Here is a 141,981-nt window from a genome sequence, read left to right as displayed (position 1 = left end):
CCCCTAATATATTACTCTTTTCAACATAACCTGGACCTGGAAAGCTGCAATCCTGTCTGTCTGTCTATCTATCTATCTATCTATCTATCTATCTATCTATTAAATTTATTAATTGCCCATGTGGCTGGTCACCCAGCCACTCTGGGCGATGTTGTTGTTAAAACAGTTTAAAACAATAAAATTCTACAATAAAAACATATTTCTAAAAATACCCTAACCCACCCCAAATGCCTGCCTGAACAACCACATTTTTAATGCATGGCAGAAGGTCATTAAAGAGGGGGCATGACGGAGTTCCCTAGGGAGGGAGTTCCACAGAGTGGGGGCCACCACAGAAAAGGCCCTCTCCCTCGTCCCCACCAGTCTAGCTATCCTGGCTAATGGGACAAAGAGAAGGCCATCCGAGGCTGATCTTGTTAAGCAGCCTGTCTGGTGTTGCTGGAGGTGCTCCTTGAGATAGGCTGGGCTGGAACAGTATAGGGTTTGAAAGGTCAAAACCAACACCTTCAATTTGGCCTGGAAAACAACTTGTAACCAGTGCAACTCCTTCAGCACTGGAGTGATGTGATCTCGCTGGCGGCTGCCTTTAATCAGGCGAGCTGCTGCGTTTTGTACCAGCTGCAGCTTCCAAACCGTCTTCAAGGGTAACCCCACATAGAGCACATTACAGTAGTCTAAATGAGAGGAGACCAGGGCATGTACTACCGACAGGAGCAGATGGTCGGGAAGGAAGGGGTGCATCTGTCGTATCAGATGGAGTTTACAGCACTGTCCGGCTCACAGCTGACACCTGAGCCTCCATGGACAGCTGGGAGTCCAAAATGACCCCCAGGCCGCGGACCTGGTCTTTCAAGGGTAGCCGTACCCCATTCAACACCAGGTCAACATCCCCCAGCCTCCTCTTGTCTCCCACCAAAAGTACCTCGGTCTTGTCAGGGTTCAGCTTCAGCTTATTCCTCCCCATCCAGCCACTCACCATCTCCAGACATTTGGACAGGGATTCTATGGCCAACCTTGGTGAAGATTTGAATGAGAGATAGCGCTGGATGTCATCCGCATATTGATGACATGGCACCCCAAACCTCCTGATGATAGTCCCCAGCAGCTTCACATAGATGTTAAATAGCATCGGGGAGAGGATGGAACCCTGTGGCACCCCACAGGTGAATGGCCACAGGTCCAAAACCTCCCTCTCCCAGTACTACCCTCTGGTACCTGCCAGAGAGGAAGGACCGGAACTACCGCAATACAGTGTCTCCAATGCCCAACCCCTCCAGGCGGTCCAGGAGGATACCGTGGTCATTGGTATCAAAAGCTGCTGAGAGCTCGAGGAGAACAAGGAAGGAGCATTCACCCCTATCCAGAGCCCTCCTCATATCATCGACCAAGGCCGTTTCTGTCCCATGCCCAAGCCTGAAGCCCGACTGAAATGGGTCAAGATAATCAGTTTCTTCCAAGTGTGCCTTCAACTGCATCGCCACCAGCCGCTCAATCACCTTGCCCAAAAATGGCAGATTCGAGACTGGGCGAAAGTTGTTCAGAACTTGGGGATCCAAGGAGGGCTTCTTTAAGAGCGGTCTTATCACTGCCTCCTTGGGGTCTGATGGCATCAGTCCCTCCTCAAGGGATGCATTCACCACCGCCCTGATCCCCTCACCCAGTCTCTCTCTGCAGCCCATAATGAATGAGCCAAGATGGGCAAGGATCAAGTAAGCAGGTGGTCGGCCTTACAGATGAAAGCACCTTGTCCACTTCATCAGAAGGAAGAAGCTGGAACCGATCCCACAAAACCGGTTTGGCACAGGCCGCCTCTTGCTCACTAACTGTATCCACAGCGCACAGAGTAACACTCCTAATCCGGAGTGTTACTCTGCAATTTCATCTGCAAAGTGCCTTGCCAAGGCCTCACAGGAGGCCTTAGAATGCTCCAGTGGTTCTGGAGCCACTGGACTGACCAGGCTCCGGACCACTTGGAACAGCGTCCTGGGACAGCACTCTGCAGACGCGATAGAGGCAGCATAATATTCCTTTTTTGCTGCCTTCACCACCACGTGATAGGCTGAAGATACAGCTCTAGCCTGTGTCTGATTGTCTTTGGAGCGAGACTTCCGCCACCAGCGCTCCAGCCGACTCACCTCCTGTTTCAGAGCTCGTAACCGCAGATTGAACCATGGTGCAGTACAAGCCCTGTTCAGGGGGAGAGGGCGTTTCAGAGCCACCCGATCTAATGCCCCAGTGATTGTAGCATTCCAGCCACCCACCAGGATCTCGACCGAGTGGCTGTTGGCATGCTCCAGAGAATCCCCAAACACGTTCAGGAATCCATTCAGATCCATAAGATGCCAGAGGCAGACCATTTTAATGGGTCCTCCACCCCTGCGGAGGGGTGGTGGAACCAAGAAGTCCAACGTCACCAGATAGTGATCTGACCATGACAAGGGGGTGGTGGATATACCCCCGACTTCCAGATCACTCCCTGCTTCTCCAGAAACAAACACAAGGTCTAGTGCATGACCGGCTACATGGGTGGGCCCAGTTAGAATATGGTGCAGCTCTCAGGAAGCCATGGTCTCTATGAAGTCCCGAGGTGCGCCTGTGAGGATGGCCTCTGAATGTACGTTGAAGTCCCCCAACACCAATAAGTTAGGGGACTGCACACGCGCATCAGAGACCACCTCAAGAACCTCGGCCAGGGAGTCAGTCGTGCAGCGGGGTGGACGGTACACGAGCAGAATCCCCAGACTGCCCTTCAGGCCCAACCTCCAATACATGCACTCAGCAACCTTGGTCTCCCGGAGAGGGGGTCTGGTGAAGACCAAGGGCTCTCGGTAGATAACAGTCACTCCCCCTCCCCGATCCCCAGCCCTCGGCTGCTGTCCATACGAAAATCCAGCTGGACACATGGCTGCAAGAGTTGGAGCAGCAGCCTCGGCCAGCCAGGTCTCCGTAATACATGCCAAGTCTACACCCTCATCCAGGATCACCCTCATCCTATGCATACACCTGTGAATAAGCCCTATTAAACTTCCTTCTGAGTAGTCATGCATAGGATTGTGCTGCTAAGGCACAATCCTATGCATGTTTAAACAGTAAAAAAAGGTCCTACAACTCCCAGCATTCCCCAGCCAGCATGGCTGGCTGGGGAATGCTGGGCATTGTAGGACTTTTTTTCTGTCTAAATATGCGTAGAATTGTGCTGTTAATGGTCTTCCTGCAGGCAGAATGTCTGTGTGTGTGTGTGTGTGTGTGTGTGTGTGTGTTTGTCTGCGTGTGCTTTAGATGGCCATGTGCGTTACTTCATTTGTGAAGCACACAACGAACACTTCTCTTCTCCTCCCCACCCACCACATTCTGTGCTTTACAGCTGCTTCCACATGCCTGATATGTCAGCGCAAAAACAACAACAAACTGTTTGCCAAGCCTAAGGAAAAAGAAGTACTCTGAGCGTGGGCAGGTTTGCATTTTAAACTGACTTCAATCATAGCAGCATTATGACTACAGGAATAAAACAGAGTTTGCTTCTGCTGGCCTAACAATAAACACACACACACAAAAATACAATGAGCATCTGTAACCATGTACATGCCCAGATGGCCACCCCTTGAATATAAAATGTTTAAAATTGTAAGAATAATGAAATGATGCCAGCCCAGCTGCTGACACCAGGCCTGTTTGCCTCTATTCTCACCTCCTTCCTCTTTCTGGGTGGTCATTTGGGCCCACCCTGGGCTGCAGGGCCCTAGACTTTAGCCTTGAGGTCCAGGCCAAGCTGCACCACTGCCCATGGTCACCCAGCAAGCTTCGTGGCTGAATGGGGATTTGAACCCAGTGGAGGCTGGTGGCTCCGATGTCACTGGGACTGTGAATCCACTCTGGGTTTCAGTCAGAACTCTAAAGAAGCTATCCAATGTGCTGAACCCTGTCCCCAGAAGGGGTGAGCACCTTGGATAGCTCTTTTAAAGTTCTGACTGAAACCCAAAGTGGATTTAAAGCCCCACCGAAATCAGACCCACCAACCTCCGCTGTTTGAACCCCTGCCTCTGTCCATTAGCTTTCTCCAACCAGGTGTCCTCCAGAAGGTGCAGTCCAACAAATCTGGAGGACACCAGGCTGGGGACGGCTGATTTTCTCTATCCCTTCTGCAGGCGCAGGAAATGTTATTGCAGCAAAGGCAATTCAGTATGTGATTTAGGATCCAACATAAATACCTGGGAAGTTGGATGCTCCTGAGTACTGGTACAAAACACCATTTTACCTTTACAACAGCCCCACAAGGTAAACTAAGCTGTGAGACCATGACCGGCCCAAGGTCAGTGGCACAGCTAGATAATTTTAGAGCTTAGTCTTAACTTATTTATTATATTTATTTATTATAATTATTTATTAAGCTGCAGTCTTATGAACATATTTACCTGTGGCCCCTTACAGTGTACCAAACAGTGACAAATGCAACTCCTTAGTCAAATGTTCTCCCACATTTGTGAAAGAAAGCTTTGCCTATCTTTAAAGAAGATACACTCTCTCCCCATTTTCCATTCTCTCTTTTGCAGTGCACTCCTGGACATGTCGACTCAGAAGTAAGCCTCATTGAGTCCAGTGGGGCTTACTCCCAGATAAGCGGGTCTAGGATTACAGCCAAAGACCCTTACATCTCCATAGGGTTGTAACCAGACTTAATCATGCTTAAGAGTGGATCAATTGAGTGAGATTTCTGTCCCTGCCCCATGAACTGGAATCTACAAACATGTTTTGTTAACTGGCCATGTTTGGACAGTAAGATTTAGGCTAGGGCAGAGATAATTGCTCATATATAGATCCGTCTTTTTTTCCCCTCTTTTTAAAAAAATCCTTTCTCTTTAAAATGGATATGATATATTGTACTTAAATCTACTGTTTGAGGGTGTATAGAAATGTGCACACTCATTTATATATCTAGTACAAAATACATTAGTGATTACTGTAAGGTTGTTTTTATCATATATTATAAACTTTATTAGTGATTTGTTATTATTATTATTTATCCTTTTTAATTTCCTTTCTTTTTTATTACTATTCTTATCATTATTATGAAACTGGTTAGTAAGACTTTTGGCTGGTGAAATTGTTAAGCTTTATAATTAAATGTTAACTGTTGGGCAATATGTGGTTACTGGAAATGAATTGTAGGCCTGCTTCCTTGCTATAAGATTGATGATGGAATATTGAAATGTAAGGTTGATTATCTATGCTGTTCTGAATTGTAATATTGCCAATGTTATAGGTATAATTCTTAAGTAGAATGGGACTTGAAGTTGATGTGTAATGGAATTTTTTCTCTTTCTTTTCCTTCTTCTGCTTTCTTTATACCTTCTTTTTCTCCTTTTTGTTATTGCTGTGTCCTCCTAAGAATACTGTATTGTTGGGAAACTGTAGTCACTGATTAGGTCGTTGGTACTGTTTATTTCATTTAAAAAGATAAAAATAGAATAAAAAGCATTTTTTAAGAAAAGAGTGGATCAATTGAAAACCAATGACTAACCAAATTTACATTTATTTCAGTGTGTTTGCTTGAAGCATGACTAAGTCTTGGTGCAACCCATACACAGCAATTTGACTCTATCTCCATACCTTACTATTTTAGATTGTAGGCCCTCCTCTGATACTTCGTAAAGCAGCTTTCCCCAACCCAGGGCACCAGGTTGGCAAGAGGCACCGCACATCATCGTTATTACCATTATTATTACATTTATAGCCCACCTTTTTTCCTCCAAGGAACCCAAGGCAGCTTACATGCTTCCCCTCCTCTCCATCTTATCCTCACAACAACCCTTTGAGACAGGCTAGGCTAAGAGTCAGTGACTAGCCCAAAAGTCACCCAGTGAGCTTCATGTCCAAGTGGGGATTTGAACCCAGTTCTCCCGAGTCCCAGTCCAGCACTCTAATCACTACACCACACTGGCTCACTGACAGCGCTATATATATAAATAAATAGCAATGCAACAGCAACATCCATCCCAGTAACCAGAAAAAAAACTGCTCAGTTTAGGAGGCAAAGACAACCCATTAACCATGGTGGCGGGGAAGCACTGATGCTGGCAAAAGCGCATTTCTGGAGAAGCAACCGAGAGCATGCACGCTTAGCCAGAAATCCCTCTCACTAGTCACGCAGGCATAGGCAACCTGGCGCCCTCCAGACTGTTTTTGAACTACAACTCCCATCATCCCCAATGGCCAGGGATGATGGGAAGCGTAGTCCACAAAAATCTGGAGGGAGCCACGTTGCCTACGCCTGCGTGACTAGCGAATTCTACGGGGCGCGGACAGGCGCGTCCTTTTTGCAACGCCGGGCGGAAAATTCCACCTTAAAGAAGCAGCGGAGAGCCGGGGGAGGAGACGCCGCCGTGCGCATGCGCCGAGTGCGGGCGGAAGAGGCGCGCCAGAGGAGGGGCGATGGCGCTGCCCTGTTCGTCATGCAGAGCGACGAATTCCGGGGAAGAGACCGATTGGCGCAGGCGTGACGCGAGCGGGGGAGGGAATGTTTTGGTCGGCCGGGCGCGCGGGAGCCTCGAGTCCGCCGGTTCGAGCCCCGCGCGGAGTGCAGCGAGGCGCGGCCGGGTAAGTGGAGAAGCGAGGCAATTTCCCCATCCTCCTCATTTTCCTACCCTCGTCACCAGGTTCTTCCTTCATGTGATATATATTAACGGGGCAGATGGATGAGTAGGTCAGTTAATGAATTGGTTGATTAATGAGAATCTATTCAAGGCTGGGGTGGGGGGGGGCAGCAGAAGTTAGTCGGTGATCACGTCCCCCCCCACACACACACACACACACGCTCACTCACCACTTCTTTGCTGTGGCGTTTCCATCCTGCCACTGGTGATGTGACAAAGAAGAGGAGCAGCTGAGCATGTGTGAAGCGCACAGTTGCCTCGCGGGGTGGGGGAAAGGGTAACTGCGGGCTTTATACATGCTCAGAGTTACCCTTCCCCCAGCCTAGTGGGTAACTGATGGCTGGAAATCGCCACAGCTCACAATGTTTTCCTCTGTGTGCGTGTGCGTACATGCACGCACACACGCACGCAACATAGGTAGGAAGATATCAACTGAAGATGACACTTCCTGCATCTGATGAAGTGGACAGGTGTATTGCGGCGTAAGCCTTCCCCAGCCTGGCGCCCTCCAGGCGTGTTGGACTACAATCCCTATCATCCACATCCAGCATGGCCCATGCTGGGAGTTGCAGCCTAAGGACAGCAGGAGGGCACCAGGTTGAGGAAGGCTCTGGGCTACAGCCCACTTCATCAGAGGCATGAAAGCTCTAGTCCATGAAAGCCACAAGAATATTGCTATATTGCCACGATGGAATTACCCAGCTTCTCAGGTTGGAGAATGCGGTTTCTAGGAAGGGAAGTTGCAACAACTTTATTTCCTTGTATTTTCTTAAGTACAAGGAAAGAAAGTTGATGGAACTTAATCCCATGCATGTTTAGGAAACTTGGAAATAAGTTTAGTGGGTCTTACTCCTCCAAGTAAGCATGTGTATTTATTTTATGTATTTATTTAATTCTATTACTTAAATCCCACCCTTCATAAAAATTCCAGAGTGGGTACCAATATTAAAAGCAACCAACAAGAAAATAAGAGGAAATAAACCTCTAATAAAATCAATAGATTTTCAACAGAGACAACAAGTAATTAACAATAGATCCAATAGTACTCATGGGAACATTGACTAACTGCTCTTGAATGCCCGGGTAAACAAGCAGGCCCAAGGCTGGCTCCAAAATGTTAGTAAACTTGCTCGTAAAGTACAGCCTGATGGATTTATTGTGGCATATGTTTTTGTGAACTAGAGCCTTTTTCGTCACATGCAGGAAATGTCATCTTTAGTTAGCAAATTACACAATTTCCTGGAAGCAAGCCCATTGAACAGAGTGAGATTTACTTCTGAGTGGACACATAGGATTGCACTGCCTAAAACGTAAACCATGGGTCCGAAGGACTGTGAAATGCAATACAGTCTCTGTTACATAGTTTTTTTCCTGCCGTTTTGTGTGTGTGTGTGCGCGCGCGCATGTGTCTGTGTCTGTGGCTGGTGAAAAAGCCAGAAGTTTGACAGTGCCGTTTTGAGTTCTGATAAAGAAAGGAGGTAGGGTGGCCATGTGTCCGACTTTACAGAGGACAATCCTCTATTTAAAGGTGTTCTCTCTTTGAAGAGCTGTCCAGTCCAAAGGCTATTTAGGGTCCAATCCTATGCATGTTGACAGAAAGTAGTCCTAGAACTCCCAGCTTCCTCTAGCCAATGTGGCTGGCTGTGGGAGGCCAGGAGTTCTAGGACTTTTCTCTCTCTAAAGGATTGCACCCTTAATTATACAGAATCATAAAAAAGGGAGAGAGTGCAGGAGAGTTGAATTTGCACATCACCAGTTAGCAATCGGATGGCAGACAGAACAGGCAGGCACACAGCTCTCCTGGTCACCCTCTTCTCCACTATGGTCAGATGTCTTGCATTTCTTTTTAAATTATAGTAATTATTTTCTAGATTTGCATCTAGGCATGAGTGCCTAAGTGGCCACTCTCGAAGGAGGTGAGCAGTAAAGGTTCACACAGCCTGCTCTGTGATATTTTCAAGATTAAATGGGAGGGAGGGGAATACATATATCAATACTTTTTGGAAGAGTAGATAGAATGTTTGAAATACATAAATGGTCACTTGGCTGATAGAACTGAGCTGACTGGGTCCCTTAAGACAGTCCAGCTGGCTGGGAGTTATTGGCGGGGGGAGGTTGCAGTAACACACATCTGGTTGGCACCAGAGGTGGGGAAGGCAATCCCAAGGAATAACGGTATGAGTTCTGATCATGCAGCCCTCCCTAAATGTGGCATCCCTGGATTGCCCATCAAACATGACAGGGGGCTGTGATTTTGGTGTAGTTTGTCCCAGATTATAGTTTGTCCCAGATTATTCCTGGTAGGCCTACCAATGGCTGTTAGTCATAACTGCTATACTGAACCTCCATATTCAAGGGCAGTCTAGCTCTGAAGAGTAGTTACTGGTGTAGCCTTTAGGAACTTCCCAGAGGCGTCTGGCTGGCCATTGTGGGAAAAGGAGGCTGGATTAGATGGGCCGTCAGCCTGGACGCAAACGACAATTCTGTTCTTATGAAGGACTAGATAATGTCATGCTCTGGATGATGTTAAATAAGAATAGAGCTTCCATGTTCAGAGGCAACCGACCCCTGAATGCCACTAGCTAGTGGGGAAGGCCTGTTGCTTTCATAGCCTTGTGGGCTTGCTGGAGGTATTTTGGCTGCCCACTGCTGGAAAAAGGATACTGGCCTAAGTAGACCAGCCTTCTCCAACCTGCTGTACTCTGAATGTGTTGGACTGCAATGTCCATCATTCCCAGCTCACCAGGGGAGTGATGGGAGTTGTAGTCCAGGCTGGGGAAGGTTGAGATACACCTATGGTCTGATCCAACAGGGCTCTCCTTTCATTTGCATTGTCCTGGTCTACCTTAAGTTGAAATGAGTTCCTCCATGCCTGACATTTTGTTCTGATTTCTTCCTCCCCACTGCCTGACAGGAGAAATGGAGGAGTTGAGCCAAGCTCTTGCCTGCAGCTTCGCTGTCTCCCAGGACCTCAACAGCACTGCTGCTCCCCACCCCCGGCTGGCACAGTACAAGTCCAAGTACAGTTCCTTGGAGCAGTCCGAGAGAAGACGCCGACTCCTTGAACTCCAGAAGACGTAAGGGGTGCTTCTAAATGAATTGGTTTTTATATAAGAATTGGAGTGATCAAATCTCTCTGTTGCCTGACTGAGCTTTCTCAAAGATTCTCTCTGCTCCTTCATAGATTTTCTTTTTTTCCTTCTCAGTTTAGCATTGCAATTCGCCGTCTGTGCTCTGGGTGTTGCTGTGGGGCCGGGGGAGGGAAAGAGGCAAGAAGTAGCTTTTTATTTGGTCAGTTTCCTTCATGTATGCCTGTGTAAGACTTCAAGTAACACAGAGCTCTTCACCAGGGCAACCTGAAGAACTGTATTTATTGTTTAAAATATATATAAACTGCCCTTTGCCAAATCAGATTCCAGGGTGGTGTACAACAATATAAGTGATAAAATTATTTAGAACCTAGTACAATAAAACACTAACATCAAGCAGCCTTAATAAAAGGCAGTGAATAATTTATTGAGGCAGACTGGGGGATCATACAAATTAAAATGGCTGGGTAAATAAAACCGTCTCAACCTGACACCAGAAAGATTGTAAAGTAGGTGCTGCTAGGCATACCACTCGAAAACAGTTGAAAGCTTTGGTGAAAAGGAGAGCTTGGATGAAGCCTGTTGTCTGAATGATGCACAGGCACCTTCCTCACTAGTCTGGGGAGGTTGTTATAGAAACAGGGTGCTGCCACTGACAAGGTCCTCTGCCTTACCTCCAAAGGCAGGGGAACCCAGAGAAGAGTCTCTGTTGTAGATCTCATGGGTCAGGCTGGTTCATTTGGCGGGAGGGGTATCCTTCAGATATCTACATTCCATGTAAAACCAGCTCTTTGAATTGTATACAGAAACAAATTGTGAACCAATAGAGACATTTAAAAAAAACAAAAAAACTTTGCAGTAAGCAAGCCCCTGTTGACAATTAAGCTTCTGTATTGTGAACTGGCTGAAGGTCTGCCTAACACCTACTTTAATGCCTTCCTAGTACCAGGCAACAACGTTTTTATTTTCCCAGATCTTAAAAAAAAAATTAAATGCAATCTCTGCATTACATTATGGTTTTTAGAAAGTTTGTTTTAGCTCTGGGATATAGTCCTCCCTTTGGTTTTCTGTATTAAATGATAATTGCTAGCTGTGATGTTTTACTTTCTAGATATGTTTTGGAATGGTTGCTTTGTTTTTAGACTTGCGGTGTTTGCTGTTTTATTGACTTGTATAAAAAAGCAGTCACATTGCCCAGAGAATTATTGTTATTGGGCAAGTGTTGGGATTAAATGTATTCATTTAACTTTCCCATCTCAAATGCAAGACTTTTCAATAAAAGCGGTTCATACATTATGGACTACTCATCAAATGATGAACAAGTTTGCGTGAATTGACCATTAATCCAGCATCCAAGCCCTTTGGATTTTCCTCCCTGGTTAGGGAGGAAAAAAATGACTAATGTTCCTTCTTGGGGTTTTTTTTTTCTCATTTCAAGTAAGCGATTGGATTATATAAACCATGCTAGGAGGCTGGCAGAGGACGACTGGACAGGAACTGACGAGGAGGAGGAGGAGAGGATGAAGGACGCTGCCGATGGAGATGGTGAAGACATGGAGGTAGAGATTAGAAAAAAGCTGCCAAAGCGTTACGCCAACCAGGTGAGTGGTGGTTGGTAGCAAAGGTGAGCAGCCTTTATTTTGATGTATTCATGTTCTGGTGAAAAGGTTATGTACTTTTACACATTTATGGTTAGGGAAGTGATTAATAATAATTAATAATAATTGTTCCTCTCCATGGGTCGCCATTATAAAATAATAAATAAATCACCAAATTGCAAAATATCTACAGAACATCACTTTTTTCCCAGCTCAGGAAAGACTTCATAGAATGTAGGTTCCAACAGATATGAACTGCTTATTTAGAAGGCAGGTTTCGCATTCCTTTGTGGGACGGATTTGGCATTGGTGGAGGTGGCTGCAGAGAGGACACAGCCCGTTATTTATGGTTCTTTCCATTATATGACTCTCCCAGAGCATAGTTTCTATCTCTCAATGTACTGGGTGGGAAACAGATGATATAGTGGTGTACTTAACTTTTAGGTGTGTACACATGTATATCCTATCACACTGCATTGTTTGCAATGGCAGCTAAGAAAAATTCAAGTAAGTATTGTGAAGAAAGTAGCAGGAGACCGTAAGGGTGATTCTCTAATCTGAACAAGTTAAGTTAAGTTAAAGTAATTACTGGAGGTTTTTATGAAGGCTATATTTATCTATGGTTTTCATGTTAAATGAGAACGAGGATGTCCAATTATTCATGTTTTATGTTTTTGTTTTAGATATTTTTACTTTGGTATTGTTTGCAATGGCCTATGGCTATAAGTGAGAGCCGGTCAGTTTCACTGCATATAACCAAAGGTTCTTACAATTTTGCCAAAAAAGAGACACAGTCACAAAAACAAAGATGAGCAAACGTTATCTGATCTTGGCCTATGAACTAAGATCAAATGCTATAAGCAATAAACATTTTGTATTGTATTAATGTTACCACCCAGTTGAAGAAATGAGAATTTTTGTACGTGCAGTGTTGCAATAGATATTTGTTTGATTTTTCTCTTTGGGGCCTGATGGATTGTGAGTACAAGCAATGAAGCTGTATTAATTTGGAAACATTATGAAAATAGAACGTCTTTGCTTTTTTGTTTTTTTAGAAGAGCTCATTTTTGGTCCCTTTTGCTGGATTTTTTCATTACTTTAAAACTTACAGTGATGATCTGCAACTCAGAATTGCTGGAGAACTTAAAATATAAGATTTGATTATTATTTAGTTTATTTCTTTTTAGTTGCTTTGTTTTATTAATCACATTATCATCCATGAGAGTAAGAGCTCATTTATAGGCAGTATTTTATAATGCTTGCCTGTAATTAGTGCTACCCTGAGAGAGAAAACATCCCAGTGCATGATGCTTTATTTGCTTGCATAGGCTTTCAAGTTGGGAAATGTTAATCTAGGTTCAAAATTGCACCCCCAGTACATAAAGCTGAACCAGTAACAAGAACGGCAGGCTGAAAATTGTCACTGAAACAAATGAAAACAGTTTGCAGTGCAATCCTATACGTGTCTATTCAGAAGCCCCACTGAGTTCAGTTGAGCTTACTCTCAGGAAAGTGGTTATAAGATTGCAGCTGTATTGTGGGTGGGTATGTAATGAGACTATATAAAGGGATGATAATGTGACTAATAAAGCAAGGCAACTAATAAGAAATAAACTAAATAATAATCAAGTCTTATATTTTAAGTTCTCCAGCAATTCTGTTGCAGATCATCACTGTAAGTTTTAAAGTACTAATGAAATCCAGCAAAATAGGACCAAAAAATAAGGAATGAGATGAAACTCAAATTAGTCAAGCAATAAAGAAATAAAGCAATTATATTATATTAGAATATTATATTATATTGTAATATGTTATTATTGGTGTGATATATTAATATTACTATAATATTATATTATGATTTATTATTAGGAAATGCATTAGACTCATGAAAATAAAGCCAGGCTCTTTAACATCACATTAAACTCTCTCCAGACTAGCTACTTAAATCACCTTAAGATATTCTGAGTTTCATACTATCTTCTAAGTTACAAAGCATTTTAAATTTGGAAGTAATTCATAACTACCAGTTTCCAGTGGTTCCTTCCTCGTTGGTCCCCCCTAAAGAGAGGGGGAAATGGAACCCTTCATGGCTAGAATTCCCTGATTTTTTTATACTGCTCAGAGGTGGGATCAAACTTACCTTGTATCCTTTTTGTTGACCCCATTTTCTAGGGGAAAGCAGTGATCCTCTTTCCCCCTTTTCCACTTGGCTTGTAAGCATGTCCCATTTCAACATGGTCTCATCAACAGGTGCTGCAGCTGCGGGTGTATTATTATGGCTTCACCAGCTGCTTAGCAGGGCCTTTCTTATCAGTTAACAAGAACTTATCATCTAAGGAAGCCTTTCTCCTTCAACAGCAACCCAGTATCAAGGTCTCTCGCAAAGCACAAGCTGCAAGATTGCAGACAGCTGGATTGTTCTGCTGCTTATCCATTTTATTTCATCATAGCTGCTCTGAGGGTTTGCTGAATCCAGCCGTTCTTTGGGCCAGGCAGAGCTGGATTAACAGGAAGTTGGAACATAAGATGCTGCTTTATACCGAGTTGCATCATTGGTCCATCTACATCAGTACTGACAGGCAGAAGCTCTTGAGGGTCTTGGGCAGAACTCTTTTTCAGCTGTGTTCTGGAGACACCAGGGATTGAACCCGGGATCTTCTACAGCGCAGATCATGCGCTCTATCACTGAGCTACTGCAAGGGTGAGCAGACGTCAGGCTTGCGGGATCTACTTTGTGTGTTTTTTTATGAGAACCCCGAGATCCACCAACCAGAGCCTGGTGTGAAAGAATTAAAGAATTCTGAGCCCAAGAATGTGTTCTGCGTCCTGGAACTGAAAAGACCTTAACAGTCCTGCCACACCAAAATTCCACTCCTGGTTACCCCAAGCTTTCTTCATTTCAGCGATATAATTTAGGGCAGATTGCAGGGAACAGAGGCATTTTGTTGCCGCTATTGCTAACAAACTGGGAGTCAGAAGCTCTTGCTGACCTGCAGATTGCCCAGAGATCTACCGGTGGATCCAGATCCGCCTCATGCCCACCCCGGAGCTACAGCCCTTCCAAAATGTTTGTCATCTTTCAAGCCTGACTTTTGCAAAGTAACGCAGCCTTCCCCCAACCCTGGTGCGCTCCAGATGTATCAGTGTGCAACTCCCATCATTCCCAGCAAGCATGGCCAATGAGGACAGTTGCAAGCCACACATCTGAAGGGCCCCAGGTTGGGAGAAGGCTGAAGTCAGCGGTCCCTCTGTTAGCCCCTGCCAAAGGAAGTGAGGCGGGTGGCTACCAGGAAGAGGGCCTTTTGTGTTGTGGCACCCCAGTTGTGGAATGAGATCCCTAGAGAGGTTCGCCTGGTGCCTACGTTGCACTCCTTCCAGTGCCAAATGAAGACCTTTTTATTCTCCCAGTATTTTAGCATTTTAGCTTCCTAGTCTTTGGTGTTTTAAATCTGCATTTTAAATCTCTGCATTGCTGCTAGGTTTCATTCTGGTTGTATTGTTATATGTGGTTTTAAGCTTTCGTATTTTATATTGTTTTATGCTGCATGTTGTGGCTTTAATTTTTGTGAATCGCCCAGAAAGCTTTGGCTATTGGGTGGTATAGAAATGAAATAAAGGAATAGGGGGTCTGTCCGCAGTTCTCACGCTAGACTTTGCAGTTTTCTCAGGGCTACAAGTAACGCCATTTCCTTTCCCTTTCCCCACAGCTGATGCTGTCTGAATGGCTGATCGACGTCCCCCTGGATCTGGTGCTGGAATGGCTCTTGGTGGTGTGTCCGATGGGGAAGAGGGCGCTCATTGTGGCATCGAAGGTAAGAGGTTGCGGCCTGAGCCACCACCGCTGCCAACCAGCCCAGGAAAGAGCCTATCTTGTTAGTTTCTGAATCAGCTTCCTGCTGGGTTCTGAGAATTTGGTGAGATGAAGGGATGCTTCTGCTTCTCCAGAAACAGACAGCCTTCTCGCCCCTGGTGTCGGCGTCTGAAGGCTTCTGCATGCGAGGGACCAGCTGCGACGTAGGAACTCCCAACGCTGCAAAACCTTTCTGTTCCATTGACCGCATCTGAAGAAAGCTGCATGTTAACAGAGCAGTATTTTTATAGTCATTTTAGTAATTTTCGAAAGACAAACAAAAATGCATCAATGTAAGTCTAGTTATTGGCAGAGGGCACTACACTTAACAGTTTCCCCCCTTTACTCTTCAGCCAAAAATCTAGGTGGAATGCATTGGCTGCTTTAATAGAGAAGTGCTCGAGTGTCAGCCTTAAGCCTGTTCTTTATTCTCTCTGGCCTCTTAAGTTTTTTAATATTTTCTGAAAACTCGGTTTTCCTGCTGATTTTAATTTACTGTTTTTATTGTTGGTTTCTTTTCATTGCTGTTGCGTTTATGGGCTTTCACATTTCTCTAAACCACCCTGGAATCTGGGATGAAGGGTGGCATAAAAATCCTTTTAATAAATCAAGCGGTGGTGGTTGGTTTTTTGTGAAATGTAAGAACTTCCTAACTGGATATGAGCACAAGTCCATCAAGCCCAGTGTTCTGCCTCCAACCGAGACCACCAAGTTGCCTGCCCTAGCTTGCTTACAAGTAAGGCATCGTGGTGGAGATAGGAATTCCCTGGGGCTTGTCCCCAGCATCTCATGTTCAGAGGCGTATCTTGGAGCCTCTGAACATGAAGGCTTCGTTGTTAGTTGTCATGCCTAATAGCTATTGACAGATCTATACCCCCCACCCCAGGAATTTGCCTTATACCGATTCAGACCATTGGTTCATTTAGCTCAGCATTGCCTATCAGCCTTCCCCAGCCTGGTGCCCTCCAGATGTTTTGGTCTTACAACTCCCATCAACCTCAGCCAGCATAGTGGTCAGGAATGCTGGGAGTTGTAGTCCAAAGCATCTCCAGGTCAGGGAAGGACTGGCTGTGGCTCTCTAGGAGTTCACACAGGAGTCTTTTCCAGCCCTACCTGGAGATGCCTGGGATTGAACCTGGGACCTTCTGCCTGCAAAGCAGGGGCTCTACCACTGAACTATGGCCCTTTCCCAAAACGAAAGGGCAAGTGATGCCTTTCCTGTTGTCCTTGCTTAGGGAAGACCACCTGGCCAGCTCACCTCAGACTTGTGAAAGGCTGGTTGAAACCTTTTTCATCCAGGAAGGTATTTGGGTCTTTCAGGAGGCAATTGAGGGCCAGTTTTAACTAGTTACTCTCAGCCTGTTTCGCAAATGTCTGCATTTTAATTTTTATTTGTGGTTTGGAGGTTGAGATTTTTCATAATTTTATTTGATTATTAATGGTTTTTAGGATTCAGAAGCTTTTTACATAGGTTTCCACGGGGTTAAGAATGAACTGAGCACACACACAGAGTGTATATCATGTGTCTTGCATTCATAACAACTATTAGCCACTACAGTTGAATCCATAATTTTTACTAACCATATTTGTTTTTTAAGAAGCTATTTAAGGCCAAATTCATTGCCACATCTAGTGGCAATGAGTTCATGTTGCCAGAATGGAAAAGTTTGGGGGTTCGTTCATTTGTTGCCCCCACCCCCTTCCACCATCCAAGCCAAGAGGGCACAATCCATTTTCTACTTTTGCAGTGCAGAAATTGCTCCAGTTTGTTCCTTCTCCCCTTGCAGGGTTCCACTGCAGCTTATACCAAGAGTGGCTTCTGCGTCAATCGCTTCCCTTCTCTCTTGCCAGGAGGCAACCGCCGCAATTCAGCAACAGGGAAAGGTGATATTTTTTAAATTTTCTGTTTCTTTCTTATTTTGCAATGCCTCAAGGGGGAAAAGTGGTGTTTGGAACAGACACCTCAGATCTTTCCTCTTGTAGCACTATATGATCAGAGAGTTTCCAACCTGCCTATATTGTTTGGAATGTCTCCTCCTTGTACTAGGAGGACAGCACCCTGCTTTCGAAAAGTACTACTGCCCCACTTGGAATATATCCCTTATTATGATACTAGAACTCAAGTTAATGTAGTTCACCCTCCAGTGTACTCGTGTATGACCGAGACGTCTCTGTAGCATACAAATTGTTACAGGTGCCATGTACCTACTGTTTTTTTGGTCCCTTTTTGCATGTTTGATGAGTACGTTTTTGCCTACATATCACAATGCCACTGTAAGCCAGTTAAGAACATAGATAGACAAATAGTCTGCCCTAATAGTCTGCTGTAACTAGCCTCAGCTGTCCATGATCTCCAGAAGAAAGGTCTTTTACATCACCTGGTACCTTATGGTTTTAACTGGAGATGCCAGGAATTGAACCTAGGACATCCTGCATTGCAAGCATTTGATCTATCACACGGTGATGGTCCCTCTCCTAAGACATTGTTTCTCTTCTCAGAATAACCTGGCTTAAAATGAAATCTGAATTTAATGCAAAGTCAGGATTTTCATCTCCATATTAAAGATTTGGAGGAGAAGGGTTAGGTTGAGAGGTAGGGGCTTGCCTGAAGCCAGCTGGAGAATTTGTTGTTTATTTAATGAAATTTATATTGTGGCTTTCTGCCAAAAATAACGCTCAAGGTGGCTAACAATTTTAATACAGATTAAAATCAGAGTTGACCACTAAGACAAAATTTGAACTCAAGACTTTCCAGCTTATCATCTTAGCCACTCCACCACAGAAAGGAGAGGAGTGTTGAAGCCACCTTAGAAGTTTAAATTTTGGTTTGGTTGCGAATCTCTTTGGGGGTCATGGATGGCTCTTTAAAGATGCAATCCTATGCAAGTTTAGGCAGAAAAACAGCCTACAGCTCCCAGCATTTTCTGTCTAAACTTGCATAGGGTTGCACCCTAAGTATATTTGCCTAGAGCAGGAATGGGGAACTTGTTGGACTGCAACTCCCATCATCCCTCACCATTGCCTATGCTTGCTGGGGCTGATGGGAGTTGCAGTCGAGCAACATCTGGAGGTCTACTTGAGGCTTTGAGCAGTAGGGTAGGAGGGACTTCCTGGGCTGGAGTAATAATGGAATCCTGCTTGCTGAGAAGATCATATGTTTGCGACATGCCTGTGCATCTTGGAGCTCTTGAACATCATGCTTAGAACTAAGTGCCTGCATGGCTCTCTTCCCTGTTGGTGCACGCAGACTATACAATCCTGGACTGCATCTTCAATGAGGCTAAGCAGACGTACTACATCCTTGATGTGATGTGTTGGCGGGGGCACCCCGTGTACGACTGCCAGGTAACCGCATCTCTTCCCCACTCCTGCCACCTGTCTGCACTCCTTGTGGGTATTTGCGTTTTGCCATTGGAGCTGTGTTGCTGTGATTAGATCCCATGCTGCCGAGGGATGCTGGGGCCGGTTGCATGGCCCTTTCCCCCCTGGCTGCTCCCTGACTGGGAGGAAGGGCAGTCAATGGGTTTGAAAGGCCCTCCCACTTGGCCCTGCTCCCACAACTCTGGAATTTGCATCCATCCTGCAGGGGCAGTGGGGGGGAGCTTCAGGCCCAGGGAACAAATCCAGCTCTGTGGGAGTCCTAATCCTGCCCCCAGGTGGCCACACCCCTTCTCCTGGCCCCACCCCTTTCCCCCCAACCACTGATCCTTTGGTGGTTTCCTGGCTTTTCTGAATTTTTCCCCCCATTCTAAAAGGTTGAAATGCCTCTCCAAAGACTTAGTTATCAGCATGAAGAGGCTTAAGCTACAATATATTGGCACTTAGTCCCGCCCTTTTTGCCTCCAGCCCCGCCCACCGTGAGAATGCAACCCCCGAAGTGTCTCTGAAATTGAATTCAGCCCTTTGGGCTGAAAGAGTTTCCCCAGCCCTGCCCCACAGGGAAGTGGCTGCACGCTGCCAGAGGTGTGAGCAAATAGCACCACCCTGTCTGAGTGCAGTTTGTGCTTTTTCAGGCCCATTGGCACACCCTGGAGAAGCAGGATTTTGCCTGGTGGTGTTCATGCTGCAGCGGACTAGTGAGACTCAAAGATGGTGTGGTGTTTTCGGATCGCCGTTGTTGTTCGCTCTCCCCATGATGAGCAGCTTCTGCTCCTGCCCTGGTTCCGATCTTTCCACTCTACTCTTTTGCTGCACTTATTTCCAGGGGTCCTCATTTCCATTTGCCATGGCGAGCATTCCATCTCCCTCTGGCAAGGGTGAGAGGACCCTCGTCCTTCCTTTCCTGCTTGGGAGATGGCCGTTCAACTGTGGAGATGCTGAGAAGAAAGGCTGAGGGCTGCTGTTTTGGTGCCAGGCTTCGTAGATGTCTATAATTTGGGGCTTAGCTACCAAGACCAGCCAAAAATTGTGGGCCCTGTTTCTTTGTACTGTTTTCTCTCTCCACTGCCATTTACTGCCTTTTAATATATAAAGAACTACTGAGGACCCTGTGCTATCTAGAAAACAATTCTCTGCCATGGTTGAACAGAAACTGGTTGGTTGGCTTCAAAATCCAGAGCAGCAGCAGTAGCTCTGGTTCTTAAAGTGATCTGCGTTGTATAGATTGTACTGTGTGTCTACTCAGAAGTGAGCCCCATTGAGTTCAGTGGGACTTATTCCCAGGTCAGCGTGTATAAGGTTGCCAGCCCCAAGGTGGTTATATTTGGCATGCACAAAACTGCTGTTGGATTTCCCATGTTTAACAAAATTGGATGCATGGTGGAGCTCTAGGCTGTTGGTTATCGATAGTCCCTAACGTGACTCCCCCTCCTTCCTTCTACAGACAGATTTCAGGTTCTACTGGCTGCATTCCAAAATGCAAGAGGAGGATGCCCTGGGAGAGAAAAGCCGACTAAATCCAGTAAGTCATTTTTGATGACAAAAGAGCAAATGGTATAAATCAGCCTGCCCCAACTGGTGCCCTCTAGATGTTTTGGACTACAACTCCCAGCATTCCTGATCATTAGCTATGCTGGTTGGAGCTGATGGATCGGAAGTCCAAAACATCTGGAGGACACCAGGTTGAGCAAGGCTGGGGTAGATTAATTCAGTGAAGGATGACTTGATCCTTCCATTAGCTGCCATTTTGCATGTGGAAATGTTCTCCCACGTTGAAATATGGCCTCCAAGATGTAAACTGAACCTTCCGGAAGATTAAATGGAGTACCATTCTTTCCTTAGGCAGGCTGCGTGTGGGGTATTAGCTGACCTCATTGTTGCTTTTAACCTTCCTGTTACAAATGCAGATGTAAACAGAAACTAGCTAGCTACCTTCTTCCCCAGGGACACATTTCCTCCTGGTGGATGCACTATTTTGCTAAAGGAGAAAAAAGGCTGGCCGCAACAGAAAATACTTGCATTCCTTAAATGATAGGGAACTTTTCACAATGTGGCATGTTTTACTTAGGTGTTTTGTTTTGTTTTTTTGTTTCTGTAATGCTGTAGGGGAAAAAATGATCTGAACATTTCTTAATAGGTATTCAATTATCTCCGGAAAGCGATTATAATTCACCTGGTATACTTTTTTGCCAGAATCTGCTCATGCACAGCTGAAATCAAACCTGGAAGTTCCATCCACCCCAAAATAGGCAGCGGCTGCAGTGACTATGCTATGTCATCACAGGTCCCTCTCTTTCTTTGAGGCCTGGTTGGTGAGGATGGAGAGTGAAGTGTCTTGCAATATATGACTACAAACAACCATGATTTTGCAAAACCCAGAAAGTAGAAATGGTGTATATCACCATTGTGCAAGAGCACAATGAAAAGTGCACCAGACAAAATTTTTGTACGTGTTCCTATGGAAAGGAAGTGATGGAATGTGTGGGTAGGTGCTGTGAGAAAAGAAAAGTTGATTAGTGAGAAGTCTGTGTTTTTTGTGTATCAGGACCATTTCATTGTTAGTACAAATAACATATAAAACGTTCATTATCCTCCAATTTTGTTACTTGAATGCATATTTATATTGTATTTGTCTCCCCCTTTAAAAAAAGAAAAGACTGCATAGAGAAGGAAGGGAGAGTGAACGACTGGTTAGCGTCCTCCACCCTTTTTGTCTTTAGCCCTGGAAACAGCTGGAAAGGCCTCCTGTCAGGGCTGGTGGGATCTGGAAAAACAAAAACGGGAAAGGAGAAATGTCTGGACAGTAAAGGGCAGCCATGACACTTCAGTGGTTTAACTCAAGACTGGGCAACCTGTGGCCCTCCAGATGTCTTGGCCTACAACTCCCATCAGCCCTAGCTAGCATAGCCAATGGTGAGGGATCATAGGAGCTGTAGGGCAAAACGTTTGGAAGCCCACAAGTTGCCCACCCCTAATTTAACTTGTGTCTCTGAGGTAGATCGGGCCTGTTCCCAGATAGGCCTCGGCTCCTTAGCAGTAGTAGTGAGACCGCATCTACCTGAGGGTGGCCTCCTTTGTTTTGCTTCTTACTGCAAAACCGTGAGGCTTCATTGCTGCTCTTTGGCGTTTGCCACTCTCTAACCTTGTACCTCATAAAGGGAAGAGGCGGTGGAGTTCCTTGTAAGGGGCAGAGGGCCCTGGACTCTCACCAGGAGTGTGACAAGGAGAAAATCAATAGGTTCAGCTTCACCTAGCCTATGAGGATGGAAGTAGCACCTGTGGGTGTTGTGCCTGTACTTCAGCTGCATGACAGCCAGACCTTCAACAGGTGCAGTTCGCGCCTCTGTGTTGCTGTCACTCAGCTGCTAGACACAGGGCTCCAGGTTTCAACGCTAAAAATTACTGCTTAGAAGTGAACATTGGTTGTTTATTTCCTTCCACCATGCCTGGAGCTCTGTGTCTTAACAGCTCAGCAACAGGCAGAAACTCAGTAGGGGAAGTTTCCCCCAGCATTTGGAGGTGGGAGCTGCAGCTGTTGAGGTTCTGGCTGTCATGCAGCTGAAGGAATGGTTGCCCTTTATTTTCAAGACATGTCTCCTTCCGGGGACGGGGGTGGGAATAGGGATGTCAGATCTCACCAGCCCTGACAGAAGCCCTTCTCAGCTGTTTCTGGGGCCGACGATAAAATGGGGGGGGGGGGCACGACACTGAGCAGCCACTGCTTCTAGGGCCGGCATCAAGAGTAGGCATGTTTGGGCACCTGCTGAGGGCCCAAACCCCAGCAGGGGCCCACTGCCAAGAGCCCCCTGGACGTGCTCCTCCTTCTCACCATTGCAAGCTGCTTGTTCACCTGCCTCTCGCTCTGGCCCAGACAACGGTGGTGGTGAGAAAAAGGAGCAGGAGAGGCCTCTGCCTACGTGCTCCCTGGCTCTCTGCTTTTGAAACAAGCAGATGGTGGCCATGATGAGGAAGAGGATGAGGAACAAGAGCAGCTGGCGACGATGGTGGTGAGAAGGCAGACACGCTCAGGGAGCGGGCCCATGGAGGGGATCTTGCCCAAGGGCCTTCAGAAACCTGGAGCCAGCGATGTGACAACCTTCTCTGACCTCTTCCCCTTTTTCAGTTCAGATTTGTTGGCCTGGAGAGTTATTCCTGTACACCAGAAAGCCTGCGTGAGGTTCTGGCCACGGACTTCCCCTTTGAGGTAAGCAGCCACCTGCCATTCCCAGAAGTCTGACGCTGTGAGCTCCGCTGCTTGCTTGCTAGTGGAGAAGATCCCTGGGGACTCTCCCATGCCTGTCGAGTAGAAGCCCCGTGAGATTAGAGGAGGCTTCCAGCTGGCAATACTGCTTTTGTACTTATTTGGGAAATGCTTCCAAACTTTTTGATGGCTGGGGAACAAGTGTCTTTGTGTTTTCTTTTGAAGCACGTCATTCTTTACACTCCCAAAATACATTTTTCAATCAGTTCTTGGAACAGTGAGCAAGCATCCTTTTTGCCACTGTGGGGTCATTAGGTTAATAGAGTCATTCCACCCTTCCCTTTATCCAGCCAGCCAGGGCACAGGAATAGGGGGGTGCTTCTGGGGTCACCCCAGGCTGTAGTACAGGCTGCATTGGGGAATCGTGGTATATTGCTACCCCTTATCATGGGATGATGCCCCTGTCCATATAGTGACAGAGAGAGGGGAATCTGCTAGACTCAGAAACCTGGTTCATATGTAACAGTTGTAGACTGAGGACAAGCATTGTTCCCATGCACTCCCTCCTCTCTTTTCTCTTGTTCTGTAGTGGAACATTTCTGGGGTTTGTTAACCCCACAGTTTCCCAATGCACCCGGACTAGGAAACTGTGGTTTAAGCTAGGAAATCAAACCACAGATTAAACCTCAGTTTCCTGGTTCGGATGCAAAGGGAAACTGTGGTTTAACACCCCCCAGAGGTTTTTCATTATGCCACATAAGAGAAGGGACCATGGAGCACACAGCTGCAATGCTCATTTTATTTATTGATTAGTTTTTTTACCTGCCCATCTGGCCAGCTACCCGGCCACTCTAGGCAGCGTACAATACTAATAACATGAAATACAACTAATTTACATAATTAAGTGAACAAAAAAACGTAACAACACTGCTCTAAAAAACCCTAACCCACCTCAAATGCCCACCTGAACAGCCAGGTTTTCAAAGCCCAGCGGAAGCTCATCAAAGAGGGGGCATGGTGGAGGTCAGTAGGGAGGGAATTCCACAGAGTGGGGGCCACCACAGAAAGGGCCCTCTCTCTACTCCTACCAGCCTAGCTGTCCTGGCTGATGGGACAGACAGAAGACCTACCAAGGCTGATCTAGTTCACTGGCATCCCTGGTGTTGTTGGAGGCACTCCTGAAGATAGACCCCAATGAATGTGGCTTAATGGACTGAGATAGTTACATCTGAGCTAGGCTAGAATTTCAATTCAGACATCACACCAAGCCATAGTGTGTGCTAATCAGAGTTTAGGACCTGAGCCATAGTTTGAGCTTCCAAATGTGCAACAGGCAAATCGTGGCTTAGAACGGCTTGTCTGCTGTCATTTCCCGTTGGCTCAGTGCTTCTGTTTTTTATGACCTCGCAGCCTCGTGGTGGAGCCACCCCTGTAACTGGTTTGGGAGGATGTCTGAATGGACAGACCATAGTTATAGATGTGGCTTTGCTTTCGGAGGACAGTGCACCAGAGACATGGAAGTGGGGAAATAGAAGCAGATAAACAGCTCCAAACCATGGTTTTTCTTTATGTTTGGAAACTCAAACCATGGCTTGGGTTCTAAACCCAGTAAGCACAAAGCCATAGAGTTTGGTGTGGTGTCAGAATCGGTGAAAAACCATGGTTTGTAGTCATCTGGCAAACCAGAAATTGGAAACCTTAGTTGGAAATGAACTTGTAAATCATCGTTTGTGCTAACTATATGGTTTGGATGTCTGACTGTACAAACTACGTAGCTAGCATAAACCGTGGTTTGCAGGCTCATTTCAAACCAGGGCTTCTACTTTCTAGTCTTGGGGCTGATGGCAAACCATGGTTTTGTCGATTCAGACATCACACTGATGTAATTAAGTCTAAAGACATTATTTAGATTGATGTCTAAATTGAGCCATTGTGATGGATGCATGCAACATGATGGTTTAATTTTTCAAGAAACACCTCAGGGCCTTTCACAGCACACTTGTATGCCCTGATGCACAGCTTGGTGATCACTGCATATACGCTATACACAGTGCATAGTCAAACTATGGAATTCGCTACCACAAGATGATAGCCACCAGTTTGGAAGACTTTAAAAGGGGGCTAGACAAATTCCTGGAGGAGAGGGCTATGAATGGCTACGAGTCCTGATGGCTCTATGCTACCTCCAGTATCAGAGGCAGTAGGCCTATGTACATCAGTTGCTGGGGAACATGGGTGGGAGGGTGCTGATGCACTCATGTCCTGTTTACGGGTTTCCCTTGGCCACTGTGTGAACAGAATGCTGGACGAGATGGACCCTTGGTCTGATCCAGCAGGGCTCTTCTTAGGTTATTATGTTCTTACCTGGAAACCCACTGTAGACTGTAGGTCATCTGCATCGAAATGGGAAAGCCTTTTGGCCAGGATATTGGGTTGGGTCTCGAGGGCGTTTTCCACCTCTGCCATAGATAGGCTGTGTAGGCTGTCTAGTCCAACTCACTGTTTGAAGCATAAAATCCAGAGCTAGAGCATCCCAACAGATGACTGTCTAGCCTCTTTGTTTGAAGACCCTGTGTGAGGAAGAGCCCGCCACCCCTCTAGGTAATTGCTTCTATTGTCGAACTATGAGCTTTTCCTAATGTTCAACCAATCTCTACCCTCCTGTAACTTAAGACCATGAGATTTAGTCTGAATGGATGGGGCAGCTGAGAACTTTGGCTCAAGGGCGACTCATAAATTGGATGAATGAAACAAATCTCTGCAAACCTCCAGAAATTGCAGTAATGGCAGAGGCAGGGGAGGGTGCCAGTGGGATTGGAGAGGGTTTCCTTTCCCTTTGCATGGGGACCTGTTGCAGTGTGCATAGGAAATAGGTGATAATGTATCATTGGTACCACATATGGATAGATCACAAAGAAGAAAAATGGGTTCTCAAGGTGCAAAAATAAATAAATCTCCTGGTGACTCCAGGTGATTGACATAGGAGACAATGTTTTGCTGAAAACATTCTGCAGACTTTTTTCTCTACCCCCTGAATAATGCCTAAAAATAAGAAAAAGGCCGAAATGTGTTGGGATTCCTACAATAAATTTATTTTTGCATCCTGAGGACCCATTTCTCTTCTTTGTGATCTACTTTGGATGCTCACCTCCTACTGCATATGGATAGCCTTAGCCACCCCAAAAGTTGTTTTTGTGGTGGTTTTGGTTGGTGTCATTGTCCTCTGGAAGCACCCGTTCTTTCCACTGGACCAAATTTTTCCAGTACTTCAGGGAAAAACAGAGCCTTCAGTGCCCTTCCTGACTGGATGAAGCCCAGGTTCAAGAGACCAGAAAGCTCCTCCAAGTCTAAACCTGCAGGCAAATGACTCCTGTGTCCACACAACATTCACGTGAAGACTGTTGCCAGGCCTCCCAAGTCCAAGCACCCCCGCCCCCCAAGAGCTAACTTTGCTGCTTTTGATTAGGCCAGGGTAGCAGGGGCTGTAGTTGAGCATCTGCTGTTTGGCAGGTTGCAGCTCTCCAAGCTGTTTTGGGAACAAGGGAAGCACCAGGGTTGCTGGCCAGGATCGGAGGAAGGAGCAGCAGAGCTCCTTCCATTTTAACTGAAATAAAGTTCAGCAGAACTTGTTCACTACCTTGCCCACGTGCACATGTGTGTTTGTTTGTTTGTTTTTAAGAAAAATTGGGACTCCATTCCCCCTTGTTTAACATTAGCCACACTAGACTAAGTTTGGGAGCAAAGTCTCCTGTAGTAATGACTTGTTTTGGTAAAATGAGGCTCCAACAGATCTGTACTCAGCTATTTGAGTTACTTATTAATGTTGGTCCAGCCCAGGCCTCACACTGCCCCATCTGCTTTCCCTTCCTCCTTTCTCCTGGGGCTTATGCACATCTTCCCAGCTCACTGGAACATGGAAAGCTGTTTCTATACTGAGTCATAAGGACCTAAGAACTCCGCTGAATCAGACCAAAAGCCTGTCTACTCCATCATCCTGTTTCCCACAGTGGCCAACCAGATGCCGCAATGGGAATCCCACAAGTAGGACATGAGTGCAACGGCAGCCTCCACTCACATTCCCCAGCATACTGCCTCCGGTCAGACCATTGGTCCATCTAACCCAGTATTGTCGAAACTGACTGGCAGCAGCTCTCCAGGGTTTCACACAGAAGCTTTTCCCAGCCCTTTGTAGAGATGCCAAGGACTGACCCTGGACCCTTTTTACATACAGGGTATGTGCTTTACAGCCCTTCCCCCAAAGGGTTTACCTATGGTTCAGCGTTGCACCTGAACCAGGGTTTAGTTAGTTTCCCTTAACCATAGTTAGCTTCTAAACCTGGATTGGAAACAGATTACATTCTTTTAGGAGGTAACTGTGGTTGTGCTGGTTGGGATGGAATGCTGAACTGTGACACATGTCAGAATAGTCGGGGCACAGGACACAGAAGCGGGAATTCATTTGGGGAGAGGAGGGAGAAGGAAGTTTGCACAAAGCTGCAGGGCATTCCCCGTAACATAACTGTGATAATAGACCTAACAACGCGATCCTGTACATGTCTACTCAGAAGTAAGTCCCATTGTTTTCAAGGGAGCTCACTCCCAGGTAAATGGGTATAGGATTGCAGCCTTAAGGCACACGCCTATGCATGCTTAGACAGAAAAAAGTCCTGCAATTCCTAGAAATGCTGGGAGTTGTAGGACTTTTTTCTGTCTGAACATGCATAGGATTGTGCCTTAGATAACTAAGGGCCCAATCCTATTGATTGTGCTCTCAGTGATCAGAAGCCCCCAACCTCGGAGGTGTCCAATCATCCAGTGCAGGGCAGGAGGAGTGGCGGAGGCGATCTTTGATCTTTTGAGCCCATCTAGCAAGGCCACTTCGGAGAGGGAGGGAAGGAAGCTGGAGGAGGCGCAGGATAACTCGTATCCTCATCTCTCTGGTCTCCTCCCCTCTAACTGGAACACTCCCGTTTCCCCCTCTCTGAGTTCGAGTCTCCTACCTTGGAGAGGCAGCGGTGTGGTTCTCTCCATGCTGGCTCCAATGGGAAGGAGTCTGGGGTCTGATCTCCACCACCACCCCCAATTCTGATATTGGAGCACTGTCTCTGACCTCAAGGGGTTTTATGAGCTATTCTGTGGTTCCCTGGATGCTCTCCCAGGGAGCATAGGATTGCTCCATAAATGGCAGCATATTTAGGAAATCTCCCTGTTGCAGACTTTGAATGTTTTAACGGTTGTACTCTTTCTTCCCAGGGATCCGTGGAACTTGTAGTTCTGTGCGGGAATGGGGTGCGCTCGGAATCTCTTAAGAGCATTTTTGGCATCTGCCGCCACATATCATTCCCCAGAAAATTTGCAAGAAATAATCACTCAGAACAATTTAAGCTTCCATGGTAGATAATACGTCCTTAGTTTTTCAAACACAAAGTATGTTATATAGAAGACTAGCCGGCAGGCTTACAAAGCTGCTGTATCAAAACCATCCTGAGAATTGGCTCCCGTTTCTGCTTGATAAAGAGATGTGTGTAACTCAAGAGTTTTGGCCAGCATTGTCAGCGTCATGACTTCTTTCCAGAAATGGAACTTTTTGGACCATTGGGAAGGAAGTTACGAATGCTGGAGTAGATCTGGCAATAGCTTCTCCTGCCTTAAAAGAGTTGTGCAAGTGCTTGTCATCTCAAGCTCTGATTATCGTATGAATGATCATGTTGCAGTTCCCACTAGGGGGAGTCCAACCAGCCTCAGCCCCATCCACATTGCTGGCCTGGGGCAGGAGCTGTGTAGGGTCTTGCTAGTGGGCTCCAAGTGCAAGCAAACCCAGGACTGCTTGCTGTCTCGCTCCAGTGCCTCAAAGGAAAAGAGAGCCCCGGTCTCCTTGTTGGCTAGAAAAAAGTGCATTCCTGAGAAGATGGATTCAAAAAGAGAGGCAGGGCCGCATTGTAGAAACTTTCCAGAGTAAATTGTGCAAGCGTGCATGGGCCCACTGATATTGTGTAGTTCTGCTTCCAAAGGGTAGGGCGTCTTGAGGGTAGGCTCTCTATACAACTTTTACAGCCTAACCTCTGCCCCGTTCCTTTCTGTTCTCATGTCCCAGTAGACCCCATCCTGTAGCCTGATACTCATAAAGGATAAACAGCCTCCACGTTTAGAGGAAGTATGCCACTGAATACCTGTTGCTTGGAGACCAGCAGCAGGAGAGGGCTATCGTGCTCATGTCCCGCTTGGGGGCTTCCTGGAGTCATATAGTTGTCCGTTGTAGGAAACAGAAAGCTGGGCTATTCATTTATTTAAAATGTTTCTATGCAGCCCATGGCCAAAATTGGTTCCAGAGTGGTTTTATGCCAGAGGTGGACAGAAGGCTGATCTGGATCTGTTGGTAGATCTCTGGGTGACTTTCAGTAGGTCAGTAAATATTTCCAGCTCCCAGGTGGTTAATAATCATAGCAGCAGCAACATGACGTTTTTCCTACCCTAAATTGTGCTGCTGAAATGAAGGAAGCTTGAGGTAACCAGGAGTGGATTTTTGTGTGCAAGGACTGTGAGATCCATTCCGTTCTGGTACTCAGAAGAAATTCCTGGGCTTTGGATTCTTATAATTTTAAGTGTATGTTGTGGCAAAATGGAGGATTGTTGGGTTTCGTTATTGGGTTGGATTTAATACAGTTGAGATTCAACAGATTACACGCACTTGGGGAAATGCAAGTGTTATGCTGGTTATTATAAAAGAAGTAAGGTAAATATGCTGTTTTGATTGGCTTTGGTGTTGATGGAGTTTCTGTGAAGGGGGCTTCTTTCCTGAGATTAGATGGTGTGTGTTTTTTTCCTCAGGTGGAATTGGATAGTGAAGTTCTCTAGTCAGTGGACAGTTGAAGGGAGTGAGCTGGTAGGACAGTTGGAAGCTGGTGCTTGAGGAAAAAAGAAAGGAAGAGGTCCGTCACCCTCTTCACACATTCTGAAGCGTGTAGTCTGTATGCAATGAGGGGAAGGGCAGAATCTGTTTTAGATGGGGAATGGTATTCAAATCTTGCATGCCAGCTCCATCCCCCTCGTTCTCATCACATAGAGGGCAACTGCGTGGAGAGAACAGCCTCATGTATCCATGGAGGTTCTCCGCACAGCGTTTTGCATCACACAGAGCCAGTGCGGATATAGGACACTCTCATCCTTGCAGTGTTGCCCTCCGCATGTAGAGGGTGACAAGAACGAGGGGGACAGAGCTAGTGTGAGGTTTTAAAATAAAATTATGCCCCCAACTCCTCAGTTGATCAGGCTGAGAGGTTTGGGATCTTATGAGATGGAGAAGAACGTGCACACAATCAATGTATGTGAAAGAAAAGGAGATTTATTGAAATAAAAGAAACAAAATAAAATAATAAAAAATAGAACCTCCTTGGAGAGTTGCACGCTATCTGGGGCTTAAGAGGTTACACGTCTCTCAGGTACAAGTTTAACAAAGGGAAACAAGTGTCCTTCTCTACCTCACAAGTTCTGAAAGCTCTCAGCCTGATCAACTGAGTCGTCCTGGGTAAATTTAAATTCATATTTCACACTAGTGTGCTCATCCACACTCCTCCTCATGAGTAGGGACTACATGCTTTGGAACACGTGAGGAAGTCTCTTGTCTATTCTGGCTTGATTATTCACTTGGCATTGTGAGAAAGGTAAAGGCTGTTTCTGTTATTTAAAAGGAAACTTAAGCACATAGTTGCATATCCAGCATGGCTCAGATGAAATCAATTCCCACATGATTCGAAAGCTGACAGATTTCACAGCAGCAACAAAGTCACCTTGATATACTTGAGGTTACAGGGTAACAAGAAAATTCCTCCGGGGTGGCAGAGACCTCTCACTCCCACAGGGCCAAATATTATCTGGCATTTGTACTAGGCTCTGTTGGGTGGATTCTGGGGGTTTGAGATAGTTCCCACAAGCCTGAAGGGTTTGCCCCCCCCTGGTTTATGCAACTAAAATATTGCAGCAATAAAAACACATAACAAAATCACTGGTAGGTAAAGCAAAGCCTTGATTGATTGATTGATTGCATTTATATCCCACCTCTTTTCCTCTTGCAAGGAACCTAAGGCAGCTTACATTATCCTCTTCCTCTCCATTTTATCCTCACAAAACAACCCTGTGAGGTAGGCTGGGCTGAGAGTCTGTGACAGGCCCAGAGTCACCCCGTGAGCTTCCATGGCCAAATGGGGACTAGAACCCGGATCTCCCGGCTCCCAGTCCAACACTCTCACCACTACACCACGCTGGCCATTGGCTGTATGTCTGTGTGCGTGTGTCTTTGTCTGCGCAGCATCCTTGAGCAATACAGTCCAGTCTGTAAGGCCTGTGGTGGTGGATGGCACAGGAGGGTCAGGTGTTGGAGCCTGGCTGTTAGTAGTCCCAGTTCACCACCCCCGCCCCGCCCCCACAGTGCCTTGTGGGTTTAGGGCTGACCTCGCAGCTCACACTTAGCCATTCCACTGTGTCAGCTCTTGGTACAGCTGCTTCTGTCTTGCAGCCCAATAGCAGAGGTACAAACCTCTGAACCAAGTCAGTTCACTCCCCAATAGATTTTTTTTCCAACTTGGATTACTCTCCAATCTGGCAAAGACCTATGGGGGATAGGACAGGGATGGGGAACTTCAAGCACATAGGCCAAATCCAGCCCTCTGGCATCTTCCAACTAGCCATGACCCCTATCCTCTGATGGTTTGGCAGTTTTCCAGGTTGAAATGCATCTCCTGCAGCTTAGTTCCTGGCAGTGAGAGCCTTACATTAAAACATGCTGGTATCTTTGGCCCCGCCCCTTTTGCCTTTCACCACACCCACCACTGGAATGAGGCCCCCAAGAGCCTCTCCAAAATGGAATTTGGCCCTCGGGCTGAAAGAGGTTCAACACGCCTGCTATATATGGTGGCCAGCAGCAGAAGTCACACACCAAGCCATACCTGCTGAAATTCCCTGTTCTGGAATTTCTTCTGGAACAACTTTCACCCAGTCTCAAATCTGCCATTTTTGGGCAAGGTGATTGAGTGGGTGGTGGCGGTGCAGTTGAAGGCAAACTTGGAAGAAACTGATTATCTAGACCCATTTCAGTCGGGCTTCAGGCTTGGGCATGGGACAGAAACGGCCTTGGTCGCCTTGGTAGATGATATGAGGAGGGCTCTGGATAGGGGTGAATGCACCTTCCTTGTTCTCCTCGACCTCTCAGTGACTTTTGATACCACTGACCATGGTATCCTCCTGGACTGCCTGGAGGGGTTGGGCATTGGAGACACCGTATTGCGGTGGTTCCGGTCCTTCCTCTCTGGCAGGTACCAGAGGGTAGCTCTGGGAGAGGAGGTTTCGGACCCGTGGCCACTTACTTGTGGGGTGCCACAGGGTTCCATCCTCTCCCCGATGCTATTTAACATCTATGTGAAGCCGCTGGGGGCTATCATCAGGAGGTTTGGGGTGCCATGTCATCAATATGCGGATGACACGCAGCTCTACCTCTCATTCAAATCTTCACCAAGGTTGGCTGTAGAATCCCTGTCCAAATGTCTGGAGACGGTGAGTGGCTGAATGGGGAGGAATAAGCTGAAGCTGAACCCTGACAAGACTGAGGTACTTTTGGTGGGAGACAAGAGGAGGTTGGGGGATGTTGACCTGGTGTTGAATGGGGTACGGCTACCCTTGAAAGACCAGGTCCGCAGCCTGGGGGTCATTTTGGACTCCCAGCTGTCCATGGAGGCTCAGGTGTCAGCTGTGAGCCGGACAGCACTGTATCAACTCCATCTGATACGGCGGCTGCGCCCCTTCCTTCCCGACCGTCTGCTCCCATCGGTAGTACATGCCCTGGTCTCCTCTCGTTTAGACTACTGTAATGCGCTCTACGTGGGGTTACCCTTGAAGTCGGTTCGGAAACTGCAGCTGGTACAGAACGCAGTGGCTCGCCTGATTAAAGGCAGCCGCCGGCGAGATCACATCACTCCAGTGCTGAAGGAGTTGCACTGGTTACCAGTTGTTTTCCGGGCCAAATTCAAGGTGTTGGTTTTGACCTTTCAAACCCTATATGGTTCCGGCCCAGCCTATCTTAAGGAGCGCCTCCAGCAGCACCAGACAGGCCGCTTAACAAGATCAGCCTCGGATGGCCTTCTCTCTGTCCCATCAGCCAGGACAGCTAGACTGGTGGGGACGAGGGAGAGGGCCTTTTCTGTGGTGGCCCCCACTCTGTGGAACTCCCTCCCTAGGGAACTCCGTCATGCCCCCTCTTTAATGAGCTTCCGTCGTGCATTAAAAACGTGGTTGTTCAGGCAGGCATTTGGGGTGGGTTAGGGTATTTTAGGAAATGTTTTTATTGTAGAATTTTATTGTTTTAAACTGTTTTATTGTATGTTGTACATCGCCCAGAGTGGCTGGGTGACCAGCCAGATGGGCGATTAATTAATTTAATAATAATAATTATAATAATTCTGTCCGACTATCAAGGCAGCCCTGTCGTCTTCTGCATCTAGCCACTCCCCAGCCTTAACCTGAGGCCTTCAGGCAGTTTGAAACCTCTGGCTGCCCTCAGGGTAAAACGCTGAGACAACTGCTTCCCGGTCATGTCCCAGCCTTTACGCAGACGGTAACCTTAGCCTTTTCCTGATTAGGCTGGCGTCAGTGCCGTGACTCAGTGGCAAGGAGACAGACAGTGCATTAAATAAACACGAGCAGCTCGAGAAGATGGAATAATTTGGGATACCAGAAGGGGAGAGGCTATTACTGAAAGCAGAATCCTTCAGGCCTCCTGACACTGCCACTGTCTCGGGGCTTTCCCCGCGCACCATCATCATGTAGATGCGGAGCGGGATGCCTCACTGCATTCCTTTGAGAAGGTTCAAATTGTGATGGGCTGGGGGTGTCTCCTGGGTTTTTTGGGTTTTTGCAAAAGGCTATTTTTACTGGCCTGGGAGAGGAAAGGTTTTTGTCCAGTCTGGGAATTTTTTTTCCTATTTTTAAATCTGTTTCATGAGCACAGACCCCATGTATGTATTTTGCAGCATTTCAAGCGTCAGTCACTTTTAACTTCTGGAGGGCAGCCGTGTTAGTCTGTTGCAGCAAAAATAATTATGAGTCTCGTGGCACCTTAAAGTCAGGCATAAGCTTTTGTGGACTCTAGCCCACTCCATCAGATGCATGGGGTATGATGGGAGTTGTGGGCCAAAACATCTTGAAGCCACCAGGTTGGGAGCAAGCTGACTAAAGACATAGCCATGTTTAACCTGAGCGATCCAGTTTGTGAATTCTTGTTTGGATTCTCCTTTTTTAAACAACAAGAGAAGCGGGGTGTGCATTTGTGTTTTGCCTCCATGTTTGTTGCGAGTGTGCCAGATGGTGAACAAGATGTCTGAATGAATAGCCGTGTTTGGCTCTTGTTTTTGTGAGCTTTTTATATACTGCTAAATGAAGTGTGCGTTCTGCAAAGTGTGTGGCTGGAGAATGTCAGAGTCCCATTATAAAGGTGTGAAGGGGCAATGGGACTCCCATCACGCAACATCACATCCCACAAGTGGGGCCTGCAACAAAATGTTGCGGTCTGGAATGTCCCTGTTCAGAGTGCCAGCCATTACCTTTTCTGGGATACTCCATTCCATTCCTGCTCTCACTCAGTTTTCCATCCCCACTCCAACAGACACTGTTCTGTGGCCACTGAGCTTGTTCCATCCCCATTGGGCTGTGCTTGGGTTTTCCCCAAGTTTGCTGATACCTCCCTCTTGTGCATGGATGTTGGTGCCATTTTAGCTACATACGGTTCCACACTCCGAGAATGAGTCCAGTATTAGTATATAGGATATTTATTTATTACATTTCTATACTGCCCAATAGCCACAGCTCTCTGGGCAGGTCACAACAATTAAAATAATAAAATTCAGCATGACAAAACATAATGTAGAACTTTAAGAGTTTAAAACAACACTATAAAACTAAAATAAAAACCAGCAGCATTGTAAAGATTTAAAATGCAATAACTGATTTAAAAACAACAGAAACTGAAAGACTAAATGCCTGGGAAAATAAGACGTTCTTCACCTGGCACTGAAAAGGCCTCAATGTATGCACCAGGTGAGCCTCTCTGTGATATATATTTTTTGCTGGATGGTTGCTGGAGTGTCAGGACTGAGAACAGGGAGCCCAGGGGTTTGCCAGGGAGACACAGCTGAAAAACACACCAAAACATGTCGGAGGTCATTTTTGCTCAGGCTTTATAACCTATATGTGGATCAGAATTTTAGCTTATGTGGGAGTAGCTTAACCATGTTAGGAGGTATGTAATGGGCCTATTAAAAAGTTCCAAAACTGAGCCCTGGGGAGAGCCTTGTGGTTGCATGCATCATCTTCTCCTCATACATTGTGGCTGAGGACTTCTGAGCATGGGTTAGCAGCAAACCCTTGTTTGACGCTCACAATCCTGGTTTGCAGGCAAGTGGAAGTCATAGGGGCTGTTCACACAACATGCTAACCCACACTCAGTGGTTGAGTGAGAGTTGTTTGTTGAACCCTGGGTTGTTTGTTGAACCGTGAGTTAGTGCGTTGTCTGAACCCAGGACATTTTCTGCTGTGTGGCTTGTTAACCATGCAGTGTGTCTTGTTCACCACCCTGAACAACCCAACAACAAACCCTGGGCTCTCAAGGTGGCTTGTTTGAGAAGAATAAGCCACACTGCATGGTTAAGAACCCACCCTGCAGAAAATGACGTGGGTTCGGACAACACGCTAACCCACAGTTCAACAAACAACCCACGGTTCAGCAACCTACACTCAACCGCTGAGCATGGATTAGCATGTTGTGCAGACTGCGAACCCAAACTCTTGCATTTGCATTGGACAAAATGGCTACCTGTGGTTTGCCAGTAGTCAGGGTCAGAAGCGACTAATCACCGCATAAAGGGGTGAACAGGGAGCGCATGACCCCAGGGCTCATTCTCACAATGCCAAACTACGGCTTAGTGTTACATCTGAACATCCCCATCGGGTCCCCCGTGTTCAGGGTAAGATGTGCCGACACCCCCCCCCTTCAGCTTTTTCTCATAACTGGGGTGTCTGGGATTGTGTATTCACCAAAGTTCAGGGCTGTAAGACGGACAGGCAAGCATGCATGCTTTCTAACAGGCTTCCCCAACCTGACACCCTCTGTGTTAAACTACAACTCCCATCATCCCCACCCAGCATGAGCTCGGTTTGTGTGATGGGAACTGTAGTCCAACATAGGTTGGGGAAGGCTGCTTTATCTTGTGCATACCAGGCCTTTGTGATCCCTTAGAGGCTTTGCATGTATGCAGCCCCAGTGCCGGTCCTTGGCAGGGAAGCAGGGCCGGAAAAGATCTCTACATGGCACCCTGGGAAGCTGCAGTTTGTCCAGGTTAGCAGTACTCAGCTTAGTGGTATCGATCAACCCTGTTGCTCCTTTTTTAAACCCTTCCATCTTTCTTTCTACCCAGAGCTTTTAAAAGGAAGAGGATGCTGTCTCTGTCTGGGTCATGGGGAGTGGGAGGCCTCCTTACCTGCAAGAGATGCAGGCAGAGAGCTTCAGAGGAACAGATATCCGGCAGAGCCCTCCATATCTTTGTCAACTCTCCCCCCACACGCACACACATACAGGCACACACAAGCTCCCCATCCTCCTAACCTCCTCCCCCACCCCTTGGCTTCCGCTTCTTTTTCCATAGTCATCATTTCCTTGTGCACAAATGGCCTTTTAAAAAGCCCAGGTCAATTTAGCTGAAAGCAGCCAAGGCTCAAATCTTAGGAAACCCTGCAGCGGGGTCTCTGTAAATCTCTGCTGTTCCCCCCTGGGAGTTGGTTAGAAGGAGTAATAGAAAAATCTTTTTTACTGCGTAAGTGGAGACATAAGTGGGAAGCAACTAATCAGGGTGGGTGGGGGTAGAATAGCAACCAGCTGCAGTATTGCAGAGGGAGGAAATGAGGGCAGGAGAGGAGGGCCCTGGGATTTATTAAGGATTTCTTCAGCCTGTTCAAGCAGGAACATCTTAAGCAACATACAAAAAACACACACACACCCAGCCGCTGCATCTCTTTGAAGCCATTTGGAGACACTGTCTCTTGTGTTGGTCACTGTCTTGCATCCATTATAGTTCTTGCTCTGATAGCAGTGATCTGGGCTTTCTGGAAACGTTTCTGAATGTCTAAATTGACTAGAATCTGAATCTCAAAAATATTTTCCAGCAACAAAATTATTTGAGTTGGAATCCTTGATTTTTAGGGGCTGGGGGGAACCGTTCCATAAAGCACATTTTGTTGGCATTTCAAGATGATGTTCAACCCAATGCAAAGGTTGACTTCCAGATTTTGTTTTCCTTGGAATACTTGTAAATATGTGAAGACATGACAATTCAGTAGCATGCATTTCCCTAACGTGGTTTAAATTTCAAGCAGGGGAAAGCTTGTAGACACTGGGCAGGGTTGCATGTCGCACTAAGCCACCCTGCGAAAAAGCTACACGGTGTGGGTTGTTCGCAGAATCAGGCACACCATGGGTTGTTTTCCCCCTCCTTCCCTGTCGGTCCGCCAGACAGTATCCCAGTGTCCTCTGCAGCAGAACTCATCTTGTCTCCCTTTCCCTGCTCCGAATGCTACCCTGTTTCGTTCCCCAACTTTCTTTTTTTTAGTGCCACAAAAAATATGCAAATGGAGTTGCAGTTTTTTTTAATTGCCCCCTGAAAATTGTGCAACCGTGTTCATAGTGTTGTTGTTGTTTTCTATCTTCTACAAGTGTGCACTTACGGCTGTCCAATACGTGTTGTCCTGCCTTGTCAATATCCTTGTAACTTTCAGCTGTCAAAGGGAGCAAAGTGCAATAGGTAACATTCAAGAAATTGACAAGGTGAGACTGCATATAGGCAGATTTGCACACACTTGACAGTGACAAAAAGGGGGAAAGTTCGAGAGAGATAGGTAGTGGGGTGGGGGGCACAATATCGCCCACTTGGCAAGGTTATCCTCTTGCTTTTAAGTGTTGAATTGACACTTATCAGTGTCCTGCTTCCATTCAGCACTTCCCCAAGTCTCCAGCAAGTCCAGAAAGGGGAGATCTTGACATCTTCCACTTTTTGCAGTACCTTTTCGCAGCAGATACTGCTGTGGTTACTGTGTGTGTGTTGGGGGTTCTAAATGCTAAGCAATATTTGCGCAAATGTAAAGGCAGGGAAGTAAATGGAGGGGAAATTGGTGCAACTTTAGAGGCTTGGCAGTACAAAGAGAAATTTGCACAACTTAAGTTGCTGCTGCGAAAAGGATGGGCAGTGGGGGTGGGGGGAGAAAAGATCTCCCCATTCTGGACTTGCTGGAGACTTGGGGAACTGTTGAATGGAAGCAGGACACTGACAAGTGTCAGTTCAACACTTAAAAGCGAGACGGTTACCTTGTAAATAGGAGATACCGCCCCCCTGTCCTTTTTGGTGCACCCACTTCTCCTGATCTTTTCCCCCTTTTGTCTCTCCCTTATCATTACTCCTCCCCCCCCAGTCCTTGGCAAGTGTGCACAAATTTGCCTATAGATAGTCTCACCTTGTTGATGTCATTGTATGTTACTTACCACACTTTGCTCTCTTTGACAGCTTGAAACCTTGGAAAGACAGGACTATACATATCGGGCAGCTGTAAATGCACACTTGTGAAAGACAGGCAAAAAAGACAGAAATAAAAAAACGACAAACAGTTGTGCAATTTTCAGGGGCCAATTTTTTTTTTTAAAGGGGGGCAGCAAACAAGTGTCAGTCCTTCCACAGTGCTGTTTGGCTGTTGTTGGAGGGGCAGTCACTTGCGAGTGAGGCTTAAGACAGTATGGGCAATCGCGGAGAGCAGCAACGTTTTTTGCCGCTCTCCCCAAGCAGCTCTGTAGCCAATCCTGGCAACCGACAATGAAACTGCTGCCCTGGGTTCGAATGATGCAACAACCCATTGTGGGTAAGATAACCCCTAGAACAAGACATGGGCTGTCAGGGTGGCTTGTTGCCCTGAAATAAACAGAAAGTGGTCTGTGTTCGGATGACATGACAACCTACCATGGCGAGTTATGCACAATGGTTTTTATTTTATGTCTTTATTCTAAAATTTTCTTGGCTGCCTTTGAGGGCAGAAGCCCTCCCAACGTGGCTCACAGTGATAACATACATAAAACAGTTAAAATATTAAAAACAATAAAACATAAACACAATAAAATAGTAATAAAAGCAACAATAAAAGCCAACAATCAAACCACCAACAACAACAACAGCAACGACAACAGTCATATCAAGAGAAGGCCACAGTAAAATAATATGTTTTCAAGGCCTTCTTAAAAGCTTGTAATGATGGGGCATGGCAGACCTCTGGTGGCAACTTGTTCCAAAGGTGTGGGGCCACTGCAGAGAAGGCCCTCTCACATGTGGTCACCCGCGAGAGTGTTGTGCAAACCCAGTCACTGAAACTGTTGGACAGCAATCCTGTGCTCTCAATGGCGCCTTCCTAAATGGGAGCACGCTTTGCTGAAGCTAAGCAGTTCCAGTCTGGTCAGTGCCTGGATGGGTGGCCAGCTAGGAACCCCATGTTGTTGGAAGGAAGATGGGATATCAGTGTAGTAATAAAATTGGTAATGGACTATTCTTTACATCCAGGTGTTGGATTAGCCTGGGGTACACCCAGCAGCTTCCTACATACCAAGAATTTTCCTTGTAGCAGCTTATGTTCCTCCAGATGTATTGGCCTACAACTATTATGATCCCTTGCCATTGTCTATGCTGGTGAGGGCTGATGGGAGTTGCAGGCCAAAACATCTGGAGGGCCACAGGTTGCCCACCTCTGGTTTTCAGCCTTGGGCGGGGAGTTCCTATACAATCTTCTGCCCCCTGGGATGGTTCTAAGGACCATAGGACTGCTCTCTTAAAAGTACTAATGTAGTGCACCTAAAATTATGTTTATATATATTATGTCCTAGGTATAGTCATACAAAAATAATAATTACAACTTTGAAACTGCTCAGTCCAACTGGTATTGTATCTGTTCATTAAGTGACTCATTAATTTTATGAAATAATGCGTTTTTAGCAATGGGACGGTTTTCCATGGAAGAATATAGCAGCAAAAATTCCACAGAAACTTTTCTACTACCCATATGAGTGAGCTACAGTTCTTAGAAAAAAATCTGTTTTTACTCCAACCCAAAAAGAATATTTTGTAGTGGTTTTGGAGAACGGTGTTGTTCCTTCACTTATCAAGGACAAAACTGGGAGGCATGGGGGGATGGGATTGGAACAGTTGATCAAAACTGTTCATTCGATCAGATTATATTAGTTTAGAAATGTTTTGGCGGGGAGGGTGTTTCTTCTGTCCCTTAAAGGTGAGGCAGGCTGTTTGTTTAATTCCATTTATTTCCTCCCCATGTTTTCAGCCAAGGTGGACTCCCGAAATGGCCAACAATTAAAACCCACTGCATGACTTCAACTCCCATCAGCCCTAGTCAGCATGGCTAGTGGTCAGGAATACTGGGAGTTGTAGTCTAAAACATCTGGAGGGCACCAGGTGGGGAAGGCTGATCCATATGATGGGAAGAGGAGAAGGGGTGATATTTATAGCTAACTGTTCTAACTCCATGGTTCTTTGAGTTCTGTTTTTCTTTTCTTTGGCCACTTAATACCTTCCAAGCACTTTTAATTAAAACCAGTTTGGCTTTGCAGCACTGTGGCTCATGTGGTCTGAAAATAAATTGGTGAGTTGCAGATTTGGGCTACCTGCTGCTGTCAGATTGTGTGTGCGTGTGGAAGATACGAGCATAGCAATGGACTTTGCACAGCTGCTGAATTCAGGCTGGTAGTGTGTTTGGTGTTGTGTATTCTCTTTGCGTAAATTGGCTCAGGGTGTGGTCTGAAGGCACATGATGCATCAGACTTTCTGAAGCTAAGCAGGCCCAGGTTGGGTCAGTTCCTGGACTGGAGACTGCCTGGAAGCCCTGCACATAGCATTGGAACATGAGCTGGGGTAATCCCAGACTGAACCTACCTCCGCTATGAACTGACGGGTGGCCTTAGACAAACCACTCCGTCAGCCTCAGTCCCACCCACCCACCCCTGTATGCAATATGGACATAATAATACTGGCTTCCACTGCAGTGTTGTTGTAAGGACTGCAACTAGATAATGTGTTTAGCTATTATCATTGCATAAGAACAACTCTACAATAAAATTATGCAACCCATTAACAACATAGCCTAATAATAAAATGTTGTCGTTGTTAATAAGAAGTGGTAGGGAAACATTGGAGGGTTACAAGTGGAAGACAGTGACGTCTGGACCCCCTGTAAGATTCTGTGAGTGAGGAGGGACAATGACATGATAAAAAGCCTCATCTGGAAGTATCCTCAGTCATATGTATCAATACAAATAGAACTGGACCAGGAGGAATTGACCTTGCAGTTTTGGCTTTACACGGGGAGACTTTTGACTAATGGGAAAAGCCGGTGGATGGGATGGCCTACGCAGGATAAGATGGGTGAATGTTGTCCTTATCTTCCAAAAGCGGGAAAAGGTGTATCTGAGAAGTTACAGACCTGTCCAGAGGAGGACACCCAGGATGCTGACGGGTCTGGAAATCAAGTCCTATGAGGAACGGTTGAAAGAGCTGGGGATGTTTAGGTGGGAGGAGAGAAGATTAAAGGGAGGCATGATAGTGGTCTTAAATATCTGATGGGCTTTCATGCAGAAGATGGAACAGGCTTGTTCTTTGTTGCTTCAGAGGCAGGACTACAACCAATGGGTGGAAATAGCAGAGAAGTGGATTTTGGCTGAACATTGGGAGAAACTTCCTAATGAGCTGTCTGACAGTGGAGGTATTGAAGCAGTGACTGGAAAGCCATCTGTCAGAGTTACTGTAGTTGCATCCTGCATTGTAGCTCCTGCATTGATCAGAGGGCTGGACTAGATGACCTCCAAGGACCCCTCCCAGTTGTATGATTCTAAATCTCTACTACACCTGTGAAGAATAATGAAATCTATTGGAGATACCTGTCTCATTCCATTAACTGTATCTTCTCTCTCTCTTTCCCCCCCTACCCCCATTTTACCTGCATTTTGTGTCTTTTATTTCTTTGCAACATTTCTCTGCTACCTGTTTGTCAAAGCGGTTTAGAGAGCAGTCCTGTGGCCCCTAGACAGAATCTGGGGAGACATAGTATAGTTTGGATTCCTGGTTCTGAGGTCAGAGATAGCACTCCAACCTCGGACACAGTTGGCGTGGAGAGAACCATGCTGGCTGCCTCTGCAAGGTTGCAAAGGTGACCTCAGAGGGAAGGGAAAGGGGGCATGTTGTGGGGTGGGGAGGGGAGGGGACAGCTTATGCCGCATCCCTAGGCCTTTCCAGCGCCCTTCCTTCCTGCTCCCCTACGCCTCAACTAGATGGGCGAAAACGCCTCTCTAGCTAAAATGCAGAGTGGGAGGCATGGTGGAGGTGAGTGCCTCCTGCTCTGCAGTGGATACTTGTAAGCCTCTTGAGTTCACGGGCTGACAAGTGTCAAGGGCGGATCTGACAGAATTGCACCTGCAACGTTTACAATAATGGCTTACGACCTAAGAGCACAATCTTAAAAATATTTCCTTAGAAGTAAGACCCATTGATTTCAGTGGGATTTATTTCCTCCAATGCAGTGTAAGAAGGGGAATTATCATTGTCGCAAGGCAGGCTATTATACCTCCAGAAAGCGGCTGGTGGGGGTAAGGAATGAGCTATCAGAAGGCAGAAATCCGCCTGCAAGTTTGGGGAGGGGGGAACGGGTGAGAGCAAAGCCCACAGCAAAGGGGTGCAGCCAGAGCGTCTTGGACTGCACAGGACTCAACCTGCTGTCTCCCTCTGTTACCTTTACAGGTAGATGGGCTCCTCTTCTATCACAAGCAAAGCCACTACAACCCCGGCAGCACTCCGCTGGTGGGTTGGCTCCGACCCTACATGGTGTCGGACATCCTGGGCATAGCTGTGCCAGCTTGCCCGCTAACCACCAAGCCAGACTACGCTGGGCACCAGCTGCAGCAAATCATTGAGCATAAAAGGAGCAAGAAACAGGCCACCAAAGAGGATTGCTCCGACGTCGACGTGGCCATCCAAGATGGCCGGTACGAATTGGAACACTTATCTACGCCTAAGCCAGAGGGATCAACCTCAGTCTCAAGGGATACTGTAAGCCAGATGGAGAATTGATGAACAGCACGATGGGATAGCATCCTGGTGAAGGGGATTTCTGTAGGCCCAGATGGAGCCTCCATTTTTGCATCTGGTGGTCAGGGAGGAAGACAAAGTTAACAGGGGCGGCTTTTAACAGCAGGGTGTTGGCTTTCATCACACTTTTACAACTGTGAGGTCAAAGCGTGAGATTAAAACCCTTAAAAGCCAGTGGCTGAGTATTGGTTAATAAACCATGGAGCAGCTCGTGAAGCCCTCCTATGAAGGTTCCTGTTGGTAAATCATACCACTCTAATCAGTAACAGCTCTTTTGGGTACCTCAAAGCTGCTGGATTTCACAGGAAATCTGGTTCCAAGTTTTAAAAGAATGCTCTGTTAAAGACAAAAAAATGACAGATTTGACTTGGTTAGCCGTGTTTTGCCTTCCTTCATGTTAAAGTAGATCACTCCAACAAAAACAAAGCAAAAAACCCCTCTGTTCTTAAGCCTTTTTACTGACATTCCGAAAGGCAGGTGCACCTTCCATCTGTTACTGTCACACTTGGGGAGCCTGTGAAACAATACAGGGATTGTTTTCTTATGTATAAGTTTTATGTTCACTGAATAAACAACTTCTGAGAGATCTAGCACAACTCCGGTGCCTTATTAGTTGGGTAATTAATAAGAGGAGTCGTCTCTCTCATTCTCTCTCCGTTTCTCACTCTTTTTGTTCTTCTGGTACCCTCTGTCCCCCATTAAGGGTTTCACCCTTAAAGATAAAACCAAAATTACATCCTCTGTTCCCAGTTTCTCCTGTTCATCCTGGCTTTTCCCATCTGCTGCAAGGCTGAGAACACCCAGTTCTTACTAGTATAGTAATAAATAGTTGTTACGATTTGTATTTTATGCAAAACAGTGATCTGATTTTTCAAGCTATGCTTTTGAACAGGAGAGGGGAAACTCAGGCCTGTGGGCCAAATTCAGCCCTCCTGGGGTCCAGCTTTTACATGGTTTCCCCCCATTCTAAAAGACTGAAATGCCTCTCCCGAGGCTTAGTTACTGACAGGAACAGCTTTGAGCTAAAATAGGCTGGTATTTTTCCCCCGCCCCTTTTGCCTTTGGCTCCGCCCACCACTGGAATGTGGCCCCCAAGATCTCCAAAAGTGAATTCAGGCCTTGGGCTGAAGGAGGTTCCTCACCCCTGCTTCTGAACATGGTAACCTAGACCAAGTGGTTTGGTTTATTTAGACCTGTCGCTTGTCAGCATTGCAACTGAGCGCTGCAAGGTACTTGACATTTTGCTCAGGATCTTCTGTGCTATAGAGGCACGAAGCCAATACTTTAGCTTTGTTGGCCATCTCTGTGGGTTTCATTTATAAGTGGAGCTGCTTCCCTGCTCTGTATCGAGACCAGGAAACGCTCTTAGTCTTGGAGAACTTGTACAGTGTAGTATTCGAGTGCTGGATGGAAGAGTAGGAGGCCATTCATGAAACCCACAAGTCCCACCCCTTGATTCCCTCCAGCTTTAGCCAAATCGTATTCTTCAAAAACAGTAGATCAGGAGGCAATCTCCAGACCTCTGTAAGTCAGGTTCTGTGCAGTGTCCTCCTCCTTGTCTTTTAAGGGCACAATCCTATGCCTGTTTAGACAGAAAAAAGGCCTACAACCCCCCTACAAAATGCTGGCTGAGGAATGCTTGGAGTTGTAGGTCTTTTTTCTGTCTAAACCTGCATAGGATTTCACCCTAAGGCTGCAATCCTATGCACACTTACTGGGGAGTAAGTCCCATTAAGATCAGTGGGGTGTACTTCAGAGTAGACATGCATAGGAGTAAGTCCCATCAGACTCAGATGTTGGGAGTTGTAGGACTTTGTTCTGTCTAAACATGTATAGGATTGCAGTGGAAAGCTAAGACGAAGGGCTGGCGTGGACTTATCTCAGAGGCTGAACTGTTTAGCTCTGCAAAGGATAGTTTCACTGTGTTCACTGCAGTTAGAGAGAAAATTGGGGGAAATCCATACCAACAGTTTTTGAGTGAAATGATGCCCGGAGATATGTGTTCTAATAAAAATAAAGATTTCCATCAAGATCATTGGGTTCTGCAACAAGAGGCTGAATTCTGCAATTGGTCTAGATTAGGCAAATCTGCCTTCTCTTCTTCTGCATCATTTATTTCACTAATTCAAGGAGCTAAACAGGATGCTTATCTGACTTCTGGATCTCCCTAGGCTTCACCCACACAATTTCTAGCCGTTAAGGATTAGAAACTTACTTTTTAAAATCTGTCAAAATGGAGACCAGTTCTTAGGAAATGATTCTGCACCAAGCCATTGCATGCTGTGGCTCCCCCCCTCCCCGCCCTATGGTACTCCCACAGAATCACAGCATATCCAGAGCCTTGAATACTTTACAAAGGTCACGTAAATGAATTTGTTCCACAGTAAATTGGGTACCAGTCAATCCTTTATTAAAAGGCATGATTCAATAAGGCATTCCAGAGGTCCCTAACGTTTTTGGGTCAGTGGGCACATTTGGAATTTTGAGAGAGTGTCATGGGTGCTCTCACAAAATGGCTGCCATGGGGGCACCTTGCCTGTTAATGAAAGTAACTTGCCGAAGAACCTGAGTACAAAGCAGAGGTCCAGTCTGAGCTCCAAAACACAAAACCACTCTTTTGAACCCAAATAAAGATGGCATTGGAGGGCAGCACTTTAAAAAGTTGAACCACTTTTGACAATAAAACCTTAAGAACTAACATAAAAATGAGGGAGGGCAGGGAGCCTGGCAGGTGTCAAGAGAGGTATCCATGGGCACATTGGCACCCACGTTGGACACCCCAGAGGTCTTCTGTTTGGACAAGGAGTCTGAATGCCATGGAAGCCATTTTAGAGTTAAAGAGAAGTATATATGGTTTTTTCCTGCTATAAATACTGCTGCAGCCTGCCTCCGATTCTCTGAATAACCCTGGGTGGTTTTGAAGAGAAATTACATCATGTCCAGTAGATGATGAGCACCCTGATAGCCAGGAGTTATTCTCCATCAGCAGACAGAAGGACCATTTAAATCCCTCCTCTCCCCACCCTCTGTTCTTCTCAGAAAACGATGCTTTCGTTGCCAAGAATGCAGGCAGCTTGCAAACCATTTGATTTCTGATAGTGCAAGTAAGCAACATCTGGGGAGGGAAACAGAACAAGAGCTGTTCGTGCCACAAATACGAAACAGCAAGTTGGATGTGAGAAACAAATGTGATAATTTGCCTGCATCAAGCAAGCACTTCTTCTAAATGCATGCTATTGATGCCTATAGGCTAAAGCAAGGGAGAGGGGAGCAGAAAAACAGCAGAATGTGGCTTGCAGAATCCAGCTTCCAATGAATCTCGGCATCCGCTTTTTTCTTTTTTTTTAAGGTTCCAGTCCTTATGCTTGCAAAGAGATGCTATAAAATGTATGGGCAATGCCTTAGCATTGAATGTTGGTGTGTTAGGGCAGAGCATATGCAGTGCTGCAATCCCCCAACCACCCTATGCCTAAGGCAGTCTTGCAACACTGCCATAGGCAGAATCATTCAAGAGACACTGAGGCTCTTGTCCCCTTCCCAGAAAGAACTAAGGTGCTGCTTGCAACCAATTAGCATCTTACATTTCTGAGATTTGTAGCTTCCTTAAAAGAACAATAAAAGTTTCTAGTTCTCAGGTTGATGGAGATGACACCAACTGAATTAATGTTGAATTGATGACACCATTATGTACCAATGAAGTGGCCGGATCTCCAGCACCCCGAAGTCCAAGACTTGAAAGGCAGGGCTTGGGGCTATCGCAAGGCAGGTCTGGAGATGTCACAGGGTGACCAACACATGGAAATCAAAATTCGTCTCTCATGGGGGTTGGGTGGGCCTGAGAGTATGGCTGAGCAGTAAAAAAGATGGAGCTGAGATGCAAAGGCTCTCAGAAAAATCGGGGGAACCTTTATTTCTTTGTTTATTTAAAATTCACTTAAACAAGGAAATAAATGAAAGCCTCTTTTGAATGATGATTGAGATGCTTTTAAAAGCATTTCCCCGAGCTCCAGGTGCTTCACTGTCCGGCAAGGTAGCAGCATTGCAGCTAGGAGGATCCGTTACTCCTGTATGCTGTTGGCTTATATCACTGTGGACACTGGATCTGAGTTTTAACCTACGGATATAGACCCCTAGGCCCGGGGGCCAAATCTGGCCAAACAGGTTCAAATAAGGCTCTCTGGGTTTTGCCTGAGGGACCCTCCCCTGACAGCAAGTGGTTTGCAGTGGAGGCTGGTGGTTCTGATGTCAGTGGGGCAGTGAATCCACTCTGGGTTTCAGTCAGAACCAGTCGGAACCCGGAGCAGATTCACTGCCCCACTGACATTGGAGTCACCAGCCTCCATGGGTTTGGTTGTTTCCTGGCTTTTGCATGTCCACCCGTCCACCCCCACCCCCCAAATCCCATTCTAAAAAGGTTGAGATGCATTTCCTAAGACTTAGCTGCTGGCAGTAGGAGCCCTACGCTAAAATGTGCTAGTATTTTTGTATTGTAGCTCTGCCCTGTTTTGCCTTTGGCCCCGCCTGCCACTGGAATAAAAGCATCTCCAAAAAGGAATTCAGCCCCCAGGCTGAAAGAAGTTCAACAACATCCTGGCTTTGACCCTTTTAAAGCTGATGCAAGACCTTCTGAGAGGAGTTCTGTATTGTCTGCATTGGGCTGTTTTATTGTTTGTGCTTTTACAGGTGTCTGGTGGTGGTTGTAAGCTTGTGTGTTTGTTTTGCTTTTTGGAATTGTGTATTTTTATTATTTTTGTGAGCTATCCTAGGAACTCTGTTCAGGACTGGAGGTGCAGGGTTTACGTATCAGGAATAAATACATGACAAATATATGTACATTTACTACAGGAAGCCACGCAGCAGCTAATCGATCACACTTCAAAGTGATCTAGAGTGGAGGTGTGTTGGACTAGCTGATGGCCCCAGGATTTAAAGTTGCTGCCTTGAAGCCCTGAAACCTCCCTCTAGGCCCGAAATCTCTCTCTAGGCCAAAGCCAGGGACCTGCTCTCTCTCCATATTGAAGTGTCAGATACCAGAGAAGCATCACAAACATTTTTCAAGCCTTTTGGCTTCCAAGCCCTCTGCACAGCTGACATTTCTTTGGCATTTGTGGTCAACATCTCCAGCACAAGCTGGACCTTGATATCCCCTAAATGGGGCAGACTAATTTTGCGATCCTGCAAGCTGCAGGCCATAATCAGATACGGCCGAGAGGCACGAGGCACGTGTCACATGGGACCCAAACGCCCAAGGGGCATGAGGTCAAGTTCATATCTGCCTGTGCGTCCTCTGTCATCGTGCAGGTATGCTCGGTCCTTCCCTGGCTGGATCGGAGTCGTGAGCAGCCTTCGCCAACCCGGTGCCTTTCAGACAGCCATTGGCCATGCTGGCTGGGCATTATGGGTGTTGTAGTACGTTGCATCTGGAGGGCACCAGGTTGGGGAACACTGGCCTTGTGTTTTCACTGTCATCACTTCTGTGCCACCATCATTTAAAGCCGCTGCAAGAAAGTACAGTGACATTTAGGCGGCCTTCCTAGGCCAGATTGCTCCAAGAACTGCAGCCAGCTGCCAAGTCATGTGCTGCTGGGTGGCCATGTGTCCTACTTTATAGATGGTTGCAGGCCTCTGTCTGAAGGTGTCTTCTGTTTGAAGGGCTGTCTAGTTTAAATCCAGCTGAGAGAGAGAGAACCATCGGAAGGAAGAGCCCGGGGCCCTTGAAGATGCCCATCAGGAGCACTGGAAAATGCAAGGTACACAGGTCACTTGGTCACAGCATTCCGCACTATGGTGAGATGTACCGCATTTATATTCAAATTATAATAATTATTTCTAAATGTGCATCTATGCATATGAGTTGCACGTTTGTCTCCTGTTTGGTCCCCTTCTTTTGCAATGTCTTTTCTTCTTTCGGCAATGCTTAAGCGGCCACCCAATCTGCCACTTGGACTGGCAATGACAGTGCATTACTTATGTGCCTCACAATTCCCTGTAACACAGCAAGGGATGGGTCATATGCTTATTTATTTTATTAGTTTAAAAAAATGCTTGGCTGCCTTTCAGGGCAGAAGCCCTCCCAAGGCAGCTCACAGCAATAACATACATAAAAACAGTTAAAATATCAGGTGATAAAAACATGAACACAATAAAATAGCAATTAAAAACAACAATAAAACCAGTAACAGCAACAACAGCAGTCATATCAAGAGAAGGCCACGGTAAAATAATATGTTTTCAAGGCCTTCTTACAACTCTGCAATGACGGAGCATGGCAGACCTCTGATGGCAACTTGTTCCAAAGGTGTGGGGCCACTGCAGAGAAGGCCCTCTCACATGTGGTCACCCACTTAACTGCCCTCACGGGTGGGCAAATGAGAAGGGCCTCTCTTTCTGACCTTAAAATGTGGGCAGGCTGATATGGGTGAAGGAGCAAGGCCTCCTTCTAGGGGAGAGACTGTAGCTCCGCCTTCCCCAATCTGGTGCCCTTCGTTGTGTTGGACATCAACTCCCATTATGACCAGCCAGCAGATACTGGCTGGGGATGTTGGGGAGTTGTTGTCCAACACAACTGGAAGGGTGCTGGGTAGTAGAAGCCTGCTTTGCATGCAGAAGGTCCCAGGTTCAATCCCCAGCATCTCCAGTTAAAAGATCAAGTAGCTGGTGATGGGAAAGGCCCTTCTCTCCCTTAGGCCCTGGGAGAGACACTGCCAGTCAGAGCAGGCAATACTGAGCTAGATGGACCAATTACTTAGGAGAAAAGCCATAGCTCAGTGGAGAGCACCTGCTTTGTATGCAAAAGGCCCCACGTTCAATCCCTTGCACCTCCAATTAAAAAGATCAGGTTGCAGGTGATGTGGAAGAAGACCCCTCTTTGCCAGAGACCCTGGAAGAGATGCTGCCAGTCAGGCAACACTGGGCTAGATGGACAAATCACCTTGACCTGGTATAAGGCGGCTTCCTATGCCCTTAGTGCTCTGTTGGTCATGTACACAGGCCTTGGATTCGCTCTTAGCCGTAGTACATTAAACATATACGTATATTTTCCCTTTACCTTACAAACCAAGATATAGGTGGGATCCATAGGCTGCTTGGAGTTTTTCTTTGTCATTCTTCACCATAACGAATTAAATGTAGTCTCTTTTCCATTGTCTGAGGAAAGGCTTTGACAAATACTACTGTGTATGTCCCTGATGAGCATATAAAATAAAATCCTGCCATATGTTATAACCCTTAGACATTTGTAACCAGGCCCCAGTCACAAAGTTGCAACTTTGGTATGTCTTCCCAATCTCAAGAGTTTTTGAAGATGAGAAGAATTTCAGACACCAACGGAAGAGCCAAAAAGACAGCAAGTCCTGTGACATTTGAGGTGACCTTACTGTGCAAAACCAAGGCACATTTACTCAGACGTAAGTCCCACTGGGTTTCAAAGTCCCTGGAAGTTGTGGGACTTCTTTTCTATCTAAACATGCATAGGATTGTACCCTTATTCTCAATTTTTAAAACGGGGGATAGAAAGTGGAGAACGCCCATTTTAAATCAAACATGTATTTCTATTTTTACCAACACAGGCCGTATGTTCACTTTGCAGATGTGAGGGATGCAGAAAACATGCAAGGCATGTTGTTTTATTATTATATTGTGGTTTTAATGCTTTTATATTTTATATTGTTTTATCCTGCGTTTTCTGGTTTTAATTTTTGTGAACCGCCCAGAGGGCTTTGGCTATTGGGCGGTATAGAAATGAAATGAATAAATAAATAAAATAAGCAGCGCTTTTGAAAACGGCCTGGGGGGCACACAGTACGCCTGGGAGAAAGCCCCACTGAACCCTTCCCTCTGGCTAAGAAAGACTTGTTCCTGTGGGTGTTTCTGCGCTCCAAACCTTTGCTTGCAGAGGAGGGGGGCCCCATAAGAAACGCGGTTCCTGGAGAATGAGCCCTATGGCGCATTGTGGGCCTCGCTTCGGAGCAAACGCGCCCGCCGCATCGTGGCTCCGTGGACGAGGTGCACTGCACGCTTCCCTCTCTTCTGTTTGCCCCTTGTCGATTTTCGTCTTCTGCCCTCCTGTTCCCTCCCCCCGCCTTCTGCCCCCACTCTCCCCAAACCAATCCCTCTCCTCCTCGGATAGTTTCCTGTTCCTCCCCTCCCTGCGGCTCGTACTGCTGCTCTCTCCCCCTCCTCCTGGGTTGGATCTATCCCTCTCTCCCTGCCTGCCTGTGAATGACATTCCGTTTCTGAATGGAGCCGGGGGCGGGGGATAGACGCGGAGGCTCTGGGGCCAGGCGAGCGGAGGAAGCCGCATTGGCTGGTGTTGCGAGGGGGGGGTGGCGTGGCGTGGCTTCCTTCCTCCCCCCCTCCCCGTCTCTGTCTCTCTTTTGCTGCTGCTGCTGCTTTTGAGGAATGAGGATTGCGAAGAAGCAGAGAGAGAGGGAGGGAGGGAGGGAACAGCAAAAGAAAAAAGCTTCAAGCCCTGAAAGCAAAAAGGAATTCGTTTGCTTCCTCCTAATTCTCCCCCCTCCCTTTCCTCCTCCCCCTCCCAGAAAGCAATAGTAGGAGGGCGCTTCGCAGGGAGACGTTTTCGCACAATCTGGGGAGGATTTGAGCTTCGAGGCTGGGAAGTTTTGCAATTTCGAAAGATCTATGCGCGTGTGCGTGTCTTCCCCCTTCCCTGTCTTCCCCCCGCCCTTTCTCTTTAACCTTTTTGCCTTCCTATATATTGGAGTGTTCTAAGGCAAGAAGGCATTTCCTGCAGCAAAAACTAGAAATGTAAAGAATTTCTTGTGCGTCTGGGTGTGTGTGTGGATGAGCCTTTCCCCCGTCTTTTTCTGGAAGTTTTCTTTTTCACTCCTTATAGTTGTGCGTTTTGACTTGGCAAACGAGAGGGTGACGCAATCATCATAATAAATAATCATCATAATAAATAATCGCATCCCTCCGCTCTCCTCCTCGCCTCCCGGGTTTTTTTTTTTTCGTGTTTTTTTTTTTAAATAAACAAATATATGTATATAGATTTAAAGAGATCCTAAAAGGAAGGCGTTGAAGAATGCGATCCTTCAAGTTTGGGCGCAGCCCGAGTTGAAGGGCCAAAAGGAAAAAGAAAAAAGAGAAAGAAAGGTGGGGGGGAGGCCGGGCTTTTGGACTTGATTGCTTCCCCCCCCCCAGTAAGTGGGGGGGAGGCTGAAAGACAGCAAATTCTTTTAATTTTACCGGGGGGGGGGGGTGGCGGCTTTGGAAAACTTAAGAATCTTCTCATCTCCGGGATCACGTCGTGGGAGTTCGGAAGGAGTGTCAGAATGGCTGCGGAATTGAGCCCCGAGGAGGAGCAGGTAAGATCTGTCTGCACCCCAATATATTTGGAGGTGTTGGACGCAGTTGTGGGGGGAGAGGCTGCATTGAACTATGTGTGTGTGTGTTTTGTGGATTTTTAATTTTTAATTTATTTATTTTTTGCATGGGAGGATATGAATCTTCCTTTCTTTTTTCTTCCTGCAAGTTTGAATATTTTGCATTTGGGGGTTCTTGTTTAGATACGGTTGTAAAGCCTGTTTGGGGCCTGTTTCTTTCTGCGTTCTGCACTGCGCCTAGTTATTGTTGTTGTCTCTATATAAAAAGATGTCTCGACAAATATTATGTGATTAGTGGTAGGTAATTAAAAATAATGCTATAATATGATAAGTAAATAATATCTCTTTGAAAATAATAAATTCGCGGTACCCATGCCTTGGTGGCCGCCTTCCTTGGTCTCATTCCTGGGAGCTCAGCAATGCAACTCATCCCTGCGGAATCCAGATGTCTCATTAATGGACCTTCTAAGCTCGGCAATGTAGCCCCTCTCTCCCCAGTATCCAGTCTTGGGTGGGAGGGGGTGATTGATTGAGGCTGGGCAGGACCGGCTGGGGAGTTGTTCCACGTTGGCCCGATTTCTTTTTTCCTCCCCTGAAGTCTCCCAAGGGGATGAAATCTGGGCCTCAAAGTGTAACCCTCCCTGCCCCTCCACAACTCCCCCCCCTTTCCCTAGTCGATGCTGGGGGGGGGGGATAGACATGTTGTCCCCCGGTGGGGTTGCCATGGTGACCACAGAGTTGGGGAGGGGGGCTAAGATGCGGCCTAGTCAGGTCCAGAGAGGCGGGGGGGGGGGGTTGCTTTGGTGAGCCACAGGGAGAGAGACCCGGTATTCTCACCCCGTTCTGTACTCACTCAGCGACACCCCTCCTAAGGGTGAGGATGGTGGGGGCACTTTTTCTCCCCCCCCCATATTTATTAACAGCAACCACTGCCACCTCGGAAGCAATTCTGTGTGTTTGTGCAGGGATGGGGGGGAATAATGCACGACAGCTACACTCGCCTCCCGGTCTTTATATGGAGCTACTAGTTGGGGAGAGGGAGGAGAAATAATTACCTTCCCCCACCCTATATCATTCGGGGTGGGAAATGAGCTTTCAGCAGCCCTTGTGGGCCCAGCCTCCTCCAGGGCTGTTTTCGATTACCTGATTCTTATTAATTCAGTGTTCTCTCTCCCCCCTCCCTCCACCTTTGCGTGTGTGTTGGGGGGGGGGGTTCTTGACTCCCCACGTCTTTTTCTATTTTTTGAAAAGCAATGGGGACAGGATGTGAAACTCAAAATTGAATGGCGAAGAGTCATCCCTGCAACAGCTCCCTTCTCTTGCTTTGGCCTTCGCGGAAGCGAGGGGGGCGGGGAGAGACCCCAGCCAGTTTTCTGCTCACTCCTGTTCTTATGTCTCCCCCCTTTCCCCTTCCCTTTGCAAGCATATAACTGGAGCGAGGGGAAAGATGGGGGGGGGTGTTTGCGGGGGAGCAGCTTCTCCAGAGGATCTTCAACTTGGTCTGATCTGGTAAAAAGAAATCATCTGGCATAGATACGCAGGACTCCTGGGTTCTCTTCCTCAAATGGCCCCTGTGTGTGTCAGTTCACAGCCTATTTCCCCCGCTCTTTCTTTCAGAAATATCACACTTAGCTTGAAGCTTTGCTTCCAGTTTCTGGTGCACTCACTGGGTTGAAAAAAAAGCCATGCTTTCCAGGTGACCGCGCACCTCTTCTTCCTCCTTCCTTGCAAACATTTCCCTCTTTTATTTTATTCCCCTTCCCCCCTTCCCCCTTTCGTTTCTTGCTCCCTTGCTTAAGAAGGATCCGGCCCTCTTTTCCTCCTCCTCCCCTCTCTCGATGGGAGCTTGTAGGGCTTCCTGCCGCTCTTGAGTCATCCCAGGTGGATGTTACACATCCATGAAAAAGAGGACATCTCTGGAGGAGGGATGGGGGGCTTGCTGATGCCCTCTCCCCAGCCGGCTATAAAGGGGGAGGGGGAGTGAAAAGCCCAGTGATATTCAAGCCAAGCCTGATTTATTCCCTATGGCCTGGAACCCTTTAGAGGGGCAAAAAGTCCATTTTAGGATCTTATTTGTAGAGTTGTCTTCTTGTTTTTGTTCTTCCTCTTAATTAAAATGTAGGAACAGAAATATAAGTTCTTGCGCAAAGTTCAAGGAACATGGTCAGTTCCAGCAAAAAAGGAATATATCTACTGAATGAGATAACTCTTTTATGGAAATCATCTTGGAATTTAAAAAAAAATGATTACATTTTATATCCTGCTTTTCTTCTATGATGGAACTTGAGGTGGGATACATAGTGTTGTCACTGCTAATGTTATTATCAACACCACCACCACTTCTATTACATTTCAGTGGTGCTTTATTTTATTGTATTTAAAGAATTTCTACCGTGGTTTTCAAGCAGATTTTCCAAAGCAGCTTATGTGAAAAACAAAACCGCACCATATAACAATAAAATACTTGATAAAGTTGCATTTTTAAAGCATATAGGAGCATTAAAAATGGCAAAAGGCAATAAAAGCAGCAGATATAACATGCTTTCCAGAATAAAAATGTCTTCAAACACCATTTAAAAAAGGAGAGAGGAGCACATTTATTTTATTTTTATTTTATTTATTAAATTTATTAATCGCCCATCTGACTGGTCACCCAGCCACATCAAACTTCCCAAGGAAAGAATTGCACAGTTGTGGTGCTACAACCAAACGGGCCCCGTCTTTGCTCCCCACAGATCAGAGCTTAGTTAATCATGGGCCAGAGAGCAGGGGCTCTGATTTTGATGATAGGACTCAGGCAGGTCCATATGGGCAAAGATGGTACTTTATGAGGAACAAACAGGGTAAGTCCCTGCTTCAAGGTGCTTACAATCTGACAGAAGGGAGACATCAGGAGAAGTGGAGGCAGTGGTAAATAGGGAAAGAATATATGTTGTTCGTTACACATCCTTGGGCCGCGGTGGCTTAGTGGTTAAGATGCTGAACTGCAGACCGGAAGGTCGGCGGGACAGCAGTTCGTGACCCGAGTGCCGCGTGACGGAGTGAGCTCCCGTCTTCAGTCCCAGCTCTTGCCAACCTAGCAGTTCGAAAGCAAGAAATTGCAAGTAGATAAATAGGTACCGCCTCGGCGGGAAAGGTAACAGCGTTCCGTGCACCTCGGTGTTCAGTCATGCCGGTCACATGACCACGGAAGCGTCTTCGGACAGCGCTGGCTCTTCGGCTTAGAAATGGAGGTGAGCACCACACCCTAGAGTCGGACACGACTGGTTGGGGACGCCTTTACCTTTTACGTTTACACATGCTTAAGGTTCCCTGGTGGTCTCCCATCTAGCCACTGACCGGACCCAAACCCATTTGCTTTGCTTCAGCTGCTTTGTAATGCCTTCAGATTGTGCTCTGTGATACATTATCGATCCATCTTGAAAAACTGAATAGGTACACTCCCTAAATTTAAGCTACCTAGATTAAATATCTTCCCAGGCACTTTACAAAATGCATGTATGTCAATTTCATGATAGTCCCCACAGTCCAGACCTTCACCAGCATAAAGCTTCCAATATTTTGCTATTAGTAACTTACGGGCGGTTGCTAGCAGATAAAACCCAATTTCTCTTTGCTGTTTCGTAACTAATTACACATATCCAAATAAAAATAATCTCAGGATCCTTTGATAAAGTTGCTCCCAGCGATAATATTTTTCTCAGAATTTTTAGGACTTCCTGGGCGATAGCTACATGTCTTGGACTCTTGCCCTTTTCTCATGCCCTCCTGTTCTCTTTCTGACTGCCATCCGGTCCTACTCACTGTGAACTCTGTTGCTCTCCTGTGACCTTTTATTTGTGTGTGCTCAAGGGACAGGCAATCAGCTAGGACATCATGAGTTGCCATTCTCAGGAGGATGCAAAGGGAAAAGAGAATTTCCTCTGCAGGGAATGGGGAGAAAGATGTTCGATTTAGGCTCCCATCAGGATCTGACTTTATATTTTTAGATTTACTGAGATTTCTCACCATCTGTTTACATCCCGTCATTCAACCTTAGTTTTCATGGCAGAGTACAATGGATTTTAAAATGAATACAAATAAAATAAAATTTGAGATCAACGTTGACTGTTTCCAGCATTGGAACTCCTTGCCAAGGGAGACCAGGACACCTCTGTTATCCTTCCAGTGGGAGGCAAATATATTTCTCTCCAGGCATCTTTTTGGCATCTAAGGTTGCAGTCCTATATCTTGGAGTAAGTCTCATTGACTCCAAGTAAGTGGGGCTTACTTCTGAGTCGACATGTATAGCACTGCACTGTCAGCTGCTTTGCTGTTGAATTGGTTTTTAATCTGGTCGGTTCTGTTAATTCTTTCTTTTGAATGTGCTGTTATTTGCCTTGATTTTGTGTTTTATTTGTGTTTTTACTGGATTCGTTTTATTTGAAAAGTTTTAATTATAACATGTTCTCTGTATTTTATAGTTGGCTGCCTTCATATACAGATAGATAGGTAGATAAAATAAAAATACAGAAACAGGCAGATAAAGTAAAAGCTTTAAAATGCAACTCCAAACCCAGTAAGAAAAATGCTGAAAAAACTCTAAGCTTGCATGAATACCAGCATTTTGAATTGGTACCTAAAAGTCATTAAGGATGGAGTGCCGAGTGAATGGATGGGAGCATTTCGCAACTGGGGTACCAGCCCTTTCTTGTAATGCTAGAGCCCAAGGTCATTCAAAGCAGCTGAATGGTGGGAGATTCAGGAAGGATAAAAGGAAGTCCTTCTTCACACAGCACATAGTTAAACTGGGTAACCCACTACCACAAGATATAGTGATGGCCACCAACATGGATTCAATAAATTTGTGGAGGGGAAGGCTATGAATGGCTACCAGTATTGGAGGCAGTTTGTTGTTTATTTGGTCAGTCGCTTCCGACTCTTCGTGACTTCATGGACCAGCCCACGCCAGAGCTTCCTGTTGGCCATCGCCACCCCCAGCTCCCCCATGGTCGAGTCCGTCACCTCCAGAATATAATCCTTCCATCTTGCCCTTGGTCGGCCCCTCTTCCTTTTGCCTTCCACTTTCCCTAGCATCAGCATCTTCTCCAGGGTATGCTGTCTTCTCATGATGTGGCCAAAGTACTTCAGTTTTGCCTTTAATATCCTTCCCTCAAGTGAGCAGTCTGGTTTTCTTTCCTGGAGTATGGGCTGGTTTGATCTTCTTGCAGTCCAAGGCACTCTCAGAATTTTCCTCCAGCACCACAGTTCAGAAGCATCTATCTTCCTTCGCTCAGCCTTCCTTATGGTCCAGCTCTCGCAGCCATAGGTTATTATGGGGAATACCATTGCTTGAACTACACGGACCTTTGTTGTCAGTGTGATGTCTCTGCTCTTAACTATTTTATCAAGATTTGTCATTGCTGTCCTCCCAAGAAGTAAACGTCTTCTGATGTCCTGGCTGCAGTCAGCATCTGCAGTAATCTTTGCACCTAGAAAGACAAAGTCTGTCACTGCCTCAACATTTTCTCCCTCTATTTGCCAGTTATCAATCAACTCCCTCTATTTGCCAGTTATCAATCAAGCTGGTTGCCATAATCTTGGTTTTTTTGAGGTTTAACTGCAACCCAGCTTTTGCACTTTCTTCTTTCACCTTCGTCGTGAGGTTCCTCAGTTCTTGCTCACTTTCAGCCATCAAAGTGGTATCATCTGCATATCGGAGATTGTTAATGTTTCTTCCAGTGATTTTAACTCCAGCCTTGGCTTCATCAAGCCCAGCATGTCGCATGATGTGTTCTGCGTACAGGTTGAATAGGTAGGGTGAGAGTATACAACCCTGCCGTACTCCTTTCCCAATCTTAAACCAGTCCGTTGTTCCGTGGTCTGTTCTTACCGTTGCTACTTGGTTGTTATACAGATTCCTCAGGAGGCAGACAAGATGACTTGGTATCCCCATACCACCAAGAATTTGCCACAATTTGTGATGATCCACACAGTCAAAGGCTTTAGAATAGTCAATAAAACAGAAATAGACGTTTTTCTGAAACTCCCTGGCTTTCTCCATTATCCAGCAGATATTGGCAATTTGGTCTCTAGTTCCTCTGCCTTGTCTAAACCCAGCTTGTACATCTGGCAATTCTCATTCCATGAATTGCTGGAGTCTACCTTGCAAGATCTTGAGCATTACCTTACTGGCATGTGAAATCAGTGCCACTGTTCGATAGTTTGAACATTCTTTGGTGCTTCCCTTTTTTGGTATGGGGATATAGGTTGATTTTTTCCAATCTGTTGGCCATTCTTGTGTTTTCCAAATTTGCTGGCATATGGCATGCATCACCTTGACAGCAACATCTTGCAAGATTTTAAACAGTTCAGCTGGGATACCGTCATCTCCTGCTGCCTTGTTATTAGCAATGCTTCTTAAGGCCCATTCAACCTCACTCTTCAGGATGTCAGGCTCTAGCTCACTGACCACACCGTCAAATCTATCCCCGATATTATTATCCTTCCTATACAGATCTTCCGTATATTCTTGCCACCTTTTCTTGATCTCTTCTGCTTCTGTTAGGTCCTTGCCATCTTTGTTTTTGATCATACCCATTTTTGCCTGGAATTTACCTCCGATGTTTCTAATTTTCTGGAAGAGGTCTCTTGTCCTTCCTATTCTATTATCTTCTTCTGTTTCCGCGCATTGCTTGTTTAAAAATAATTCCTTATCCCTTCTGGCTAACCTCTGGAATTTTGCATTTAATTGGGCATATCTCCCCCTATCACTGTTGCCTTTTGCTTTCCTTCTTTCTTGGGCTGCTTCCAGTGTCTCAGCAGACAGCCATCTTGCCTTCTTGGTTTTCTTTTTCTTTGGGACGTTTTTTGTTGCTGCCTCCTGAACAATGTTGCGAAGTTCTGTCCATAGTTCTTCCGGGACCCTGTCTACTAAATCTAGTCCCTTAAATCTATTCTTCACCTCCACTGCATATTCATGAGGAATATTAGTGAGCTCATATCTAACTGATCTGTGGGTCTTCCCTATTCTCTTGAGTCTGATTCTAAATTGTGCAATAATAAGTTCGTGATCTGAACTACAATCAGCTCCAGGTCTTGTTTTTACCAACTGCATAGCTGTCCACCACCTTTGGCTGCAAAGGATGTCGTCAATCTGATTTCGGTGTCGACCGTCTGGTGAAGTCCATGTATAAAGTCGTCTCTTAGGTTGTTGGAAGAGAGTGTTTGTTATGCACAGTGAGTTGTCTTGGCAAAATTCTATCAGCCTACGTCCTGCTTCATTTTGTTCTCCCAGACCATGCTTGCCTGTAATTCCAGGTGTCGTTTGACTACCCACCTTAGCATTCCAGTCTCCTGTAATGAAAATAACATCTTTTTTTGGCATGCTATCCAGTAGGTGCTGCAGATCCTCATAGAACTGATCTACTTCTGCTTCTTCAGCATCTGTGGTTGGGGCGTCTATTTGGATCACTGTGATGTTAAATGGCATATCCTGAATTCAAATTGAGATCATTCTGTCATTTTTTGGATTGTATCCAAGCACTGCTTTAGCCACTTTATTATTAATTGTGAAGGCTACTCCATTTCTTCTGTGGTCCTCTTGTCCACGGTAGTAGATCTGGTGGTCATTTGATGTGAAGTGGCCCATGTATACTAGGTGGGGAACATGAGCGGGAGGATGCTGTTGTTCTCATGTCCTGCTTGTGGGCTTCCCATTGAGGCATCTGGTTGGCCACTGAGGGAGCAGCATGCTGGACTGGACAGGCCTTTGGGCTGATCCAGCATGGCTTTTCTTATGTTCTTCATCACCACCCACCTCACCACAGGTTGGGTGTGCTGTAACCAGATCCTCTGAAGATTATCTAAATAAATGGGTGGGTTTGAATGGGAGTAGGCAGTCCTTCAGACCCCTAGGTGCCAAGCCATTTAAAGCTTTATACTAGGTCAACGTAATAGCAGCCCTAGGTGACAGTAATTAAAAAAGCCCAAACGTATAAATGGGGCAAAAAATAATGTATCACCATCAAGTAAGGAAATGCTTGTTTGTTCTATTGTGTCAGTAGCCCACATGAATGTCCCAAGAATCCTTTGTTGGGATGGGGAAGGTAACATAATGGTTAAAAGAATGGATTATGAGCTCGAATCCTCCATTTCAAAACTCAGCTCAGCCATACACTCAATAGGGTGGCTTAAGGCAAGCCACACTCTGTTAGTGGCTCCTCCCCTTTCACTTTCCCATCCTTCCTGATGTTGATGATAAAGTGGCCTACTTCACAGGTGTGTTGTAGAGCCAGAAAACTTGTTGCTAGCCAGAAAGTCTTGGTTGTTGCTAGCACTGCTTACTCATGATCTTATTGAGCATTAAGAACATCGTATTTATGTGTTTGTTTATTACATTTCCATACTGCCCAAAAGCCAAAGGTCTCTGGGCAGTTCACGAAACAAAAGCTGAAATCATAAAACAGGGTTCGGCTGGATCAGATTAAAGGACCATCTAGTCCAGCTTCCTGCTTCCCACAGTAACAAATTGGATGTCTCTGTTAAGCGCACAAGCAGGATATGTAGGCAACCGCAACACTTCTCTTCCATTATTTCACCCCAGGAGTTTGTGGTCAGCTGGTATACAGCCTCTGAACATGGAAGCCCCATATAACCATCATGGCTAGCAACCATCAATAACCTTGCCCTCCAAGAATTTGTATAAATCCCCTTTGAAAGTTGTCCAATTGGTGGCCATCACAATTCCTTGTGGCTGCGAGTTTTGTAAGGTTATTCTGCACGGTGGGAAGGGTTTGGTATGGCTTTGTTTTTTTGTCTGCCCTGGATCTACCGCACATCAGTTTAATTTGAAGGCCCTGTGTTCTGGTATTATGAAAGAGATATAAGAATGTCTCTCTGTATACTTTGGGCAGTATCCAATATGGCACTACCGTTAAACTCTAGCGCCACGGCAATAGTACTTGCAAGTGCGGTTGGGTTGGAGGATGCTTCCGCTAGCGCAGCGTAATCTAAGTTAGCAGTAGTGTCACATTGGATACTGCCCAAAGTATATAGAGAAGTTTTCATATCTCTTTCATGATACCAGAACGCAGGGCCGTCCAATTAAATTGATGGGTTAGTGCATTTAATACTGCCCTTTGTGCATGCTGGATGGGGGTGGGTTGTTTGTTTTTTAATCCTTGTGGGTTTTAAAAAGCCAGTGTGGTGTAGTGGCAAGAGTGTTGGACTGGGAGCTGGGAGATCCGGGTTCTAGTACCCACTCGGCCATGGAAGCTCACTGGGTGACTTTGGGCCTGTCACACACTCTCAGCCCAACCTACCTCACAGGGTTGTTGTTGTGAGGATAAAATGGAGAGGAGGAGGATAATGTAAGCTGCCTTGGGTTCCTTGCAAGAGGAAAAAAGGCGGGATATAAATGCAATAATAAATAAATAAATAGTTGCAGTTTTAGGGCGCAATCCTATACAAGTTTTGACAGAAAAAAAGGTCTATCATTCCCAGCATGCCCCAGCCAGCATGGCTGGCTGGGGCATGCTGGGAATTGTAGGCCTTTTTTCTGTCTAAACTTGTATAGGATTGCCCCTTTAATGAATTCTGTACACCACCCTGTGATCTGATCATTTTAAATAATTTATTTATTTATTTATTTATTTTATTTATTTCTATACCGCCCAATAGCCGAAGCTCTCTGGGCGGTTCACAAAAACTAAAACCAAACAACACACAATAAAACAATTTAAAATATATAGAACATTAAAACCACAATATAACAATACAACCACAATAAAACCTAGCAGCAGTACAGGAGTTTAAAATACAGATTTAAAACAGCAAAGATAAAAATTTAGAAAGCTAAAATGCCTGGGAAAATAAAAAGGTCTTCACCTGGCGCCGAAAGGAGTACAATGTAGGCGCCAGGCGAACCTCACTAGGGAGCTCATTCCACAGCCGGGGTGCCACAACAGAAAAAGCTCTCCTCTTAGTAGCCACCCGCCTCACTTCCTTTGGCAGGGGCTCACGGAGAAGGGCTGCTGCTGATGATCTTAAGGTCCGGGCAGGCATATATGGGAGGAGGCGATCCTTCAGGTAACCTGGCCCCAAGCCGTTAAGGGCTTTGAATGTTAACACCAGCACTTTGAATCGGGCCCGGAAATGGACCGGCAGCCAGTGCAGCTGGAAAAGTACTAGCGTAATATGAGCTCGCAGGCCAGTCCCTGTTAACAATCTTGCTGCCCTATTTTGGACCAGCTGAAGTTTCCGGACCGTTTTCAAAGGCAGCCCCACGTATAACGCATTGCAGTAATCCAGACGAGAAGTTATCAGAGCATGGATAACTGTAGCTAGGCTATCTCTGTCCAGATAAGGGCGTAGTTGGTATACCAGCCTAAGCTGATAAAAAGTGCTCCGTGCCACTGAGTTCACCTGTGCCTCAAGTGACAGTTCTGGATCCAAGAGCACCCCCAAACTACGAACCTGATCCTTTAGGGGGAGTGCAACCCCCTCCAGAACAGGTTGATTATCACCTAGCCGGGCAGACGAACCACCCACTAACAGTACCTCCGTCTTGTCTGGATTGAGTTTCAGTCTATTGGCCCTCATCCAGTCCATTACCGTGCCCATGCACTGGTTCAGAACAGCCACTGCCTCACCTGGTTTTGATGAGAAAGAGAGGTAGAGCTGGGTGTCATCCGCATATTGATGGCACCTCAGCCCACACCTCCGGATAACCTCCCCCAGCCGTTTCATGTGGAACCCCATGGCACAATTGCCATGGCACAGAGCAATAATCCCCCAGCACCACCTTCTGGAATCGGCCATCCAAGTAGGAGCGGAACCACTGTAGTGCAGTGCCTCCAACTCCCAACCCAGACAACCTATCCAGAAGGATACCATGGTCGATGGTATCGAAAGCCGCTGAGAGGTCCAGGAGAATCAACAGGGTCGCACTCCCCCTGTCCCTCTCCCGGCAGAGGTCATCCCACAGGGCGACCAAGGCAGTTTCCGTTCCAAAACCAGGCCTGAAGCCCGATTGAAAGGGATCTAGATAATCCGTTTCATTCAAGAGTGCCTGGAGCTATCCTACAACCACCCGCTCAAGCACCTTGCCCAGGAAGGGGATGTTGGCCACTGGCCTATAATTGTTAACATCCTCTGGGTCCAGGTTAGGCTTTTTCAGGAGTGGTCTAATTACTGCCTCTTTTAAAGCGGCAGGCACCACTCCCTCTCTCAAGGAGGAATTTACAACCTCCTGGACCCAGCTGGGCAACCCCTCCTTGTTTGATTTAATAAGCCATGAAGGGCAAGGGTCAAGCACACAAGTGGTCGATCGGACTTGGCCAAGCACCTTGTCCGCATCCTCAGGCCTCAGTAACTGAAACTCATCCAATAAAACTGGACCAGACGGTGCTCTGAACGCCTCTACCAATGGAACTGCATTAATCGTGGTGTCCAATTCATGACGAATCTGAGCGACTTTATCCTCAAAGTGCCGCGCAAACCCGTCACAGCGTGCTACCGAGGGTTCCACCGTCTCTCTCCCTGGCCCAGAATGTAACAGGCCGCGAACCACTCGGAAAAGCTCCGCCGGGCGACACTGAGAAGATGCAATGCTGGTGGAAAAGAACTGCCTCTTTGCCACCCTCACCGCCACAGAGTAGGCTCGATAGTGGGCTCTTACCTGTGTTCGGTCAGACTCAGCACAAGTTTTCCTCCACCTGCGTTCTAGCCGTCTCCCCTCTTGCTTCATTGCCCTCAGCTCAGGTGTATACCAAGGAGCTGGCCGGGCTCTGCTCAGAGGGAGAGGGCGCTTGGGTGCGATCGTGTCAACCGCCCGAGTCATCTCTGCATTCCACAGAGCGACCTGGGCTTCAACAGGAGCACCAGCCATACCAGTAGGAAAATCCCCCAGAGCCCTCTGGAATCCAACGGAATCCATTAATCTCTGGGGGCGGACCATTTTAATAGGTCCCCCACCCTTGCAGAGGGGAAAGGCCGCCAGAAGTCTAAACCTCAGCAGGAAGTGATCTGACCATGACAAAGGGACAGATGTTAATTCCTCTACTTTCAGATCACCATCCTCCTGCCCAGTCGAGAAAACCAGATCAAGCGTGTGTCCTTTTATATGCGTTGGGCCAATGACATGTTGGGACAGCCCCATGATTGTCATGGCGGCCATGAAGTCCTGAGCCGCCCCGGATACAGCGGCCTCGGCATGGAAGTTGAGATTCCCCAGGACCATCATCCTGGGGGTCCTCAACACCAAGTCCGAGACCACCTCCGTCAGCTCAGGCAGGGAGTCTGATGGGCAGCGGGGTGGGCGGTACACCAACAGAATCCCTAATCTGTCCCGGGTACCCAACACAAGGTACAGACACTCAAGATCTGCACTCGAATGAGCAGGAAGCCTGGAGAGGGAGATTGAATTCCTATAGACCACGGCAACCCCCCCTCCCCGACCCTCAAGTCGGTGTTGGTGCTGCACTGAGTACCCAGGAGGGCACAGCTGGGAGAGAGTGACCCCTCCCAGTTCCCCCACCCAGGTCTCAGTAATACATGCCAGGTCAGCCCCCTCATCCACAATCAAATCATGGATGAGGGAGGTCTTATTTTGGGCCGACCTGGCATTCAGCAGCAGCACCACCAGACCCGAGGGCAGACTGGTAAGGCTGCCAGGAACCATCAGGTTGGGGGAAGAACCAGAAGAGGGGACAGCTGTAAGGTGTCTAGCCCCTCTTCTAATAAATAAAATAATAAATAAATAAACATTTCTTACGTGTCTCCCCTCTCTCCTTGTTGTCTTTTATTGTAAAATAAAAAGCCCCAACACTTTAGCCTTTACTAAACTCTCTGATGATGTTATTAAATTATTAAATGACTTGGGACTTGACATTCCTAAAAGAATGCCTCTCCTGCCTGTGCCTTAAGATCTACTGGGGAAGCTCTACTCAAAGTACCTCCCACACATTAGGCCCAGTTTGGATGTAATGACTACCCATGGGTTGTTTTAGCTGTGAGCATGCAGGAGCCAAGCAAGCGTGCTGCCTTCCGACAGCTTGACTGCTTCCACTTCTCCAAACGACCCAGGAATGCCCCGTTTCTGGGTTGTTGAGGGAGAAACAACCCAGAGTTTGAACCCATGGTTCGTTGTTGCGTTAAAATTCTGTGTTTCTCTCTCAACAACCCAGAGTGCTGGGTTCGCACATCACACAAACAAGCCAGGAAGGGGAGCATTAATGGGTTGTTTAGCGAAGTGGAAGTTTGTGGAAGCAGCATGCACACTTGCTCGCTCCTGCATGGTCACGACTTCCCATGGTCAAAACAACCCATGGGTAGTCATTACTTCTGAACCAGGTCATTGTGTTAACAAGGGAGGGAGCCTCCTCTGTTACATCACCCTGTTTGTGGAACCCCATAGAAGTGCAGTTGACACTGTCTTTACTATCTTTTTGGTGCCAGGTTAAAACTTTTTTGCTTCCCCAGGCATTTTAGCTGGTTACTTCATCCTTCTTACATTTCACTGCTTTTTAAATTGTTTTATATCTTCCTTCTCTTGTTGTTGTTGTTATTATTATAGGTTTTATATACCATTTCGGGGGCTTGTTTTGTACACCGCTGTGATATCTTTAGATGAAGGGCAGTTTTAAAATATTGTCGTCATCGTCATCATCATCATGAATTCTAATACTAATAATAATATTTTGGCTGCCATTTTCTGCAAGCATGGATATATGTCCCTGCGTAATGCTGCAATTCTTTTTCCCCTAGTCCAAGGATTCTTGACGTGTGTAATATTGTAGTTGCATCTTGCATTGAACAGATGGTTGGATTAGATCACCTCCAAAGTTCCCTTCCAACTCTAAGATTATATGATTCTATTATACTTTTATTAATTTCTTATGAATGTGGCTAAGAATCAGAATTCCTAAAATGACATAAACTGGGTTTATAAATAATCTGTGCTGTGGCCAGGTTAAAAACATTTTAAATTCCTAGACGCCTGTGTAAAATTGTTAGCTGCCCAGACAATTATATGCTTGTTAATTAATTAATGTTTTGAAACCCTCTGACCTTAGTGGGCGCAAACCTCGGAGGACAATGGTTAATTTTCATGTTGTGGGTGAATGCAACTAATATTCATGGGCATGGCAGAAGCTAAGGAACTGCTGAAGAGTGCATAGGAATTATTCTGTGACAACCTTATTGTGAAATCGTTCAGCTAGATGCTTGAAGGAGGGGTCTCAACTCAGTGGTCGAGCGCACACTTTGCATGCCCAAGGTTGCAGGTTCAGTCCCTGGCATCTCCAGTTAAAATGACCAGGTAGCAAGTAACGGAAAAGACTCTTCGGCACCTGAGACCCTGGAGAGATCCTGCCAGTCAGAGCAGGCAGTGCTGCATGAGGTGGACCAATGGTCTGGCTCTGTATATGTTCCATTAAGTCAGGGGTGTAGAACCTCAGGCCTGGGGGCAAAATCTGGCCCTCCTGGGGCCCCTATCCAGCTCTCCCGGGTTCCCCAAAAGGCCACACCCCTTCCACTGGCTCCACCCCCTTTCCCCCTTCCACAGATCAGTTGGTATCCGGGCTTTTGTGCAGTTTTTTCCCGATTCTAAAAAGTTGGACTGCCTGTCCCAGGGTTTACTTACAGCCAGTGAGCTTCCAACTAAACTGTGCGATTATATTTGCCCTGCCCCTTTTGCCTTTGGCTCTGCCCACCATTGGAATGCGGCCCCTGAAAGCTTCTCTGCAGTGGAATTTGGCCCTCAAGCTGAAAGTGGTTCTGCACCTCTGCTATATGTGCTTGTTCTGTCCATAATAAACATTGGTAGCTTTAGGCATGGCCATGTCAGGTCAACGGGTTAATGGGAGACTCAGGCTGATGAACCAGGCTGGCATCTGAGCTGGCTTTATTGGGCCCCATGTGTCACCTGACAACTCCTCGGCTGCAAGCAGCGGTCCCACCCTTGGCTGTTTGGCACAGCCGATTACAGGCCAGCAGCTCCCTCTACTGGCCGGATGCCACAGCACAACAGTGAAGGCGCCTGGCTGTGTTTGCCAGGTTCGGCTGTTTGAGGCCTGTTGCGCTTTGACACGGCACATCATCTGTGGCTCATTTATGCTTGCTAAAATCAGTTGCCCATGCAGATGACAACGAGGTGGTTTTTGCGGGCAGAAATGAGATGAAATATTGTAGTTGCTAGTCAATTATCATTGTCCTTAGAAGACAAATGTTTTGCAGTTATCTTTTGGCAGAACAAAGGGGTGGCTGTGAGTTCCCAATGTGGCGAAGCAACATATGGGTCATTTTGAGGATTTATACGTACACTTTGGGTCTAATCTGGTGGGAGGTGGATGTATGTGTGTGTTTTTAAGGTTGTTGCATGGCTTTCTTGATAGTCACACAAAAAGCAAAGATAGCTGTGTTGGCCATAAGCAAAATTCCAAAATCCATGTTAGCGTAATACCTTTATTAAACCAACTGAAAGATGACTGAAAACTGCAAGCTTTTGAGATCTACAGATCTCTTCATCAGGCAAGAAGTTACAAAAAGCAGGGACGGGGTGGGCAACCTGATGATGTTGAAGTCATGGTGTCTGCATGATCACAATCTTGAGATGGAACGGGGGGAGGAAGGGTCTGGAGACATTCAAATATGGCTCCAAATATGTGGTGGTTTCAGGTTTCTTGATGGGGTTTTCTGAATAGGACACAGAGCAGTGGAAAATTTGTCATGCCAGCTTACACTACTGACAGAATGCTAGAGGTGACTTGTGCTAGTGCTCTGTCAGTTGTGTAAGCAAAATGGCAATGCTGGCTACTGCCCATGGTAGCTGAGCAGAACTGGAAGAATTTTGTAAGTAGTTGATCCTGAAATTTCAAATTCTAGCTTCTGAGCGGCTCTGCTTCTGGAACAGAATAAACAGGCTAGTTGTGGCAGTCAGCAACATGAGAGCAACACTGCAGTGTATAAGAAACCTAAATAGGTTGCAATGTTACATTAAAATGTGGCAGCCCTTGTACCTAAGCAAACTGTCCGTTTGGCAAATCCCTCCTCGTGTGTAGGGGCTTTGCATGCATCTGTGCATGCAGAGAACTCCTTCCAGTGAATATCAAACGGAGGTTTGTTGGAGGAGCCTGGCAGCAGAGTTGTGGGAGGGGCTAGCCCCACAGTTGCCCCATTCATCCAATACATGGAGGAAGTCCTGTGTACCCCCTTTGTATCATCCAGAAAAAGGCCAGCAGTACAGGGGCTAAATGGGTCTACCTTGATGGGCCATTCCAAAGCCTCGGTGCTGCCCCAGAGAAGGCCCTGTCCTGTGTTCCCACCAAACAGGCCTCTGATCCTTGTGGATGTACCAGGGAGCCTCTCTTGCAGTTCTTAATACATGGGCAAGTTCATATGCTCTTATTAGGGCCCCATCTAGAGCACATTACAGCAGGCTAGCCTGGGTGTCACTGGAGTAGGGGCATTGAACCACAGGCCTGTGGCCCATATCTGGCCGTTCCAGGTTTCCCAGAAGGCTCCACCCTTCTACTGGCTCCACCCACTTTCCCCCAACCTCTGATTGTTGGGTAGTTTCTCAGCATTCGCACAGGTCCCCCCGCCCCATTCTAAAAGGTTGAAATGCATCTCCTAAGGCTTAGTTACTTGCAGGAAGACCCTGAAGCTAAAATATGCTGGTGCATTTGGTATTTCTGGTTATTTGGCCCTGCCGCTTTTGCCATTGGCTCCACCCACCACTGGAAAGTGGCCTCTGAGAGCTTCTCTGAAATTCAGTTTGCCTCTCAGGCTGAAAGAGATTCCATCCCCCTGTGCCAGAGCACAGGTAACTGAAGAAAGGTCTGTCTTCTCCAGCCTACACTGGTAGAAAGCATTCCTGACTTCCCCCAGGATCCAGAGCATCAGAGGTGACCCAGAGCATTCTAACTTTTCCACCTAGTCTCTGCCCTCTGGGCTAACCTACAGCTGGTGGATCTAGTGACAGCATTTCCTGCTTTCCTTTCCTGTTTCTGTATTTACTGCACGGGAACATGACCTGGCCTTTTCCAGAATGCGTCTTGAGAATCCACAGCAGGTTTTGTAGAACTGAGTTGCGTTACATTTCAGGAGTAGTCGCTCCATCACGTGAATGTGCTTCCAAGATCATCATGATCCAAGAGCCCAGTGCTGGCATCAGAAGTTGGCACCACTGGGCACCTGCCATGGCCCATAACCCAGGAGGGGCCCACTGCCAACCCCTGGCCTTCCTGCTGCTGCTCCTTGACGAGCGGCACCTTGCCTTCTTTTTCCGGATGGCTGGATGAACTGAGGCCAAGGAAAGCAAGCAAGTGAACGGGCACTGGCAAAAGCAGCAAGGATGAGGGAGGCCAATTCAAGGAAGGGGCCACCAAGGCCCCCACGCCCCAGGGTTGTCCAAATCCTGGAGCCGATGCAGCCTAGCCATCCACATTCCAAATACTGCTTTGTGTCTGTTAAACAGAGTGTTTCTGAATGGCCGGTAGGGATCCCTTCCAGGCAGGTCAACCCAGGAAATGCCCTGGTAGAAGCCTTGGTGGGATCCACACTTGGCCGCGGTGCCTTCTTGCAGCTGAGTTTTACGAGCTGCAGTTGCGCCTCGGCGGCCCTTCCCCTTCTCCGTCTTTTTCTTCACCACGCAGCTGGAGCTCTCGCGCCCCGGGACCCCGCAGACCATCTGCTTGAAACCGGACGTGCCGGTGTTGTTTTTGTTAATAGCATTAGAATGTGACGCTTGGCACCTGTTTTGGAGCCCCTGGAAGGTTTCACCGAGGGACCAGATGAGATCATTTTGGAGGAGTGGAGAAGGGTGGGTGGAGGGCACAGGGGGCTTAGAGGAAGGAAGGAAGGAAGGAAGGAAGGAAGGAAGGAAGGAAGGAAGGAAGGGCAAAATGCTTTGCCTCCCAGAAGGAGGAAGAAAGTAGAATCCAGGCAGGTGTGCTTGTCAAAGGAGGGTTATAGCATTTCGCCATTACAGGTGGCATTCTCAGTCGGGGTGGTTTAATGCTTGCTCTGTTATTGTTTCATTATCCTCCTGCCAAAAAGCAGCAGAAGTGATCCTTCCCGACGTGTCCCCCTTATTTTTATCCTCGTGGCAACCCTGTAAGGTAGGTTAGGCTGAGAGATGGGGTGTGGCCCGAGGTCTCCCCAATGAACGTCACACCCAAGTGGGGATTTGTGCCTGGATTTCCTTGGTCCTAGTTTGGCACCATGGCCGCTACACCACACTGCCTGTCTAAATCGTGCGTGGGACTATTCTACTTTCAAGACTGCCTCCTTCCTCTCCAATACTTAAGATCAGCCAGCCCTCTCTCCAGCTATGCTGGAAGGAAGGGCCATGGCTCATTGTGACTGAGACCCCACTTTGCATGCAAAAACTCCCAGGTTTGATCCCCAGCATTTCCAGGTAGGGCTGGAAAAAATCTTGCCTGAAACCCTGGAGAGCTGCTGCTGACAGTCAGTGTCAACAATATTGAGGTTGATGGACCAAAGTCCTCACTCAGTATAAGGCAGCTTCCTGTACTCCTGTGTACATTAATACTCTGATTTCAATCCAGGCCTGCCCAGGTTTCCAGGGAAGTAACCAGTTCATTGCCTTTACACTTTGCCCCTGCTGCTGGTCCTTGGGGCTGAACCAGGGGTGAGGAACCTCCCCCTGTGGGCCAAATCCAGCCCTCCTGGGGTTCCAGTCTGGTTCTCCGGGTTCCCCAGCATTTTTCCCCAACCACAGATGGTTGGGTGGTTTCCCAGCTTTTGCGCAGTGGGAGCAGCCCCAGAAATCCCAGCATAGTTTAGAGCCCTTACTGCCTGTAACTAAGCCTTAGGAAAGGCATATTATAGAATGGGGAAAAAACTGCAGGAAAGCCAGGACACCACCAAACAATCAGGGGAAAGGGGGCCTGGCTGCCTCGGAAACCCAGGAGAGCCAGATTTGGGCCCCCGAGTTTCCGCGTCCTGTCTTTCAACATGTGATAAGGTCGTTGGCGAAAATAACTAGGAACGGCCTTTCCTAGCCTGGCACCCTCCAGATGGGTTGGATGGTAACTCCCATCATCCATAGCCAATACAGCCACTCTGGGAATGATGGGCATTGTAGTGCAACCCATATGGAGGGCGCCAGGCTGGGGAAAGCTGCGCGAGAGCCAATCAGAGCTGATGCGGTATGGCAGGCTAATTTGGCCTCGGTCTTTGATACGGGGACGATAATACCGACCCACTTGGCAGGTTTGTTGTGAGGACAATTGCAAGACAATGACAAGTCAATGCATGAGAAGCCCCTTGAACACTTAAAGCGCTGTACCAATGCTAAATATTCTTATTCTTCAATGGGGGGAGGTGAGGGCAAGGGTAAAGAAGGAGGAGGGAAACAGCACCAAGAACGACATTGAAACAATGTGAATATTTTTGCAAGGAGCATGAAGGAATGCTGAAAATGGCAGGTGTTCAAAACACAAATCTGTAAGCTGCCCAATTCCTGAAAGGTGTGTGTGGGGGATAAGATTTTTGAAAGCTTTAAAGCCCCCTAGTTATAGGCAGGCAGGCAAGCAGGTCTCTTTGATGTTTACCAACCTGCGTGCAAAGCTTCCACTCTTGAAAACCTTCAATGGAGGCTCCCGTCATTCCATATTTATTGGTGCAGGGGGAAGGAGGACAGAGGGGAGAAAAACTGAACACGCGGAAGTCAACATGCCTTTATGCCTGGGGCAATGATTAACAAGCGATTTTCTGCCTTTTGCAGCCTATGGCTAACAAGGGAGGGGGTGGCGGAGCAGAGGAATGAAAGAATAGAATAGATGTTTGCTTACTTTTTGAAAGGTGCAGATGTAAACGCCATTCTGTGGCCTGCTGTGGGTTCCCTTTTCCTTTCATTATAGCACAGACAGCACCTGGCTTGGCTTGTTATTTCCCTTTTCAGGGTGAAAATGTCCTACATTCACCACCACCTCCCATCCTCAAATCTCCCTCCTAAGCCCCCCAACAAAAGCAACTCCAGCCAGAGAAACCGGGAAGTGGAGCAGGGGGTGGGGGGAGGAAAGGACTGATGTCACTCCTCCATGGCAGACAACATGAAACAGCCACTCAGACATTAAAGGGTTTTTCCAGTGAGAAAAAACTAGAAGTGCCAGCTAACCATGACCACTTTCAGAACTGAGGCCTGGTTTGCAGATGCAGTAGAATTATGTGGTATAGTCCTGTGAGGCCAGAGTGGACTGTACCATTTCAGACTATAAAGTGTAATGTACAAGCTGGCTCTTCTTAAATCAGGGGTGCAGAAACCCAGGCTTGCGGGACAAATCTGGGCTACCTGGGGTCGCAATCTGACCCTCAAAGTTCCCCAAATGGCCTCATCCCCTTTACCCTGACCACCAATTGTTTGGTGGTTTCCCAGCACAGTTTTTTTTCTCTCTTCTAAAGACCAAGTAGCAATGGTAAGAACAGACCACGGATCAACGGACTGGTTTAAGATTGGGAAAGGAGTACGGCAGGGTTGTATACTCTCATCCTACCTATTCAACCTGTATGCAGAACACATCATGCGACGTGCTGGGCTTGATGAAGCCAAGGCTGGAGTTAAAATCGCTGGAAGAAACATTAATAATCTCCAATATGCAGATGATACCACTTTGATGGCTGAAAGCGAGGAGGAGCTGAGGAACCTCATGACGAAGGTGAAAGAAGAAAGTGCAAAAGCTGGGTTGCAGTTAAACCTCAAAAAAACCAAGATTATGGCAACCAGCTTGATTGATAACTGGCAAATAGAGGGAGAAAACACGAAGGCAGTGGCAGACTTTGTCTTTCTAGGCGCAAAGATTATTGCAGACGCTGACTGCAGCTAGGAAATCAGAAGACGTTTACTTCTTGGGAGGACAGCAATGACAAATCTTGATAATATAGTTAAGAGCAGAGACATCACACTGACAACAAAGGTCCGCATAGTTAAAGCAATGGTGTTCCCCGTCGTAACCTATGGCTGCGAGAGCTGGACCATACGGAAGGCTGAGCGAAGGAAGATAGATGCTTTTGAACTGTGGTGCTGGAGGAAAATTCTGAGAGTGCCTTGGACTGCAAGAAGATCAAACCAGCCCATACTCCAGGAAAGAAAACCAGACTGCTCACTTGAGGGGATGATACTAAAGGCAAAACTGAAGCACTTTGGCCACATCATGAGAAGACAGGACACCCTGGAGAAGGTGCTGATGCTAGGGAAAGTGGAAGGCAAAAGGAAGAGGGGCCGACCAAGGGCAAGATGGATGGATGATATTCTGGAGGTGACGGACTTGACCTTGGGGGAGCTGGGGGTGGCGATGGCCGACAGGAAGCTCTGGCGCAGGCTGGTCCATGAAGTCATGAAGAGTCGGAAGCGACTGAGCGAATAAACAACAACAAAAGGGTTTAAATGCATCCCCCTGGAGAGAGGTATTTTTGGCCCCACCCACCTCTGGAATGTGGCCCCCAAGAGCTTCTGTGAAATGGAACTTGGCCCTCGATTGAAAGAGGTTCGATACCCCTGATGTAGGCTGTGGTGGTGTCAGGGACAAAAATCTCGTGGGCTGCCACAGCCAATCGATTGAAACAGCAGCGTCGACACTTCAGGCCGAAAGCCACAGAAAAAGGACGAGAGAAAAAATGGAGCCACGAAAAAAGCAGCAGATGAAAGCATGCCAAGAACATCAGTGACCAGTGAGGGGAGTACCTCCCTGCCCAGTTTTTTCTTTTGCTTGGCTGTATTGAGTATGCTGACTTTGACATGAATATCGAAATGAGAAAATATCCGTAACAGCCCTTGTCAATTCAGACTCAGCCACTGAGGGGGTGAGGAAGCTGCTGGACGTAGATCAATCCAGGTGCGTCCAACCCCTGTCAGGTTTGCATCACACCCCAGGTGAGATATGGTTTGCAGTGACAATGCCGGCTTGGGCCTCCCTTTGAGGAGCAACAAAGAGTGGGTACATAGATGCCTGCATTTTTTGCCTGCTTAGGATTTTGTTCCCCTCTGTGTATCTGTCCCTGTTGAATCAATCCCTTTTTTAGAAGGAAAGCGTAGAGGCTCCCCCACTCCCAAAGAAGAGATGCAAGAATGGAAAGAGAGCCCTGCTGGATCAGACCTAAGCTCCACTTTCTTGTCTCACAGCTGTTTCCCACAGTCACCAACTGGATACCTCCAGGAAAGCCATAAACAGGGCTCAAAGACAAATCGCGCTCTCCTGCTGTTGCTCCCCTGCAACTGGTAGACTGCCCTGTAAGATGGAGGTTCTGTGTAGCTGTCATGACAACCCGCCGAGACCACGATGAAATATTTCCCCCTTGCACTTCTCCAGTGTTTTCAGAAGGCCCAGCGATTTGTAGTCATGTTCTCCGGATGCACGGGTAACTTGGGATGCGCTGGGAGTGTGTGGAGTTTTTATTAAGCCCTTAATCTTCTGCACCTGCCAGCTGCTTTTAAACGAAAAGCATCTTGAAAGGAGACTTCCTGAGAATTGCATGGCTTTTTTAAAACTTGAAATGCGGAAGAGGCTGTGGAAGCTGGGGGCTCCGATGTCAGTGGGACGGTGAATCTGCTCCAGGTTTCAGCCAGAGCCAGTCGGAACTCTAAAGGCGTTATCGAAGGGTTAGGGTTCTGACTGAAACCCAGAGCAGACTCCCCGCCCCACTGACATCGGAGCCACCAGCCTCCACTGAGAAGAGTTACGTGGAATAGAACTCCCTGATCGATATGCTCTCGGCCATTGCTTCTGGAAGCCAAGAAGCTTCTCCCTGCCGGTGTGGACTCAAGCCCTCGCCTTGAGCCCAGGAGAGCGGGGTTGGCTTCCACAAAGGGAGGCGTTCTCAGTGGCTGCTTTCCCTGCCAAGGAGAGGTTTGATGCAAAAGGAACACAAACCTCTTGTTTTTCCATGAGTCACTTCTGAAGTATGTTTGTCCTTCAAACATAGAAGCACTCAAGCTGTCTTAAAAAATGAATGGGAAGACAGTTCTCCAAGAGGCCTGAAGCCTAGGCTTTGACTGGAAGTTTCTGATTGATGTGTGGACCTTTCAGCCAGCTTTCCCCAACCTGCTGCCTTCCAAAGCTGTTGGACTGCAAGTCCCATCATCTCCAGCATCCCAACCAATGTGCAAATTTTTCAGCCAGGTTTCCCCAACCTGGCGCCCTCCAGGTGCCAATGGCTGAGCTGCCTGGGGAGAATGGGCATTACAGTCCAAAGCATTTGGAAGGTTCCAGGTTGGGAAGGCTGTTCTTCACCTCTGCAGTTCCTGGCCATAAAGATCTTTCCCCCTACCCCTACTGTTCTTCCCATTCACCTGCCCAATTTTCCTTCCCCTTTTGGTCTGGAATTGCAAATTTTGCTTCTACCTTGAGCGTTGAGACCCCAGCACCCATCCACTGATATAAAATGGCATCAGGAGGGGGAGTGGTTTGTGGGGAAGGAGTGATGGGAGAGGGTTCCCCTGTTTTCCCCCCATTGTAATAAAATTCCTCCAGGCTATACAGTGAAATTGATGGGCAGTAAATCCAGGACAGACAAAAGAAAGTTCTCCATTCAACACAGAGTTGGTTTGTGGAATTCACTTCCACAAGACATAGGGGTGGCCCTTAGTTTTGGTGGTTTTCAAAATGGGTTTAGATTTAAGTTTACAGTGGGGAGGTCTATCAGTGGTTGTCAGTTAAATAGAACCCCCAAGAATGGAGGCAATGTATCTCTCAATACCAGATACCATAAGGGTGGGATGTTCACTTGAAGTTCCACTTGTGGGTTTCACAGAGATAGGCCTTTGGTCTGATCCAGCATGGCTTTTCTTATGTTCTCATGTCTCTCGTTACTACACACCTCACCATAGGTTGGCATGCTCTAAACAGATCCTCTGAAGATGATCATCATAATTGGGTAGGTTTGAATGGGAGTAGACAGTCCTTCAGATCCCTGGGTGCCAAGCTGTTTAGGTCACTTTAATAGCAGCCCTGGGTGGCAGTAATTTAAAAAGCCCAAACGTATAAATCGGACAAAATAAAAGTATCACCATCAAGAAAGAAAATACTTTTTTTGTTCTATTGTGTATCTAGCCCTCATGAATGTCCCAAGAACCCTCTGCCAGGATGGGGGAGGAAAAACATAGTGGATAACAGTAGGAGAAGCAAGTTGCTGAACTAGATGGAACTTTGGTTAGATCCAGAAATTGGTATTCTTAGATGAGGTCTCCTGGTAGCTATTAGAAATGAGAAATTGATGGAACGTCTGTAGGGGCAGCATATCTCCAAGCTCCGGCTGCTGGGAGCAAACAATGCAAATGGGTTCTTCACTTCAGGGCCTGTTTGTGGGCTTCTGGTTGAACAATGCGGGAAGTAGGGTGCTGGACTAGAAAAGGAGTTGCAGCTTCATGAGCAGCTAGAGGTTTGGGAGATGTTGTTTTCCCATCTCTGCTGCAGACGTGTTGCATGGATTCAGGCAAATAGTTGCCTCCTGGCCTCAACTTTGCCATCTGTAAAATGGGTATAATGCTTTGTTGCCTAATGCAAAGGAGGTCATAAGAACATAAGAGCCCTGCTGGATCAGACCAAGGGTCCTCTAGTCCAGGGTTCTGTTCACACAGTGGCCAACCAGCTGCCCAAGGGAAACTCATAAACAGGACATGAGTGCATCAGCACCCTCCTACCCATGTTCTCCAGCAGCTGATGTACACAGGCCTACTGCCTCTGATACTGGAGGTAGCACATAGCCATCAGGACTAGTAGCCATTGATAGCCTTCACCTCCTAATCGTTTTTTAAAGCCATCCAAATTGGTGGCCATCATTACGTCTTGGGGTAGCTGGAAAAGACCCTGATGCTGGGAAAGACTGAAGGCAAAAGGAGAAGGGGACAGCAGAGGATGAGATGGCTAGACAGCATCACTGATGCAATGAATATGAACTTGAGCACGCTCCGGGAGAGAGCGCAGGACAGGAAGGCCTGGCGTGCTATGGTCCATGGGGTCACGAAGAGTCGGACACGACTGAACGACTGAACAACAACAACATAGAGCATCTCCATATGCCAGTCATGCTGTGATGCGCTAATGAATTGTTGTAATAAGTGTCCTCTGTTCAGATCGAAGAGTGTTACTTATTTTAGTTTGAGGGGGCTGACAGCAGTGAAAGACTTGATCAGAAAGAAGTTAGACCATCTCTCTGGATGGTCTCAGGATAAACTTTTTGTGGTTTGGCAGATTGCTTTCAGCAGAAAGATCAGATACAGCTCAGGGCTGCTCTACAATTTAGGATTATCATCTGGATTTTTTTTTCTTTTTTTACATGCTGTTTTGCCTAACGAGGCAATTGCCACAGCAAACATTTAAGTGCCATCATGTGGTGTAAGGTGAGTATTGTGATGAGGAGCAATTACATGTTGTTCTCGGCATCCCAGGATTCTTTGTTTAGGGGAGGGCGCGGTTGAAAGGAAGAGGTTGCAGCCACTTCCAGTGTGGTTGCCAGTCATTGTGATGATATGCTTTTACATAGTATGCATACACTATAAAGCAGGCTCTCAGCCATTTTTTTTTAATGAACATTTTATTAAAGTTTGGTTTTTTTTAATTTAAGAAACCCATGCAACAACCTTTGCACCTCCCCCTGCAATATGCGGTACTCTCATGACGACGTTGAAAAGTCACAGGTGTATTACAGGGCACAGAAGTGGCAGAGAAGATGTGATGTTTAGGATATCAAGGAGGAACACATTTATAATCCAATTGCCCATCTTCTCCAGGCATTTACAGAAATAAGGCAATGACAAAACAGTAAATCAGTACTAAGTGAAGCAAAGGAAAGAAAAATAAAAATCAATTCAAATTTATACAGACATTCATATGGTGGAAGCATCGTAGAATCATGGAGTAGTAGGGTTGGAAGGGGCCTATAAGACCATCAAGTCCACCCCAGCTCAGTGCAGGAATCCAAGTGAGAGCATCCCTGACAGATGGCTGTCCAGCCTCGTCTTGAATGCCTCCAGTGTGGGAGAGCCCACCACATCCCTAGGTCATTGGTTCCATTGTCATATTGCAATAACAGTCAGGGCGTTTTTCCTAATGTTCAGCCGGAATTTGGTTTCCTGTCACTTGAGCCCATGATTCCGTGTCCTGCACTCTGGGATGATGGAGAAGAGATCCTGTCCTTCCTCTCTGTGACAACTTTCAAGGACCTGAAGAACGCTATCCTATCTCCCCTCAGTCTTCTCTTCTCAATGCTAAACATGCCCAGTTCTTTCAGTCTCTCCTCAAAGGGGCAGGAAACAAAGCTCTCATAGGGCTTTGTTTCCAGTCCCCTGATCGTCTTTGTTGCCCTCCTCTGAACCTTTTACAGTTTGTCTGCATCTTTCTTAAAGTTTGATGCCCAGAACTGGACACAGTACTCCAGATGAGGCCTAACCAGTGCTGAGTAGAAGGGAACTAGTACTTCCTGGGATTTGGAAGCTATGCTTCTATTAATGCAGCCCAAAATAGCATTTGCCTTTTTTGCAGCCACATCACATTGTTGGCTCATATTCAGCTTGTGATCTACAGAAATTCCAAGATCCTTCTCACTTGTAGTGTTGTTGAGCCACGTATCCCCCATCTTGTCACTGTGCATTTGGTTTCTTTTCCTAGGTGCAGAACTTGGCATTTATCCCTATTAAATTTCATTCTGTTGTTTTCTGCCCAGCGCTCCAGCCTGTCAAGATCACTTTGAATTTTGATTCTGTCTTCCAAGGTATTAGCTATCCTGTCTAATTTTGTGTCATCTGCAGATTTGATAAGCATTCCCTGCACCTCCTCATCCAAGTCATTAATAAAAATGCTAAAGAGCACTGAGCCCAGGACTGAGCCATGCAGTACCTCGCTCGTTACTTCTTCCCAGTTTGAGAAGGTCCCATTGATAAGCGCTCTTTGAGTCCGATTCTGTAGCCAACTGTGGATCCACCTGATAGTTGTTTCATCTAGCCCACTTTGAGCTAGTTTGCTCATCAGGATATCATGGGAGTGGCATCATACATCTGAGTTAAGGATGGAAGGCAGCTCAACTGCAAAAGGATATGATTTAATATAATATAATTTAGTTTTGGGGTGTGTGCATATCTATAGCACACTCACCCATTTAAAAGAGCACAGAATGGGGGAGAAGGGACATAGAATCATAGAATAGTAGGGTTGGAAGGGGCCTACAAGGCCATCGAGTCCAACCCCCTGCTCAGTGCAGGAATCCAAGTCAGAGCATCCCTGACAGATGGCTGTCCAGCCTCGTCTGGAACGCCTCCAGTGTGGGAGAGCCCACCACCTCCCTAGGTAGTTGGTTCCATTGTCGTATTGCTCTAAGAGTCAGGAAGTTTTTCCTGATGTTCAGCCGGAATCTGGCTTCCTGTAACTTGAGCCCATTCTTCCGTGTCCTGCACTCTGGGATGATCAAGAAGAGATCCTGGCCTTCTTCTCTGTGACAACCTTTCAAGTACTTGAAGAGTGCTATCATATCTCCCCTCAGTCTTCTCTTCTCAAGGCTAAACATGCCCAGTTCTTTCAGTCTCTCTTCATAGGGCTTTGTTTCCAGTCCCCTGATCATCTTTGTTGCCCTCCTCTGAATCCTCTCCAGTTTGTCTGCATCCTTCTTAAAGTGAACAGTGGACAGTGGAAAGCTGCTATTTGTTTCCTTTCAGCAATTATATTTTCTTTCTTTTATTACCCGGAGGAATAATATTGACCATACCAGATTTTCAAAGCTTTGGGTCTAATCAATTTCAGCCAGACTTCCCTGTTCTTTTTTGCGTGGTAACTCCCATAGTGCTGTTGGACAGGGGCTAGTGCAGGAAGCTTCAGTTGGAAGTCTTGCATGTTCCCCTGCATGTAGCTGGCCTCTACCTTGTTCTGTGATATGGGAATAATAATACAGGTCTACCTTACAGGGTGGGTGTAAGGATTACTGAAGCCCTGCTTGTGAAACACTTTGAAAACTGTCCAAAGTATTGTATGGATGCAAAAAATATTCAGCATTCTGTTCACGACCAAAGGGTGGTATCCTATTTGATACTACCGCTAATGTAAATGACATAGCACTAGCGTAAGCGGCCTCTAGTGCAACACGAATAACATTTGTTGGTGTGAATGTAATTCGCACCCGGCACACTCATGTAAGACGCTGATTATGGGTTTTGTGCCAGGTGTTTTTTTGATGCCACCTGCTCTGCTTTCCTGTCTCCTTTGCTCGGGATTCTTTCGCCACTGCTTTCTTTGCTCCCTTCCTCCTCCAGCTGCTTGCTTCTCTGCCACTCCAGGTGATTTCTTCCCCATAAGTCATCCCTCTTGACTCACCACCTGCACCTTACATTTGGCCACTGGCATCTGTAGGGTTGCCTGCTCCGGCTGGTTGCGGAGGACGCCATTAAAATCTGGTGTGTGGAAGTTTCAGACGTTGAAGGTGGGCATTTGGGGCTTGGGTTTGGGTCCATAGGAGGGTGAGAGATGATGGGGGAGCTGGAGAACCAAGTCTGGTGAGGAAAGAGTTGTCCAAAAAAGCTAAACTCTCGCTATGGTGGGATGTGGGAGAGGGCCTTCTCTGCTGTGGCACCCCGGTTGCGGAATGCCCACCCCTTGGAGGCCCGATTGGCGCAGACATTGGTTTCATTTCGGCGCCAAGTAAAAGCTAGGCTTTTTACGAAAGCCGTTGAGGGCTAAATGCATTCCCTAAAGTAGCACATTGTTTCAACTGTTGTATTGTTTTAGATTTTAACTGGTATTCGCTTGTTTAATGGTTTAATATGTTTTTAGCTGTTTAAACTATTTATTGTTTTAGACTGTTTAAATCAATTTTATCTGTATGCCTCCCTGAGATCTTAATGATATAGGGCAGGATACAAATGTTTTAAATAAAATAAATGAATGAATGAATGAATGAATGAATGAAATAATAAATGGTTGGAAATTCAGGACAGGAAGTACTTTCTTCACGCAGCACCTACTGAAACTATGGCATTTGCTACTGCAAGATGCAGTAATGGCCACCAACTTGGACAGTTTTGAAAGGGGGTTAGACAAATTCATGGAGGATGCTCGTCCTGGTGGCTGTATACTATCTTCAGTATCAGAGGCAGCATGGGGGGGCACACGAGTGGAAGAGTGCTGTTGCGCTCGTGTCCTGTTCTCGGCTTCCTATAGGCATCTGGGAACATAGGTAGGCCTTTGGTCTCATCCAAAAGAGCTCTTCTTATGTTCATAAGGCTGAAGAAGATAGACTTGTTTAGCTTGGAGAAAAGACAATTAAGAGGTGGAAGAATGGGGATGATGGGTGTTGGGTAAGGCAGCTCTGGGGTATTTTTGGAGAGGCTCGATCAGAGGCAAATGAGGCAGGGCAGTGGCGTGCATTTCTCTTTTCCTCTTGTTCTGCTCGCATGCAAAGTGTACGTGTGTCTTTACCGGTAGTGGCACTGCATGGCAGAGGGGTGTTGAATCCTTCCCTACTGGTGCCACCTTTCCTCCTGGAGCAAATAGGAACTCCCAGGGGAGCGGAAGGAATCTTCATTAGGGTCACAGTGCGGGGAAAAGGGTTATGCCTCTCCCTGCAGGCCTGATTCCAATCACACTCACCTGCCCAGCTGCTATCTTTCAAGAAAAAACAGACACGTTAACATGTTAAACACTATTATTTTAATATACTGTCTGAGTTGGCTCCTAGGCACAGGAGAGGGTGAGGGTTCAACCCAGTGGAGGCTGGTGGCTTCAATGCCAGTGGGGCGGTGAATCAGCTCAGGGTTTCAGTCAGAACTCTAAAGGAGCTCTCCAAGGTGTGGAGTGCCGTGGATAGCTCCTTTAGAGTTCTGACTGAAATCCAGAGTGGATTTACTACCCCACTGACATCAGAGCACCTCGGATAGCTCCTTTGGAGTTCTGACTGAAACCTGGAGCAGATTCATCGCCTCATTGGCGTCGGAGCCCCCAGCCTCCACTGGTTCAACCCCCTTCCCATGTACACTCCTTTTACCATTTAAGTAAGATCACTCCCCACCCCCTGCTTCCCATGTGCACGGGACAGAGATGTGAACGATCCCTTTGCGTCAGCCTTCCTGGCCCAGCTGCCCCCGGATCCCTTCCCCTCTTGGACTCCTGCAGTAGCCAGTCCCTCTGCAGGGGAGGGAGAGATCCTTCCTTTTGACCTCTTCCCTCTCTCTCTCTTTTTTTAACCCCTTTGCAGTATATATTTTGTCAGCCACCTTGATTGTCTTTCTTTCTTTTTTTCCTGTTGGAAAAAAAAAACAGGATATATATAAATACATGAAGGACGATCGCCTCGCATCTAGTTCGTCCCTCAGTCTCGTGCAAAGCCTGGAACGGTTTCCAGAACAGGCCGCTTCCTCGGCGTCTTGGCATCCAGAAAATCCTCACGGTGTGACTTTTCTTCTCTTTGTCTTCCAAATAGGCCACCAAGCAATTTCTGGAAGAGATTAACAAGTGGACGGTCCAATACAACGTGTCTCCCCTCTCCTGGAATGTGGCCGTCAAGTTCCTCATGGCCAGGAAATTTGATGTCCTCCGAGCGATCGAGCTCTTTCATTCCTACAGGGTAAGTGAAGTGAGATAATCAAGGCAGCTACAGGTGGGAACATGCCCCCCCCCAGTAAATTTCCCTTCCGTGAGCCCTCCTGACATGACTCCCCCTGTCGTGGGCTTATCAGTGGCCTTACCACTAGTGGCAACGCGATCAGGCACCTGCTTTGCATGCAATCTGTGGTATCTTTAGGAAGGGCTGGGGAAAGGCTCTGTCTGAAACCCTGGAGAACTGCTGCCAGTCAGTGTAGGTAATATGAGGCTAGATGGCCCAGTGTGACTAGAGATAAGTCAACTCCCTCATAAGATGTTTCCCCTGACCACTAAAAAGCTCATGCAGACAGGATTCAGAAACTGTTGGTGTGTTTTTTTCAAGCTGATTTTTTTTCCCCATATCCATGAGGGCTAGAAACTTTATCCCTCTCCCATTCACCCCCTGTCTTAATGTGAATATCTGAGAAGTCCAGAATTGTGCTCAGCTGCTAGGTTCTGGGCTGGAGGCTACCTTCTACACATGGTGGTGGCCACGCTGGTTCCCAGATTCTGTTCCCCCTGCCTGTGTTGCCCTTCCCTAACCCTGTTAATTCTCAAATGCAGAAGAACATGCAAAGGCATGTAGCTGCCTTATTCTGAGGCAGACCGGTGGTCCATCTTCGCTTCATAGGCTGACACTAACTGGCAGTGGTGCTCTGGGGTTTCAGATGCAGGTTCTTTTCCAGCCCTACCTGAAGATGCCAGAGATTGAACCTGGGACCTCCTGCATGCCAAGCCCGTGCTCTACCCCGGAGCTATAGCCTCTCCGAGGGAGGAGGTAGCCTTTGCTGATGTCCATATCTGCCCAAACAGGTTGGACGACATTGTCCGTGGGGCTTGGCCCAGGGAAGGGAGGGTGTGATGACAGGAGGCTGTGTTTAACTCCCCAGATAACTGCCTGGCTTCAAACGGCAGACAAGAAAAACCACTTTGGTGCATCTTTGGCTTCTATGTGTACTTGTGGATGCCTGGAGACTTTTTTTTTCTCGCCTCTCAGGAAACCAGGCTGAAGGAAGGGATTGTGAAGCTGAAACCCCACGAGGAACCCCTCCGGTCAGAGCTGCTCAGCGGGAAATTCACGATCCTGGTGAGTGCGGTGCCACCATTGTTTTGGTTATGCAGTCAATCTGGTGTAGTGGTTAGAGTGTTGGACTGGGACTCAGGAGATCGGGGTGCTCATCACCACTCAGCCATGGAGCTCACTGGGTGACTTTGGGTCAGTTACTGATTCTCAGCCTAACCTTCCTCACAGGGTTGTTGTAAGGATAAAAATGGAGAGGAGGAGGAAGATGTACACTGCCTTGGGCTCCTTGGAGGAAAAGGTGGGATATAAATGAAACAAACAGGCTGGACCTCTGGGCTGCTTCCAGATGAGGCTTTTATTACAGCCATCAGACACAGAGAGTTTGGGGGTTTCGTTCCAAGTGACGACATCTGCCACTTGTAGGGATGTTGGGGGAATCTGCCCAGAGGGTGAAACTCACTGAGCTTTAATCTGCTCGACCCCCCAGGTTTTGGCTTGCTTTCCCATGAGTTGACCCAACTTAATCTGCATTGAGTCAGGCCAGTTTGTGGATTTCCATTTTTGTTTTTATTTGCATAAAAAGCCATTTGTGCAATTTTCAACCGCAATTTGCACAAATCACACAGGCTGTAATTTGCATAATTGGCACCAATTTGCTTTTTATGCAAGTAAAAAACCACCCAGAAAACATTCCCAGATTTCAGAAGGAAACCCCCGGCTTGAGAGCCTGATTTCCAGCAATGGACAACCCTAGCCACTTGTAACCCTCCTGTGTTTCCCCACCACTTCTTCTGTATTTTTCTTACCACCAACCAAAAAAAAGTCCATTAAGGAGGGGAAGATGGAATAGCTAGCTGCACAGCAGCTTTTGATTAGCCAAGCAAGGAGCTGTTGGTCTGGAAGCACCGCTGGAAACTGGGGGGGGGGAGTCCCACAAGTCCTGGTGGGGTGGCTCCAGGTAAGGGAGTGCTGATTGTCTAAAGAATATCCAGCCCAGACTCTGTTTGTTTTTAAGTATTGATTGATTGATAAAGGTATGAATCTCCTTTTGGCCCAAATAGGCCAAAGGCGACTTAGAGTGAAAACGTGCATCAATTTTAAAAAACTTTTTTTGTTTTTTTTAACTTTTCAACAATTTAAAACTCTGGAAACTAAAACCACACCAGCAAGAGAATTTCAGAGTAGGAGAGAATAATAAAAACAGAGTGCAGAGCTAAGAGATGGAGGAAGCGATCCTATGGCCCCTGGGCGAGAGTACCAGGGACTATATGATTATTCTGAGTCCTCCTTCCAAGGTCGGAGACAGCACTCCAACCTCAGAATGGGGAATCAGAGGTCCAAGCCCCCTCCCCCACTCACTCGCAGCTGGGAAGAACTGCCCTGGCTGCCCTCCATGGTCAGAAAAGCAACCGAAGAGCAAGGGGGGTGTTTCAGTGGGCAAGGAGGGGAGGAGACTGGAGTGGAGAGGCCAGGATATGAGTTATCCTGAGCCTCTTCCAGCCTTCTTCCCTCCAAAGCTAAAAAGCCTATCGAGCAAAAATTACAGGGTAGGAGGATGGGGAGATGAAGATTGCCTCTGCTGCTCCTGCCACCCTGCATTGGATGATTGGATGCCTCCAAGTTTAGGGGTGTCTGATCACCAAGGGCACAGTCGATAGGATGGCACCCTTAAAATACAAAAAAGCCATTGTCTTGAACCAGTTTGTTTCATGGAATCAATTGCCAAAGAAGTGTTAGAACCTTGAGCTTTGAGGGCTATAAAAATTGGCATCAGACAGAGATCATGTTAGCATGACTATTTTCTCTCCTTCCCTACAAAGAGTGCATGTTTCCTTTACCCCCTTGTCCTCACAACAATCCTATGAGGTAGCTTAGGTCAAGAGATGGGAACTGGTGCATGGTGAGGCTTTATGGATGAGTGGAGATTTTGAACTTGGGTCTCGCCGTGCCGCTCATGGTCCACTGGTCCAGCCGCTGCCCTGGCCTGGCATAAGCTGTTCCACTTTAGGGGCACGGGGATTGGATGAGATGATCCATTGGGTTCCTTTCCTAATCTTGCTTCAACTGGAGACATCTCAGGGCCAAACTGGATGTGGTACCAGTGAGTAGGAACTCCCAGCACCTTTGAAAGGGCTTAATAGCATCTCTTGGGCTAAGGGAATTCCTGGAGGTACTTGTATGCTTCCTCTTATTGAACAGTTTTCAGAGCGGGAGAATAGAATGGAGGGACAGCATTAAAAACAAAAAATGTGCAGCTGGGAATGATGGGAGATAAGATTTATTTATTTATTTATTACATTGATCTCCCACCTTTTCCCTTCTTGCATGGAAACCAAGGTGGCTTACATGATCCTCCTCTCCATTTTATCCTTACAACAACCATGTGAGGTAGCTTAGGTGGAGAGTCAGTGACAGGCCTAAAGTCACCTAGTGAGCTTCATGGGGACTAGAACCCGAAACTGCTAAGTCCCGGTCCAGCACTCTAACCACTACACCACACTGGCTCCACAGCACATCTGAAGGGCACCAGGTTTGGGGAAGGCTGTTCTGTGTTATTAGGTACAGTGAACATGATTCCAGGCCAGCTGCATAAGGCCCAAGTTCTAAACTTGCTTTGAACAGCTTTCAGCCTCCACGGTCTCTCCGCAGAGACTGATCTGCTATTCCTCTGCTTCGTGACTGATCTTTTCCTCTTGGCTTCTTTCCAGAGTGTACGAGATCCTTCCGGAGCCTCCATTGCCCTCTTCACTGCCAAGCTGCACCATCCCAACAAAAGCGTCCAGCATGTGGTACTCCAGGCGCTCTTCTACTTGCTGGATAGGGCTGTGGAGAGGTGAGTAGGACCTTTGCAGTCCTGCAAGGCATTTGTTTTCTTTGGCTTGCTGCGCATTAAGAATGAGGAAGGGGTTTCCCCCCTCCCTCGCCTTCTACAGCCTGTGTGCGATTCTTTTTTGCTGTCACAAATCTTTGATTTTTATTTCTATTTTTTTAGTTTTGCCCTGCAATCTGACAAAGGGGTTGATCCAAACAAAGAAAACGAGTTCTGCTTAATTTAAGTGGATGAAACTTCTGTCAAATCCCCTCTCTCTGCCTAGCCTACCTTACAGGATTGTTGTGACGATGTGGTGGTGGTGGTGGTGGTGGTAAGATAGGGTTTGGGGGCCATAGGAGTTTTTGGATTCTTAGATCTGAGGCTGGAGACAGGACTCTCTGACCTCGGACCCAGAAGTCCGAGCTCCCCGCCCCGCTCCTTCCCTGCCCCACCCTGTCCCCCTGGAGAGAACCACAGTGGCTGCCTCTACAAGCTCAAAATTGCCCATCTAGCAAAAACTCAGAGGGGGGGAGTGCCGAAGCAAAGATCACCTCCGCAGTCCTGCTGCTCTGCATAGGATGCCCATCGGCCTCCAAGTTAGGAGGCTGATGGGCATCCAGATAGGATTGTGCCCTAAGTACACTTTAGTGCCTCATTCAAACAAATAGATCTGCATTATCCCATCAAAATAAACAGGAATACGTTAACGGAGAATGTCAAAAAGGTTAATTCAGTGTAAGGCATCAGAACTGATTGGCAGGCCTATTTCTAAATGTATAACAACAGTGGCCAGTTCATTAGCTCCTTGGAGGGGGGAAAAATCTGTGAACTAACGCTACCGCTTCATGCATCTGATGGAGTGGGTGTGAGGCTGTGAAAATGCATGCCGCAAGAAATGTGTTCATCTTTAGGGTGCCACATACATCTCTTCATTTTAAAACAACGTTGGCTGTAAAAAGGTAACCCATCTGTAATGCCTCCAGCTAGTTAATCTGCTAGGACAGTGGTGTGAGGCCTTTTAGATCTAAAAGCTAAAATTGCTTTAAATAATATAGGCAAAGGCCCGATTCTGACTGACATTTGAAACTTCATGGATCGAGGTTTATGAAAGGGTGAACAAGCATTGGGTCTGGTGCTCCTCCCATTGTCCCTCTGTTCCCCGCCCCACTCCCGGGTTCTGTGCTCGATTTGGCACAAAAATCCTGGCTTGTAGTACGTCAGGGTTTCCCGTTATGTTTGAAACAGGGAGCTCTGGCTTACTGTTGCTGAGACTAGGGGAGGGGAAACTGGTTTATGAAACCCTGGACAGTTATCCAGATCGGTCCACTCTGTGCTGTATGCCTTTTCTCTCTCTACGTGTAGCGATACTCACATTTCTCTCCAAATTTATTTATTTAATTTGTGATATTTATATACCGCTAAATATAATAGAATCCCTAAGAGGTTCACATATAAATATTAAAATCACATTTAACATACAGTATTAAAAAAACAACATTGAAAACAATTCCAGTTACGATAAAAGCCATACACGGAGCAGTAAGATGGTATGGCAGGATTGATTTAATTACAGCGCAGGGAAAGCCTGGGTGAGCAAGTATGTTTTCAGGAGGCGTTGGGAGATGCTACGTTTTCTGCCTCCCGAACTATACAAAGGAGGGTTTTCCAAAGGGTGGATGATGCTGCCGTCAGGGCATTGCGTGGCAACATTCTGCTAGCTTCGGAGTGACCAGCAAGGCCTGACAATCTTAAAGGTTGGCTAATCCTGGTAGAAGTGACATGTTATCAGTACAGATCAGTGTGTTATTCCCCAAATAGTGATTTGCGCACCCTCTCTCTTCTCCCGCTTCCCCACCTGTCACCCCACTGCCCCCAATACTCAGCTTCGAAACTCAGAGGAATGGCCTGGTATTTATATACGACATGGCGGGCTCCCACTATACCAACTTTGAGCTGGATCTCAGCAAGAAGATTCTCAACCTATTGAAGGTAAAGGGAAGAATGGGTCGCATGGGCCTAGAGTCTTGGGCCCCTCAGGACTCCCCCTTGCTCATTCGGCATGCGGTTGGTTGTTTTTTTAAAAAGCTTTGCTACAAGGTCACGTTGGTTTGTTGATGTCATGGCGTGACAGCAGCAGGTGGGAGTGGGGAATTGTCCAAAGTGGAACAAAAATGGGAGGAGGAGGCTAGGCTGCTTGTTGCTCTGAAAAATGGCAGAGAGTCCCTGGGGAGAGTATTTCACGAATGAGGTGCCACCACTGAGAAGGCCTTGTCTCTAGTTGCTATGAAGCAGCTCTTTTTAATTTGTGTGAACTGCCCAGAGAGCTTTGGGTGGTAGAGAAATTGAATGAGTGAGTGAGTGAATGAATGAGTGATTCTAATCAAAACAAGCAGGACTTGCAACAGAATGTTCCATGTTGCAACAAAATGTTACTTGCAACAAAAAAGCCACACCCTTTTCCCATTTACTCTATTCCATTTCCTCTTCCTTCTCTGTTCTTCTCCCCACACCTTGAGCACACAGCATTCTGAGGCCACTGAGCATACTCAGACATCAGTGCCCTGTTTCTTGGATTTTTTCCCCACTTTAAGGGTTGTTTCCCCTCCACACTAAATTTTTTAAAATTGTTCTGCAAACTCTGGGGTTCCCACATGCTTGCTGATACCTTGCTAATACCTCCACCTTGTGCGTGGATGGTACCATTTTGGTTACAAAGACGGTGGGCAGGAAGTTTTGCATTTTATATGCTCAGACTTTTTATTTTTATTTTTGCTTCTTGGGAAGTGTATTTCTTTTTAATGAAGAATCTTTTGCAATTCCTTTTTTTGGAGTGAGAGAATGCCCCCCACCTTCTCAGGTGGTTTGACATCAGTCATTTTTACCAAGCCTGCTGTCCAAATAATGTCAAGAGATCAGTCTCTACTAGTTGAAGGAAGAATCTACTTTTTGAGGAAGGCAGGTGGGAAGATTCAAATACAGGCCCCGGTTTGAAATATTTTGCCTGTACAGAATGCTGAAGGGAGTTGGCTTTGGTCGTATCTGAAATATCAAACCTAAAAATCATCTATTTTTCTCTTGAATGCATACACCAGTTAAACTGGTGATGCAGTATGGTAGTTCAAGTGCAATTAATCAGAGTTAGGAACAAAGGAAGCTGCCTTAATACTGAGTCGAACCTTGGTCCATCTAGCCCAGTATTGTCAATACTGACGGGCAGCAGATCTCCTGGGTTTCAGTCAGGATTCTTTCCTAAACCTACCTGGAGATGCTGGGGATCAAACCGGGGACCTGCTGCATTCAAAGCATGTGCTCTACCACTACGCTACGGCTCCTCCCAGTTGGGGGCCCCAGATCTCAGTCTCAGCTCTACTGATAATTATGTGGTTGTGTAGAGAAGCAAGATCTCCAGATGTTTGGGACTGCAACTCCCAGCATTCCTAACCATTGGCTATGTTGGCAGGGGCTTATGGGAGTTGAAGTCCAAAAATCTAGAGATCTATCTACAGCTGTGGTGCAGAGAAATCATAGCGCTGGAGAGGGTTTTCTCGGCCATCTAGTCCAACCCACCCTGCTTGATATAGGAAAACCAGAGCTGAAGCATCCCCAAAAGATAGATGGCTGCCCAACCTTTGCTTGGAGACCCGCAAGGGAGAGTCTACCACCCCTCCTGGTAATTGGTTTCATTGCCCAACTGCTCTCACCGCTAAGAAGTTTCCCCTAATGTTCAAATGAAATCTGCCCTCCTGTAACTTAGGCCCATCAGATTTAGTCTTGTCCTCCAGGGCAGCAGAGAACAAGGCTTTGCCTTCTTTGCCTTCTTCTGTGCGACAACCCTTGAGGGATTTGACAAGTGGTCTCATATCTCCTCCACATGGAACCTTGCAAGTGCTCTCCCCACAAATGTATTGCTAGCCCAGAAGGATCCACATGGAAACAGCAAGTCCCTTGGCTCTGAAGGCCCAGTGGTTTACCTCCACTTATTTGTGGTAATTGTTCACATTGTTCTGCTTTGATGGTAATAACTTGGTGATGCAGAACAGAGGATGTTTCCACCCATACAAGAATACCAAGATGGTATCCCAGAAATGTCCTTTGATGGTCCGTCCCCTGCTCCCCCAAGGCCTCGGGGAAGTGACATAACTACTCTCAGCAAGTTTATCCACTGAGTCTGAAAGCATTAATTGGCAGATGCAATGCAGTTTAATTAATGAATCACAGATACGAAATGTGGACTTTTAATCCAAGCGGTCATAACCCTTGACATGATGACTGAAGGGCGACGGCACTTGTGTAAACAGTCTGTTTCCTCTTCATGGTTCAATCAAGGCATTTGAAGCCATTTCCCAGAAAAATCAAAAGCAGCCATTTCCTGTATTTAAACATCCTTTTTTAAAAAGAAACACCATGAGTATTTGAAGTACTAAAAATAGTTTCATCCAATTAAAAATGAGTGAGTTAATTGACCTGGAGAAGCTGAGGGCCTGTTTTGAAGTTGTAGCCTATGTGAATAGATAGCTCTCCTAATCTTTTAACCATACTTAGAAGAATGGATAGTGGGACTGTATTATTTGAAGGAAGAATCTACTTAGGAGAACAGACAGCGGGACAGGGGGCCAACATCCCCTTCCTGGGCAAGGTGCTTGAGCGGGTGGTTGTAGGACAGCTCCAGGCACTGTTGAATGAAACGGATTATCTAGATCCATTTCAATTGGGCTTCAGGCCTGGTTTTGGAATGAAAACTGCCTTGGTCGCCCTGTGGGATGACCTCTGCCGGGAGAGGGACAGGGGGAGTGCGACCCTGTTGATTCTCCTGGACCTCTCAGCGGCTTTCGATACCATCGACCATGGTATCCTTCTGGATAGGTTGTCTGGGTTGGGAGTTGGAGGCACTGCACTACAGTGGTTCCGCTCCTACTTGGATGGCCGATTCCAGAAGGTGGTGCTGGGGGATTATTGCTCTGTGCCATGGCAATTGTGCCATGGGGTTCCACAGGGCTCTGTTTTATCCCCCATGCTGTTTAACATCTACATGAAACCGCTGGGGGAGGTTATCCGGAGGTGTGGGCTGAGGTGCCATCAATATGCAGATGGCACCCAGCTCTACATCTCTTTCTCATCAAAACCAGGTAAGGCAGTGGCTGTTCTGAATCAGTGCCTGGGCACAGTAATGGACTGGATGAGGGCCAGTAAACTGAAACTCAATCCAGACAAGATGGAGGTACTGTTAGTGGGTGGTTCGTCTGCCCGGCTAGGTGTTATTCAACCTGTTCTGGAGGGGGTTGCACTCCCCCTAAAGGATCAGGTTCGTAGTTTGGGGGTGCTCTTGGATCCAGAACTGTCACTTGAGGCACAGGTGAACTCAGTGGCATGGAGCACTTTTTATCAGCTTAGGCTGGTATACCAACTACGCCCTTATCTGGACAGAGATAGCCTTGCTACAGTTATCCATGCTCTGATAACTTCTCGTCTGGATTACTGCAATGCGTTATATGTGGGGCTGCCTTTGAAAACGGTCCGGAAACTTCAGCTGGTCCAAAATAGGGCAGCAAGATTGTTAACAGGGACTGGCCTGCGAGCTCATATTACGCCAGTACTTTTCCAGCTGCACTGGCTGCCAGTCCATTTCCGGGCCCGATTCAAAGTGCTGGTGTTAACATTCAAAGCCCTTAACGGCTTGGGGCCAGGTTACCTGAAGGATCGCCTCCTCCCATATGTGCCTGCCCGGACCTTAAGATCATCGTAAGTGGCCCTTCTCCGTGAGCCCCTGCCAAAGGAAGTGAGGCGGGTGGCTACTAGGAGGAGGGCTTTTTCTGCTGTGGCACCCGGCTCTGGAATGAGCTCCCTAGTGAGGTTCGCCTGGCACCTACATTGTATTCCTTTCGGCGCCAGGTGAAGACCTTTTTATTTTCACAGGCATTTTAGCATTTTAGCTTTCTAAATTTTTATCTTTGCTGTTTTAAATCTGTATTTTAAACTCCTGCACTGCTGCTAGGTTTTATTGTGGTTGTATTGTTATATTGTGGTTTTAATGTTCTATATATTTTAAATTGTTTTATTGTGTGTTGTTTGGTTTTAATTTTTGTGAACCGCCCAGAGAGCTTCGGCTATTGGGCGGTATAGAAATGAAATAAATAAATAAATAAAATTATTTCTCCCTCAGCCCCCTTTGTGCATCCATTTCTGCCCCACCCCTATCCCCCAGCTGGTTTCAACCATGGTTAAGTGTCATGTTATCACTGCTGTTAACTTGGGTTTGCACCACTGAGTATGCTGTACTGCCCAAGAGCTTCAGCTATTGGGCGATATAGAAGTGTAATAAATTAATACCTGTGATTTGAAACCAGCTTGTTTATCACAAACTTTACCTTTTGCTTGTCATAGCTGCTTAGTCCCATGTGTCCCTCCTGCTATCCCTCTGTATATGTATAGGTATAGTTTGGTGTAGATGCCAACCAAGGATAACCCTTCATCTCTCTGATGAAGTGGACTCTAATCCACAGAAGTCTATGCTAGTTTGCATGTCATGACAACCCAGAGTATGCATTGAGTATGGGTTGTTGCTGAATCATGGGTTGTCATTATGTTCGAACCCTGCACTATGGTTTAACCATGGGTTGTTAACCACAAACAACCCAGGAAGAGCGCTCATGGTTTGTTGTTGGGTTTTGAACTCTGGGTTGTTTGTGGTTAACAATCTATAGTTAACCCATAGTGTAGGGTTCGCACATAATGACAATCCACGATTCAGTGGCAACCCATACTCAATCCATGTTCAACCCGTATTGTTGATTGTTGTTATGTGTGAACCGGGTCTAAATCTTTTAGCATATATATATATATATATATATATATATATATATATATATATAGTTACTTCAGCACCTTAGTGTTAACTCACTGACATTGAGTGCCAACTTGAGTCTTAACCATCCTGATTGACTTGCGTGGGAGCAAATAGCTGCAAAGTTACATTCCAATCCAGCTTTCTAAATTCTGAATGTTTGAGTTTTGTTTGTCTGCTCGCTCCTATAGAGCTGTGAAATCTAATTTTGCTGTCTTCTCATATGCTTTGGTCTCCCTCTGTTGGCCACAGAAAAAGAAATCAGAAAGTTGAGAGAGTGGGTGCGGTTGATGAGTGCAGTTGATGGGTGCATTGCTTGTCATTGAGATGAAAACGTTTTTATGTGTTCTCCCCAAAGCCCATGCTTCCTAGATGTCATATTACCCCTATGGTTATGTTTTCTATTGATTAAATGCCCTTTTGATCCTGGGAGATGCACCAGCTGAATCCCAGAACCTCTGACGGTCTTTTTGGATCATGTTCCCTAACCCGTAGAGTGAGCACATGGAGGAGAGAGCAGGATCGCGTCACTTTCCCTGTCTCTGATGTCAGCCCATCCTGCTGTACTTGACATCTGCATGTAGAGCCAAAAGTCTGAAAAGAGGCTTCCATGGTCTTCCTAACTGTGTGGTTCACCTGTGTGCTTTGCAGAATGAAATAACGAAAGCAAAACAATCTGGGGAGAGGCAAAATGGGCAGGGGTGCTTCCAGATGAGGCTTTTATGAGGCCATTGCTCTGTGTCGCTTATGGAATTTTACAGGGGGTCCAGATGTCATCATCTTCCACTTGTAACCCTCCCGTGTTTTCCCTCTGCTCCTTTAGTCTTTTTTTCCTTTTCTGTGGAAAATCTGTTAAGGAGGGGAAAAAATGGAATGGCTATACAATGCCTTCTAATTGGTAATGCTAGGAGCCCTCCATCAGGAAGTTCCTTCCTGAATCAGGCTGACCTGGTATGGTTATCCATGCCACAGTTACATCATGTCTAGACTACTGCAATACGCTCTACGTAGGGCTACCCCAGAAGAGTGTCTGGAAGCTTCTATCGGTGCAAAATGTAACAGCCAGGCTGCTAACTGATGCATAGTATTGGGTCCGTATTACATCTGTCCTGAAAGACAGACTCAGTTTCCAGACTCAATTCAAGGTGTTGGGCTTAACCTTTGAAGCCCAAACGGCTTAGGACCTAGCTGTCTAAGGGACTGCCTGTCTTGCTATGAACCTGCCTGAGTATTAAGATCTTTCGGAGAGCCCTTCTGAGGTCACCATTACCTGCAGAGGCCCAATGATTGGGCATGTGTGAAAGGGCTTTCTCCTGTGTTGTCCCCAAACTATGGACTGGACTCCCTCAAGAACTACACTTGGTCCCCACTCTGCTTGCTTTTAGAAAGAGTGTGATGTATACTGCCTTGAGGGCTTTTTAGCAGATAGGGCAATACATATATATATATACACATATACATACATACATACATACATACATATAAATACATACATATATATACATACATACATGTTGTTGTTGTTGTTGTTCAGTCGTTCAGTCGTGTCCGACTCTTCGTGACGCCATGGACCATAGCACGCCAGGCCTTCCTGTCCTGCGCTCTCTCCCGGAGCGTGCTCAAGTTCATATTCATTGCATCCGTGATGCTATCTAGCCATCTCATCCTCTGCCGTCCCCTTCTCCTTTTGCCTTCAGTCTTTCCCAGCATCAGGGTCTTTTCCAGGGAGTTTTCTCTTCGCATTAGGTGGCCAAAATATTGGAGCTTCAGCTTCATTATCTGTCCTTCCAATGAGCAGTCAGGGTTGATTTCCTTTAGGATGGACTGATTTGACCTCCTTGCAGTCCAGGGGACTCGTAAGAGTCTTCTCCAGCACCACAGTTCGAAAGCATCAATTCTTCGGCGCTCAGCCTTCCTTATAGTCCAGCTCTCATAGCCATACATTACTACTGGGAAAACCATAGCTTTGATTAGACGGACCTTTGTCGGCAAGGTGATGTCTCTGCTTCTTACTATGCTGTCTAGGTTGGCCATAGCTTTCCTCCCAAGGAGCAAGCGTCTTTTAATTTCATGGCTACAGTCACCGTCTGCGGTGATCTTGGAGCCCAAGAAAGTAAAATCTGTCACTGCTTCCATTTCTTCCCCTTCTATATGCCAGGAAGTGATGGGGCCAGATGCCATGATCTTCGTTTTTTTAATGTTGAGTTTCAAACCAGCTTTTGCACTCTCCTCTTTCACCCTCAACAAGAGGCTCTTGAGATCCTCTTCGCTTTCTGCCATTAGGGTGGTATCGTCTGCATATCGGAGGTTGTTGATAATTCTCCCAGCAATCTTAATTCCGACCTCTGATTCATCCAACCCGGCATTTCTCATGATGTACTCTGCATATAAGTTAAATAAGCAGGGTGACAATATGCAGCCTTGTCGTACTCCTTTCCCAATTTTGAACCAATCGGTTGTTCCATGTCTGGTTCTTACTGTTGCTTCTTGACCCTCGTACAGGTTTCTCAGGAGACAGGTAAGGTGGTCTGGTACTCCCATCACTTTCAGAATTTGCCACAGTTTGTTGTGATCCACACAATCAAAGGCTTTAGCGTAGTCAATGAAGCAGAAAGCGCCGTTTTTCTGGAATTCTCTTGCTTTCTCCATGATGCAGCGAATGTTGGCGATTTGATCTCTAGTTCCTCTGCCTCTTCGAAACCCAGCTTGTACTTCCGGTAGTTCTCGGTTCGCATACTGCTGAAGCCTACGTTCCATGGGGTTTTCTTGGCAAGAATACTGGAGTGGGTTGCCATTTCCTTCTCCAGTGGACCACATTTTGTCAGAACTCTCTGCCATGACCTGTCCGTCTTGGGTGGCCCTGCACGGCATAGCTTATGGCTTCACTGAGTTACGCAAGCCCCTTCGCCACAACAAGGCAGTGATCCATGAAGGGGACATACATACATACATACACACACACATATACACACACACACACACACACATATATATATATATATATATATATATATATATATAAAATAAAATAATAAATCAGCACCAAGGGAGGGTAGCAAGGTGGTGAATTCTCCCAGCATTAATCAGGTCTGTGTGTGCCAGTGGCAGCCTTCCATTGCTGTCTAGTGACTGAGAATGTTGCACATGATACAGGCATATTTCTTCCTTACATCTTCCCAGGGAGCATTTCCAGCCCGCCTCAAGAAGGTCTTCATCGTAGGCGCTCCCATGTGGTTCCGAGTTCCGTACTCCATCATCAGCCTGCTGCTTAAAGAGAAACTCCGAGAAAGGGTGAGCATGAAGGCCTTCGACTTGACAGGGATACGGTGGGGTGGGAAAGTGACCCTCCCAAGTTCATGTGACTGTTTAGCACTCCCAGAGTGCAGGACATGGAAGAATGGGCTCAAGTGACAGGAAGCCAGATTCCGGCTGAACATCAGGAAAAACTTCCTGACTGTTAGAGCAATATGGCAATGGAACCGATGACCTAGGGAGGTGGTGGGCTCTCTCTCATTCAAGATGAGGCTGGACAGCCACCTGTTAGGGATGCTCTGACTTGGATTCCTGCACTGGGCAGGGGGTTAGACTTTGATGGTCTTATAGGCCCCTTCCAACCCTACTATTCTATGATTCCCCTGAATTCTCTGCATCTTGCAAGTTCCATGGCAAGACACATCAGTGCAGACAAGGCTCGCTGAAGGCAGAAAGTTTGAAATCCCTGGCTTTAACGTGTTTAACTGCTGTTAATTTAAGCCATGATCATAGTATTTTATGAGACCCAGCATGGTGTACTGGTTGGAACATTGGACTAGGGCTGGGGAGACCCAGGTTCAAATCTCCACTCAGCCACCAAGCCAACTCAGTGACCCTGGAGCACTCACTACTTCTCAGCCTAACCTACCTCACAGGGTTGTTGTGAGGATTAAAATAGTGGTGTGTGTGAATGTTGCCTTAAGCTCCTTAAAGGAAAGGTGGGATAGATAGGTAATTAAATACTACTACTAATAATAATAATAATTGAAAGGGTAATGAAACAACATTATTGTTATTATTACTATCATTATTATTTTAGCTATCTATCATTAGATGGTCAGAGACTTACTTTTTTGTTAGTTCGTTTTTTAAATATAAGGGTTCAATCCTAGGCATGTTTAGAGAGAGAAAAGTCCTACAAAAGTCCTACAGTTCTCAGCATGCCCCAGTCAACATGGCTGTCTGGAGGGAAGCCAGGAGCCGTATGTACGTTTACCCTAAAAAAAAAAGTCCTATCATTGCACCCTAAGTCACTAAGTCAGGCCTTCAAAGTTGCTAACAACTTAAAACCGGTTAAAATTGGTACACAATTATATAAACAATAATAACTGCAATAACACAGTAATATCAGTATGAATATAATAATGTATAAAAACAATCACAGAAAAACAAGCAGCACAATATACGTAACAAAAACACAATGATTAGAAAACACATACTTCATGAGAGCCAGAAACTGAAATAAAACCAATTAAGGCCCCGAATCTGGTAAAATCAAATGGTTTTAACCATGCACCAAAAAGCCTGTCATGTGGGATGTCACATAAGCTTCCCATGGGAGGGAGTTATACAGTCTAGGTTCTGCTACCAAGGACACTCTGTTTCACATCACCACCAGTCACACTTCTGATGGTGGCAGGACATGGAGGAAGACCTCTGCAGAAGAGCCTAGTGAGTGAGCAGGTTCATTTGGAAGGAGGTGGAGGAGATCCTTTCAGATACCCCATTTAACAAGCACTTTGAATTGTGCTCAGAGACAAATCAGGACTTTGGTAATCTTCTGTCTGCAGTCTTGGCAGAAGCTCTCTTTAACTTTAAAGAGAGCTTTTAAAGTTTAATTTCCCATCCTCCTTAACCCGTCTCCTTGCTGTTCTCTTCAGTGCAGTTGTCTATGCATGGTTTGATGCAGCTCCATCTTTTTCTCTGGGCCCCCCATTTAGGTTCAGATGGTGAAGATGTCGGAGCTGAGAGAGCACCTCCCCCAAGAGTGTCTTCCGGAGTACCTGGGCGGATCCCTCAAGCTGGATCCCCTCAGCTGGAACTGCAGGTTCCTCCCTCAGCAGAACGGTCACCCGGACCCTCTCGATGAGCTGATCCTGGTGCCACTGGCTTCCCCTCGTGACAATGGCTCGGTGCACGTCCCGGGGCCAAAAGCCATGACGGTGCAGGAGGTGCTGGAGCACGTGAATCAGAAGCAGAAGCGGGGCATCTACGAGGAGTACGAGGGCATTCGGCGCAGGAATCCGTCGGGAACGTTTGTCTGCTCCTTGTAAGTGCGCACAGCTTCCGGTGCGGGGCATGAGGGCGCGGCTGTCCCAGTTGGCGGAGGGAAGAGGACAATGGGGGTGAAGCCCTCCTGAAGTCCCTTCCCCGGGGAAACATCTGCCCCTCCTCCCCATCCAATTTCTGCGAGGTGTTGCAGGTCTCCGCTTGTGTTGTGTATAGAGCTGTGCGCAAAGTTGGCCTCTCAAAATTCTCCAGCCTATTTGTGGGCAGAGAAACTGGGGGGACAATTTCACCAAATTTCTCCCAGGGGAGGAAAAATTCTCCAACAGTTTCTCACAGGCAGAGCTCACTATCGGCAGGGGTTGTAGCACAGGTCAGTCATAGAATAGTAGCATCATAGAATAGTAGGGTTGGAAGGGGCCTACAAGGCCATCGAGTCCAACCCCCTTTGGACTTTCCGTTTTTCCTAAGGGTTTTTGGTTTATTGCACTGCGGTTTATTGCACAGGGGGCAACAGCATCGACTGTGTTGAGGCGTCCACTCTTCTGAGGCCAAATGTTGAATTTCTTTCCGTTTTTGAGCTTACCTAACCACTGAGAGGTGGCCGAGGGTGCTGTGGGTGTTTTCCCTCTATATATTACACATCTTTCCATGGCTCTACAGCCTCCCAGGCCCCCTGCACTTCCTGAACTGAAAAAGCCCCATGGGAGGAATTGCTTCATGACGTCTTCCTCGTGAGGGCTTTAACTGAAGTGCGGGAAGCCGAGGAGGCTGCAGGCTGCCAGAGATTATTGTACGAATACAGACAGGACACTCCTGCACACTCCTCAGCCACCTCACAAGTCAGGTAAGCACAAGAACCCCACGCCCAACCCAAGGGCATTTCTCTGAAATTTCTCCTCCTTTGAATTCCTTTTCAAAAGCCGTTTCTCTTCTATCAAATTGAATGAAGATGGTCAGAAAACATGTGGGAGAAATTTTCGGCCCAGCACTAGCTGTGTAGTTCATGGTCTCTCAGAAGACCAGCCGAAAGGCTCAGATCAGGGCTGCTGAACTTCTTTCAGTCTGAGGATTGAATTTCATTTCAAAGACGCTCTGGGGGTGGGGGGGAGGAATTCCAGTGGTGGGTGGGGTCAAAGGCAACAGGGGCGGGGCTAAAACCAGCAGATTTTAGCTTACAGCTTTCGACCGTTTAGAGTGGTGGTGGGGACTGCACAAAAGCCAGGAAACCACCGAAGGACGGGTGGTCAGGGAAAAGAGGGAGGGGTCAGAGGAAGGGGGCAGGGCCTTCTGGGGAACCTGCAGGATTGATGGATTGATTCGTCAGTTTTATTTTTAAAATGTATAAACTACCCTTCACCCACAAGGGGTCCCAGGGCAGTGCATATAAAATCTCAAAAAGACAAGTATAATATTGTAACAACAATAAAATTCCAAGATAAGAGGCATAAAAGTTATGGTTAGAGTGCTGGACTGGGACTGAGAGGGAGACATTTCTCTCCCTCCCTCATAATACCAGAACCCAGTGGGGTCGTCCCATGAAGCTGATGGGTGGGAGATTCAGGACAGATCAAAGGAAGGGCTTCTTCACACAGCGCAGAGTTGAACTATGGAATTCGCTACCACAAGATGCAGCGATGGCCACCACTATGGCTTTAAAAGGGAATCATACAAATTCATGGAGGAGAAGGCTGTCCATGGCTACGAGTCCTGATAGCTATAAGCTACCTCCAGTATCGGAGGCAGTAGACCTACGTACACCAGTTGCTGGAGAACAAGGGAGGGGGGTGCTGTTGAGTTCCTGGTCGACAGCTGGTTGGCCACTGTGTGAACAGAATACTGGACTAGATGGACCCTTGGTCTTATCCAGCAGGGCTCTTCTTATGTTCTTAGTTCCGAGTGAACATGCATGGGATTGCGCTGCAGGAGACTTCACAGAGCATCAGACCCTTGATCTGATCCAGCCTGGCTCTTCTTATGTTCTTATGACTGAGGAGACCCGGGTTCTAGTCCCCAAACAGCCATAAAGCTCACTGGGTGACTTTGGGCCAGACACTGACTCTTGACCTAACCTACCTCACGGGGCTGTTGTGGCGATAAAATGGAGAGGAGGAGGACCGGGTAAGCCACCTTGAGTTCCTTGCAAGAGGAAGCAAGACAGGATACAAATGTAAAAATAAATAAATAAGAGCTGTTCAGCCAGTAAACAAATAAATCAATAAATCCTAAACAAAATGTAAGTTTAGATCAACTGGGCAGACAGGAATGTTTTGATCTGGCACCTCAAAGACAGCACCGTGTCTATCTTGGTGCAAAACTTGGATTACCATGAGGCAGGATTTAACATTTTATAGGAGATCCCTTCCAGCGCCTACATAGAAATGGTGCCGGCCCAAAACATTTAATACCTGAAATGGATCCCAGGTGGCTTGCCTCCACTTCTCCCCTCCCCCAGCTGTATCCAACACTTTTAAAAGTCTCGCTACACCATTCAGACACCGGTTCTTGCCTTTGTCTTTCTGCCCCTTGTATTGCGGCCTGAGATGGGTTGCTTCGCCCTGCATCAAAAGGGCCCAGACAATTGCAGGCCAAACGCGACTCCCAGCTGCAAATCCAGCTTGCTCACCGTGTTTGCCGTTTTCTCTCTCACTGCAGAGCTCCCTTTAACCAGGAGAAGAACAGATACGGAGACGTACCGTGCCTCGACCAAACCAGGGTGAAGTTGTCCAAACAATTCAGCTACCAGGAGGTAAGTGGGTTGAAGCGTTCGGCTTGTAAGAAGCTGCCTTGTGCTCAGTGAGACCATATCTAGAGCAGTACTGTCTATTCCACGGGTCCCCAAACACACCCTCCCATGGGTGTTCTTGCAGCTACCCCCCCCAGGTCCCCCACCATCACCATAGCCACTGCCACATCACTGGATTCCCAGCTGTTCTGCTTGGAAATAAGGCATCCAGCTGCATGTCTGCTTCTGGGGGCCGGGGGAGTGGGGTTGGTCCTGTGGTGCGTTCCAAGGATGGAGCAATGCAGGCCCCCAACCCACCAAAGCTGGGCTCCCATACTGATCAAAGGCCTTGGAAGTGGGGGAGCCATAGCTCAGCAACGTAGCATCTTCTTTTTGTGCAGAAGGTTCCAGGTGAAAAGGAGCGGGGAGCGGGTGATCTGCTCTGGAAGGGCCTGGAGATCTGCTCTTGAGAAGCCCATGGTAGATTCCCACTGCGTATATCAGCCTTCGCCCACCTGGTACGCTCCAGATGCTGTGGACTTCAACTCCCCCCTGCCCCAGCCAGCATGGCCAATGATCAAGAATCCTGAGAGTTGTAGTCCAAAACATCTGGAGGGCACCAGGTTGGGGAAGGCTGCACTAGTCTCTGCAAACTCCTCCACTTTGGTTATCCTTTGGTGTACTCACAATTCACTTGAGCATTTCACCAATGCCAAGTGGCATTTCTTCGGATGTGGATACAGCAACCCACCCACTCCCCGGTATTTTCTTTTTCAACAAAGGGCCACTGAGAATTTGAACCCTTGTAGTAGAGGGAGTTTAGCTCAAATAAGGAGTTTCTCAGTAGGACAATAATATTAAAGCAGTGCTATGCTCTGTGTTTAACCTAGAAGCCCAACAGCTACAAAGTGAAGTTTGGGACATGCTACATATTCCTGTCCCCCACTCTGGCTCCCTACATCCAGCTGGAACAACTCTGGCTTAACCTTCATGATCTAAGCTCACAAATAGCTCAGGAAACTATTAAGTCTAATGCATAACCTCCACTTGGTACATTAACTCTGCAAACACATACGTGCCAGAGGATGGTGCCGATTTGATTCAGGCCGTTTACAGTAGTGCAAAAGTTTTGGCACAGCGTCAAAATGATGCTTGGAATGCTGGGAGTTGTGGTCCGAAACATGAAGTGCACGAGGTGGGGGCATATATGATCAATTTTTGGTCTGAAGTCACAGCTAAAGGAGATGATAATGATGATAACAGCAGCAACAACCCAGCTGTACACCACTGCTTTGCATGCAGAAGGTCCTAGATTCAATCCCTGGCTTCTCTGGTTAGAAGGATCATGTCATGGATGATGGGAAAGCCCCTTTTCTGCCCGAGACCCTGGGAGAGATGCTGCCAATCAGAGTAGGAGATTCAGGACTAGATAGATTAACAGTCTGACATGGTACAAGGCCATTTTCTAATGTTCTTATGTCCCTTGTTCATGTGTTTATGGACTGCATTTTTAGGGTTCACCTTTGGGCCTTTTTAGCTCTGGTAAGCAGTAGGATAACAGCCATGGGGCTGTCGCACCCTTAGCAGCCCCTTCCCCTACTTCCTGGGGGCGTGTGTGTTTATGCACAGCCTCCCCTTGAGTACTGCTGCTCCAGCCAGTCTCTAGGGTTAATGTTTGCTGTTGTGTCTCTCTAGCTGACCGACTACATCAACGCCAGTTTCATGGATGGCTACAAGCAGAGGAACGCTTACATTGGCACTCAAGGTATGGAAGCCACCGCCTCTCCCTGCTTTCCCAGTCAGCTCAGTAGTGCATTGTTAGACTATCTAGAATGGCTCTAGAATCAGGGGCAAGAGCTTCATTTATGGACAGACGGCGTCAAAGTGGGGGTGATGGCACATCCCACCTCAGGCCAAGGTTCTTCCTGCAGCTCCTTCCATGTGGCTGGCCAAAGGATCTGCCTCCTCTCTGTGCGCCACACGACAGATGCGCTCCTTCCATGTGGCTGGCCAGTGGATCTGCCTCCTCTCCATGCGCCACACATCAGATGCGCTCCTTCCATGTGGCTGGCCAATGGATCCGCCTCCTCTCCGTGCGCCACACATCAGATGCACTCCTTCCATGTGGCTGGCCAATGGATCCGCCTCCTCTCCGTGCGCCACACATCAGATGCACTCCTTCTATGTGGCTGGCCAGTGGATCCGCCTCCTCTCCGTGTGCCACACATCAGATGCACTCCTTCCATGTGGCTGGCCAATGGATCCGCCTCCTCTCCTTGCGCCACACGACAGATGCACTCCTTCCATGTGGCTGGCCAATGGATCCGCCTCCTCTCCTTGCGCCACACGACAGATGCACTCCTTCCATGTGGCTGGCCAATGGATCCGCCTCTTCTCCTTGCGCCACACATCAGATGCACTCCTTCCATGTGGCTGGCCAATGGATCCGCCTCCTCTCCTTGCGCCACACGACAGATGCACTCCTTCCATGTGGCTGGCCAATGGATCCGCCTCCTCTCCTTGCGCCACACATCAGATGCACTCCTTCCATGTGGCTGGCCAATGGATCCGCCTCCTCTCCTTGCGCCACACATCAGATGCACTCCTTCCATGTGGCTGGCCAATGGATCCGCCTCCTCTCCTTGCGCCACTCATCAGATGCACTCCTTCCATGTGGCTGGCCAATGGATCCGCCTCCTCTCCTTGCGCCACACATCAGATGCACTCCTTCCATGTGGCTGGCCAATGGATCCGCCTCCTCTCCTTGCGCCACACATCAGATGCACTCCTTCCATGTGGCTGGCCAATGGATCCGCCTCCTCTCCGTGCGCCACACATCAGATGCACTCCTTCCATGTGGCTGGCCAGTGGATCCGCCTCCTCTCCATGCGCCACACATCAGATGCACTCCTTCCATGTGGCTGGCCAGTGGATCCGCCTCCTCTCCATGCGCCACACATCAGATGCACTCCTTCCATGTGGCTGGCCAGTGGATCCGCCTCCTCTCCTTGTGCCACACATCAGATGCACTCCTTCCATGTGGCTGGCCAGTGGATCCGCCTCCTCTCCATGCGCCACACATCAGATGCACTCCTTCCATGTGGCTGGCCAGTGGATCCGCCTCCTCTCCGTGCGCCACACATCAGATGCACTCCTTCCATGTGGCTGGCCAATGGATCCGCCTCCTCTCCGTGCGCCACACATCAGATGCACTCCTTCCATGTGGCTGGCCAATGGATCCGCCTCCTCTCCGTGCGCCACACATCAGATGCACTCCTTCCATGTGGCTGGCCAATGGATCCGCCTCCTCTCCGTGCGCCACACATCAGATGCACTCCTTCCATGTGGCTGGCCAATGGATCCGCCTCCTCTCCGTGCGCCACACATCAGATGCACTCCTTCCATGTGGCTGGCCAATGGATCCGCCTCCTCTCCGTGCGCCACACATCAGATGCACTCCTTCCATGTGGCTGGCCAGTGGATCCGCCTCCTCTCCGTGCGCCACACATCAGATGCACTCCTTCCATGTGGCTGGCCAGTGGATCCGCCTCCTCTCCGTGCGCCACACATCAGATGCACTCCTTCCATGTGGCTGGCCAGTGGATCCGCCTCCTCTCCGTGCGCCACACATCAGATGCACTCCTTCCATGTGGCTGGCCAATGGATCCGCCTCCTCTCCTTGCGCCACACGACAGATGCACTCCTTCCATGTGGCTGGCCAATGGATCCGCCTCCTCTCCTTGCGCCACACATCAGATGCACTCCTTCCATGTGGCTGGCCAATGGATCCGCCTCCTCTCCTTGCGCCACACATCAGATGCACTCCTTCCATGTGGCTGGCCAATGGATCCGCCTCCTCTCCTTGCGCCACACATCAGATGCACTCCTTCCATGTGGCTGGCCAATGGATCCGCCTCCTCTCCTTGCGCCACACATCAGATGCACTCCTTCCATGTGGCTGGCCAATGGATCCGCCTCCTGTCCTTGCGCCACACGACAGATGCACCCCATATGTTCAGAGCTCCACAACATAAGAACTGCTTTGCTGGATCAGACTCCAGGCCCAGCATTCTGTCTCCCAGCTGTAGCCAGTCAGATGCAAGGCTACTAAACATGATGGAGCCGGCCATTCTCAGATGTTTGCCCCCCGCCCCCCAGCACCTGGTGATCCAGAGGTATACTGCCTTCGAACATGAAAGTTCTGTTTTAAACTATCTTGGCTAATAGGCGTACATAGACCTTTGCTCCCTGCGCTTTCCCATCTACTTTTCAAAAGCCATCTAAATCAGTGGCCGTGGCTTCACTGACACCTCTTGTGGCTGTGAGTTCTGTAAGTTATTTACAAGTTCAGGGAATGTGTGAAGCTGCCCTTCTACAAAGTCAGACCCCTGGTCGGTCTAGACTACTATTAGCTGGCTGGAAGCCATTTTCCAGGGTCTCACAGCTGCACTAACTGAAATTAATTTAAATGGCGATGTCCGGGTTATTGTAACCCTGGTAAGGCTCTCAATGATCTTAACAATAACCTTGTAAAGTAAGTATTATACCCATTGTATGGACGTGGGAGCTAAGGCTGTGATAGATAATGGCTTAATTAAAGTCACGTGCTGAGTTCACTGAAGAAGTGAGGTTTTCTCCTGGGTACCTGTGGCACATCCTTCATGCTCGTAACCACTACATCAGCATGCCTGTTAAACAAGGAAATGAGGAGAAAGAAAACTTCAATCACACACCTACTGGCCACATTCACACAGAATGATCAGTAGCCCATCTTACTTACTGGCTCCTCCCCAGTAAACATGACTGGCTAAACCCACCTTCCCCAACCTGGTGCCCTCCAAATGTGTTGAACTATGTCAAGAAATCCATTTTATGTTTATGTTCTAGTTGCCTGTTGTGAAGGTGTGAGGCTTACATTGGCAATGGGAAAAATAGTCAGGCTTAGAGGCCTGGAGTTTTCTGTTGGGAGGGAGTAACCCTGAGAGGAATAGTTTCATTTCTCCACATAAGTTTCATTCCTTCAGGCTTGAAGCAATACTTCCGGTTTGGAGGGAGGCAGGTGTATAAAGAGAGGGAGAGAGCCAGTAAGAATCAGAAAGACCAGGCTGCAGCCAGAGCAAGAGAGAGACAGCCAGAGCCTGAAGTGAGAGCAGAGTCTGAAGAGTGAGCAGGAAGAAGCAGCCTAGAAAAGTCTAAGTGCAGCTAGGGTAAAGGAACTTGCATTTTGCAATTTTTATTTTACTTTAATGCCTTTGTATCACTCAGCTCTATTATGTAAATACCTTTAGTTGTAAGCTGTTTGCCTGTTGTGGTTGAACCCTGTGTCTAGAGTGACAGTCACCCCACGTCTACAGCCTAAATGTCACATTACTGGGAAGGGGAAATTTAAAAGAAGGAAGGTGGGACTTAAGGAGGCAAGAGATCCTTAAGGACTTGCTCAGGGGATCCAGGTTATAAGTGGAACCTTGATACCTGTAAATAACTCCATTTCATGAAGATGGCCCTGCATGCACTTGTTAACCCCCAGCGCACGTTATCTCATGGTGTTCTGGCTTCAAGGCCAGAGCAGAACTTTTGCCAAATTAGGCTGAATTATTTCAGCTGGGCTTCGTGAGAATTTTCTACCCCTCCCCTCCCTGCCACCCCACTCCCTGCCACCCCAGAGAGCCTGGGAGAACTATTCAGCCAGCTAGTGATTGCCTAAGGAGGCTCACTTCACATATGTCAAAGGCTTTTGAGTATAAAAAAGGGGGGCAATAGCTGCCTTTCATCTGTGTTCTCATCTTCGTCTTGCTTTTGGCTTGTGACTCCCAGGATCACAGTTTGGGGCCCTGTCCAGGAACAGTTGGCTTAGTGCCTCTTCTGAACTGGGGATCCTGCCCTGCCACTCCCAAACAAGCCAGCATTTGTAAGCTAAGAACAAACCTTTGTTTGTCAAGGGAATGACAGGACAGAAGCTCTAGTTGAGACATGGTTTGTTTAGCCCAGATGTCCCCAACCTGGTGCCCTTCAGATGTTTGGACCACATCTCTCATAATTCCCATAATCCAGCATGGCCATGTTGGCTGGGAATTATGGGAGTTGCAGTCCGCGAAGGGAGGGGGTTATCCTAGCTCCTGGCAGTGTAGCCAGGGACAAACAATTACCCAAGCAGGCTGCCATCACACCTTACCTCCATCTCTGCCTGAGCCAGGGGACTCTCAGACCTTACAGGACACTCCTAGGGCTTCAGAAATAAGGGTCCAAGCCGGCATCCTCTATTTCAAGCCCTAGGCCTGAAACTTTAAACAGTAGCAAATAACCAAGCAGAAGGCTCTGAATTTAGTACCAGGCCTTACTGGGAAGGAAGTTCACACAAACCTTGAAATAGGTGTTAAGTTTATTTACAATGGGGAAGCAGGGTGAGGGGAATAAAAGGCATACAAGAACCAGAGCATATCTGGAAATAAAACCTCAGGCCAAAAAATACCAAAAGTTACGTCAACCTGCCCTGGTTGGTTTAACCAGTTGCATTAGTAGAAGGAGCCAAGTGGGGAAGAACATGCTGTGTGCATGAGCACACAGATCATTCAGGATAAGCCAGGGTTCTCTGATAACCCTGGCTTATCCTGTGATAACCCTGGTTGATCACTCCGCCGAGGCTGCTGTTACGCTTTGGGTCTGAGTGCTCATTCATTCCCATAGTGAACTAGAATTAGGCTGTGGTGGCCCTTGATTCTTTTTTTGCTGTTAGCCAAATACCTGTAGTTGTTGCTTAGAAAGAGACTTGATGCTACCCAGTGGTAAATGTAGCAGTTACCTTCCTGGATAGAGCCTCTGAGCATACCAGCATTCTTGTGCAGAGATCACTGAGAAGAGAACGTATGTAATAGAATGTTAGCAACTCTCTCCCTTATCATGCCGTACCAGGGCATGATAAGGGCATGCCAGAGCCTCGTGCTCTTCTCACCCTGCAAGGCTGCCTTTGTAATTTTGTGTGTCATATCTCTGCTTTACTCCGGCCCAGATAAAAAATCCAGGGAAAGGCCATAGCTCAGAGCATGTCCTTTGCGTGCCAAAGGTGAATCCAACTCTTAAATCGGGACGGAAAACAGTCCTGTCTGAAACCCTGGAGAGCCGCTGCCGGTCAGTACAAGCAGTACTCAGCTAGACAGTCCCCTGGGTCTGATGCGGTATAAAGCAGCTTCTTATGTCCCCAAATGGCGTTACTCCTTGTCCCCTTCATAATATGATGAGCATTTTCCTCTTCTTAATGTATGCTGTCTCTCTTCAGGGCCCTTAGAAAACACGTACGGTGACTTCTGGCGCATGGTGTGGGAGCAGAACGTGTTGGTGATTGTCATGACAACACGGTAAGCTGGCAGGCACGTCTCTGTGTGACAGAGCAGCATGGGCCAGGCCTTTTCTCCCCCTTGTGTCTGAGCAATGGAGGTTCTCTCCCATGGTGATGATGGCCTTTAAGGCTGCGGTCTCCAACGTGATGCCTGGGGACACCCTCTCTTGGTGCTCACCAGGCTCCCTGCCCTTCTGGATTTTAATTTTATTACTTAAGCTTGTTTAAAATTATTATTTTTAACTGGGAGGCGGGCATGCTGCGAAGTGAGGAGCCGTCACCCAGCACCATCTGTATTTGGGTTCAAAAGAGTGGTCTTGTGTTTTGAGCTCAGACCCCACCTCTGTCTTGTACTTAGATTCTTGGGCAAGTTTTTTTTTTTTCTTTTAGTCTCTGCAGTTTGCCTTCTGGGAGATGAGTGTTTTGTGATGTTCCCCCTGGCAGCTCTTTTGTGAGAGTGCCCATGACAGTCTTTTGAAATTCCAAATGTGCCCACTGATCCAAAAAGGTTGCGGGGGACGACGACGACACACACACTCCTGCTGTGACCATTCAGGGGTTTCTGATGTATTAAAATAGTTCCTTATTTATTAATTGTATATCTCCCCTTTCCACCAAAAATGGCACTCAAGGTGTGGAAGGCCATTTTAGGTGAGTGGCTAAGCCATAGACAGCTGAAGCCAGGAGTTGTTCCAGGGAATCAGAGCTGAGGGGCGAAGCCAGGAGTCACTGTTGGGAAACATACCTAAACACACGAGAGCTTAGAAGACCGCTGCTGCTCAGGCAAGGTCTCCGCCCAAACAGGAAGCCTTTTATAGCTCCTCCTGTCTAGGGAGGCCAAATGGTCGCCTGGGTGGGCAGGAACAGTCCAGAGCCTGAAAATACTTCACTGTTCTGGAGGCGTCCTGTCCTCCCTCTGTCCGCTAGGAGAGGGTAGGTGAACAGGTAGCAAAGAGGAGGCTTCAGGGGTTGGCAGTGGGCCCCCTCTATTGGGCCATGGGCCTTGGCAGGTGTCCTATGATGCCAAACCCTGACACCTGCCCTGTAGGCAGGGACTGACTCTTGGGGTCAACCGACTGAGTGCTCAGTCAGGTGGCAGGGCTGGTACTGCAGCCTAGATCGCGCCGTTGCGAAACACAGCTCAGTCTGCAAGGCTTGTGGCCAAAACGGGGATGCACACATACCCGGACTGCTTACATCCTGCCATTTGTGTCCAGTGGTAAATTTTGAATGTGCATCGTGACAGTCTCCATAGCCACACCTCCAAGGAGAGTCCAAAATTGCAGGCTGATCTGTTGATCCACAGCAACAACCCAGTTCTAGCAGCTTTCATCTCCACCAGGAGCAGGACTTTGGATCTTCATGGCCCATTCAAGGCCAAGCCACCTCACAAGGACTTTGCATTACAACAGGGAACAATATATTGTTGTTGGGAAAATTCATTTTCCCCCAGGTAGTGTGAGAATTGCAGCTAAGCTCAGAGGGAACAGGGAATTCTGAGCCAGGGAATTCAGGGTCCCTGCTAATAATAATAATAATAATAATAATAATAATAATAATAATAATAATAATTAAAAAAAAAAAAAAGGGCCGGCACTGTTTCCCTGTGAGCCCTAGCTCCAATACACCACTGTTAGTGTGTCTAGAACGTCGGAAACCAACTTGAGACTGGAGTCCACAAGGGGCAATGCAAGTAGAAAAAGGCTAGAGGGCCACCCTCCACTTGGACACAGGGAAGCTGGCACGAACCCCAAGCTGATGGGGGCGAGGCTACAGCCATGATCCCATGGCCATTTTCTTCTCGTGTTGCACCTTCACTGCTGTAATGCCAGAACGGGGCTTTTGTGTCGTCAGCAACACTGCTCCTTCAGGGAGCATGTCCTCTTCTCTTCTCTTCTCTTCTCTCCCCATCCCCTTTTCTTTGTATGTCATGTCTTAAGAACATACGAAGAGCCCTGCTGGATCAGACCAAGGGTCATCCAGTCCAGCATTTTCTCTTCACACAGTGGCCAACCAGCTGCTGACCAGGAACCCACAAGCAGGACATGAGTACAACAGTGCCCTCCCACCCATGTTCCCCAGTGACTGGTGTGCATAGGCTCGCTGCCTCTGGTACTGGAGGTAGCACAGAGCCATCAGGACTAGTAGCCATTGATAGCCTTCTCCTCCAAGTATATATACAATCTCCTTTTAAAGCCATCCAAATTGGTGGCCATCACTACTTCTTGTGGAAGTGAATTCCATAGTATAACTATGTGCTGTATGAAGGAGTCCTTCCTTTTATCTGTCTTGACTCTCCCACCAATCAGCTTCATAGGATGATCCAGGGTTCTAGTATTTTGAGAGAGGGAGAAAAATCTCCCTGTCTGCATTCTCCACACCATGCATAATTTTGTACACCTCTATTGTGTGCTATGGTCCATGGGGTCACGAAGAGTCGGACACGACTGAACGACTGAACAACAAATCATGTCTCCCCTTACTCACCATTTTTCCATGCTAAACAATCCCAGCTGTTTTAACCTTCCTTCATAGGGGAGATGCTCTGGCCCCTTGATCATTTTAGTTGCTCTTTTCTGCACCTTTTCCAGCTCTACAATATCCTTTTTTTTTTAGGTGCAGTGACCAGAACTCTCTACTTAGATTGTAAGCCTGCAGGCAGGGACTGCCTTGTTTAACTGATTGTTTGTATGCTGCTCCAGGCCTGTTTTAGGCTAAGGAGCAGGATAAAATTTGATTGATAGATCGATCGATCGATCAATCGATCAATAAATAAAAAATAGACTCCCCCCCCCGTTCTCTTTTGTGTTACAGGCTTGAAGAAGGAGGCAGAAGGAAGTGTGGCCAATACTGGCCGTTGGAGAAAGACTTCCAGATCTGCTATGGAACCCTAACGGTCACCAACCTTGGAACAGAGAACCTGAACCATTACAGAAAAACCATTTTGGAGATTTACAGCTGTGAGGTAAACACGAACATCTTTAGGCATGCACCAGTGGTGTAATAGCTTGAGTTAGGCACTGAAAGAGAGTGAGCATTTGCTGCAAATTAAACCCAGATTCTGTGCCCAGAAATAATTATGTATATATACATCAGAAATGTTGCGGTTAACATGAGTTGCATGGCAAATGTGCATTAAATTCCAGTCACTCTGCACATTTGCCAGACTACTTTGAGAATGTTCATCTTCCTAATACATGCACAAGAAATTGTGTGTGGTCTGGTCAATATGCATAACCTCCCATTCATGTTGGATGAAGTGAATATAATACACATTAACCAGTGACTGTGAAGTGTATCCAACTGGATAATATTCATACTGACTAGGAAACATGTGAAATGCCCTGTTCTTCAGTGGTTGTTTTGCATGTTACCCGACAACACCTGGAGACTGAGTGTATGGAGTAGAGATGTGTGGACTGTGTAAAATCCACTCCGTCTGTGTTTCGTGGATTGTCAGGCACCTTTTTGTTCTGTTGTCCGCTCACAGATGGATGCAAATTAGATTTTTTTCATCATGCAGAAAAATACGCAAATAATTACATAAGAGGTTTCGTAAGATTTTACGTAAGTTACCTTAGTACATTATATTTTGCGTATTGTCCCCCATTCCATTCAACTTTTCTTCAGCAGAAACTTGCATATTGTCCTATGAATAAATATGCGTAAATTTGGGGAAATTAAAAAAAAAAAAACTTTTGAAAGTCCACAGACCCCGCCCGGCCTGCGGGGGTCACTTTGCAGTGGATTCTGCAGGTTGGATTCTTAAAATCCAAGCACATTTTAGTCTGTCTCGAATTTCTCCAGCATCCCTAGCATGGAGTACACACCCGCTATAAACCCCCTCAAAATGTGGTGCCCACGCTAATGCCAAATTTTGCGAGAAGAAAAGCTGTGTTCTGGATAAACCTCTCAAATTCGCATGATTCCTCTCACCTTGGGCTCTCGGAATACAGAAGTATGGAAAGCCACAAAGTATACATGAGGTATATGGAGGTATAACATGACGTAGCCCTGGGGTGGTCCCTCTGCTGTTGGGTTTTAAGCAGGGGTGCAGAACCCCTTTCAGCTCCAGGGCCGAATTCCATTTCGTAGAAGCTTTCGTGGGCTGCTTTCCAGTGGTTGAGGGACTGAAGCCAAAAGGGATGGGGCCAAAATAGCAAAAACAGCAGGCTATTTTAGCTTACGGTCTTACTACCAGTAGCTAAGTCTTAAGAGAGGCATTTCAACCTTCTAGAATGGGGGGAAAGTGCACAAAAGCTGGGAAACTACCAAACAATTTGCGGTTGGAGGGGAAGGGGTTGCAGCCAAGGGAAGGCGGCATGGCCCTCTGGGGTGCATCAGAGGGCCAGAGTTGACCCCCGGGCCTAAAGGTTGTACACCCCTGGTTTTAAGCTTCCACGTTGTCCCTGGTGCAGCAGTGATAAGAGGCGGTGCGTGAGCCCTGTGTCTCATGTGGGGAAACAGTCGCCCCCTGCAGGAAGTGGTGGAGGCGCAAAGGAAGTCACGAGCAGGAACAGCTAACCACAGCCATCTCTCCTCTCCCCACCACTCCCCCCACCATTGTTTCCTGCCACAGAGCCGCGAGAGGCGCCTCGTGACCCATTTCCAGTACGTGAGGTGGCCCGACTACGGCGTCCCTTCCTCTGCAGCCACTCTCATCGACTTCCTGGGGGCCGTCAAGCAGCAGCAGAGGGTGGCAGTCAGTGCCTTGGGGCCGCGGTACAAAGGGCACCCAGGAGGGCCGCCCATTGTGGTGCACTGCAGCGCTGGCATCGGTAGGACAGGTAAGGATGTCGGGATGCCGGGATGCAGAGGCTTCCGATGGCGAATGAGGGTCCTGCAGAGTAAAGCTGGGGAAGGCGCTAGCCTTGGGAACATGGGAAGCCTAAGAAGTTGCCGTATACCAAGTCCAGACCATTGGTTCATCCAGCTCAGCATTGTCTACTTTGGCAGTGGCTCTCCAGGGTGTTAGGCAGAGGTCCTTCCCATCACCTGGTACCTGATCCTTTAAAAAAAACCCGAACAAATATATTAATTTGTTTAAAATATTTCTTGGCGGCCTTTCAGGGCAGAAGCCCTCCCAAGGCAGCTTACAGAATAAAATACATAAAAACACTTAAAATGTTAATAGCCAAAAAAAACCATAAACACAATCAATGAGCAATAAAAACAACAGCTAAAGCCAACAATAAAACCAGCAATAACATCAACAGCAGATATGTTGATCATATCTCATATCAAGAGAAGACCATGGTAAAATAATATGTTTTCAAGGCCTTCTAATATGTTTTCAAGGCCTGCAGTGACAGAGCCTGATACTTGATGCTTTGAAACCCCCCGAAGAACAATTGGAGTTGGCCAGGATTGAACCTGGGACCTCCTGCATGCAAAGCAGGAGCTCTACCGCTGAGCTGGGGCTTCTCTGCTTAGGCCTTGGAGAGCCTGTGTGGAGAAGCCCTGGATATTACAAGAGGTACTGTGATGTAGATAGATCAGGCGTACAGAACCTCAGGCCTGGGGGCCAAACCCGGCCCGCAAGAGGTCCCAATTTGGCCCTCTAGAAGGCCACACCTCCTTTCCCCAGCCACTGATTTCCCAGCTATTCTGTGTGTATTTACGCCGCTCTAAAAGCTTGAAATGCCTCTCCTAAGGCTTAGGAAGTGGCAGAAAGAGCTTCAAGCTGAAATATGTGGGTATATTTGGCCTTTTTTGCCTTTGTCTCTGCCCACCACTGGCATGCAGCCCCCGAGAGCTTCTATGAAATTCTATCCGGCCCTCAGGCTGAAAGAGGTTTGACACCCCTGATGTATAGAATCTGGCAGGTTCTATTTAGGGGAACCGCTGATGGCAATGTGGGTTTTTTTTTCTCCCTCCAGGTACCTTCTGCGCTCTGGATATCTGCCTGTCGCAGCTCCAGGACGTGGGCACACTGAACGTCTATCAGACGGTGATCCGGATGCGGACGCAACGAGCCTTTAGCATCCAGACCCCGGAGCAGTACTATTTCTGCTACCTAGCCATCATTGAGCATGCGCAGAGAGAAAACCTGCTCCTCTCCTCCCAGACTAGGGTTGGCATGGGGAAGAGCTAATAGAAAGAATGGCTGAAGGCTCACCGTCGGCTGAGAAGCACCAGGGACCAGTCCGCCTTCGAATTCTTTCCTTCCTTCCTTCCCGACCAATTCAGATTCATCCGAGTCTTCAGATGACACTTGCCAATAATACCGATGCAAGAGCTGACTTTTCTCTACTGCCAAGGCTTTAGAGAGAACCTTCCTTTTGACTCGTGGGCTAGGATAAGTTGCAGCCAGTAGCCGCAGGCTACGAAGGCTTGCGTTCTTTCGTGACTAGCACCCTCGACTGAACTGTGCCTTATTGAAACAAAACAGACAGACAAAAAAAATCCATTGACACAAACCCCAAACTTAGCAGCCCCAGCTTGCTACTATGGGCAAGCAGGAAGAAGATTTGACTCTTTGTCGTGGGGATGCGGTATCCTCTTTGCCTTGCTCTCATGCTGTAGGAAGCCTTTCCAGTTATAACCCGGGGCCTGGATAGAAGAATACCCCCCACGTCAGTCTTACCTGCCACTATGCCTATGTGTGTGTCCGTCTCCATGTACCTAGTATATCCTTCCTCGTGCTGCCAGGGGGTAGCCAGTATTCTCATTTATATAGATAGACGTAGTGGCTTCTAGCCGTGGCTCAGTAGTGTCGTAACGTCTTCCTACTGGGGCCTCTTTTTGAGTGGCAACGTCCCATGTTGCAAATGGACATTCGTGGCTCTGCCTGCCTGCTTTCCCCACCCATACCAGACTCCCAAGGCAGCTTTTAGAATGCATGCCCACGCCAGTACGCACGCCTCCGAGTCCAGATGGTGGCATCTGCCGTGCATACGCCTTGAATGGGACCATGGGGGCAGGGTGGTGTGGAAGTCACCACACCAGAGTGTGCCCTATCCCACGTGGATTCTCCCTGGGCCACACCTTGATAGGATGCTTCTTAAAATTCTATTTGTTTTTTGTTTTGCTTTTCTGCTTTTTAACTTTTTTACTTCAAGGCAGCAGAAAAGGTGGTTAGCCGGAGTGAAGATCTGTGGCTCTCTCTCTCTCTCTCTCTCTCCCTCCCCCCCCCCCCCCGACACTGGGCAGGGGAAGGGAAGTCACTCAAACCTTTGTCACTAGCCAGAAATGCTAAGTGGCCGGTACGAAGTACGGCAGGGGGCTTCCTTTCGTTGTGTAGCACGTGAGCCTGCTGGTGATGAAATCACGAGCTCCTGGTTTTCCTAAGGCAGGCTGTTCCCCCCACCACCACCCTCTTTCTGTTTACGGAAGAGGAGAGCGGCATTTGAGCCGACCTCAGTAACTTTATACTGGAATAAGCTCTTTTGAATGTGTATAGTCTTTTGTTTTTTACAATCTCTCGCTCTTTTTGTTTTGTTTTTGTATTTAACATTAACTTGATCAAGACCGAGTTGGAGATAACTGTAAATGTTCCTGTTCGCTGTTGTATGGTGACGACCTTTTCGTTTTTGTATTTACAAATAAATATACCTACAACCCACACATCCGTCGTCGTTGTTTCATTTGCTGCTTTGGCAAACGTTTGTGAGTGGCTGGGAGATTCAAGGCATATTGTCAGTCTGATACCAGTTTAAACAGTCGTGGCTTCTCTCCCCAAAGTTATTTGTTACTATTTTATTCTAGTATTTATATCCTGACTTGTTTCCTCTTGCAAGGAACCCAAGGTGGCTTACCTGGTCCTCCTCCTCTCCATTTTATCCCCACAACAGCCCTGTGAGGTAGGTTAGGCTGAGAGTCAGCGACTGCCCCAAAGTCACCCAGTGAGCTTCATGGCTGAGTGGGGACTAGAACCCAGATCTCCTGAATCTCAGTCCAGCACTTTAACCACTACACCGCAATGGCTTTCCTGGGAATTCCAATTTGGTGTTTAAAAGTTTCTCTCAAAGTTCCTGGCATCGCCACGAAAATTCCACATGGAATTTTTTAAATTACTGTCCTATCCCCTTCCCTCCTAGCTTTTTGCCAGATTGGACTGTAATCCAAGCTGGGGTGTGGGGGGGAAACTATTGAGTGGGTGAGGGAATGAGCTTGCTTCAGAATAGCAGTATACATTATGAGTGTACCAAATCCGTATCTGGAACTGAGCAAGTATGATGACTGGTGAGATCACTAGTTAAAAGCACAGGAGCAGGGCCAGTAAAAATGTTGGCGATCGTAGCTGATTGGCAGCTGCTTCCTGGTCTGACTAAGTGAGATGAAACCTGAACTTGCAAAATGAATGAGGGAAGACTCTTTGCCTCTCCTGGCAAACAGCAGTGTGCCTCTTTAAAAAGTCTGCCATGCATGTTGGCCTTTGACCAGCGAAAAGCTCAAGCAGCTGAGATATCGGTAAGAGGCCTACTTAATAAAAGCTTAAACAACTTGAGGTACTGCAGGTCAGCAGCAGAACACATGCTGTGTCAGTAGAAACCCGTTCGGTAGTTTCAGAACCTGGATTCTGTTAAAGGATCTTGGAGCATGAGAAGGACTGAGAGAGAGGTCAGCCTTAACCCCGGAGAGCCAGTGTGGTATAGAGGTTAGGGCAGGGGTGAGCAACCTTTGTGAGCCAGGGGCACGTTTGGCAAACTATCTTGAGCACCACCACAAAATGGCTGCCACGAGAGGCGTGGCAAAGGACAAGGAACTGCCCGCAAGACTGAGTCAAAGGTAGAGGTGGGGTCTGAGCCCCAACACACTAAACAACAACTTTGAACTCATAGTTTTCAGCACCAACAGAAACCTATTTCACAGCAAACCCAGCTGCCAGAAAGAAAATGTGCTGTTGTTTTTTAATGGGAGAGCGGTAGAGCCAAGAATTGGGTGCCTTGGTGTCTGAGAGTACCACATTACCTACCCTTGGATCAAGAGTGTATGAATAGAACTAGACAGATCCAGCTTCATGATGCACACTGGGTGACTAGTTCAGTCACATCTCGCAGCATAACCTACCTCACAGGATTGTAAGTAGAGCTGTGCGCAAATGGCCTCCTGAAATTCTCCACCGTACTTGTGGGGAAAGAAATTTGGGAGACAATTGCACTGAATTTCTCCAGGGGCAGGAGAAATTCTCAACAGTTTCTCCCAGGTAGCAATTCCCATTGGCAGGGCTTGTAGCACAGCTTCTTTCTTTTTTTGGTAAGGGGTTTGGGGGTCTTCATGCTGCAACAGCATCAGCTGTCTTGGCAGGCTGGCCCCAGTTTGCATCCACGGCAATGCAGGTTGTGTCCAGCTCCAGGGATGAGGTGGAGTTAGTGCTCTGCCAAAATCTGTCCTCCAGTTTCCTGAAGCTTTTCTCCCCCCATGAAAGAGGCTTCCCTTGTTCTGCCTCATTCAGGAAGTTTTATAATTTATGTTTGTGGTGTTTCTGAGCTCACCTAATCACAGCTAGCTTCCCAGGCTGCCTGCACGACCTGATCTGGAAAAGCCCTATGGGAGGAATTAGCTCATGGCACCTTAAACTGGGCTTTAGTTGAAGTGTAGGAAGCTGAGGAGGCTACAGGCGGCCAGAGAGATGATTGCACAATGAAAAACAGGGCACTTGGGCTCACTCCTCGGCCACCTCCTAAGTCAGGTAAGCCCAAGAAACCCAAACCCAACCCTTGAGAATTTCTCCGAAATTTCTTCACCATTGAATGTCTTTTTGAAAGCGATTTCCCTTCAATCAGACTGAATGAGAATGGTTGAACAAATGTGGGATAAATTTTTGGCACAGCACTAGTTGTAAGGATAAAATGGGGGAGGAAGGGAGGGAGAATCATGTATATGCATACTGCCTTGAGCAGGAGAGTTGGGTTATCACTTCCTCCAACAGCAAACTCTGCTGGTGAGTGCTGACAGGTTTGTAGCCAAACCAGGGCCACTTAGAAAGAAGAGGGAGGTGTCATTGTGCTTGGAGGACATAGGAAGCTGCCTTTTACCAAATCAGACCCCAGTGGTCCATCTAGCTCTGTCTTGTCGCCATAGACTGGGAGCAGCTCTCCAGAGTTTCAGATAGGAGTCTTTCTCAGCCCTTCCTGGAGATGTCAGGAATTAAACTGGAGACCTTTTGCATGCAAAGTGTGTGCTCTGCTACTTAGCTATGGTCCTCTCCCTCATATTGAGGTCTTTGTTGGAGACCCTTCTCAGACCTCGGAAGTAATAAGGCAGGTGGTGACTGGGGAAAGGGCACGGCCTTCTTGGATGTGGCACCCTGTCTTGGAATACTCTCCCCAGGGCAGTTCACCTGGCACCTACTCTTAAGTCCTTTGGGTACCATGCGAACACCTTTTAATTTTCTTAGGCCTCTTTAAATGTTAGTTAAATCTGGATTTGTTTTATTGTTGTTGAGCACATGTTTTATCTTCTCTGGTGTTTTAATTATGCTGCTGGTGGTTTTGATAATGCTGTGTCTTGTTTTAATTGTTTTGACAGGCTTACCAATGGCTGACTCCCCACCCACCCACCAACTCATAAGAGTATTTTCCGAAGGACGGGATAGAAACATCTTTAAACCAATAAATCAAGTGGTAATTAAGACAATAATTAAACGATTTAGGGGAAAAAAATGGCAGGACCAATGCCACAGCAGTTTTTAAAAATACTCACAAAAGCAGCAAAGGCAGCTGACCTTTGCCAAAAGCGTTTGGAAAAAGTCCTGTCTTTGCCATGTGATGACAATTGAGCAGTGATGGGGAAAGGTGGTATTCTCAGAGGGTGGGGGTTGTTCCACAACAAGGGTGCCATGACCAAAAAGGCCCTGTCTCTTCTACCCACATGCCAAACCTCAGGACAATAGGAAGCTGCCCTATATGAGGTAAAAATATTTGTCCATCCAGCCCAGTCTTGTCTATTCTAACTGGCAGCTGCTTTCCAGGGTCTCGGGCAGAGAATGTCTTTTCCAGCACCTGCTACCTGATCCTTTTAACTGGACATGCCGGGGATTGAACCTGGGGTCTTCAGCATGCAAAGAGGTGCTCTCTCACTGACCTAGGCTCCATCCCCAAATCTCTGGGGTTGAGCTGTGTGTATATACAGGAGGCAGCCCTTAAAGTAACCAGGTCCCAGGGTGTTTAGGGCTGTAACGGTAGGAACCTTGAAATTAGACCTGGAAATGAATATGTAACCACTGAACATTTTATTTGGTTGTTCATTTTTAAATGTTATTTTATATCCTGTCTGCCCTCCAAGGAGTTCTGGCCAGCAGCCTTGATTTTCTTCCCAACCTCTACATTTCTACATTTTCATCCTCACAATAACCCTGTGAGGCAGGTTAGACTGGGAAGAAGTGACCAGCACAAGGTCACCCAGTGAGATTTGTGGCCGACTAGGGATTTGAACTCGGGTCCCCCCATGCCTAGTCCAACACATTACAGCCACTCTTATCAGGCTGGATTCCCCAATATCAACTTCTGTGCTTGGCAGGCAATGATAGTCCTCTGGACTGGCTGCATGAGTTCTGTCCAGGAACCTGGTTCTCATATGTGTGTGTTCTTAGCTGGCATTCCAGAAGTTTAAAGCTGGCTGAGGGATTGTGGGAGTTGCAGTCCAACGTATCTAGAAGGCATTAGGCTGGAGAAGGCTGCTTTAAAGAACAAAAAGATGCAGCTGGGCTTGCCAGCTTTCCAAACCATCCCCATTTGCTGCTCATTATTAATGTATTATTATTATTCATATTTCTAGGCCACCTTTCAGGGCACGAGGCCTCCCAAAGCAGCATACAACAATAAAATGCATGTAAAAAAAATCATATAATAAAAACAGTGCAATAATAAAAATAGCAAATGTTCCAAAAAACAACAAACACCAGCATAAGACAGAACCTGTACACAATTGCAGTTGTAACCTAGTGTTGCAGAATTTTGCCCTTCTGCCAGGCTCATCCAAAGAACAGACTATTTTTCTATTTCAGTAGTCTGATGAAACGTAAGTAGGGGAAGGCCAGAGTAAACAAATAATCCTTCAGGACCTTCCTAAAAGCCTGCAGTGATGGGACCTGGTGGGACCCCGACAGCAAGTTATTCCAGAGGTGTGGGACCACTGCAGAAAAGTCCATGCCTCGTGTACTCGCCTAGCTAACTGCCCTCACAGGTGGGCTAGTGAGAAGGGCCTCTCTTGCTGATCTTAGAGTGTGGGCAGGTTGATACTTCATATCTATGTTTCAGCAGCAGCTTGATAAACAGACATTCACTGATGTATAATATTTATCTCTGTGCTAAAAGAAGCTCCACCCTGTAAGTTTTTTGCACATGAAGTTGCTGTCCAAGTCACAAGAGCAAACAAGGGTTGTTTTTCTTGTATCTGACTTGTTGGTAACCCAGCTTGCAGGATGTTCCTGGCCTTGGTAGGATGCAGGACTGGATTTAGGGCTTGCCTGGGGGCAAGGGGGTTGCCACAGGCTAGACCTGCATTCTGCTTCCCATAGCAGTCAGCCAGAGGTTGCCAAAATTGTTTATTCCCAGTGTCTGGTATTCAGGGGGTAACAGTGGAGGCTGGTAGCTCCAATATCAGTGGGGCAGTGAATCTGCTCCAGGGTTCAGTCAGAACTCTAAAGCTCTCCAAGGCGCTTTGTACCTTGGAGAGCTCCTTTAGAGTTCTAACTCTTTCTGACTGAAACCCGGAGTGGATTCACTGCTCCACTGATATCAGAGCCACCAGCCCCCACTAGGGGTTATGCTTCCTCTGTGTGCAGAGGTTCCGTTGAGCTGTCATGGCTAATAAGGATGTAATAGCAGCCCTTCTGGATCAAAGGTCCATCTCATCCACCATCCTGTTTCCTGCAGTGTTCAGCTGGCTGCTTCCAAAAGCAAGGCCTGAAGGCACTTGCCTTCCAGAAACTGGTAGTATTCAGTGGTACACTGCCTCTGATCCTGAGTGATTCTCACAAAACGTCAATCAGTCGGCACCAGTCCAAAGAAAATGCCAAATGGCACTACTGCAGCAGAGTGGTGTAGTGGTAAATTTTGAAGTGCAGGCACTCATCATGACTGTGTGTGTATCTTATACATTCAAAGCCCTTAACGGCTTGGGGCCGGGTTATCTGAAGGATCGCCTCCTCCTATATGTGCCTGCCTGGACCTTAAGATCATCTTCAGAGGCCCTGCTCCATGCGCCCCAGCCAAAGGAAGTGAGGTGGGTGGCTACTATGAGGAGGGCTTTTTCTGCTGTAGCACCCCGGCTGCAGAATGAGCTCCCTAGTGAGGTTAGCCTGGCACCTACACTGTATTCTTTCCGGTGCCAGGTGAAGACCTTTTTATTTTCCCAGGCATTTTAGCTCTTTAGACTTTTAGCTTTGCTGTTCTAAATCTGTATTTTAAATCCCTGCACTGCTGCTAGGTTTTATTCTGGTTTTATTTGGATTGTATCGTTTACTGTGGAGAAGACTCTTACGAGTCCCCTAGACTGCAAGGAAGTCAAATCAGTCAATCCTAAAGGAAATCAACCCTGAGTGCTCATTGGAAGGACAGATACCGAAGCTGAAGCTCAAATATTTTGGCCACCTAATGCGAAGAGAAAACTCTCTGGAAAAGACCCTGATGCTGGGAAAGACTGAAGGCAAAAGGAGAAGGGGACGGCAGAGGATGAGATGGCTAGATAGCATCACCGATGCAATGAATATGAACTTGAGCACACTCCAGGAGAGAGCGCAGGACAGGAAGGCCTGGCGTGCTATGGTCCATGGGGTCACGAAGAGTCGGACACAACTGAACAACAAATCGTTTACTGTGGTTTTAATGTTTTATATATTTTGTATTGTTTTATTGTGCGCTCTTTGGTTTTAATATTTGTGAACCGCCCAGACAGCTTCAGCTATTGGGCAGCATAGAAATGAAATAATAATAATAATAATAAATAATAAATAATAATAATAGACATGTGTCTGTCCGTCCATCCATCTATCAGTGCCATAACATCAAGACCATGAAACCCAGACCCTAGAAACATGGCATGTATACTGAGAGGACTGTAGGGGTGTGCAGCTTGGGATTATTATTATTTTAAAACACACCTGTTAAGGGTGCAATCCTATGCATGTTTAGACAGAAAAAAGTTCTGCAACTCCCAGTATTCCCCAGCCAGCATGGCTGGGGGAATACTTCTGTGCACGTTTCTTCTATGCATGTTTAGACTTTCTTCTGTCTAAACATGCATAGGATTGCGCCTTAAGTGACTTTAATTAATTCTGATGTGTCTGTGCTTGATGCCTGCAGTGATATCTTCAGCACATAGCTTTGCAGTTCAAAGCCAGGGAAGATTAGTAGGCCGAGGCACAGAGTTTTAAGCCTTCCCCCTCCTCCCTGCTGTGAGGCAGTCCCCCCCCCCACTCAGGAGAATGGAATGGACAGACCCCTCCTTCAGGGGACTGTAGGGGTGCACCATGGCAGGGACTGTGCTTAGGGGTGCCTGCAGGCATGGCTTCACTCAGACGGGACGGCCCACTGAATCCAACTCTGATCACTGTATAAGTTTGCTTGAAGGCTTCGCTGTATCCAGCTATGGGCTACTGTAACTTGTGCATAGCCAGATCCATTCATGTGCATACAAACACACACACACACACACACAGACAGAGAGAGAGAGAGAGAGAGCAGAAGCACCCCGCCTGATATCCAATTTATTAGGGCCAATGTGACTGCAATCCTGTACAGCTTACCTAGGAGTAAGCTTCATTAAATTCAGTGGTGCTTACTTCTGACTCCATAGGTTCAACCTGTAAAACACTGAGCTTTCACTAAAGATCTTCCCCCAGAATCAGAGGCACTAGGCCTATGTACACCAGCTGCTGGGGAACATGGGTGGGAGGGTGCTGTTGCACTCATGTCCTGCCTGTGGGCTTCCCAAGGGCAGCTGGTTGTCCACTGTGTGAACAGAACCGCAATGCCATTTTGGGCTGCATTAATAGAAGCATAGCTTCCAAATCCCGGGAATTACTAGTTCCCCTCTACTCAGCACTGGTTAGGCCTCATCTGGAGTACTGAGTCCAGTTCTGGGCACCACACTTTAAGAAGGATGCAGGCAAACTGGAGAGGGTTCAGAGGAGGGCAACAAAGATGATCAGGGGCCTGCAAACAAAGCCCTATGAGGAGAGACTGAAAGAACTGGGCATGCTTAGCCTTGAGAAGGGAAGACTGAGGGGAGATAGGATAGCACTCTTCAAGTCCTTGAAAGGTTGTCACAGAGAAGAAGGCCAGGATCTCTTCCCGATCATCCCAGAATGCAGGACACGGAAGAATGGGCTCAAGTTACAGGAAGCCAGATTCTGGCTGAACATCCGGAAAAATGTCCTGACTGTCAGAGCAATACGACAATGGAACCAATTCCTAGGGAGGTGGTGGGCTCTCCCATACTGGAGGCGTTCAAGACGAGGCTGGACAGCCATCTGTCAGGGATGCTCTGACTTGGATTCCTGCATTGAGCAGGGGGTTGGACTCGATGGCCTTGTAGGCCCCTTCCAACCCTACTATTCTATGATTCTATGACAAATTAACCCTTGGTCTGATCCAGCAGAGCTCTTCGTATGTTCTTAAGTGCAACCTTCTGCTTTTAATTAGAAATGCAAACTACCTTGCAAAGAAGTGTTACCATTTAAACTGCTCATGGGAAGGAGCCCATCAAAGAAAAGAAAATGTGTATCCAGTCTCTGCTTCAATGTTTTCCTCATTCTCTGTCTTCCTCTATGCCAGGGGTGGCCCTCCAGATGATGTTGGGCTCAACTCCCATTATCCCCGACCACCGGCTACACTGTCTGGGGATGATGGGAGGTAGGGTCCAACAACATCTGGACAGCCACACCCCACCCCTGCTCTGTGCCAATCTGCCAGAAATTACGTACAACTCATTATCACCTCCTTCACTTGCCATAGCAAGAAGGGTCCACTCCAGCAGATGACACCATTGTTCCTTCTCTGAAAAAAGTCCTGGACATGCATTAGGGACATAGAAATCTGCCTTATACTGAGTCAGACCCCTGGTCCATCTAGCCCACTATTGTCTGACACTGACTGGCAGCAACAGCAGCAATCCAGGGTTTCAGGCAAGATTCTTTCCTAGCCCTACCTGAAGATGCCAGGGATCAAACTTGTGACTTTCTGCCTGCCAAGCAAGTGCTCTGCCACTGAGCTAAAGGCCCTCCCTTCCACTACACCACCGCTTGAGCTAAATGCTTGAAACATGAGCATCACTAAAAAAGGATCATATTTTGTTGACTGTTTTAAATCTGAAGTTTGAAAAGGACTCCCCCTGCTATAATGCAGGGCTGGTAGCCAGGGAACATTGACAAAGCTTCGTTCACAGTAATGGATGTAGCAATCAGATAGCACCACATCCATTACTACATAAATGAGGACATCCATTACCATTCACATGTTATACAATTCATGCCCATTCTCAGTCATTCCAGCAACCTTCAGGTTTTTTGTTAAAAGGACCGACTCATTTGCAAAAGAGCCAGTCTCAACAAAACCACCTGCCTGTATGGCATACAAAAATGTTCTCCATGTTTACTATTTCCTCTCAGGGACTGTTGAAATATTACTATTTGTTATTTTTATTATCAATATTTTTGACTCTTGTCTTTTGAAAAGCAAAGCAGCTTACAAGCAAAGCAGTAAGAGATCCTTTTTAAAATTACAGTTGTTAGATCATTTAAAAATGATACATAAAACTTTGAGACCTTGCGAAATTGAAAAAGATAACAAATACAGAAGGTTGATCTGTTACACCAAACACAATTGGAGAGACTTGTGGTATTTAAAGACCTTGCTGGCTGGGGATGCTGGGAACCATGGGATTTTTTTTCTGTCTGAACATGCATAGGATGGTGCCTTTATTGTGGCATGAGCTTTCCTGGACTAGAATCCACCTCAACAAATACACAAAGTGTTGTCTTTGCATTGTGGTGGATAAAGCAATGAAAATGTCAAGCCAGTCTCCAGCTGCTGTAAAAAGGCAAAATCCATGTTGGGTATAATTAGAAAAAGATTTGGAGGAAAACCCTGCTAATATCATACTGCCCTTGTATAAATCTATGATGCGGCCACAGTTGGAGTACTGTGTACAGTTCTGGTCACTGTATCTCAAAAAATATATTGTAGAGTTGGAAAAAGTGCAGAAAAGTGCACTGAAACGATCAAGGGGTTGGAGCATCTCCCCTATGAGGGAAGGTTACAATGTCTGGGACTGTTTAGCTTAGAAAAAGGGTGAGCAACGGGAGACATGTTAGAGGTGTACAAAATTATGCATGGTGTGGAGCAAGGAGAAGGTTAATACTATATATAATACTAGAACCTGGGGCCATCCTATAAAGCTGATTGGTTGGAGATTCAAGATAGGTAGAAGAAAATACTTCTTCACACACTGCAGAGTTAGATTATAGAATTCACTTCCACAAGGTGTAGTGATAGCCACCAATCTGGATGGGTTTAAAAAATATTAGACACGCTCATGGAGCATGCTATCAATGGCTACTAGTCCTGAGAGCTAAATGCTACGCCGAGCAGTGGTGTAGTGGAGGCAGGGCTCGCAGGGACGCAGCCCCGGCACTTTTTCATTAGCAGGGACTCTGATGTCATCTGCCACCCCCCTCACAATTCCCTGTTCCTTCTGAGCCTAGCTGCAATTCTCACTGTAGCTGTGGGGGGGATGAATTTTCCAAGCAACAATATTGCTTGGAATGCAAAGTATTTGGGATGACTTGGTCTGGAATGGGCAATTAAGACCTATTCACTCTATCAAAGACGTGCTCCTGGTGGAGATGAAAACTCCTACAACTGGTTTGTTGAAATGGATCGACAGGGCTGCCTGAAATTTTTGGACTGCCCTTGGAGACTGTCACAATGAGCTCTTGCATTTCCAAATTTACCACTACCCCCCCTCTGTGTGTGTGTGTGTGTGTGTGTGTGTAGTTCAATCCAGCTGGGTGTGTGGATGTTTCTGTTGAAGGGGCAGGGGGGAGATATGAAGGCACTTAGGAAAGGCTAACGGGTAATGCTGGGGTGCTAAGGGAGTGTGCAAGGGGGCTGCTGAAATGAGAAGGGGTCTGTCCATGAGGGCTGAGTTGAGAAGGTGAAGCTTCCATAGAGTATCATATTAAATGATAAAATGTTTGTGTTTGGGTGGGTGAAGAAGATTTTAACACCCCTGCATTTTTTCCTCAGACATCCAGTTGAAATAAATACTTCTGCCTTGCTCTCAGCTGCACTGTTTTTGGTTCCCACTTGAAGGCTGTATATCTTACAAGGTTGCATAATCTTAGAAGGGGGCATGGCTGTGACTGTCAACGAAGGGGCTCTGCACTTCTGAATTTGCCACTACGCTACTGACCCCAGGTTTCAGAGGCAGTATGCCTCTCAATACCAGTTGCTAGGGAAAATGAGCAGCACTCATGTCCTGTTTGTGGACTTCTCAGAGGCCTCTGGTTGGCCACTGTGCAAACAAAATGCTGGATTAGACGGGCCTTGGTCTGATCCAACACGGCTCTTCCTTTGTTCAGGGAACGGAGAAACAGTGGAGCCAGGTGCTTTGAAATTCAGTCTGGGTCAAACCTATGTAATGATGTATACAAGACAAGCACGGTGACTTCTCACAACAGCAGTAATATGGTGACTCTGGGTACATAGCTTTGCTATGTTAATTTGATGCCTTATAGTGGGAAAGCAACTGTCTTCACTGAGACTAAATGAATATAATCAAACTTGCCAATTTTTTCACTGGTGTCTCCCTTTGAAGTTCCTTTGTCAAAGGATAATGACTTGCAGGCCTGCAGAAGAGCATCCTGGGAAATTGAAATGTTCCATCAGCAAACGCAATCTTGCGTTACTATTATAAACTCCACAGATTTAGGCCACAGTCCTTAAACACTGACAGGGTTCCCCTTATGACCTGGACCCCCTGAGCAACCCCTTAAGAATCTCTTGCCTCATCTTCCTTCTTTCAAACTTCCCCTTCCCAGTAACATGGGGTTTAGGCTGTAGACATGGGGTGACAGACACGCTAGACACAGGGGTTAACCACAAGAGTTTACTGGTAAATTAAGGGCACAATTCTATGCATGTTTATGATTGTAATGTGCTCTACATGGGGTTACCCTTGAAAATAGTTCGGAAGCGGCAGCTGGTACAGAACACGGTGGTTTGCCTGATTAGAGGCAGCCGCTGGTGAGATCACATCACTCCAGTGCTGAAGGAGTTGCACTGGTTACCAGTTGTTTTCTGGGCCAAATTCAAGGTGTTGGTTTTGACCTTTAAAACCCTACATGGTTCTGGCCCAGCCTATCTTAAGGAGTGGCTCCAGCAACACCAGACAGGCCGCTTAACAAGATCAGCCTCTGATGGCCTTCTTTCTGTCCCATCAGCCAGGACAGCTAGACTGGTGGGGACGAGGGAGAGGGCCTTCTCTGTGGTGGCCTCCACTCTGTGGAACTCCCTCCCTAGGGAACACCACCATGCCCCCTCTTTAATGAGCTCCCACCAAACATTAAAAACGTGGTTGTTCAGGCAGGCATTTGGGGTGGGTTAGGGTATTTTTAGAAATATGTTTTTAATGTGGAATTGTATTGTTCTATTATTGTACATCCCCTTCATGGATCACTGCCTTGTTGTGGCGAAGGGGCTTGTGTAACTCAGTGAAGCCATAAGCTATGCCGTGCAGGGCCACCCAAGACAGACAGGCCATGTCAGAGAGTTCTGACAAAATGTGGTCCACTGGAGAAGGAAATGGCAACCCACTCCAGTGTTCTTGCCAAGAAAACCCCATGGAACGTATCACAAGGCTAAAAGAGATGACGCCGGAAGAGGAGCCCCTCAGGTCGGAAGGTGTCCAATATACTACTGGGGAAGAGCAGAGGGAATTTCCAAGTAGCGCCAGAAAGAGTGAAGCGGCTGGGCCAAAGCCAAAAGGACACTCAGCTGTGGATGCGTCTGGTGGTGAAAAGAAAATCCGATGCTGTGAAGAACAATATTCTTTAGGAACCTGGAATGTCAGATCAATGAATCAAGGTAAGCTGGAGGTGGTCAAACATGAGATGGCAAGATTGAACATCGATATCTTGGGAATCAGTGATCTAAAATGGACAAGCATGGGCGCATTTAATTCAGGTGACCATTATATCTACTACTCTGGGCAAGAATCCCTTAGAAGAAATGGAGTAGCACTGATAGTCAACCAAAGGGTGGGAAAAGCAGTACTGGGGTACAATCTCAAAAATGACAGAATGATCTCAGTACGAATCCAAGGCAAACCATTCAACATCACAGTAATTCAAGTCTATGCCCCAACCACTGAAGCCGAAGAAACTGAGGTTGATCGGTTCTATGAAGACCTACAACACCTTCTAGAACTAACACCAAAAAAAGATGTCCTCTTCATCATAGGGGATTGGAATGCTAAAGTAGGAAGTCAAGAAATCACCAGGATAACAGGCAAGCATGGCCTTGGTGTACAAAATGAAGCAGGACAAAGGCTAATAGAGTTTTGCCAAGAGAACACGCTGATCATAGCAAACACTCTTTTCCAACAGCACAAGAGGCGACTCAACACATGGATATCACCAGATGGTCAATATCGAAATCAGGTTGATTATGTCCTTTGCAGCCAAAGATGGAGAAGCTCTATACAGTCAGTAAAAACAAGACCTGGAGCTGACTGTGGCTCAGATCATGAGCTGCTTCTTGCAAAATTTCAGCTTAAATTGAAGAACGTAGGGAAAACCACTAAACCATTCAGGTATGACCTAAATCATATCCCTTATGAATATACAGTGGAGGTGAGGAATAGATTTCAGGGATTAGACCTGATAGACAGAGTGCCTGAGGAACTATGGACGGAGGTCCGTAACATTGTTCAGGAGGCAGCAAATCAATCCATCCCAAAGAAAAAGAAATGCAAGAAAGCAAAGTGGCTGTCTGATGAGGCTTTACAAGTAGCTGAGGAAAGAAGGGAAGTGAAAAGCAAGGGAGAAGGGGAAGATATATCCAACTGAATGCAGAGTTCCAGAGAATTGCAAGGAGAGACAAGAAGGCCTTCTTAAAGAACAGTGCAAAGAAATCAAGGAAAACAATAGAATGGGAAAGACTAGAGATCTCTTCAAGAAAATTGGAGATCTCAAGGGAACGTTTTGTGCAAAGATGGGCATGTTAAAGGGCAAAGAAGGCAGGGACCTAACAGAAGCAGATGAGATTAAGAAGAGGTGGAAAGAATACACAGAACTATACAGGAAAGATCTTAATGTCCCTGATAGCCATGATAGTGCGGTCACTGAACTTGAGCCGAACATCCTCGAGAGTGAAGTCAAGTGGGCCTTAGGAAGCATTAGTAACAACAAAGCTAGCGGAGATGACAGTATTCCAGCTGAGATCTTTAAAATCCTAAAAGATGATGCTGTTAAAGTGCTGCACTCAATATGCCAACAAATTTGGAACACTCAACAGTGGCCGCAAGACTGGAAAAGGTCAGTTTACATTCCCATTCCAAAGAAGGGCAATGCCAAAGAGTGTTCAAACTACCGTACAATTGCGCTCATTTCACATGCCAGCAAGGTTATGCTCAAAATCCTACAAGCTAGGCTTCAACAGTATGTGAACCGAGAACTACCTGAAGTACAAGCTGGGCTCTGAAGAGGCAGAGGAACTAGAGATCAAATCGCCAACATTCGCTGGATCACAGAGAAAGCAAGAGAATTCCAGAAAAACGTCTATTTCTGCTTCATTGACTACGCTAAAGCCTTTGATTGTGTGGATCACAACGAACTGTGGCAAATTCTGAAAGAGATGGGAGTACCAGACCATCTTACCTTTCTCCTGAGAAACCTGTACGAGGGTCAAGAAGCAACAGTAAGAACCAGACATGGAACAACCTATTGGTTCCAAATTGGGAAAGGAGTACAAGGCTGCATATTGTCACCCTGCTTATTTAACTTATATGCAGAGTACATCATGAGAAACGCTGGGTTGGATGAATCAGAGGTCGGAATTAAGATTGCCAGGAGAATTACCAACAACCTCAGATACGCGGATGATACCACCCTAATGGCAGAAAGTGAAGAGGATCTAAAGAGCCTCTTGTTGAGGGTGAAAGTGGAGAGTGCAAAAGCTGGTTTGAAACTCAACATTAAAAAAACTAAGATCATGGTATCTGGCCCCATCACTTCCTGGCATATAGAAGGGGAAGAAATGGAAGCAGTGACAGATTTTATTTTCTTGGGCTCCAAGATCACCGCAGACGGTGACTGTAGCCATGAAATTAAAAGATGCTTGCTCCTTGGGAGGAAAGCTATGGCAAACCTAGACAGCATAGTAAGAAGCAGAGACATCACCTTGCCGACAAAGGTCCGCATAATCAAAGCTATGGTTTTCCCAGTAGTAATGTATGGCTGTGAGAGCTGGACTATAAGGAAGGCTGAGCGCCGAAGAACTGATGCTTTCAAACTGTGGTGCTGGAGAAGCCTCTTACGAGTCCCCTGGACTGCAAGGAGGTCAAATCAGTCAATCCTAAAGGAAATCAACCCTGACTGCTCATTGGAAGGACAGATACTGAAGCTGAAGCTCAAATATTTTGGCCACCAAATGCGAAGAGAAAACTCTGGAAAAGACCCTGATGCTGGGAAAGATTGAAGGCAAAAGGAGAAGGGGACAGCAGAAGATGAGATGGCTAGATAGCATCACCGATGCAATGAATATGAACTTGAGCACACTCCAGGAGAGAGCGGAGGACAGGAAGGCCTGGCGCGCTATGGTCCATGGGGTCATGAAGAGTCAGACACGACTTAACGACTGAACAACAAAATTATTATACATCGCCCAGAGTGGCTGGGTGACCAGCCTGATGGGCAATAAATTTAATAAATAAATAAAAATTTAAAAAAAGTTTAAACATGCATAGGATTGCACCATAAAGCAAGCAAATCACAACTAAAGGGATTTACACAATACAGCTGAGTAATGCAAAAGGCATTAAGAGAAAATACAAGTTGCAGAACACAAGTTCTGTTACCCTAGCTGTATTTAGTCTTTTCCAAGCTGCTTCCTCTTGTCCCTCTTGAGACTCTGCTCTTCCTGGCTCTCTCACTCTCTTTATATACCCTCCTCCCTCAAAACCAAAAGTACTGTTTCAAACCTGAAGAAATGAAACTTAACCAGAAAAATGAAAATGAAACTTAACGGGGGAGGGGGGGAGGGAATGAAACTGCTCCTCCGAGGTACCCTTTCCCACCAAAAAACCCCAGGCCTCTAGGCCTGACCTTTTCCCTTGTCTCTGTAGGCTTCAAACCTTCACAATCACACAAGACAGTTACCTGATGTAACACAGTCAGCCTTACCCCCGAGTAAACATGCATAGGACTGCACTGTTACTGTAGCAGATGCCTTCACGTGCTAGAACCCCTGAAATCTGATCCACAAAAACTTCGTCCACAATAAGCCTGGGCAGTGCAGGACTTAGCGTTAGGACTAGGGCTGCGGGGGAGACAGGTTGAAATCTCCACGCAGCCATTAAGTGCACTGGGCGATCCTAAGACAGTTTCTCACTCTCTGATCGACTTCACAGGGCTCTTGCGAGGATAAACTGGAGAAGGGAAACGATATATTCAATCCTGAGCTCCTTGGAGGAAGGCCAGTATAAAAATGTAAGAAATAATAATAAATAATAGCAGTGCAATCTTACGCATGTTTGCTCAGAAGCAAGCCCCTGAGATCAGTAAGCCTTGTTCCCCAGTGGGTCCGGGGTTGCACCTTAAATAGCTTTTAACGGTTTTTTGTGTTCCCAGGAAAATAGAGTAGACCGCACCCCCAATTTAAATGCCATCTTTTATTGTGCTGAATCCAAGTTTTGTTCTTGGATCCAAGAAGCACCGCTCCAAAGTGATAAAAATGCAGCCGGACAGACGGAGAATGGATTCCGAAACAACAGTGTCCACCCGTCCCTATCTCCACCCCGCCATGCTCCCAAACCCAGAGAGAAGACAGACCCACTCCCAAATGGCTGATCGGCCAGCAAAAGCTACTTTTCCTATAAAGCCCGGGGGGTCGGGAGACGGAGGGCGTGGCTTAACGTGTGGGTTTAGGCCCCACCCCCACCTACAACGATAGCTCTCCCTCCGCCAATCACGTTCGGGGGGCGTTCCCATCCATTCAGGATTCCTCGCCTGCGCTTTGAGGGTATGTAACAGCTGCTTTCAATTGAGTCCCAAAAATATATTGTGCCTTGGGGGGGGGACCGGAAGTTTAGAAGGTTTGGGGAGGGGGCGATTCGGGGTTAAAGCAAGGGAGTAAAAAGAGGGGGGGTTGATGAGAAGGATCCGTGTTAATTAGGGCGGGAAAGGAACTGGGGAGTTGAAATGTAGAGGGGGGAGAAGGAAAGGGGTCGCCCCCTCCCCATCATGGGGCGGGGAGGAGGGGGAGAGAGATCGTGGGAGCCTCCTCCCTAGGTCGCCTGCCTGGCGCGGTGTGTATGTGCTGTTGCTTATTACGCTCAGTTCCAAAGAGGCAGCCCAGGGAGGGGGCGGCCAGGAGGAGGAGCAGGACCACTGCAGCCCGCCGCCTCTCTTCTCTCCCCCCCCCCCGCTTTACTTCTTTTTCCGTGAGCTAAACAAAGCTGTACGGCGAGGGGAGAGTTGGTGGAGTTGCAGCGGCGGGGTTTCGGCCCCGATCCGTTGCAGGCGCGGCGATGGAGCGTCGCCGGAGTGTATGTGTGCGCGCGCGCGCGCGCCTTTAAAGCCCCAGTTCCTAGGCCGGAGGGTTTACCCTCCGCAGCGTGGGCCAGGCTTCCACCAACCTGGTGCCCTCCAGATGTTTGGGACTACAACTCCCATCACCCCTCAGCCGGGCGGTGATTAAAAGCCAGAGGAAAAGGGGCGCCCCCTCGCCATCCCTAATGAGGCGGGGAAGGAGAGAGATCGTGGGAGCGATGCTGGCTGGGGGATGATGGGAGTGGTAGTCGGACACATCTGGGGGGCACCGGGTTGGGAAAGGCTGGCGTAGACCCTTTTGAGTCTCCTCCTTCTCCCGACGTGAAACTTGTTGGGTGCGACTAAATGGACGTTACTAACCCGGAAGCACCATGCCTCCGTCTCTCGCCGTTGCCGAGTCGTGCGAGCGGCGTGGCATTTCGCGCGAGTTTATATGTCGCGGGTCTGTCTGCCAGCGTTAAATGTCGAGGGCGGAGATCAGCCGCGCGGGAATTCTCCGAGCTCCGCCTGCTGGCGGTGGGGGGGCGCTTCCGCCGCCCCCCCCGCGTTCCATTTTCGAACGCCTAGTGACCCACCGGCAGGGCGAACGTTCCATCGCCGCGCCCCGACGTTCCATTTCAGAACGTTCGCGGCTGCTGGAGCCGTCCGGGGTCCCACTCCTCTCCTTTGGATGCCGCCGCCGCCCGACTGATCCCTCTGGTTTTCCCAGCCGGCTTCCACCCCCCCTCCTGTCCTGCTCCTCCTCTTTTTGGGGGGCGGGGGGACGTAAGGAAATCCTTGCTGGGCCAGGCCACGGATCCGTCCAGCCCAGCATTCTGTTCACACGGCGGCCAGCCCGCTGCCCACAAACATGGAATCGCGTTTAGTCTCCGCCCCGCTTCCTTGCGCGGTTGCTGGGAGGAGAAATAGGGACGCGGCAGCTCCGTGGCTCATTTGAGTGGCGGCTGGTTCTTTGCTGCTGCCCGAGAGGCGTCCGGATTTTCCACGAGGGATCCCCCCCTTCCCCTCCCCTTCAGGGCAGGGAAGATCCGATTCTCGGGCGGAGGCGAATCGGGCGTCGATCCGCCTCCGGTGGGCAGCCCGCCGCGTCTGTTGAAGGACAGCACACCCGCTGGCTTGAGAAACCTTGACCGCTGCTGCTAGACTTCTGCGTGCGCGCGCGCGCGCCTGTGTGTGTCGGAACGGGCGTCATTGGCTCCCAGGAGGAGGCTTGGTTCAGGACCGGAAGACGGGGGGGGGAGGGATACGCAGGAGGGGAGCGGGGACCACTGTGCACGCCCGGATTTGGGCCCGTGGGCGATGCGGGACGGGGGCCGCCCGCCGCTCCTCGGAAGTAAATCCCGCCGCCTCGCACGTGGCTCGAATCCCTGGGCCCGCGCGCCGGAGGGCTCGCCGCCTCGAGTCGTTCGCAGCTGGCCTTCGGATCGGCAGCTCCCCTCCGTCTCTGCCCACAGCTGCGTGGAGCTGGGCGAGGGGAATGCGCAGCTGGGCCCCCAGCTCGCTTTCCTTTTCCGAGCGGGGAGGGAGCACGGCCGAGCTGGCAGCCGCCGGGCTCGGGAGGGAGCCGCTTCCACCCCCCTCCCCTAGCGCAGGGCGGGCCTTTCCGGATCCGCGCCGCCTTCCCTGGAGGAGGCGCCGCCGCAATTCGGGTCGCCCTCTGGGCGCCCCTCGAGAATGTGGCACTCCATCTCGGCGGGGGCGGCTTTCTCCCCGAGGCCGATTGGGGTAGGGCGGGAAAAGGTGGGCCCTACTGCCCCCTGCCCGCCCCCAGATCACCGGGACCGACATCCACCCGTGGGGGGACATCGGCCCCGAGCGGCGCCGGGCCGGGCTGTGCGAACCAGCCCGGAAGCGGCACTCCGCAAGTCGCGGGCGGGGAGGGGGCTCGGGGACAAAAAGCAGGCGACCCCCACCCCCGGCAGCCGCTGGGGAGTCGAGCGGCGCCGCAAAACATCCTTTGCGCGAAAATAATCGCGTTTACACTGCAACGAATAATGGCGTTTACATTTCAGCAGGCTGGCAAAGCGGGAGTTAAAACAGCTCGTAGAGCAGCCTCCCCCAAGCCCTGCAGACGGCTTGGACTACCACTCCCAGCATCCCCTAGCCAGCCTGGAGGAAAAGCTGCCGTACAGGATGGGGCTATTCAGGGCCGAGGCAGCGAACCCTTAAATACCGTTCGTGAGTGGGTGGAAGTCTTTTGTGCCCCTCGCTGTGACTTGGGCATTTGAATGGAGGTGATTTATGATGCCAGCCGATGCATGTTCAGGCAGAAAAAGAAGACTACCGCTCCCAGCATTCCCCAGCCATCCTTAGAACTGTGGATGCCCTTCTGCCCTTAAAGCAGAGGTGGGGAACATATGCTCCTCCCCAAATGTTACTGGACTGCAGCTTCCATCAGCACAGCCAGTGATGAGCGATGATGGGAGTTGTTGTTGTTAGTGACACTTCTATACCACTTACAACTGGAGAGCTACACGTTCTCCATCCATGCCTTAAAGTTTGCTCGGTGTTTCGCCCACTGCTTGAGAAGCAACTTTATGGGTGTCTGTCATCCTTGCTCAACAGTAATGTAGATCTGCCTTTTTACCTCCAGAGGCCTCTGGCTTATTTCTTAGTTTGAACCTGGTCAGGTGTGCTGTCTTAACAGGAAAGCCTCTTGAAGAGTATCTGGCGTAATGCCGGTCTGTACAGAATCGTGTCTGTTTATATTTCCTCCATTGCAACATTCAGGCATGGAATCTGCCTACCATTTACTGCCAGTCAGATTTCCTCCCCTAATGAGGAAAGGTTGCAGCATTTGAGGCTTTTTAATTTAGAAAAAAAGGCGAGTAAGTGGGGGTGGAGATGTCATGATAGAAGCTCAGAATGTCATGCAGGCTGTGGACAAACTGGATAGGGAAAAGCTTCTCTCCCTACTAATCCTAGAAACACAGACGAAAGGGAGTTGTTCTTCATACAGTGTGTAGTTAATCTATGGCAGGGGTTCACAAACTTTTGGATTGTTGGGCACATTTGGAATTTTGAAAGGATGACCTGAGCGCTCTCACAAAATGGCTGCCACAGTAGGCTCATCCTGTCACAAAAGACTCATTTCCCAGAAGGCCCATTGGTGAGACTAAAACAAAAGTTGCTTGCCCAAGAATCTTATTACAAGGGAGTAATTACAAAACCACACTCTTTTGAACCCAAATAAAGATGGCGTTGGGAGCCAGCACTTTGCTTTGCAGCCTACAAGCCTCCCAGCTTAAAAAATAATAATTTTATAAAATCTTAAGAAATAAAATAAGAATTGGGAGGGGCAAGGTGTTGGAGATGCCAGACCTATGAGATTGTCTGGCACAAGATTTAATGATAGCTGTCAACCTAGATGGCTTTAAAAGGGGATTAGACAAATTCCTGGAGGAGAAGACTATCAATGGCTACTAGTCCTGATGGCTATGTGCTACCCCCAGTATCAGAGGTAGTATGCCTATGTGCACCTGTTGCTGGGGAACATGGGGGGGAGGGTGCTGTTGTGATTATTTTTATTATTACATTTATATTGTGCCTTTTTTTCTCTTGCAAGAAATCCAAGGCGGCTTATGTGGTCCTCTTCTCCATTTTTATCTTCAAGACAACCCAGTGAGGTAGGTTAGGCTAAGAGTCAGTGACTGGCTCAAAGTCACCGAGTGAGGTTCCTGTCCCAAGTGGGGACTAGAATCCGGATCTCCCAAGACCCACTCCAGCACTAACCTCTACACTGGCTCTGCTTATGAGCTTCCTAGAGGCATCTGGTTGGCTGCTGTGGGAAACAGGATGCTTGACGAGAAAGGCCTTTGGTCTGATCTAGTAAAGCTCCTCTGTTCTAAAAACCAGCTTGTTTCAGGGGCGCATCTGAAAATGCAGCCATTGCTTTCCTCAGCCAATAAATCATAGAATCATAGAATAGTAGGGTTGGAAGGGGCCTACAAGGCCATCAAGTCCAACCCCCTGCTCAATGCAGGAATCCAAGTCAGAGCATCCCTGACAAATGGCTGTCCAGCCTCGTCTTGAAGGCCTCCAGTCAAAGTGGAGGAGTGTTTTGTGAAGGGGTGTAATCCAACCCTGTTAAAATCAGTGGAGGTTTTTTTTTTTAACCCATTGATCGCAACAGGAAGTGGTTTGTATTTTTGCTTCACTTGTTTCCAAGAAGTGTAAAACGTGCCTTAAGAAACTGCCTAGCTCCACATTAGTTCTGTTTTGTTGCTGATAGTGGGAGGAGAAGCCTCCTAAACTGTAGGGGTGGGGAAAGGGGGATGGGTATGAGTGCAAGGTGGTGCTCTCCAAGTATGCTGCGGGGTGGGGGGGGGAAGTACCAACAGGTTCTGTGCAAATGTTTAACTGCTCAGGAAAATAAAACCAGCTGTAAGTGTGCAGTATTAATTCCACATGAATCTTGCCTTCCATCATCAAGTTGAGGGTAGCAGATGTGTATCCCATTTTTATCCTTGAGCAACAACCCTATGAGGTAGGACAAACTGAGAGGTAGCAACTGCCCTAAGATCACCCAGTGAACTTAATGGCTGTGTATGGATTTGAAACCAGGTCTACTTGGTCCGAGTCCCAACAGTCTTCATCACAGTGATTCTCGTTAAGAAGAACCCTACAAGATCCAAAGATCTGTCTAGACCAGTTTTCTGTTTCCGACAGGGGTCTGTCAGCTGTTTGGCTGAAGCTTGCCAGCAGGGCATGAAAACAATAGAATCATAGAATAGTAGGGTTGGGAAGGGCCTAAAAGACCATCAAGTCCAACCTCCTGCTCAGTGCAGGAATCCAAGTCAGAGCATCCCTGACATATGGCTGTCCAGCTTCATCTTGAATGCCCCCAGTGTGGGAGAGCCCACCACCTCCCCAGGTAATTGGTTCCATTGTCATATTGTTCTAACAGTCAGGACGTTTTTCCTAATGTTCAGCTGGAATCTGGCTTCCTGTCACTTGAGCCCATGATTCCGTGTCCTGCGTTCTGGGATGATGGAGGAGAGATCCTGGCCTTCCTCTCTGGGACAACCTTTCAAGTACTTGAAGAGTGCGATCACATCTCCCCTCAGTCTTCTCTTTTCATGGCTAAACATGCCCAGTTCTTTCAGTCTCTCCTCATAGGGCTTTGGTTTCCAGTCCCCTGATCATCTTCGTTGCCCTCCTCTGAACCCTCTCCAGTTTGCCTGCATCCTTCTTAAAGTGTGGTGCCCAGAACTGGACTCAGTACTCCAGATGAGGCCTAACCAGTGCTGAGTAGAGGGGAACTAGTACTTATTTATTTTATTGCATTTATATCCCGCCTTTTTTCCTCTTGCAAGGAACCCAAGGCGGCTTACATTCTCCTCCTCCTCTCAGTTTTATCCTCACAACAACCCTGTGAGGTAGGTTGGGCTGAGAGTCTGTGAGTGGCCCAAAGTCACTCAGTGAGCTTCCATGGCCAAGTGGGGACTAAAACCCGGATCTCCCAACTCCCAGTCCAACACACTCACCACTACACTTCCTGGGATTTGGAAGCTATGCTTTATTAATGCAGCTCCAAATAGCATTTGCCTTTTTTGCAGCCACATCACATTGTTGGCTCGTATTCAGCTTGTGATCTACAACAGTTCTAAGATCCTTCTTGCTTGTAGTATTAGCTCTCCCTAGCTGAAGATTTTCACAGATATACTTCTTTTAGGTGTGGAGGTTCCATTCATCTGTTGTGGCTAATAGCTGTTGATAGACCATATCCTCCATGAATTTGTCTCGGTTCCCTCCTTTTTCAACCAGAGATCTCCAACTGACTGTTTTCCTTCCCACATTGTTAGCTTAGGCATCCTCTTCCTGATGGGCAAAGCTTCTATTAATTCAAGCTCAGTCATGTTGGCAGATTCTTTTCTTGGAAGAGTCAGGCCAATGCACACATCTGCTGTGAGTTGGAGGTGTGCCTGACGTTGAAAGTGGCTTAATTACTGTGGGGGATAGTAGCTTTGGCCACGTGGAAGTCTGTGGATCTGTAAGAGTGAGCAGGGCTTTGGGAAGATGTGCATGCAAATGGTGCCGGCCTGCCGGCCCAATGACCTTTGGGGCTGTTGGGTGACTGCATACAACGGTGGAGCTTGTTAAGCGACATGCAGCTTTGCTCCCACTAGTAGCTTCCAAGATAAAACCATGTGCCCAAGTCAATGGATGGGAAAGTTGCTTGCATTTGAAACCTGAGGAGAAATTCCGCCCACTCTTCTGCTGTACTTAACTTGGTTAGAAGTGGAGACTGTGTCACCATCCCTATGAGGTGTCCAAGAGACTGTTGTTGGAATGAGTGGATGAGTTTAATGTATAACTAGTGAGAGATGGGTGGAGTGTGGGCTATAGAAATACCATTAAAAATGAAAGAAGAAATGTGACCTGCAATGAAATGTTGCAGTATGGAGTGGTTCTCTTCTACGGCCCAGCCAGCCACGCCAGATAATACCGTTTCATTGGCTCCGCCAACCAACATGCCAAGGTCACTGAGCATCTTCAGTCCTCATTGGGCTGTTTGGGAGCTCCCACCACCGCACACTTTAAGGTTTCTGTCCCCTAAATCTTTTTTTATTCTTCTGCAAGGTTCCCCAGGTTCGGGGAAGGGCAGTAGTTTAGTGACAAAGCTCCTGCTTTGTGTGCAGAAGATCTCAGTTTCAATCCCCGGCATCTCCAGGTAGGGCTGGAAAAATTCCTGCCTGAAACCCCGGAGAGCCATTGCCGCCAGTCAGTGTCGACAATACTGGGCGTAGATGGACGGATGATCTGATTCCTAAGCGTGCTGATACTGCCCGCTTGTGCACGGATGGTGCTGTTTTGGCTACATAAGGATCCACGCAGAGCATGAGCTAGGAACATAGGAAGCGGCCTTATACTGAATCAGACCTTTAGTCCATCCAGCCCAGTATTGTCGACACTGACTGGCAGCAGCTCTCCAGGGTGTCAAGCAGGGTTCTTGCTAGCCCTATCTGGAGATGCTGGGGATCGAACTTGAGACCTTCTGCACGCTAAGCAGGTGCTGTACCACTGGGCTACAGCCTTTCCCTGTAGTTCAGTATTAGTCCATAGGATATATAGCAGATATGAATAATACACACAAGTGACTGGGGTGAGGTGCACAGCCCTGGCCTGTGAGTCCACCCCCCCCCCCTTGCAGATCAACTGTCTTAAATAAAGTAAAATATGGGAGACTCATGTAGGGGCTAGTCCTTCCTGCTCCGCCCTGCTTTGCCTTCGGACCAGCCTGAGCAGGGCAGCTTGATAATATTAGGCCCTTTCCAGATCCAGTTTTAAAAACAGTTCATTTGGGAGCTACTCTCCTCATTCTGTGTGCTCCTTCACTCCAAGGTCTTAATTTCTCCTGGCTGGGTCATGCAGATTTCTTTGTATCCATAAAATACTTTTTAAAAAGTATTTTATAAACAGATGCCAGCTTGTATTAAGACAGCGTTCTCCAACCTAGTGCCCTCCAGATGTTTTGGACTACAGCTCCCAGCATTCCTGAGCATTGGCCAGGTTGGGTGGGGCTGATGGGAGTTGAAGTCCAAAGCATCTGGGAGGTGCCAGGATGGGGAAGGCTGCATTAAGATCGAGGGCAAGACCCACATAACGATATGCGAGGGAATGTTCGTCTTACTGTCGGTGGGGATCTCCCCTGCGCTATTTTTTTGCAGTGTGTCTGCAGTACTGTAGGCTGGATCCTAATCAAGGCAGTGGTTCCTGGGCAGAGGTGCATTAGGTGCAATCAGCACTTCCTCTTTTGTAAGAGAAACACATGTCGGCCCCCATCTTTTGACTCTGACTCTGTCACATTCACATCCCATTCCATTATATTATCTGCCACTGGCAGCATTAGAAACCTGATTGGGAAATTGTTGGTGTAAGTCAGTGGCTTTCACGTCTTTGTATCCTCTGGAAGCCTGTTGATTGGTCTGCCAAAGATCCCTTACAGAGATTCTGGGGTGCATGTGATTTTTTCAAAATATATTTTTTTATAAAGCTCAGGGTGGCACATATGTTTGTTTCTTGATTGTTCCACTTTGGGAGGAGGTGTGTGCTTGCTCCCCATGACAAGAAAATCCCGCACATAGAAAAGTAGCAGGAGGGCTAGGCAGAAGCTAGTATTCTGTCCGCAGCATGGAACAGCATTTGAATATGCAGCCTCATCCCCACAGTTTAAAGTAGTATGGTCCATGAAAAGTTTGACCGCGTGATTCTAAGTGTGAATAGGAGGCCACAGGGTAACAGGTATCTTCAAATGTTTCCAGGGTTTATTGCCTTACATGCTTGTGGAAGTTGCTTTGATACTAAGGAAGCCTTATAGGATCACATCTAATGTTTAGGGTGAGGATTTGAAATGGATTTCTACATGGGATGTTGTTTA

At 47.3% G+C, this 141,981-nt stretch overlaps 2 protein-coding genes across 3 annotated transcripts; both read left to right on the top strand.

The window, feature by feature from the left end:
* Positions 1-6,484: 6,484 nt before the first annotated feature.
* SNUPN (snurportin 1) lies at positions 6,485-43,578 on the top strand. 2 transcript variants are annotated; one of them, XM_084816771.1, is made up of 9 exons: positions 6,485-6,594; positions 9,565-9,727; positions 11,178-11,340; positions 15,045-15,149; positions 16,975-17,071; positions 18,435-18,532; positions 20,010-20,087; positions 22,689-22,769; positions 42,635-43,578. In XM_084816771.1, the coding sequence occupies exons 2-9, from the start codon at positions 9,570-9,572 to the stop codon at positions 42,962-42,964; spliced, it is 1,110 nt and encodes a 369-aa protein (XP_084672897.1). In that variant the 5' UTR covers positions 6,485-6,594; positions 9,565-9,569; the 3' UTR covers positions 42,965-43,578. The 2 variants fall into 2 exon arrangements, with proteins under 2 accessions (XP_084672897.1, XP_084672898.1); XM_084816772.1 differs by having other exon boundaries at positions 6,485-6,700.
* A 7,781-nt stretch (positions 43,579-51,359) lies between these two features.
* PTPN9 (protein tyrosine phosphatase non-receptor type 9) lies at positions 51,360-116,454 on the top strand. Its single transcript, XM_084816770.1, has 13 exons — positions 51,360-52,308; positions 82,729-82,872; positions 83,887-83,976; positions 86,622-86,746; positions 88,609-88,714; positions 96,747-96,857; positions 98,540-98,868; positions 101,481-101,574; positions 103,246-103,315; positions 108,824-108,902; positions 111,698-111,848; positions 113,463-113,670; positions 114,763-116,454. The coding sequence occupies exons 1-13, from the start codon at positions 52,276-52,278 to the stop codon at positions 114,975-114,977; spliced, it is 1,755 nt and encodes a 584-aa protein (XP_084672896.1). The 5' UTR covers positions 51,360-52,275; the 3' UTR covers positions 114,978-116,454.
* Positions 116,455-141,981: the final 25,527 nt, after the last annotated feature.

The sequence above is a fragment of the Heloderma suspectum genome, chromosome 11 (genome assembly GCF_057233095.1).
Source record: "Heloderma suspectum isolate Gila_16-S chromosome 11, 16-S_ref, whole genome shotgun sequence".
Taxonomy (NCBI): Eukaryota; Metazoa; Chordata; class Lepidosauria; order Squamata; family Helodermatidae; genus Heloderma; species Heloderma suspectum.
The sequence above is the reverse complement of the archived record's forward strand: the minus strand, read 5'-3'. Positions and strand labels throughout refer to the sequence as shown.

Coding starts and splice junctions, on each gene's coding strand:
- SNUPN (XM_084816771.1), top strand. CDS start 9,570: ATGGAGGAGTTGAGCCAAGCTCTTGCCTGCAGCTTCGCTGTCTCCCAG. Junction 17,072..18,434: donor CAATTCAGCAACAGGGAAAG/GTGATATTTTTT, acceptor TGGTGCACGCAG/ACTATACAATCCTGGACTGC. Junction 20,088..22,688: donor AGAAAAGCCGACTAAATCCA/GTAAGTCATTTT, acceptor CCCCTTTTTCAG/TTCAGATTTGTTGGCCTGGA.
- PTPN9 (XM_084816770.1), top strand. CDS start 52,276: ATGGCTGCGGAATTGAGCCCCGAGGAGGAGCAG. Junction 96,858..98,539: donor AAGAGAAACTCCGAGAAAGG/GTGAGCATGAAG, acceptor CCCCCCATTTAG/GTTCAGATGGTGAAGATGTC. Junction 113,671..114,762: donor CGCTGGCATCGGTAGGACAG/GTAAGGATGTCG, acceptor TTCTCCCTCCAG/GTACCTTCTGCGCTCTGGAT.